Source organism: Dromiciops gliroides, chromosome 2, assembly GCF_019393635.1.
Source record: "Dromiciops gliroides isolate mDroGli1 chromosome 2, mDroGli1.pri, whole genome shotgun sequence".
Lineage (NCBI taxonomy): Eukaryota > Metazoa > Chordata > Mammalia > Microbiotheria > Microbiotheriidae > Dromiciops > Dromiciops gliroides.
This window is the reverse complement of record NC_057862.1, coordinates 522,881,908-523,026,086: the sequence shown is the minus strand read 5'-3', so window position 1 is coordinate 523,026,086 and position 144,179 is coordinate 522,881,908. Positions and strand designations below refer to the sequence as shown.

General features: G+C 38.6%; 1 protein-coding gene across 4 annotated transcripts; it reads left to right on the top strand.

Moving 5' to 3' along the window:
• The first annotated feature begins 74,475 nt into the window (after positions 1-74,475).
• Positions 74,476-140,970, top strand: FIGLA (folliculogenesis specific bHLH transcription factor). Of its 4 annotated transcripts, none has more exons than XM_043981660.1 (7): positions 77,421-77,538; positions 79,339-79,515; positions 117,325-117,430; positions 117,525-119,023; positions 123,566-123,718; positions 140,292-140,354; positions 140,799-140,970. In XM_043981660.1, the coding sequence occupies exons 4-6, from the start codon at positions 118,799-118,801 to the stop codon at positions 140,310-140,312; spliced, it is 399 nt and encodes a 132-aa protein (XP_043837595.1). In that variant the 5' UTR covers positions 77,421-77,538; positions 79,339-79,515; positions 117,325-117,430; positions 117,525-118,798; the 3' UTR covers positions 140,313-140,354; positions 140,799-140,970. The 4 variants fall into 4 exon arrangements, with proteins under 4 accessions (XP_043837594.1, XP_043837595.1, XP_043837593.1 ...); XM_043981658.1 differs by having other exon boundaries at positions 123,566-123,724; XM_043981659.1 differs by lacking the exons at positions 77,421-77,538; positions 79,339-79,515 and adding an exon at positions 74,476-74,586 and having other exon boundaries at positions 123,566-123,724.
• The last annotated feature ends 3,209 nt before the right edge of the window (positions 140,971-144,179 follow it).

The following is a 144,179-nucleotide window of genomic DNA, read 5'->3' as shown; positions in this document are numbered from 1 at the left end:
GTATCTGAGGCCAGATTTGAATTCAAGAAGATGAGTCTTCTTGACCCTAAGACTGAAGGCTGAACTCTATCCACTGCACAACCTAGCTGCCCTGCTAGCCCATAAACTTGAGGGCAGGACTGTTGTCTTGTATACCCACCACCTGGCATTTAGTAAAAGTGGATCAAATGAATTCTTTCTCTTTCCTAATTGCCAAATCACTCCTCGTCTGTATAGTAGATTAAAGCATATTATCATGTTTAGTTTAGCACCTTATCACATTTTATCATGCATTGTCTTTCTCATTGTTTCATGTCTATCAGGTTCCCCAACCAGACAAGATATTTTTTAAGGTCAGAGAGTACTTCTTTTTTCTTTCTAAAATTTGCCAAAGTACCTAGACAGGACTAGGTAATATAGTAGATAATTAATTCCGTGATAAGTTTTATTCACTGTTCGATCACTTCTGGCAATTTTTAAAATGGTGCTGGCCAGAAGTGGAAAAAGCAAGGTTTAAGATCATCAGCTTCAGTTTGGGGTTGTTTTTGTTTCTGTTTTTTTGTTTTGTTTTTTGGGGTTTTTTTTTAGCAGCTTAAATGTGCATAGTGAAAAGAGTCTTGGACTTTTTATCTTAACACTATCACTTGTGGTATGCCCCCTTCTTTCTGCTCATACAGTCATCACCTTAGGTCAGTCCTCATCATCTCTCACCTACACTACCCTACATCAAGCCTCTCCTCACCTTAATCTACCCTCCACACAACTTCCAAAGTGATTTTCTTAAATGGAGAGTCTGACCATGTCAGACCCCTACTCAACAGATTCGAGTAGCTCCCTGTCACTGATAGGATCAAACATAAACTCTTGTTTGGCATTTAAAGCTTTTTTTAATTACTTGTCCCCTTCCTATCTTTCTAGCCTTCAATATTATATCCCATCATATTCAGTGGTTCAGCCCTACTGGCCTACTTGCCGTTCCTTACCCAGGATACTCGATCTCCTATCTTCGTGCATTTGCACAGATTTTTCCCAATATCTGGAATGTTCTCCCTCCTTGCCTCCAAATCATGCAATCCCTGGGTTTCTTCAAGACTCAGTTCAGGTGCCATCTTCTGCAGAAGGCCTTTCCTGGTTCTCTCAGCTGCTAATTAATGCTTTCCCCACTAAAGTTATCTTGTATCTACTCTGTATGTTACACACTTTTCCTTTCCCTGTTAAAATGCAAACTCCTTGAGGGTAGGGACTGTTTTGTCTGTTTTTGTATCCCCAGCACTTAGCACAATACCTAGAACATAGTAAAGCATTTAATAAATCCATAAATGCTCATTCACTCAATCTATCTACGTACCCATCTCTCTTTAACATCTGTACCTAATACTTCTGTACCTCATATATGGATTGTAAAGAAAGGTCTTAAGATGGGATCTGTTACATGAATATGAGCTATTAGTATTACTGTTGCTCTTTTTCTTATGGCAGGGAAGAAGCTTTTCAGGCATTTAAGGAGGGAATAAAGATGGCAGACACAACCTCAGTGAAGATGGGCTGAACTCATGGAACCCTAGACACTTAAAGCTAGAAGAGACTCCAGAGTTCAGCCAGCCCAACTCTCCCTCATTTCATGAATGGTGGTGGTGGTGATCATGATGACATTTCCCCACTAAAATCCTATTCTGATAATGCATCACGGCATGGAGGTCACCTCGAGTTCTTATAGTCCAGACCTCTGGAAGGTCCTGGGCAACCCTAAAAAATTTTAGGTCTAGAGGACCAGCCTGGCTAAGTTCAGTGACATTCTTCTCTGGCCTGGCTGTGGGGTGATGAATATTTCTTGCCACAGCAAGTCTCTAAGACCATCTACTAGGGTGGGGGAAGGGGCTCACCAACAAAACCTCAGATCCTTGATGTAAAGAAATAATAGTAACACCACATTTTATAGTAATACCACATTTTAGATCTTCCCAGGCATGGTCTTCACAACAACCCTTTGAGGTAGGTGATACAAGCATTGCTATTCTGATTTTATGGATGACAGGATCTCAAGCCCAGGCAGGCTAAGTGAATGGCCAGGGGTTGCACAGCTGAGACTGAAAATGCAGAATTCTTTTCACTGAGACAGTTGAAACAACCCATCAACAAATATTTCTGGGCACACTCCTCCAAACTGACATTTACTATAGCCCTTTAAGGTTTGGAAAAAGATTTACATTCATTATCTCATTTTAAGTCTCATAACTCTGTGGGGAAGGAAATGGAGGTCCTGAGAGAATGTGACTTAAGCAGTAGAATCCAAGGGACCCAAGTAGAACTCAGGACTCTGAATCCAAGTCCCCACAGTTCATTTACTCTCTCTCCCTAGGAGGTATTCGTGAATCCGAATGTCTCTGAGGGTGACTCTTTGGAATGAGTTTAGGAGGGGGTGGACTGAAACGGAGTGACGGTTTTCTCCCCAGGAATGAAATCTGAGGAGGATAAAATCTGGCTGGCTGAGCATTATCTACAAGTTGGGGATTGTAAAGAGAGAGCTTGGTCCTCAGGGAGGATCTTCTATTCTGAGATCAGTCGATCATTCAATATGAATGGGGGGAAGGGCAAGGGAAGTGGGGCATCCCCGCTCCGTTTCTTTTTACTTACTCCTTCCTTCCCCAAACTATGGAGAAAGGGTCCTGATGAGGGGGAGGGGAGAATGAGGGAAGCGCGGGCACGGCGCGTTTCCTAGCTCAGTCACCCGGACCTACTAGCGGAGGGCGAGAGGAGCAGGAATAATTGGCAGTGGTGGCCCTCCAAGAAGACTCAGCTCTCAGGCATTCTTTTAGAAAGAGTCACAGGACGGGTGTTTATATTACACTTCCAACATTTAGAGGCTTTGTGATCTGGATCAAATCACTAAAGCTCTCTAGCCTCTAGCCTCCTCAGTTAGAAAACGAGGAAGCTGGACCAGGCTCATAGATCCAGGGAGCTAATGAATCTCTAAAATCCTTACTGGTTCTTTTTATTGTCCAAATCCTAGCTTCTCTCAAAAGGGCTGGGCCCTCCTTTATCAATCGATTATCTACATTTCCAATACTGTCACTTCCATCACAGAAATCTACGTCAGTCAAGAAAATCCTTTTTTTTTTTTTTAAAGGAAGAAGAAGAAGGGGGAAAAAAGCCAAAGAATCCCAAAGCAGAGTCAGCGGACCGTCAGTAATGCTGCTCTCCCTCCCTCTGAGGCAGTGACTCAAGCAGCAGCCGGCGAGGCTGGGCTGGAGATGGGATTAAACCCTTTTCAACCTAGCAGCCTGGGGCTGAGGCTGGGGCTTCAGTTTAACCCTTCACTGTCTGGCAACAGTTGTCGACCGAAGGGTATGGAGGGAATGGTATCACAGGGTCCACCTTGGGGATAAAAGGGAGTAAGCTACTCTGTGTGGTTTGAGGAAATGAGATAACATATGTACACCGTATCTTCTGTCTTTCTCCCTCTCCCTTCCCCCTCCCCTTCTTTCTCCTCTCTCCCTCCTTTTTCTCCTCCTTTTTCTCCCTTTCTTCTCCCTCTCTTCTCCCTCTCCCTCTCCTCTCCTATTCTCTCCCCTCCCCCCTCCTCTCCTCTCCTGCCCTCCCTATTCCCCTCCCTCTCCTTTACTCTTCCTCTCTCCCTTTTGCAATCAAGAGTTCAACTTGCTCAGTCAAGAATCGTGGGGGTAAAGTCTCAGCTCCCACATTTATTAGCTCTGTAACCCTGGGCAAATTGCTTCACTCCTCCAAACTGTTTTCCTCAAGTATAAAATGGGTATGGGTATAATAATACCTCAGGAAGTTGTTTGTAAAGCTTAAAGCATCTTGGAAAGGTGAGTTATTGTAATACAGAATCATAGAATGTCAAAGCTGGGAGGAACCACTTAGTCCAAACCCTTCATCTGACAGGTGACAAAATTGAGGTCAGGGGAAGGGAAGTGACCAAGGTCACACAAGCTAAGTATCAGAAGAGGCAGAATTAAAGCCTGGGTCTTCTGATTCAATTCAATTATGTTGTGTATGTAATGTTCCATTTATATAACAGGCCCCTTAGTGCCAAAGGGAATATGGTTTGATGCTCTACATGTGCCCACCTGCACAGGAAATGAATTGCCCCTATAATTAAAGATCCCGGTAAGACTTTCTACTATAGGGGGAAATATTCTCTATCAAGGAAAGTCTGATTCTATGCTTCATTAAAATTCTGGTTACTATAATTTGTTTGTGTTTTTTTTTAAATTGTAAAACATTACCATATTTGTCATTTTGTACAAGAAAATTTGATTAAAAGAAAAAATGAAAGAAAGTAAAAAATAGCATGCTTCAGTCTGTTCAATCAATATCAATTCTTTCTTTGGAGGTGGAGAGTATGTTTCATCAATAGTCCTTTGGGATGGTCTTGGATCATTGTATTGTTGAGAATAGTCCAGTCATTCACAGTTCTTCATCTAACAACATTGCTGTGTCTGTGCACAATGTTCTCTTGGTTCTGCTCACTTTACTATAGATAAGTTCATACATGTCTTTCCAGGCCTTTCTGAAGTCATCCTGCTTGTCATTTCTTATAGTACAATAATATTCCATTACCATTATATACCACAGCTTGATTAGCCATTCCCCAATTGATGGACATTCCTTTGATTTCCAATTCTTAGCCCCAACAAAAAGAGCTGCTTTAAATATTTTTGTACAAATAGGTCTTTTTCTCTTTTGGAGGATGGCTAGAATTCCTTAAGAAATTTGTCTATATTTACCTTCTTAGCACTGTAGGATTTAAACTGGAAGAGACCTTAGAGACCAACCTTCAAAAATTTACAGATGAGGAAACTGAGGCTGCGAGAGTTTAAGTGATTTGTTCAAGGTTACACATGTAATGAACATCAATCAATTAACAAGCATTTATCAAGCCTTTAATTGCCAGGTATTCTGGTAAGCACTGAGGATAAAAAAAAAAAAAGGCAAAACATTGACCCTGTCTTCAAGGAACTAAGGTTCTGCTGGAGGAAATAATATGTAATGATAGATATACAAGATATCTACAGAGTAAATGGACAGTAGGATTTAAACCCTGTTTCTCTGACTTCAGAGTCATTGGTTGTACATGCTGAAACTTTTGGCCAATTCATTTTGCAGATCAGGAAGTTGAGGCCCAGAGAGGGGAAAGGGGCCTGAATGAGGTTACAGAAGCAAGTAACAACTGAGAGTAGAGCTCAGATTACCTGGTCCTAGGGATTTTTTCTTCTTCAGATTCATGTCATATCTCTGAATTGATGGTTGGCAGAAGTTCAGCTGTTGCCCTTAAAAAATAATAAAATCTAAATCCAGATGGAGTTGACTGTAGGAAATGCCCTTGGAAAATTATGTTTCAGTCTTCCTTTGGAAGTATTTCATGGGGGCAGCTAGGTGGCACAGTGGATAGAGCACCGGCCCTGAATTCGGGAGGACCTGAGTTCAAATCCAGATTCAGACACTTAACATTTACTAGCTGTGTGACTCTGGGCAAGTCACTTAACCCTCATTGCCTTGCCAAAAAAAAAAAAAAGAAGAAGAAAGAAAGAAAGAAAAGAAAAGAAAAGGAAGTATTTCACAACTGTAGTTGCGGTTGTATAAAATTGTATAGAAATATTCAAGTAGAAAGAGGTCTCAGAAGTCATCTAGTCAAACCTCCCCTTTTCAGGAGTCTTTTTTTTTTTCAGATGTCTTTTACAATATCCTTTATAGTTGGTCATCTAGACTCTTCTCAACACATCTGATGGGGACCTCACTACCTCACAAGCTAGCTTATTTCATTATCGGATAGATGTATTTTTTTTTAGAAAGTTTTTTTTTTAAGAACCAAAATCCATCCCCTTATAAATTCTACCCATTATTCTTCTTTCTGCCCCGTGGAGCCAGAGAATAAATCTAATCCCTCTCCTATAATATAGCCCTTCAGAGAATTAAAAATAGATAATTTTCTCCACCAAACTCTTTTTTCTGATTCTTTTAATCATTTCTCTCATATGATATGATATCTAGACAATTCACCACCTTGGTCATTCTTGGCCATGCTACCATTTCTCAATATCTCTCTCTTTTTAAAATTTCATTTTATTTTTATTCTGTACTTAGCAAACATCAAATAAAACAAGCATTTCTATTTGCATTGTAGAATAGAGGATAGGATTGTACATGAAACTGTGACTATCCATTATGTAGAGCTTGCTTTTCTTTCTTTTTTTTTCTTTTTGCAGGGCAATGAGGGTTAAGTGACTTGTCCAGGGTCACACAGCTAGTAAGTGTCAAGTGTCTGAGGCTGGACCGGAACTCATGTACTCCTGAATCCAGGGCTGGTGCTTTATTCACTGCGCCACCTAGCTGCCCCCTTGCTTTTCTTTTAAAGTATAGAATTAGAAATAATCATAAATCCTATTGGCTACAATACAACCACTGTACAAAACTGTAATGCTCAAAATGTAACTTTCAAAATTGTCCTGCTCATTTGTTATTTGTTTTTTCTGGCTTTTCTTCTGTTGTCTTCTCTTTTGGGAGGAGAGGGTAGTTGGAGGGAGGCCTAACCTTTGGTCCCCTATTGTTTCATTAATGGGATGCTTATATAATACTTTTCATAATAAATCCTTATTAACATGATTATAATTGCCAAACAGGTATCAGTAGGTCAATAAACATTTATTAAGCACTGACTATGTGCTAAGTACTCTGCTAAGCATTGAGGATACAAAAAAAAAGGCAAGGGCCTTGAAGGACACAATCTGATGATTTTATATATGTATATATATATATATATATATATATACACATATACATATACACACATACATACACACATATAGCATATACATTGTATTGAGAAGAGTTGTGAACCTAGAATTTTGGAATTCCAATTAAATTTTTTTTTTTTTTTTGCAGGGCAATTGGGGTTAAGTGCCTAGCTGCCCCTCCGGTTAATTTTTTTTTTTTTGGCAGGGCAATGGGGGTTAAGTGACTTGCCCAAGGTCACACAGCTAGTAAGTGTCAAGTGTCTGAGGCCGGATTTGAACTCAGGAACTCCTGAATCCAGGACCGGTGCTTTATCCACTGCACCACCTAGCCGCCCCCTCCAATTAATTTTTAATGTAAAAAGTACTTTTTGGAGATTAACTTTGAGAAACCGATTTTGGGGGGAGTGCCAGTTTTGCAGATTTGTTTTTAGAGGGAGTAAGAAAACGTGATTGCTTTTTTTCTTTTGATTGCTACAATGTGAATTCTTCATGTTTGACCTGAAATAGCAGATTTTTTGCATGCTTTGGCCATTGTGAGCTTTCTTTATGTCTATCCTTGGATAATCAAGAGAATTTCTAAGATAATGGCAACTTTGAAATGGTAGAAAAAGCAGCTTTGATTCCTTTTAAGTAGAAAGAACTCGTAGACCTGGGTTTTGTTGTAATGTTTGTTCAGCATAATTGAAATAGAGACTCGGAAAGAGGAGTTTATAGATTTGATCTTTATGCTATGGCTAGTTGGGCTAAGCTCCAACTTCTGGTTTCCTCCTCCCCCAATATTTTCTGGATAACAGCATAATAAGGCATCCCAAAAGTCTAAGTGCAGTTTTAAGCTATTAAAACTTATTTTGGGGCAGCTAGGTGGCACAGTGGGTAAAGCACCGGTCCTGGATTCAGAAGGACCTGAGTTCAAATCCAGCCTCAGACACTTGACACTTACTAGCTGTGTGACCCTGGGCAAGTCACTTAACCCCCATTGCCCTGCAAAAAACCCCCCAGAAACAAAAACAACTTGTTTTTTATACATAAAGAAGGAGGGGAAGGTCTGAAGATGAGAATCAAAATCAATATCCATCTTATGTTATCCATCTATTACTTTTTTCTTTCAATACATTATTGACTTACTTCCTTTACCTCCTTTACCAGTCATGCATGTCCATGATGACACAAAGTCTAATCCTTTGTTTACATGACAGCCCTTCAAAGATTTGAAGAAAGATAATTCATTTCCACCTGAATCTTCATTTCTTAGTTCCTTCAACCACTTCTCATGTGATCTCTATCAACTCAGAAATTTATACTTCCTCAGTGCCCCTTACCCCTGGCCCCTCCCTCTGATTGGAGATAGTGGAGAGAGAACATCAGGTAGATCCTCCCAGATCCTCAATTTAAGGAGTCCTAGTGTGGCCATTGTATCATTTCCTACCGGGACAGGCCTTCATCATGTTCCCCTCAAGCAGGGTACCATTCCTCTTGCTCCTCTTCCTTTTGTGTGTTGACTCCCCCATTAGATTGTGAATTCCTTGAAGGTAGGGATTGCATTTTGCCCTTCTTTGTATTCTTAGCATAGTGTCTGGCACATAGTAGGTGCTTAGATGTTTACTGACTGACGATTTTGCCACCCTGCTCACCCTTTTCTGAAGTTCTCTAGTTGCTCTCTCTCTCTCTCTCTCTCTCTCTCTCTCTCTCTCTCTGTGCGGGGCAATAAGGGTTAAGTGACTTGCCCAGGGTCACACAGCTAGTTAAGTGTCAAATGTCTGAGGCCAGATTTGAACCCAGGTCCTCTTAAATCTAGGGCTGGTGTTTTATCCACTGCACCAACTAGCTGCCCTCAATATCTGTTAAAGTATAAGCCCTAGAGTTGAATAGATGTTATTTGACTAGAATAGACTACAGCATAACTAGTAACCATAACACTTATATTTGATTATACTTTAGATTACATAATGCTATGCAAAATGTATTCTCACATGTAGGTCATCATTGGTAACATGCTGCAGCCTGCTTATACTCACCATTGGTCTTTCCATTGTTTCTATTGCTTTTTGAGTCATCTCTAATTGTGGTTCTTCTGAAAGCATGAGATTTGTGATTAATAGACCTATCATTTCATTGGGAGAACATTGCTATTGTTTGTTTTAGGCAGGGAAGATCTCATGGCCACTGAAAATGCTATATAATTTCCCAAATGTCATCCAGTCCAATTTTCTCTTCTTATTTCTTCCTGGGCCCAGTTGACTATGCATTTGCAGTGCTTATCCAATATAAATGTACTGAGAGATTACTTCAAAGGGCTGCCCATCTATCTTCTTTATCATATCATAGATAATATGCTTTTTTCTTTCTTCCTTTTTGATGACTAGACCGATCCATTCTGTTTGACCATAAACCTCCAGAGGAGGCCCTATGTGGTCAAGGGATCACTGAAATCAACACAGTGGTTCGTGAAAACAGATTCACCTGTAGTACCTCTCCATCAATTTATTTATTTATTTATTGCCCCCATTTATCTATTTATTTATTTATTCACGCATTTATCCATCCATTCATTCATTTATCCATTTGTTTATTTTTATATTTATTTATTATCATAAAAGCATTTTATTATTTCCAATTACATATAAAGATAGTTTTCAACATTTGTTTTCATAAGATTTTTTTTTTAAGTGAGGCAATTGGGGTTAAGTGACTTGCCCAGGGTCACACAGCTCATAAGTGTTAAGTGTCTGAGGTCGGATTTGAACTCAGGTCCTCCTGAATCCAGGGCCGGTGCTCTATCCACTGCACCACCTAGCTGCCCCATTTTCATAAGATTTTGAGTTCCAAATTTTCTCCCTCCCTTCCTTCCCCCCCCTCCCCATGACAGAAAGCAATCTGATTGTTATAGGTTACATATGTACAATCACATTAAACATATTTCTGGATTAGTCATATTGTGAAAGAAGAATCAGAACACAAGGGGAAAACCTCAAAACAGAAAAAAAAGTTAAAAAGTAGAAACAGTATGGTTCAATCTGCATTGAGAATCCACAGTTCTTTTTTCTGGATGTGGAGAAAATTTTCTATCATGAGTTCTTTGGAATTGTCTTGGATCATTACACTGCTGAGAAGAGCCAAGTCTATCACAGTTGATCATCACACAATGTTGCTGTTACCTTCTCCATCAATTTAATACTACTCTTCTACTGGGACTTTGCACAGGACATCTTTGTTGAGAATATCTCCATATTTGAGGCCTTGTTTGATCTTGATACAAAGTCATCTCTGTGGTTACATCTGTCATGTAAATTTATATGATCTACAATATGGGGGGCGGGGTGAAGAAGGAAAAACTACCTTTAAAAAATTCACCTTTCTCTTAGACTTAAATTATACTGGAATCAGTTTTTATGGGATCGAACATGTTTGTTAATCTGCTATACTTTAGCTACCTTCTTGCCATGCTTTCTGCCTTCTACAGGATTCACTAGCTCTTTCCCTGAGGCTGATTGGTTCTCTGTAACTAGCCCACCCTTACCCACACATTGCTATTCTATAGCCATCTTCATACCATGCTAAGCCCTCTGAACACTTTCTACTTGGCCCTTCCTGAACCCCTTTTCACATCTAGCTTTGGGAACAGTAATCAATTCAACATTATCACTCTTGGAAAGGTCATGTCAATCAATTTTCCTATGGCTCCACTCTCTACCCCAAGACTTTCCAATCTAAAACACCAAAAAAGAATAGAATACATTATATATAGTAAAAACAAATTGGCTCAGGTAAATAATCTATCTATGAAAATGTTTCACCCCCCCTCCCCATTAGAATGTTGGGAGCTATCTCCCTTTCATATCCATGCCCCTAGTACTTAATCCATTAGTCCTCAATGAACTACAAAAAATTTCACTCAGGAAATTCAGCCTTATAGACTCTCCTCAACTGAAGTATCTCCCATAAGATGAATGAATGAATAAATGAATGCATGAAAGAAAAATCACTTATTGGTCTACCTCCTTCACCAGTCATATGTGTCTTCTATGACACAGAAGTCTAATCCCTTGTCAACATGACAGCCCTTCAAAGATTTGAACAAAGGTATCACATTTCTACCTACATCTATTTATATATGTATATACGTACATACACACATATGAACACACATGTATGGCTGGCAAAATCAAAAAAGGCATCTTGAAGGGGGTGGCCCTTGAGCTAAACCTTGAAAGGAGGCAGAAGTGAGGATAGACAGCATTCTATGTATAGGGTATAGTTTGTGGAAAGGCAGAGGGAAGGGAGATGTAATATTATATAAGAGGAACAATAAGTCAATCAGTTTGTTTAGAGAATAGACCATCTGTGTAAACTCTCTGATAAGATAGGCTGGATCCACATTGGGAAAGGTTTTTTGTTTGTGGGTTTTTGTTTTGTTTTGGTTTTTTTTTCGAGGCAATGAGGGTTAAGTGACTTGCCCAGGGTCATACAGCTAGTAAGTATCAAGTGTCTGAGGCCAGATTTGAACTTGGGTCCTCCTGAATCCAGGACCAGTGCTTTATCCACTGTGCCCCCTAGCTGCACACCGGAAAGGTTTTAAATCCCAAATGTAAGAGTTCAATACTGGAAGTAATGGGGCTTCTTCAGGAGAGCAGTATTATATGATCAAAATATGTGCTTTAAGGATATCCATTGGGAAGATAGGTGGAGGATAGTGGGTTTTGGTTTTTTGAGGGAAGAGACTGGAGGCATAGAAATCTGTTATGTGGTTGTTCTAATAATCCAAAGGAGCCCAGATGAGGGTAGTTGTGATGTGGGTAGAGAGAAGAAGACAGATCTGACAGATGTGGAGAAGGTGAAATCACCAAGGTTTGGCAACTGATCATTAAATGGCAGTTGGATATGAGTAAAGAGTCAAGGATCACTCCTAAGTTGTAAACTTGGGTAATGGAAGAATGGCGGTGCCCTTGAAAGAAACAGGGACATCAGGAGGACAGGTAGGTTGAGGAAGGAAGTTCCAGTTTCAATAAATAATAACATCTCCACATGGCTAACACCCTGACCCAAGTGTTTTCCTGGAAACATCAAAATTTGTCTGGCTTCCATATAGTATTCTAGTCAGTTCATCTGTTCACAATAAAGGAAACCAGTAAAAAGTTTGAATAGAAATGTTTATTACCTAAAACGACTAAGAACTACAATCGTTCTCAGACATAAAACAAACAGCTCCAATAGGGGAGTTCCAGCAACTTGAGTGTACTCTAATCACTGCTTTCACAGAGTCACCACTGGCAGGCCACTCCACTTGTTCACTACTATCTCTCCTTCCACAGTTGCCACCCATCATGCCTTGCTGCTGCTATGCATTGCCATTGCTACAGCTGCCTTCCATCTGCTGCTATAGCTCAATAGCCATTTCCTAGCAAGGCCTCTTTGATATTATGCTGTCAGCATGATGCAGAGGCACTTATCTTTCTCCCTTCTTGGTTCTTCTATTCACTTCTTTTTTCCTTTCAGCACTGTCTTTCCTTTCCCAAATACTCTACTTGGTGCTTTCTGCCATGCCATCTTTGGCATTCTAGGAAAAGTTTTCACAACTGTGCCTTCTTCCACCTCTCAAAGGTATAAGCTGAGGACAAGCAAAAAGGCAGTATAGTTCTCATGCCTGTTTGTGACATTTTTTTTTTTTAGTGAGGCAATTGGGGTTAAGTGACTTGCCCAGGGTCACACAGCTAGTAAGTGTTAAGTATCTGAGGTTGGATTTGAACTCAGGTACTCCTGACTCCAGGGCCAGTGCTCTATCCACTGCGTCACCTAGCTGCCCCAACATTTTAAAATAATCAATAAGGAATAGACACAACTATACCTCTTAGTCAATTGCATAACCATAAGGATATCTGCTCTAGTTCATTATATATCTTAGATATCAGACTTTTACCAAAGGTATTTGAGACAAAGATTTTTCCCTATTTGATAGGATCCCATCATATCTTAGTTGCATAAATTTTCATTGTGCAAAAGCTATTCAATTTTATGTAATGGAAATAACTTATTTTTTCTTTTATGATTGCTTTTCTCCCTTGTCTACTAGCCATAGCTATGAAACATATCTGATCTGATTCTCCTTTAATTTTTTATTCTGTGACTTTTAAAAAGCTATTATTGTTTTTCCTTTAATAAATTTATTGTTTGTTTATTTTCAACATCAAAAGTTTTGAGTTCTGAATTCTCTTCCTTCCAAGCCACACCCAATGAGAAGGTAGGCAATATGATATCAATTATACATATGAAAGGCAAGAATAATAAAGTTAAAAAATCATACTTCAATTTACTTCTCTCTCTGAAGGTAGATAGTATTTTTCATCATGAGTTCTTTAGAATTGTCTTAGATCATTGTATTGATCCGAGTATCCAAGTCTTTCAGTTTTATCTTTACAATATTTCTGTCACCATGTAAAGTGTTCTGCTGGTTCTACTCTACTTTACTCTGAGTCGGTCCATACAAGTCTTCTCAGGTTTTTCTGAAACTATCCTGCTCATCATTTCTTATAGCACAATATAATCCCATCTGGTGTGACTTTAACAGTATTCTTGCTGTATAGATGACTATTCTTAAAAAAAAAAAAAACAACAACTTTTATTGACACTTTTTGTTGTTTTATAACACTGTCACTTCCCAATTTGGGCCCATCAATGACCCCCTACTTTGTTTCCAGTGTTTTACTACTACAAAGACTGCTGATATAAATATTACAGGATATGGAACCTGTGTGCCAATATCCTCCTTAAGCATATGCCCAGTAGGGGATTCACATTTATGGAGGTGTCAACACATATAGACTAGATTTTATATAAATAAGAAAGTAGTCATGTGCCTATTATTATTAAGTAATCATTATTATTATGTAATGTTTTCTTGGTTATCTTTTTTTTGATAACCTTTTTTCCTAGTTTTTTTAAATCTTTCCCTCTGAGGATTCTTAAAAATCTATCCCTTACTACATGTACAAAAATATTTATAGCTGCTCTTTTTGTGGTGGCAAGGAATTGGAAACTGAGGGGCTGCCCATCATTTGGGGAATGGCTGAACAAGTTGTGGTATATGAATGTAATGGAATTCTATTGTGCTGTGAGAAATGATGAGCAGGAGGAGTTCAGAGAAACCTGGAAGGACTTGCATGAATTGATGATGAGTGAGATGAGCAGAACCAGGAGCACATTGTACACATTATCATCATTATGTGTTGATCAACTGTGATAAACTAGATTCTTCTCACCAATACAATGGTACAAGAAAGTTCCAAAGGACTCATGATGGAAAAGGCTCTCCAAATTCAGAAAAAAAAAAAAAAGAAAAAATAACTGTGGAATATGGATGCTGATTGAACCGTAGTATTTCTTTTGTTTTTGGTGCTGTCGTTTTTCTTTTTTGAGGTTTTTCCTTTTTGCTCTGATTCTTCTCTTATAACATGACTAATGTAAAAAATCTATCACTTAATGTCTTGAAAATTATGTTATTTCTAGGATGGATATCTTGTATACATAAATATACAGACACACACACACACACACACACACACACACACACACACACACACGGTTAGGTCCAGTATCTCTACCTAATTTCTACTACCAATACCCCTATTTTATGGTTGCAGGAACTAAGGTTCAGATTGGTGCAGTGACTTGGCTATCTATGACTATTCAACTAGTAGGTGTCAGAAGTAGGATTTTAGTCCAGGTTTCTCTTGCCTCCAAGTCTAGCATTCTCGTTATCATACCAGGCTGCTCTTCAATACCCTTCCTTTCTCCCATTTCTTGTTTTGTTTTGTTTTTGTTGTTGTTGTTGTTATTGTTGTTTTGGGTTGTTTGTTGTTGGTTTTTTTGCTTTTGGTTTTTTTTTTTTTGGTTTGTTTGGTTTTTGTTTTTGCTGGGCACTGGGGGTTAAGTGACTTGCCCAGGGTCACACAGCTAGTACGTGACAAGTGTCTGAGGCCGGATTTGAACTCAGGTACTCCTGAATCCAGGGCCCATGCTTTATCCACTGCGACACCTAGGTGGCACCTTTTGTTTTTGTTTTAAAAGCTTTATAGCTGGGGAAGCTAGGTGGTGCAGTGGATAAAGCATGGGCCCTGGATTCAGGAGTACCTGAGTTCAAATCCAGCCTCAGATACTTAACACTTACTAGCTGTGTGACCCTGGGCAAGTCACTTAACCCCAATTGCCTCACCAAAAAAAAAAAAAAAAAGCTTTATAGCCTACATAGATCAGGTTGGTTCAGTTCAAGCTGCTATAATTATAAGCATCATTGTTTCATCTCTATCCTTTCTTCCAATTTGGTATTGATTTTGACATGTGCTCCAACCAGTCAATGATACCGATTTTGAAATATCTTCCACACCCTAACCAGCTGTTTCCTGTCTATTACATCTCTTAACGAAGGCTAAAATCTCATCCACTTCTTTAGCAGTTGTCACATTGTTGACTCATATTGAGCTTGTAGTCCAATAAAGCCCCTGAGTCTTATTCACCTGAATTGCTGTCTAGCCATGTCTTACCCTACCTACTGCATTCCTACAGTTGGTTTTTTAACCTAAGTGCAAGCATTTATACTTATCCCTATTAAATTCTTTAAAAGTACACCTTGGATGACTTCATCCAAGTAACCACTAATAATACTTAACAGGACAGAGGATTTCAAGCAGATACTTCTCTTTTGCTGTCAAATGATTAATCAACAATAATCCTATGGTCATTCAATTAGTGATAATCCACCAAACTGGAGAATCATCAAGCCCATAATTTTCATTCTTGTTCCCAGGGATATCAGGGTGACTTTGTCAAATGCCTTACAGAAATCCAGATGTCTTCATCATTTTCCAAATCTACAAGCCTAGTGACATAAAATTGATGATTGACAAGAAAACAGAATTATTTTCCTATGGAGACAAATGAAAAGCCTGAGAGACAGTTTCTGAGTAATTAGTAATCAAAGTATTAACTATGCTAACAAATAATCAATAAATTGATGGTCAGTGGTTTCTTTCAGAAACCAAAGACAAAAGACCATGGAGCTCATCAAATGTTTAAGTACCTTTGGAATAGTGGTTGCCCTGGACAGGTAGAGGTCAACTCTGATTGGTGAACAATCGGGAGGGAGCAGATGAGGAGGTGGGCTGAAAGCCTTCAGCTCCTCCTGCTTGATAAGATTCAGCCTAGCTTTAGGGCAGGAATTCACCTAGATTAGATCTTATTTACACTTTAAATCAGAAGTAGATTAGTTGTGTGACCCTGGGCAAGTCACTTAACCCCAATTGCCTTAAACATCCAGGGCTGTCTCCAGGAGTCCTGATAATATATCTTGTCACCCGATCCAGATGGCTCTGGAGGAGGGAGTGAGGTTGGTGACCTTGCATAGAGCCCTCCCTCACTTGAATCCAGTTCAGTGCAAGTCATGGTTCTCCTTAAGAATGGGAAAAGTAACAACATTTGTATCCCACTATTCTTAGCAAAGACACTTAGTATAGTGTCAGGCACATAATTGATGGTTTGTTGTTGTTGTTGTTCAGTCATTTTTAGTTGTGTCTGACTCTCCATGGCCCCATTTGGGGTTTTCGTGGTAAAGATACTGGAGTGTTTTGCCATTTCCTTCTCCAGCTCATTTTATAGATGAAGAAACTGAGGCAAACAGAGTTAAGTGACTTGTCCAAGGTCACACAGATAGTAAGTGTCTGAGGCCAGATTAGAACTCAGGAAAAGGAGTCTTCCTGATTACAAGACCAGTGCTCTATCCACTTCACCACCTATGTGCTCTAGCAGGAACTGTAGCAGTCAAGTAATACAATCCATATGGGAGAAAGAATCCCCACTATGACATATTCAAGAAGTGTTCACCTATCCTCTGCTTAAAGACCTCTAGTGAGGGGAAACACAATATTTCCCAAGTTAGTCCACTTCAGCTATAAGAATTATAATAATTGTGAGAAAAAGGGTAGTTGACTCCTCTCAATGAAGATATAACAGTCAATCACACTCCTACTGACCTGTTTTTAGGACAAAGGTCTCAGATCCCCTCCTCAAAATCACATGGTTCAAGGAGCCCTGGTCTCAATAAGGTCGGTTCCAGAGTTATGTCCGTATAAGGAAGAATAAGATCCACTCCTGAGTTATGCCCGTTTAAGGAAGAACTGATTAGGGATGGGAGTACTGTGTTCCAATTAGCTAGTTTTTGTGCGTAGATTGTAACCCTTGAGTAATCAGACCAATGATGAAAAAGGGAGGTTCCATTCGAGTTAGGGACTAGGGTTTAAAACAGGGCCTGCAAGCCCCCTTTCTTTGCATCCACTAGCTGCACACTAGGGTGCCTCCTTCTCAGGAGAAGGAAATAAACAAGGCTTGTTTATAAATAAGCATTGATTATCTTATTTGATCCTCACAACAGTCCCATGAGGCAGGTAGAGATGAGGATTTCCACTTTGAGATGAAGAAATTGAGGCTCAGACAAGTAGAATGACTTGTCCAAGGTAACATAGGAACTTGAGAAACAAAGTTAAAACTAGAAGACAGCAGCAGCCCTGACTCCCAAGTGGGGCTCATTCCACTGTTCTAAATTCAGTCACAAAGTCTATGAGGCAATGCCATCATCTTTGAGCAGGAGCAGAGTTCCCTTGTAGACCTCCGACCTCTCTATTAATCACTGTCCACCTAGGACTACCCATATGTGTATGTGTGTGTGTGTGTGTGTATACACACACATACATACATATACATATATGTGTGTATGTATATATGTATATGTGTGTGCGTGTATGTGTACATGGATATTCATGTGTTTGTGTATGGGGCAAATAGGTGGCACAGTGGATAGAATGCTAGGCATAGAGTCAGGAAGATTCATCTTCCTGAGGTCAAATCTAGCCTTAGACACTTACTAGCTATATGACCCTAGGCAAGTTCTTTACCTTGTTTGCCTCAGTTTCCTCATGTGTAAAATGAGCTACAGAAGGAAATGACAAACCACTCCAGTATCTCTGCCAAGTAAATCCCAAATGGGGTAACAAAGAGTGAGACAAAACCAAAAAATAACTAAGCAACATATGGCTAAAAGTTTCATCAGGTGAATGGGTAAACTGTGATGAAGTGAATACCCCCATCAAAAAGACTGTGGATCCATATAAAGAAAAAAATGCTTCAAGTACTTCTTTAGAAGGATTTGAAATCAATACTGGAGAAAATATTCTCTCCATCTTGACTCTCCCCTATAAATGTAATTCTTTTTCATTAAATTATATGGGTACTCCCAGGGAATCATTTTTTAAAAGTTAGTCAACTTGTTTTTATAGAGCATCTACTATATGCCAAGCACCGTGCTAAAGAAAGGAAAAAATATTCAGCCATCTTGTCCAAATCCAAATGGCAATATTATATCTTAAAACACTCTATACAATATAAATATCATGCACACACACACACACACATACATACATTTCCTTACAGATTGAAAGGCACTATGCCCAGAATTGACCACACAAAGACAAAAATAAAATAGTCCCTTCCTTCAAGGAACTTACATTTTATTAGAGAAAACAACATGTATACACATATAATAATATGCTATATATGTATGTATGTAGGTAAATAGGTAGGCAGGTAGGTATGTAAATATATATATATAAATATGTATATAAATCACAAGATAATTTTGAAGAGGAAGACAATAGTAACTGGAAGGCTACAGAAAGTTTTTGAGTAAGAGGTAATTTCTGAGATAAACTTAGAAGAATTCTAAGATATATAGGTGAGGAGAAAATGCATTCCAAGTTTGAGGAATAGTGTGCAAAAGCACATAGATGGGAGATAAAGTATCATGTCAGTTCAAATCAGTGAACATTGACTATATGCTAGATACTGTGCTAAGCTCTGTGAATATAAGTACAGGCAAAAGGAAAGAGCTTCTTCCTTCAAAGAGTTTACTTTCTTTTTTTGGGGGGGGGGCGGGGCTGGGCATTTGGGGTTAAGTGACTTGCCCAGGGTCACACAACTAGTAAGTGTTAAGTGTCTGAGGCCGGATTTGAACTCAGGTACTCCTGAATCCAGGGCTGGTGCTTTATCCACTGTGCCATCTAGCTGCCCCCCAACAGTAAGTTCCTTTTGCCAACTTTTTTGTTAGCCCTCTGCCCATGTCACCTTGAAGCATTAAGTTTTTAATGCCTTTGTGTTTACACTTTTCAAATATTGATAAGTGGTTATGGAATCTCATAATAAGTCATATATATCTAACTTATTTAATCTCACCCTCTCTTCCATTTAAGTCATACTCCTAAGTCTCATTATGGTATAGAGGACATCCTGACCTCTTGGAGGCTATACTAATGAAGTATGAATTCTGGCAGACTGAATATGGGCCCATGCATGGAATGTTTGTTTTTTGTGGACCTAGTTAGCAAAGAGAAGTGTGGTTCTTCACCAGGTCAACCACTAGGTGATAAATTGTTTTAGTCAAAGCAATTCAAGAAGATTGTGAACTAAAGGTATGAAGGAACTGTAACCTACATCAGTGGAAGGAGCCCTACCTCCAATGATGAATAAGTGAAGTAATCTCATCCTCTAGTTCTTTGTCACCCTCATTAGGATATGAGCTATTTGAGGGCAAAAGGTTTGTTTGTTTGTTTGTTTTTCCTTTCTTGTATCTCAGCCCCACTTAGCACAGTGCTGGCCACATAAGAAACTCTTAATTGATGCTTATTGGCTAGCTGACTCTAGCTCTATATTTTAGTCACTGCTTTTTTTTAATTTTAGGAATCCCTCTCTACTCAACTCCTCTGATATAGAAGCAACCAAAGTACACTTTGCGAATATAAACCTCAATTGGCAAGCCTCTAGTTATGTGGTTGTCAAATGTAATAAACTTTGAAATGGAACAAGATGATAGGTGTAGTACAGACTATAAATGGGGGATTTGATTTCATTCAATGATCAAATCAAGAAACATTTTTAGGTGCCTACTCTATGCCTGGCACTGTGCTAGGCACTGGTAAAAAGTCCCTGATATCAAAGAGCTCAGTCTAATGGGGGAAACGACATGCACACAACCATGTTCAAACAAGATATAGACACACATGTATAAATATATATAATATATACTATGCACTTCTAACATAGCAGATTAGGTGTTTTTTTAAAGACGATAGATAGATTTGAAAGTAGTATTTGAACTCTCATTTGTTTTTTTTTGTTTTCTTAAGTTATTTTTAATAAAGTATTTTATTTTTTTCCTGTTACATGTAAAGATAGTTCTCAACTTTTGTTTATACAAGCTTTCCAATTTCAGATTTTTTTCTCCCTCCCTCCCCCCCCCTCCCCTAGACAGCAGGTAATCTGATATATATATATATATATATATATATATATATATATATATACATATATATATATATATATATATACACACACACACATACATACACATACATAATAACATTAAACATATTTCTGCATTAGTCATGTTATAAGAGAAAAATCAGAGCAATGACGAAAAACCTCAAAATAGAAAAACAATAGAAAAAAAAACAAAAGAAATAGTATGTTTCAATCAGCATCTATACTCCACAGTTCTTTTTTTTCCCCTGGATTTGGAGATCCTCTTCCATCATGAGTCCCCTGGAACTCTTCTGTACCATTGCATTGGTGAGAAGAATCTAGTCCATCACAATAGATCAACACATAATGTTGATGATACTGTGTACAATGTTCTTCTGGTTCTGCTCATCTCACTCATCATCATCCCATGCAAGACCCTTCAGGTTTCTCTGAACTCCTCCTGCTCATCGTTTCTTACAGCACAATAGTATTCCATTACACTCATATACCACAACTTGTCCAGCCATTCCCCAGTTGATGTACATCCCCTCAACTTCCAATTCCTTGCCACCATGTAAAGAGCAGCAATAAATTGTTTTCTTAAGTTTTAAGTTCCAAATTCTATTCCTCCTTCCTCTCCCCCCCAAGCAATCCAATGTAGGTTATACATGTGTGAATGAGTCATTTGATTTCTGTCTGCCTCAGTTTCTTCATGTATAAAATGATAATAATAATAGTACCATCCATTTCCCAGAGTTATTGTCATGTAAGATGAGATATTTTTAAGGTGCTTTGCAAACCTCAAAACGCTATATATATAACTTTTGTTGTTGTTGTTGTTGTTGATTTGCATCAACAAATTGAGAGGCAGAAGGTACCTTTAAAGGCATTTAGTCTGACCTTCTCATTTCACAGATGAGAAAACCGAAGGCTGAAGAGTTGATGCCCTCTGCCTAAGGTCACACTGCTAGTTAGTGGCATCATAGGGATTTGGACCCAGATCCCTCACTTGAAATCCATTGCTCTTTGCACTGCCCTCTCTCTTCTGTCACAATTGTCAATCCTTGCTGCCCACACTATACCTTTTTTTTTGGCAAGGCAATTGGGGTTGAGTGACTTGCCCAGGGTCACATAGCAAGTAAGTGTCAAGTGTCTGAAGTTGGATTTGAGCTCAGGTACTCCTGAATCCAGGGCCAATGCTCTATCCACTGACCACCTAGCTGCCCCCACACTATACCTTTTGAACTTGACCTTTGGCCTTATTGACATATAGTACTTGTCAATCCCCTTTTCTATAGCCAAACTCCCAGGGCTAAGCTGTTCTGGTCAATCTCCTCCCTACTTCTATCCTGCACTGACAAAACTATTGCCACACACACACACACACACACACACACACACACACACACACACACACACACACATATAAAGCAATAATAAATGACAACCTTTACTGTTATTATTTGCTATAATTAGACCAATCACCACTTTACTGTCCCCTGTGAGAATCAGAGCGCCACCACCCTGCTGAGAAAGACATTGTGAGAACCAGGGCAGCTCCGCTCTGAGGAGAAAGCATGAGATGACCTTTCTGAGATTTTAAAGGTCAGATTGGCATCCGGAAATTATGTCTACCGCCTGTAAGTCATGTCAATCAATGGACCAGCCAATTAGCTTGGAGCTGTGTGTGTGGACTGCCTTCTTCCGGTTTGACAGGGGGTTTCCGGTGGAACTGAGGAATTTGACTCTTGGATAGCTAGGTGAAGGCGGCTTTTCCTCTCTCTCTTTACTAACCCCTAACATACTTTAATAAATGTTTAATGCCCAAAGACTGGTGCTAAAGCTTCTAATTTAAGGTGATCACACATTAGATTTTTAGACATCACAATTAGATTTTTTAAACATCACACCCAGAGACTCCCCATATTCATTCCCACTTTCGTGCCTTTGCTTGTGCAAAAATGTCTCATTACTAAAAAGTTCTGACTGTTCTTTCCAGTTAAACCTTCTAATTCTTATAAGGTCCAATGTAAGGGAAACTATTTTCACTAAGGCATTTCTGACTGTTCTGGTCTGATTTTTCCGACTTCCTTTGGACTTATATGCATATTTTAGCACTTGGCATATACTACCTTAAACTATCATCTAATTGTTTAAGGTAAATCTTATTTTCTCAGAGTCTTTACTAGGAGTTTTTGTACCTAGGGCAAGGGGAAGGAAAGGGAGTCAAAGATCTCAGGGCATTGTTTTGGATAATCTGGTGGCTTATAAATAGTTTTTTTTCCAGTCATGTCTAACTCTACTTGACTCCATTTGGGGTTTTCTTGGCAAAGATACTGCAGAGGTTTGCCATTTCCTTCTTCAGCTCATTTTACAGATGAGGAAATTGAAGCAAACAGGGTTAAGTGACCTGCTCAGAGTCACATAGCTAATGAGTGTCTGAGGCTAGATTTGGACTCAGAAGAGAAGTCTACTTGACTCTAGGCTTGTTGCTCTATCCACTGAGTCACCTAGCTTTCCTAGTTTATAAATATAATCCCATCCAATTCAATCCAAGTAGGTATCAAGCACTGTGCTAGGCACTAGAGACACAAAGACAAAACTGAAAATTAGACCCGGATGTCAGGGAGTGTGATGGAATGGGGGGTTGCAAAGATACAATGAGTACACAGATAACCTAAATTCAAGATAATTTGAGGAGGGACAGAGACCTCTAATAGCACAGTGCCTGGCACTCAGTAAGTGTTTAATGAATGCTTTAGTTCTCAGCTATCACATTCTGGAAAGGCAGCATTGGAGACACAAAGACCTGAGTTCAAATTCCACCCCTGACACTTCCTGGCTGTATGACTATGGACAAATCACTTACCCTGTTTGACCCTAGGTTTGCTCATCTGTAGAATACATAGATAGATATACTTCCCTTTCAGGATTATTTACCAGGTTCAAATGAAATTATGTAGAATTCTATGCTAACGCTGCATAAAGTGCTATATAGATAGCAATGATTAAATACCTGCTGAGTCTTGTCTTTCTTCATGCTAAGCATTCGCAGTTTTTAAAATGGATCCTTCTGTGGCAGGTTCCCAATTCCCTCATCATCATATTCCCCTTCTTCTGGACACAATGTAACATGTCACTGCCCTTCCTAAAATGTGGCACCCATAATTGAATATAATACTCCAGTAGTGGTCTGATGGGGTGTCTGACCAAGACTTCACTAACTCTTATTTTTGCTTCTAATTTGAAAGTAATGGGCAGACTCACTTGCAAATCTCCAAGGCATTTATTAGTGACAAAAATATAAACAAACAAATATGCGTAGACACCTACAGCTACAGCTACATCCCCAGGCTTATAATAAAACACACAGTGCTCTCTTGCTATCTTATGCCAGGCTCCCTTCCATCTGGCAGGCCACCTCTCTCCCTGGGGCCCTAGGCTTCTGATTGGCAAGATTTCACCATATCTCATCAAGATCCAGACCCAGCATTCTGCTTTCTAGCCATCTTCAAATGAAATCCACATTCCATTCCTGGCAAGGATATCTCAAGCAATTGTTCAATCATTCTAATGCCAATCTCCCTGACTTCCTTGTCAAAAACACTTCTTCCTGGCCACCAGTCTCCTATATATGTGGTGTCGTTCAGTTGTGTCCAACGCTTCATGACCCCATTGGCGGTTTTCTTGGCAAAGATACTAGAGTGGTTTGCCATTTCCTTCTCCAGCTATGTTGTCTTCTTTATTAGAATATATGGTCCTTCAGGACAGGGTCTCTCTTGCTTGCCTGTATTTTAATCCCTAGTACTTGGTACTTGGCACAAAGAAAATACCTAATAAATACTTTTTATTTAATTAATTTGCCCATTTATTTAGTGCTGAAATGCTTGGGTTTTTTGTTTAGTAAAACAAGTATATAACATTTAAATAATTGAGAAGTTATTGCTCTATAGAGGCTATAGGAAAACAAAGATACATTCCTGAGATATTGAGGAACTCTTTATACAAAGAGGGATACAATAAAACAAATGTGCAGTTTTAGTGATATTGAAAGGCTACAGTTCATAGTGTAAAGTAGGAGCTCTTGCCACTGGGCTAATGGTCTTTTTCTCTCATAAAGTTCTTAGAAGAAGAGCAGAAGAAAAATTCCTTGGTCTCGGTCCACAAATCTCTGGAGGTTCAGTTAGCATGGGATTGGCAGGTTTTTAAGGCTAGATATTATGGAGGTCAGGAATAGCTTCGTGAATGGTTATCTCATTACTCTACAGAACTCAGTTTTGTAGTTTCCTTAGAGCCAAGGCAATAACAGATTGGTCCTTTGTCTATTTGTTGATATAGTTCAGCCGTTCCTTGTCAATCAAGTGACTGAATTCTCACTTATAGGTGTTGGGCAATTAATTTGGAACAAATCCTTACATCAAATTTTCCTGCTAGGTCAAAATCAATTTTATAAGCATTATAGCAATAGAATATGTGTGGTAAGTGATAAGACTATTATAGTTTCTATTCATTTACCTACCTAATACATCTGGACAAAATAGAATAGGATAATTATTTCCCTTATTTGGGTACTATATTTCTATTATTTCAGGCCAATATCATACTAATTATTTTGGCTGCCACATCATATTTTCATCGACTTATACTGAACTTGTAGTTAATTATCCTTGACTTTGCTGTGTCTTTTCATTTTAATTTTTTCATTACCTTTCCTATTTTGTACTTGTACAGTTGATTTTTTAACCCAATTGCAAGACTTTACAGCTATCTTTATTAAATATAATCTGATTTGATATATTATATTATTTTATTTTTTATATATAATTTAATTTTTTCCAACTACATGTTGGATAGTTTTCAACATTCATTTTTTACAAGATTTTGAGTTCCAAATTTTTCTCCTTCCCTCCCTCCCTTCCTTCTTCCCCAAGACTATAAGCAATCTGACATAGATTATAAATATGCAATCATATTAAACATATTTTCATATTAATTATGTTGTGAAAGAAAAAACAGAGCAAAAGGAAAACAAAAAACAAACAAAAATAGCGTGCTTCAATCTGCATTCAGACTCCATAGTTTTTTTTTTCTCTAGATGGGGATAGCATTTTATTTCATAAGTCTTTTAGAACTGTCTTGGATCATTGTTGTATTGAAAAGAGCTAAGTTCATCATAGTTGATCGTCTCACAATGTTGCTGTTACTGTGTACAGTGTTCTCCTGGTTCTGCTCACTTCACTCAGTATCAGTTCATGTAAGTCTTTCCAGGTTTTTCTGAAATCTGCCTATTCATCATTTCTTATAGCACAGTAGTATTCCATTACATTCACATACCACAACTTGTTCAGCCATTCCCCAGTTGTGAGCATCCCTTCAATTTACATTTCTTTGCTACCACAAAGTGAGCTGCTATAAATATTTTTGTACATGTGGGTCCTTTTCTATGATTTCTTTGGGATACAGACCTAGTAGTAGTATTGTTGGACCACAGAGCATGCACAGTTTGATTTTGATCCATTATTTTAGCTTCTCAAGATAATTTTTGGATGACAATTCTGTCATCAAACATGCTTAGTTCTGTTAAGGGCTAAAATTCTAGCTAAACTGTCTAAAATATCTAATGAGTGGTTGCCAACAAATTATAAGCTTTAGCAAGAGTTAGACTTTTAAGCATTTATTAAGGAGAATAAGAATTTTGGTAAAGAGAGAGAAAGGCCTAGATTCCTATCTATTAAAGGGAGAGCACATTTCTAGCTCTGCTCTCCACCAGAGTCCAAAGGAAAGACCCCAGACTGAGCGCCAGTCTCTTCCTTCCTCCTCCCACTAGCTGGCGTCACTTCCTGATGCCAAAGAAAAGACTCCTGGTCTTGCCCTCAAAGACCTTCACTTCATGGGCAGAACTCTTCTACAGTAAGTCTCCAGCAGGTGGCGTCATTCCAATCATTACAGTCCCCCCTGTTGTTCCTCAAGAAACAAAATGTTTCCTTGACGGAACAGTAAAAACAATATAATAACTATTGCTAACTAATAATATGTGAACAACAATATAGAAAAGGAAGAGAGGAAAGTTTTGTCCAGAGGGGCGATTTTTTTTTTGTCCTCATGAACCGACGCTTTGACATTAGTCTTGCAAAGGGAGGGCCTCTGCAGAGAATACATGTTACAGATTGTGTATATTATAACAGAAAGAGAAAAAAACAACAAAAACAACAAATCAAAACTGTTCATTTAAAGTCTCTGAAAGTCTTTTCTCAGATGTCCTCTAGGTGTAGTCATGGAATGGAAGTCTTTTCAGGGGTTGATGTGTGGATGCTGGTAATCAGCCAGGAAAATTTCCTACAAAATTGAGCTTAACACAACTTTAAAATAGCTTTGTCAATAATCAAATCAAACAATGAAAGTTCTCAAAAACATGTCTAAGGGAATTCAGAATCCTAGTTGTTACACATGAAACATATAATAAAACAAAAATTGAAACATTCTTTAAAATTATAATATTACTATAGTCCCCCCTTATGGAGGGTAATTGAGAAGACAATTGCTGCAATATTAATTTTTTTTTTTAAAGGAGGTGGAGATTTTCATCTCACTTCTTTATTTTTTGTGTGTGTGGGGCAATGGGGTTAAGTGACTTGCCCAGGGTCACACAGCTAGTAAGTGTCAAGTGTCTGAGGCCGGATTTGAACTCAGGTACTGCCGAATCCAGGGCCGGTGCTCCATCCATTGTGCCACCCAGCTGCCCCTGCAATATTAATTAATAAAAATAATTTTTATCTTTGTTTTATCACTTTTTGCATCATCTGCCTAATTATCCTCATGCCATTATGAGAAATTAAAGAATCTAATATAATTGGTAACAGGTGTCAAGGCCAAATTCAACACTGTATTTATCATGACACCTGAGATAATTATGGGGGTTACCATAAAAGAACAGAGAAATGATGGGATATGAGCATTCCCACACTTGAGCAATATATACTGCCCATGCAGTATGCCAGGTTTAAAATAGGTGGATGGAATATATGTCCATGCCACCGAACATATTGGAGGAAACTGAGTCAGACTTAATCAGATGCATGGGATTGAGATGTCCATGGCATCAGGCATATAGGAGGGAGCATAGAAGCCAGGTGTAGAAGTGAGATGGGTGGGATGAATACTTCCAGCCATCTGTACAATATTGTGGGGAAAAATAAAATAAAATATTAAACCAAGAGAATCCAACCTCAACATTAGTCAAAAGCCGTTCCCTCGGCCATACCTTGACTTCATGCATGTCTCCCCTCATGTGACAGTTCAGTGTCTGCTCTTGCATGTATTCCTCTTGTGATTGGATGGCATCTTGGCCAACTGGCATCTGATAACTCAGAATAAAGGCAATTAATGTCTTAAATGATAAGTTCCCATAATCCAAGTCTCATATGGATTTAAAAATTGAGGATAATAAATGATTGCAAAAAATGTGAATACATCTTGACTCAGAACACAATATATAATTATGCAACAATTTCAAATAATACCCCTTTTTTTAACTTAGTATACAATTACTTTTTTGAAAAATCTGAACATATTTAAATACAAGTTAAAGCACAACACAATCTCAAAGACAACTTTTACAAATGTTCCCCTCTCTTTTTTTTGAATATGCTTATCAAAAATAATACTTCTAGAATAAATTTACACTTGCCATGGCAACCAATTTGCCAGGGAAATGCTTTAAAGAGTTTGATCAAATAATCAGTTAAAAAAAAAATAACAAAAACAAACAACTCAGACTATGGGAGCACAATACTCCTAGAATTAATATTGTATAATAAAAACAAAACCATCTTGCAATGTTTCAAAATTAGATAGACAAATGAATAGAAGAAAATACACATGGAACAAAAAAAGACAATGAAATTAAAACTAAGGAAATATAAATGAATATGAACTTAATAAGAGTATTATAAAATATAAACTTGATCACATGACTATAAAAAACTTTTACAAATATTCTCCTTGTTTTAAAAACTAAGTATAAAACACAACCTCAAAAGCATGAAAATCTCTATGAAAATAAACCCATACCATTAATTTCAAAATGTAGATATGATAGCATAGAAATCCTATGTAACCTCTGAACTGATACTATTACTCTGAGTGAATTCAGAACACTTTTGATTCCGATATCTAAAATCCCCAATACTCATATCAATACCTGGCTGCTTACTTCTACATTTCTGTAAAATATATACCCTTCCATGGCAAAAGAAGCGGAGTCTTGAACTGTGTTGATGATTGTCATTCTTATTCGGCTTAAGTTTTTCTTCTTTAACCACTCTATATTGTCTGTCATTCTTTTCACCATACAAATGCTTTATAAGATTACTAATTAAAGACAAAAGCAGGTTAGCAAAATTATGAACAAATCGAGCATATCTGGAATTTAAAGGGTTTTCTAAGGTTGTCTCAGAAGCACAGCCAGGCTGGGGAAGGGCTGAGCCTGAAGCTGCAAATGCAGGTAGAGAAAATTGAGCATGAGCATTACATCTCTGGACTTCCAAGGCAGGGGAAGCAATGGGCTTGGCCATGGGAGGAGTAGAGGGTGGGGTCTGGAGAGGGGAGGGACCAGCACAATTTGAATCAGACTTGATTTTGAACTCAGGCCTGGATTCCTCTTCCCCCACTTGGCCTCCAGGCGCTAGGGGATTAAAAGCTTCTAGAGGGTGGGTCTTTGCCTCCAGGCATGCAAAATTAGAGCAACAATTAGTGTTAGAACTGGGAAAAGCTGCAGGAATCTCTACAGGTTTCTCTGAAAAAGCATGGTTGAGAGAGGGGGAGATATTTCCTTGTGTGAGTAAGTTGCTGGCTCTTCTAACAAAAATAAAAAGAAAAATAGAAAATCCACAAAAACAAAGCATTAACATGACCTTATCTCCCATTCGTCTGGTTAAACAGACTAAAATAAAAAATAGGGTAATTAGGGAGTTTAAAAGGTCCATTTGAAAAAATTTAAAGGGAAAACACAGCCAGTATGCCAGTACTTAGCAGTTAAAGGGAGAGGGGAAATTTCTTACCCAACCAGAAGATCAGAAGAAGACTGAGGTTTAGCTTTCCTCTTCGTGGTCAGCCATCTGTTAAGGGCTAAAATTCTAGCTAAACTGTCTAAAATATCTAATGAGTGGTTGCCAATAAATTATAAGCTTTAGCAAGAGTTAGACTTTTAAGCATTTATTAAGGAGAATAAGAATTTTGGTAAAGAGAGAGAAAGGCCTAGATTCCTATCTATTAAAGGGAGAGCACATTTCTAGCTCCGCTCTCCACCAGAGTCCAAAGGAAAGACCCCAGACTGAGCGCCAGTCTCTTCCTTCCTCCTCCCACTAGCTGGCGTCACTTCCTGATGCCAAAGAAAAGACTCCTGGTCTTGCCCTCAAAGACCTTCACTTCATGGGCAGAACTCTTCTACAGTAAGTCTCCAGCAGGTGGCGTCATTCCAATCATTACAGTTCCCAGCTTTATGTTTCCAACAAACTTGATGAACACACCATCTATCCTTCCATGCAAGTGAAAGAATGTTCAACAAAACAGGGCAAAGGATAGATCCCTGGGGCATTCCATTAGAGACTGGTTGAAATTGATTTATTAGTCACTTATTCTTTGGGTCTAATCTTTCAGTTAGAACTGAATCCACTTAAAAGTAATATTATTGGGGGCAGATAGGTGGCACAGTGGATAAAGCACCAGTGCTGGATTCAGCAGGACCTGAGTTCAAGTCCAGCCTCAGACACTTGATGCTTACTAGCTGTGTGACCCTGGGCAAGTCACTTAACCCTCATTGCCCCACAAAAAAACCCAAAACTCAAAAAAAACCCCAAAAAAACCCCACCACACACACACACACACACACACAAACCCAAAACAAAAGTACTATTATTTAACTCACATTTGACATTTTTAAAATGCCTCAATAAAATCCAGACAGACTGTGAGGATATATTTTCTAGTAACCATATCAAAAGAGAAAATGAAGTTCAGTATGACTTGTTCTTTTTTTTTTTTTGTGGGGCAATGGGGGTTAAGTGACTTGCCCAAGGGCACACAGCTAGTGAGTGCCAAGTGTCTAAGTCCGGATTTGAACTCAGGTCCTCCCGAATTCAGGGCCGGTGCTCTATCCACTGTGCCACCTAGCTGCCCCCATGACTTGTTCTTAATAAGCTCTTAGTGATTGCTAATTCCCTTCTACAGTATTCACAGATTACTCTATTGTATAATTTTTTTTTCAGGAATCATAGTGAAGCTCACTGGGCTATCATTTGAAAAACCTACCTTCTTTCCCCTTTGAAAACCAGGGCATTTGCCTATGTATATATACTGGGACTTTTCCTTCTCTCCTGTTCTCAAAATGACACTAAAGGAATAGGAAAATTCTCTCATTTGCATTTACCATATTATGTCAAGGTAGTAATTGCCAAGAATGATTTGAATATTCTTCCCTCCTTGGTTCAGACAGATTATTTGGAATTTAAGAGAGAGAGAGATTTAGGAAGAAACAGGGATTCTTTATAAGCTCCCAACTATGTAGGTAGTATCACTTCAGGTGGGGAGCTCCCTTCTCAGGCATCAGAAGAAGAAAAGACCTTGACCACCATAGCTCAACCTGGAGTTGTTGACCAGGACTCCTGAAAAAATGGGAACTAGCAGGGCCTTGCTCCCTTCCTTATGCAAACATTTATGATTCCAGAGTTCACCAAGGTTAGTGGAAAAAGGGAAATGGCATCAGATGGGAAAGTCCCTAGTTTGCCACTGCATCCCTCAAGCTATATACAAGGGAGAGCTATATCTCCTATGGGAGACTAAAAACTGGGAAATCCTCCCTTCTGGGTTGATAAAGACTGAATGATTTGAGTTATTTTTCCTTTTAGAGTCTTAAGACATAGGAGCCTACCTACTTTTTATTTGAACACTTTAGTATTTTTCCAAAGTCAAGGGCATGTATCAGATTATGCCTATTATTGTCATGTTGGATAGTTAAATCTAGGTATCATATGATTCATTGCTTCTTCTACCTTCTGAATAATGAAATTATTAGCAAGTTAAATCAATAATCATTCAGCTACTCTACTGTTAACAGAGTCCCCTAGCAGATAGCCTGCAGCAATTTGGTTTCTCATTATTTAAATAGAGTATACACATTCAATAAAATTCTTACAAATCATCTATTTCATTTTTTCTAGAAAGTCCATTTTAATGGAATAAACTTAGTCCTGTCCATCCCATAAACATGGGATTTTACTGAAGTGATTTCTGTAAATCACCGAAAGGTAAACTAGTCTTTCTACCTTTGAAGCCTCTTTTCTAGCAAGAGAAAATATGCAAATCTAATGAACCTTATTTTACCTTTTTCTGGGCTCTGTGCCCTGCATCTCCTTAACTTCATATTTAGGGCTAATGAAACTTGGTTAATAGGTTTGGCTCTGCTTCAGACTCTTAAGTCCATTCCTGGGAGGGGTGGAGGGAAGGATATGAATAGGGATGGATTACCCAATAGGCATATTAGACACAAGCCATAGGGTTCTTGCCATTAGCTGAAACAAAGCTTTTAATAAATGGGAATCCAGCTGAGTAATACAAGTTTCAGATATGCTTTACACTAACTACCCCTTTGCCATAGCCCTGTATACCTGGTGTCCAGGTCATGACCCAGCACAGAGTTCATAGTTGAAGGATATGTTTCAGGTTGGAAGCACTGTCATCAGTCCTGGATTCCTAGGCTCAGGCCCAGGAATGATAACAATCAGCACACAACAATGTGACATAGTTAAAAATGCACTGAATTTGGACTCAGAGAACCTGGGTTTAAACCGAGACTCTGCCGCTAACTCCCCATGTGACCTTGGACAAATCACTTCAGGTCCCTTGACTTCAGTTTTCTCATTTGTAAAGTAAGAGGACTGAAGTTTAGGACTTTCAAGGTTCAGTTCAACTTTAACATTTTATGTATTGTTCTAAATCTAAAGTCTCTTCCTCATAAAACCCTCTTACCTAATCTTCCAAGTTTCTAGACTTTGACATCATGGCCTTCATGGGTGCCAGCATTGTCTTCCCCAATAAAAATGTAAACTCCTTGAGGGCAGTGACACTATTTTCTTTTTGCTCGCATTTGTAATCCCAGCACTTAGCACAGTGCCTGGAACATAGTAAGAGCTAAATAAATGCTTGTTGTCTTGCTCTACCCTGCTTTTGAAGGGCTAAGGCTCTTTGTTTTACCATTCTGTGTTATAAGATCACCTCCATATCTCTTACCCAGATGCTGGCACCCATATTCCTGTACAGATCATACTAATAAGAAAGGGATATTTTTAAGGGATCCCCAAAGTTTTATAGTTCATGAAGGAAATCATTATTATTATTTTTTGTTCTGCCCTTGCCTATGTTATTTTATCTGTAAACCTATTGACTTATGAATTAAGAATTATACAGGATGAAGCAATGGTGAATGACTAATAAATCCCTCTTACATCAGGTATGGTCAGCAGAGCCACCTTTTGACTTTGGCTTTTTTGTTTCAAATAGTTTGAGGATCATGGGAAAACATTCACTTGTAAAAGATAATCACATTTTGTCATCTATCATTTAGTTGTTGGCCAGGATACAGCTTTCAAGACACAGAGCATATTATAGCAGGTCACTAATAAGCAGCCCCCTCTTATCATGTTATGTCATGTCACATACTAATAGGTTTTTTTTTAAAGGCACTGTAGAAATAATCCTTTCATTTGGCAGTATCAAACTCAGATAGAAACAGGGAACACTAAACTGTATGTAAGGATCCCAGCTAGATTCTTATTGACTTAGAAAACCACATATTAACATTATCTATGTTTTATTGCATTTTAATTAGTTTTATTCAATAGTTCTCAATTGTGGTTTAATCTGGTTCATAGCACTTGAGCTGTATGCAGCTGACAGGTTTGACAGCTCTGCTTGAATTCATATGGTACCTAGAGATAGCTGGGTGGTACAGTGGATAGAGCCTTGGACTTGAACTCAGGCAGACTTGAGTTCAAATATAGTCTCACATACTCATTAGCTATATGACCCTGGGCAAATCTTTTTTTTTCTTTTGGTTTATTTAGCATTTTATTTTTCCCCAATTACATGTAAAATAATTTTAACATCCATTAAAAAGACTTTGAGTTCCAAATTCTTTTCCTTTCTCCCTACTCACCCTTTCCCTATAAGAAGGCAAGCAATTCAATATAAGTTATACATGTGTAGTTGTGCAGAGCATTTCCATATTAGGTTGTGAAAGAAAACAGACAAAAAAAACCTTAAGAAAAATAAAGTTTAAAAAATGTATACAAAATTTAAAAAAATACATTGCCGAAAAAAAAAATGTGCTTCAGTCTGTATCCAGACACCATCAGTTCTTTCTCTGGGGATGGATAGCATTTTTTATCATAAGTCCTTTAGAGTTGTCTTGGATCATTGTGTTGTTGAGAATAGCTGATTCATTCACAGCTGATCATCTTACAATATTGCTATTACTTTGTACGTGGTACATTTTACTTTACATCAGCTTATGTAAGTCTTTCCAGGTTTTTCTGAGAGCATCCTGTTCATCATTTCTTATAGCATAATAGCATTACATCATAATAACATACCACAATTTATTCAGCCATTTCCCAATTGATTGGAATCCCCTCATTTTCAAATTTTTTGCCACCAGAAAAGAGCTGCTATAAATATTTTTTGTACATATAGGTCTTTTTCCTTTTTTTTTTTTTTGTCTCTTTTTGGATACAATCTAATAGTGGCATTGCTAGGTCAAAGAATATGCATGGTTTTTATAGACCTTTGGCCATAGTTTCAAATTGCTCTACAGAATGGTTGAATCAGTTTACAACTCAACCAACAGTGCATTAATGTCTCATTTCCCCCATATCCTCTATAATATTTGTCTTTTTCCTTTGCTGTCCTATTATCTGATCCAATAGGTATGAGTTTTTACACCAGAATTGATTTGACTTGCAACTTTTTAAACAATAGTGAGAGCATTTTTTCCATATGGCTATAGATATCTTTGATTATTTCATCTGAAAACTACATATATTTTCATCACTTATCAATTGGGGAATGGCTCTTATTTTAATAAATCTAACTCCTCTATAAGTTTGAGAAATGAGGCTTTTATCAGACAAATTGCTTCAAAAATTTTTCAGTTACTATTGCTGACTGTATTTCCCTCCATCCTATTCCCTCTCTATGCCATTTATTCTATTCTCTATCTCCTTTCATTCTGTCCCTCCTAAAAAGTGTTTTGCTTTTGACTGTCCCCTCCCCTAATCTGCCCTCCCTTCTATCATCCAAACTCATCCTTCCTCTCCTACTTTCCTGCAGGGTAAGATATATTACTATACCCAACTGAGTGTGTATGTTATTCTCTCTTTGAGCCAATTCTAAGGAGAGTAAGGTTCACTCATTCCTCTGCACCTCACCTATCTTCTCCATTGTATAAGCTTTTTCTTGTTTCTTTTATATGAGATAATTTGCCCCATTCCACCTTTCCCTTTCCTTTTCTCCCCATGCATTCCTCTCTCATACTTTCATTTTATTTTTTAAAGATATCATCCCTTCATATTCAACTCATACCTGTGCCCTCCATCCAACTGCCCTAATAATGAGAAAGTTCTTATGAGTTACAAGGATCATCTTCCCATATAGGAATGTAAACAGTTTAATTTTTTAATACCCCTTATGATTTCTTTTTCTTGTTTACCTCTTTATGTTTATCTTGAGTCTTGTATTTGAGAGTCAAATTTTCTGTTCAGCTCAGGTCTTTTCATCAAGAATGTCTGAAAGTGCTCTCTTTCTTCGAATGCCCATTTCCCCCCCTGAAGGATTATACTCAGTTTTAATGGATAGGTGATTCTCAGTTATAATATCAGTTCCTTTGCCCTCTGGAATATCATATTCCAAGCCCTCCAATCCTTTAGTGTAGAAAGCTGCTAAATCTTGTGTTATCCTGACTGTGGCTCTCTAAGATTTGAATTGTTTCTTTCTGGCTGCTTGCAATATTTTCTCCTTGATCTTGAGCTCTGGGAATTGGCTATAATAATCTTGGAAGCTTTTATTTTGATGTCTTTCAGGAGGATTCTTTCAATTTCTATTTTACCCTCTAGTTCTAGAATATCAGGTCAATTTTCCTTGACAATTTCTCAAAAGATGATGTCTAGGCTCTTTTTTTGATCCTGGCTTTCAGGTAATCAAATAATCTTCAAATTATCTCTCCTGGATCTGTTTTCCAGGTCACTTGTTTTTTTCAATGCGATATTTCACATTGCCTTGTAATATGTTGTATATATCAAGTTCAAATATGAGTTATATTTTGAAGAACTCTCACTGTTTAATTTGATCATTGACAATGCTATACTAGGGATTAGTGAAAATCCAGCAATTCAACAGCTAAAGAAGTAAAAGAGTCCAGAGACAACCAGAGTCCAGACCAGAGTCCAATTTCCCTGATGAGATCTCAAAACTCAAAGAAGACAAAATTTCAAAGACCAATATTACAGCGAGCCACCCAATTAACTCTCCCCATATTAAATTTGGCTCTACAGCCTTCTATTTTTTCATTCTTTTGGTTTTGTTTTATTGTTTCTTAACTTCTCATAAAAAAATTAGCTTCCTTTTGCTCAATCCTAATTTTTTAGGAGTTATTTTCTTCAGTGAGGTTTTGTATCTCCTTTTCCATTTGGCCAAATTGGCTTTTCAAGGCATCCATTTCTTCATTGCCATGTGAGATCAGCAGGAAGCAGCTGAGGCCAGCAGAGACTACACATCCATGTGCTTCATCTGAGATCAGTGGGAACCAGGCCCAATGGGAGCAGCAAAACAACAGACTCAGAAAGAAGCAGCTGTGAAAGGAAGGAGGCATGAGTTGCCCCCTCCATACATGTATTCTGATGACATGTGTTCCCTCCATGTATCTACTCTTCCCACTGAAAGTATATATATTTGTGGAAAAGTTTACCCCAGTTTTATTTTTTATTATTATTATTTTTTTTAGTGAGGCAATTGGGGTTAAGTGACTTGCCCAGGGTCACACAGCTAGTAAGTGTTAAGTGTCTGAGGCCAGATTTGAACTCAGGTACTCCTGACTCCAGGGCCAGTGCTCTATCCACTGCACCACCTAGCCGCCCCAACCCCAGTTTTATTGGAGAAAGTGTTTGCTGTGCTTCTTAGTAAGTTACTTAATTAAATGCTTGTTATTTGAACTAGTTGTATTCCCAGAGGGCAAAATCATTATCTAGTTCTTTCCTATATATCACAAATAAAATTCTGCAAAAAGAGATAGTAAAAAAAAAACTTATTTAAAATAACTCTAGACAGTATAAAATACCTGGGAGTATGCCTGCTAAAACAAACCCAGGAATTATATAAACAAAATTATATTTAAAAACCTTTTAATACAAATAAAGTCAGATTTAAATAATTGGAGAAATGTTACTTGTTCATGGGTAGGTAGGGCCGATATATTAAAAAATGACAATTTTATCCAAACTAATTTGAATAATATATATTTAACACCATCCCAATTAAATTACTGAAAATTATTTTACTGAATTAGAAAAAAATGATAAAATCTATTTGAAAAAACAATAAATCAAAAATATCAAAGGAAATGATGGGGAAAAAGTGTTAAGGAAGGATGTTTAGCAACATCAGATCTTGAACTGTATTATAAGGCAGTAATTATAAAAAATATCTGGTACTAGCTAAGAAATAGAAAGGTAGATCGATGGAAAAGAGTAGACACAATTTATAGCTTCAAGCAAACTTGATGATCTTTCCTAACTGCATTCCTGATCTTATACATTTATGTAGCAAAGGTTCTGATCTCAGTATCCCAAAAGAGAGGTCCTCAGAGAACAAGTGCCATTCCTCCTTTCAGGATTCTAAGAAATCCTGAGGGGCTAGGGATAGGGGGTAGGGGAGCAGTAGCTTTCTAATGTTATTGATTGTGAGCTTGCACTGGTGTTTCCCTCTATTGATTATTGATTATTGATTTTTTCAGTCATGTCTGACTCTTGGTGATGCCACTTGAGGTTTTCTTGGCAAAGATACTGAAGTGGTTTGCCTTTTCCTTATGAATCATTTCCATTGATTATTATTATTTGATACAATTAGCCAGCCAGACTTAATTAGCATTTATAAATGGGTATTTACTAAGGTGGTATAATAAGAATAGCTGGTACAAGCATCCTTACAAACTAGGGACACACTCTGCCTTAAGTATATACAGAGTCCAGGGGAAAGTAGGGTCAGGCTTAGAGAGCACATATGACAAAGGGGCTAACTCACAGGACCTAGAAGTCTTTTTGCTGGAATTTTCAAAGTGTTCCCCAATTTTTTTCTCCATCCCTCTCTTCCTCCTCCCCCAAGACAGCAACCAATATGATATAGGTTATACATGTACAATCGTGTTAAACATACTTCCATATTTGTCATGTTACAAAAGAAGAATAAGAACAAAAGGGAAAAACATCAAGGAAGAAAAAAACAAACAAAAAACAACAACAATTAAGTAGAAATAGTATGCGTTGATCTGCATTCAAACTCCATAGTTCTTTTTCTGGTTGTGGAGGGCATTTTCCATGAGTCTTTTGGAATTGTCTTGGATCTTTGTATTGCTGTTACTGTGTATAATGTTCTCCTGGTTCTGCTCAGTATCAGTCTACTTAAGTCTTTCCAGGTTTTTCTGAAATCTGCCTGCTCATCATTTCTTATAGCACAATAGTATTCCATTACATTCATATACCACAGCTTGTTTAGCCATTCTCCAATTGAGGGGCATCCCCTCAATTTCCAATTCATTGCTACCACAAAAAGAACTGCTATAAATATCCTTGCATATGTGGGTCTTTTCCTCTTTTTTTATGATCTCTTTGGGATACAGACCTAGTAATGGTATTGCTTGGTCAAAGGGTATGCAGAGCCCCATAGCCCTTTGGACATAATTCCAAATTGCTCTCCAAAATGGTTGGATGAGTTCACAACTCCACCAACAATTCATTAGTGTTCCAGTTTTTCCACATCTTCTCCAACAGTTATTGTTTTCCTTTTTGTCATATTAGGCAACCTGATAGGTGTAAGGCGATACCTCAGAGTTGTTTTAATTTGCAATTCTCTCATCAATAGTAAGAACAGTTTTTCATATAACTATAGATAGCTTTGATTTTTTTCATCTGAAAGCTGCCTGTTCATATCCTTTGACCATTTCTCAATTGGGGAACCCAGCTGCTAATTAATGCCTTCCCTTTGTAGATTAAATTTTTCCTTCCTCTCTTCCTTCCTTCCTTTTTCCTTCTTTCTTTCTTTCTCTCTCTGTGCATATATACATATATATATATATATGTATATATATATATATATACACACAAATACATATGTGCATATCTTAATGGGAGAGACAATATGTAAATAGCAAGATACACAGAAGTTTTATATATGTATGTTTAAATGCAGAAGTTATATGTATTATATAACACACACACACATATATATAAACTTCTGTGCATCTAGTTATTTACATATTGTCTCTTCCATTAAAATGCGTGCTCTTTGAGGGCAATGGATGTTTTCTTTTTCTTTCTTTTTTTTGCCTTTCTTTATGTCTTAAAAATGTCTTTTGACTGACTGCCCGACTAGTCAGATGTCTATAATTAAACATGGCAAAGTACTGTATTGCAGGCAGACATCCTCATGTGGTAACACTGGCTAATGGAAAATATAAGCATCCTTGCAAATCTTGGGCTACTGGGAAATCTAGGACCAGTAGCCATTTACAGGTGATGCTGAGGAAGGTTGTGTTTATTTTTCCACAGGTAAAAGTCAAATATGCTGAGTTACTATTGTTTAGCTGGTAAAACATGGGATAACTACAGGTATTTATAAAAAATAGGTAACTATTTCATAATAGGAATATTATGAAAGAATTTTTATTTGCAAAATGATTTTCTCATGAGTTTCCTTTAATGGCCATCTCCCCTAGTATCTTCTAATATTTGCTGCCTTAGATTTAGCCTGGTATAGGGGCAAGAGCACCAGACCTGGCCTTGAACCTTGGCTTTGATACTGAATCTCAGGGCAAATCACTTCACTTTAGCTATCTCAGCTATGAAAGGGACAATAATGATATTTGCATTTCCTCCTTCATAGATTTGTTCTAGAGAAAATGCTGTATAAATCTTAAAATTCTATAGACATGTGAGCTATTATTATTGAGAAGCAGGAAGACAAAGGGTTACAAAAAGCTATCAGTTGAAGGTTATTTCTAAAGATGTGGTTTTAAATGCATCTCTTAAATGATAATGAAGTCAGTTGGGAGAGAATAATATCCATTTGTACAAGGCTTTTAACCTTTCAAAGTAATTTTACATACATTATCTCATTCTATCTTTGTAGAATCCCTCTGAGATATGGGAATACCATTATTCCTATTTAACACATAAGGGAAACTGAGGCCTTGAGCAATAAGATGACTTGTATGCATTGAAAGGGAGCCTAGCGGTAGGAGCCAAAAGCTTTCGAAAACCCAAGCTTCTGAGCTGAATTCTCTTGCGAAGTGACTGTTTAAACTTTACAGCTCACTGAATTCAAAAATCAAACAGGATGTGAAGGGTGGCTTTTGGCATTTTTAGTGCCTTGCCTTCTTGAAAGGCTGGGGGGAATGCAAATTCATGGCTCCTCATCCTTAATGCTTCTGGCCTACATTGGTTGCTATGTTTCGCCCTCTGGATGTCACCCAAAACAGACCCACATGTCACTTGCTAAACAGCTGCTTTGGGGACGTCTCTGCCGTGGATGTCCCTCTGGGCTGTTTTCCTTTTCGTGTCTGCTACATCCCTGAGCCTAAATGATAACCTCCTACATGGTACGTGACCAACTGCATGCACCCAATAGATGGCACCCAACAGGAGACAGCCCCAGTGAAACCATGAGCATAGAATCACAGCGTTTCTAACCTTGAGGGGACCTCAGAAGTCATCCTGTCCAGCCCATACCTGAACACAGTCATCCTCTCTGTAACATCCTGGACAAGTGGTCGTTTAGCTTTTACTTGGAGACCTCCAGTAATGAGGAGTTCACTATGTTTCAGGGTAACCCATTCTACTTTTGGAGAATTCTAATTGTAAAAGGTTTTTCTTCACATAAAGCTTAAATCTACTTCTCCGTAACTTTCATCCACTGTCCTTTGTTCTACCCCCTGGGAGCAAGCAAAACTAATCTAATCCCTCTTCTATCAGAGTCCCATTAATCCTGGATGACAACTATAATGGCACTTCTCATCTTTTTTTTTTTTTACCTCCCCTCCCCCTCCCTCCCTCCAAAAGGGAAATTATCAGTGTAATGAGTGGCATCTGTCCAGATCACCTCAATGGGAGATGCTGGACAGAAAGACTGGTGCAAGGATGGACATTGTTGGCTATCATGTGGTTGGACTACCACATAAGTTCCTGGTATGTGGTATTTAATAAGTGCTTGTTCAATGAATGAATGAATGAAAGGAAAGGAAAAAAGAATCCATCAGATTCTCTGCTTTTAGTAGAGAGTACTCCAATGAGTCTGAATGGGAGCTGCTTTCCATCATAGTGATATCCTGTCTCTGTGCCAGCCTTGTAATTTGTGTCATGAACTTAATACTATATTTCTTTTATTTAGCATGGCAGTCTGGAGTATATTCCCTAAATATATGCCTTCTTTTTCCTTCCTTTGAATCTTACCCAATGTGCTTTACCATGATTTTCCCTCAGTTTCATTATTTCCAAGGTTTGCTTATTTTCATGAATTACAGTTCTAATCTGTTGTCTTGCTCTTTTAAAGATCTGCTCCTTTTGAATGAGTTATACTTCCTGTCTTACAAAAGCTTAATGATACCTTTGAAGTATTAAAGTTAAATTAATCATTAAGTTAAACCTAAATTTAATTTTATTACCCATCCTTTGTACATAGACACCTGATTTTCATAACCATCGCTTCTTCCAAATTTATCTTTAATCTTGACCTTTCTTTGACATGTCATACTAGTATTTCCAACTACCAAGGATATGAGCTCCTTGAGGGCAGGGTTTATATAATTTTTTTTTTTTTTGGTGAGGCATTTGGGGTTAAGTGACTTGCCCAGTGTCATACAGCTAGTAAGCATCGAGCATCTGAGGCCAGATTTGAACTAAGGTACTCCTGAATCCAGGGCCAGTACTTTATCCACTGCGCCACCTAGCTGCCCCCCAGTTTATATTATTTTATCATCATATCTCCAGCTTCTATCAAAGTTCCTTGCTCAACTATCAAAGAATATTCATGAAAGAAATCTCAGAAGCCATCCAATCCATTCTACAATGTGGCCAACAAGTGGTTAGTAAGTCTTTGCTTGAAGATCTCATAAAACTGAGCTCACTACTACCTGAAACATCTAATTGTTAGGAAATTGGAGACATCTAATTGTCATTAAAATTTCCTCTCACATAAAGAGGAAATTTGCCTGTTCACAATCTTTACCTATTGCTCTTATTTCCCCAAACAGAACCTCCTTGAAGGGGTAGGTTGGGACAATTTCATATCTTTTCTTTCAATGTCCTTATAATTTTGCACTATTCACTTTTGATTTTTTTGTTGTGATTGTTTTTCCATTTACTTTGTTGTAGTTATTATGTATGTTGTTTCCTCAGCTCTGCCAACTTTGCTCTGAATCAGTTCATGCAGAGTTTTCCATGCATCTCTGTAGTCATCATATTCATCATTTCTTACAGCAAAGTAATATTCTCTTACATTCGTGTACCACAATTTGTATAACCATTCTCCAATTGATGGTCATCTACTTTATTTCCAATGCCTTGCTATCACAAAAAGTGCTGCCCTGAATATTTTGGTGTTTATGGGGACTTTCTTCTTATTAATGTCTTCCTTGGGGTATAAGTCCAGCAATGGAATCCCAGAATCAAAGGGAATGGGTATTTTAGTCACTTTATTTGCGTAATTCCAAATTGCTTTTTTAAAATGGTTGTATCAATTCATAGTTTCACCAACAATGCATCAGTGGGTCTATCATCTCACAATCTCTCCAACACTGATTATTACCATTTTTTGTCATCTTTGCCAATTTTCAGGATATGAAGTGAAATCTCGGGGTTTTTTTGATTTCCATTTCTCTTATTATTAGTGATTTGGAGCATTATTTTATGTAGTTGTGATTACTTTGCAATTCTTCTTTTGAATACTATTTATATCCTTTGACCATTTATCTTTTGGGGAATGGCTATTAGTTTTATATATTTGTTAATTGCTTCTGTATTGATACTAAACTGTTCTCAGAGAAATTTGATAGGAAGATTTCTTCCTATTTGACCACTATCCTTCTTATTCTAGGTATATTAATTTTGTCTTTATAGAAGCTTTTCAGTTTCATGTAATCAAAGTTATTCAACTTATCTTTTGTAATTACCTCTATCTCTTGTTTGATTGGGAATACATCTCCTGCAAATAGCTGTGAGAAGTATGTGGTCTATTTCTCTTCTTCTTCTTCTTTTTTTTTTTAATAATAAGATCTTTAAGATTAAGGTCTCATATACACTTAAAATGTATTGTGGAATGTGATGTAAGGTGTTGGTCTAAGCCTAATTTCTGTTAGACTACTTTTCTATGCATTAGGATTTTTTGGCTGCCTTGTGAAACCATTTACATATATTTAACTTATAATTTTTCAAAACTTTTTTTTTTTTTTAGTGAGGCAATTGGGGTTAAGTGACTTGCCCAGGGTCACACAGCTAGTAAGTGTTAAGTGTCTGAGGCCGGATTTGAACTCAGGTCCTCCTGACTCCAGGGCTGGTGCTCTATCCACTGCGCCACCTAGCTGTCCCTAATTTTCAAAACTTTTGTTAGCCAGTCTAGTCATGCCTCCCTAATTGTGCTTAATGAATGTTGGTTGAACTGAATTAACAGCAAGATGTAACCTTCTAGACATCCAAATGGCTCCTCCAAACTCAGTATGACCAAAACCATGTTTATTACCAGTCCCTCCAAATACAGTTTTCCTTGTGACATATTTCTGGAATTTTAGAAAACACTTCTTTGGCTATTAAAAGGGAAACAAAAAAATCTTTGCTTCTTCCCTCTTCCTTATTTCTAGTAGCTCATCAGTTGCTATGATATTGAATCCACTTCTGAGATATCTCCCTTAATGCACCATTTCTCTGTATTCCACAATCACCCTCCTAGCTAGTCTTACCATCTGCCTAGTCTCTTGCAATAACCTCTTTATGTGTTTTCCTACCTTCATGTTCTCCCATTTCCAAATAACTTTTCATCCATGGGTCCTTTTTTGATTACTGAATAAAGTTCTAATTCCTTTGTCTACCACTCAATGTCCTTCACTACCCTGGTGCTACCCTAATTGTTTAACCTTTTCTTGTACCTCCTTGAACTCTATATTCCTGCCATGCTGTCCTACTCAACATTCCCAGAATATGTCTTTCATTCTCCTAAACTCCTGACTTTACTCAGACACAGTGTGGAATAGAATACAGAGTGCTGAACTTAGAGTTGGAAAAGCTTAGTTTCAGATCCCACTTCTGACACTTAATAGTTGTAGAATGCCATTCCTTTTATCTCTGTGGATCCACAGCCATCTCCCTAAGAGCTATCTTCTGAGTTATAGGGAACTGACAAAAGTAACAGAACCTTTAGACACTTCTGTGACTTTCCCTATACCTAGAAAACTCTCTATCCCTAAAAGGTGTCAAGAAGCTAGAGAGGGCTTAATAGTCTTCTTTACCATTTAGTATAGCAGCAAATATTCTCAGAATGGGTGATTTAGTAACAACCCAGCAGCCATATCAGAAAAATGAAAACCCATGTGTAAAATGTATGTATCTAAAACTAAATTTATTGGTATGAAATTTTGTGTTGTAGTCAGCAGGCTCTTGGTCTCATATTCACATGGTACAAGAGTGTGGTTACTGGAAAACAGGCCCTTGAGACATTTCCAATTTGGGGTGTGCTCTGCAAAAGTCTCTGGCTTTGCCCAGAAAGTTACCAAACTGTGCATAGCTTTTGACTCAGTTATACTCAGCTGGACTTTTACTCCAAAGAAATCAAAGAAAGGACCTAATTGCACAAAAATATTTATATCAACTATTTTCATGGTAGCCAAAAATTAGAATCTAAGGGGGTGTCTTCCTTTTGGGGAATGGCTAAACAAATTGTGGAATATGAATATAAAGGAAGGTTACTGTTTCATAAGCACTTGGGAAACTCTTTCAGAGAATAATGGGAAGGCCTCTGTGAATTGATGCAAGGCAAAATGAGCAGAACTAGGAGAACAATTCATGTAATGATATTATACAGAAAAACAACCATGAAAGACTCCAGGGACTCATCAATGAAATGAGAAACTATGAGTCCAAAAAAAAAAAAAATGAAGATGAAACATGCTACTTGCCTCTTGACAGAGATGCAGAAAGAGACTTACATGACTAATGTAAGAATTTGTTTTGCCAAATTATGCAGCTATGTATTGAAAGCTTTCTTTTTCTTTTGTTCTTTTCTTTTTTTCAAATTTGCTCAATGGTTGAGGGGGTGGGAGATAATGGAAGAGACAGCTTAATTTTTTTTTTTTTGTGGGGCAGTGAGGGGTAAGTAACTTGCCCAGGGTCACATAGCTAGTAAATGTCAAGTGTCTAAGGCTGGATTTGAACTCAGGTCCTCCTGAATCCAGGGCTGGTGCTTTATCTACTGTGCCACCTAGCTGCCCCCAAGACAGCTTAATTTTTAAAGTGCTTGTTATTGAAAAAAATAAAATAAACTTTTTTCACTTTTATTTTTTTCATAAAAGTATTTTATTTTCCACTTACATGTATAGATAGTTTTCAACATTTGTTTTTATAAGATTTCTAGTTTCAAATTTTTCTCCCTCCCTCCTCCATCCCCAAGACAGCAAACAATCTGATATAGGTTATATATGTACAATTACATTAAACATATTTCTGCATTAGTCATGCTGTGAAAGACGAATCAGAGCAAAAAGGAAAAACCTCAAAAAAAGAAAAAAAAATAGAAATAGTATGATTCAATCTGCATCTAGATTCCATAGTTCTTTTTTCTGGATTTGGAGAGCATTTTCCATTATGAGTCATTTGGAACTATCTTAGACCATTGTATTGCTGAGAAGAGTCAAGTCTATCACAGTTGAACAATACACAATGTTGTTGATACTGTGTACAATGTTTCCCTGGTTCTGCTCATCTGACAGCATCAGTTCATGCAAGTCCTTCCAGGTTTCTCTGAAATCCACCCGCTCATCTTTTCTGATTATGAGATATTTTATTTTTTCCGTTACATGTAAAGATAGTTCTCAACTTTTGTTTATACATGCTTTACAATTTCAGATTTTTCTCCCTCCCTCCCCTCCCTCCCCCCCTCCCCTAGACAGCAGGTAATCTGATATAGGTTATATCTATATATCTCTATACATATACATATATATATATATACACATAATAACATTAATCCTATTTCTGCATTAATCCTGTTACAAGAGAAAGAATCAGAGCAGTGATGCAAAACCTCAAAATAGAAAAAAAAAACAACAGCACCCAAAACAGAAGAAATAATATGGTTCAATCAGCATCTATACTCCACAGTTCTTTCTTTCTTTTTTTTCTTGGATTTGGAGATCCTCTTCTATCATGAGTTCCCTGGAACTCTTCTGTACCATTGCATTGGTGAGAAGAATATAGTCCATCACAGTAGGTCAACACTCAATGTTGATGATACTGTGTACAGTGTTCTTCTGGTTCTGCTCATCTCACTCATCATCAGCTCACGTAAGACCCTCCAGGTTTCTCTGAACTCTTCCTGCTCATCATTTCTTACAGCACAATAGTATTCCATTGTATTCATATACCACAACTTGTCCAGCCATTCCCCAATTGATGGGCACCCCCTCAACTTCCAATTCCTTGCTACCACGTATAGAGCAGCTATAAATATTTTTGTACATGTGGGTCCCTTTCCCCCCTCCATGATTTCTTTGGGCAAAAGACCTAAAAGTGGGATCGCTGGGTCAAAGGGTATGCACAGCTTTATTGCCCTTTGGGCATAATTCCAAATTGCTCTCCAGAATGGTTGGATCAGCTCACCCGCTCATCTTTTCTTACAGCCATTCCCCAATTGATGGGCATCCCCTCAACTTCCAATTCCTTGCCACCACAAAAAGAGCAGCTATAAATATTTTTGTACATGTAGGTCCTTTTCTCTTTTTTATGATCCTTTTGGGAAAAAGACCTAAGAGTGGTATTGCTGCGTCAAAGGGTATGCACAGCTTTATAGCCCTTTGGGCATAATTCCATATTGCTTTCCAGAATGGTTGGATCAGTTCATAGTTCCACCAACAATGTATTAGTGTTCCAATTTTTTCACAGCTTCTCCAACATTTATTATTTTCCTTTTTTGCCATATTAGCCAATCTGATAGGTGTCAGGTGATACCTCAGAGATGTTTTAATTTGCATTTCTCTAATCAATAGTAATTGAGAGAATTTTTTCATATGGCAATAGATATCTAAATAATAAACTTTTTAAAAGAAATTAATACAATACAAAACAAAAGATACCAATAAAAATAAGAAAATTGTTTTTTAAAAGAAAGGAAAAAATATTAAGCTAAAAAATGTTTATAACAAGATCCAACTGATTTCCCTTTTCTAAGTGTCACAATCTAGGACAGAAGTCCATGAAGCAGTAGTCTAAAAGGGTCAAGACTTCTGGCCCTTTATGTATTGGAGAAACAGTTTTTTAAAAAATTCAATTCAATTCAATTAGCTTTATTTTCACGTCTTGAATTACATCTACTATTTTAATTCACTATCCATATATATATATATATATATATATATGTATGTATGTATGTATGTATATATAGCAATAGTTGCTCTAGGAATATTTCTTGCTTCTTGTCCCAGACACTGAAATGATTAGTTTAATTCTAGTCAGCAGTTCTCTGATATCTCTTTTTTTAAAAATGTTTTAAAATATATTTTAATTTATTTCACTAAATATTTTCCAATTACATGTAAAAAATTTCAAACATTCATTTAAAAAAATTTTGAGTTCCAAATCTCTTCCCTCCTCATCTCTCCCTTTCCTGAGAAGCCAAGCAGTTTGCTATTGATTATACATGTGAAATTATACAAAACATATTTCCATATTATTCATGTTGAAGAAGAAAACCCAGATCAAAATTTAAAAAAAGAAAGTTTAAAAAAAGGCATGCTTCAGTCTACACTTAGAGTTCATTAGTACTCTCTCTGGAGGTAGACAGCATTTTTTATCCTGGGTCTTTTGGAATTGCTTTGGATAATGTCTTGATCAGAATAACCAAGTCTTTCATAGTTGATCATCTTCACTATACTGTTGTTACTGGGTTTTGTTGCTAGAATATAGAAATGCTGATGATTTATGTGTGTTTATTTTATACCCTGCAATTTTGCTAAAGTTGTTAATTATTTCAACAATTTTTAGTTGATTCTCTAGGATTCTCTAATTGTACTATAATATCATCTGCAAAGAGAAATAGTATTTTTATTGCTTCACTTTCTTCTTCTTGTCTTATTACTATAGCTAGTATTTCCAGTACAATATTGAATAATAATAGTGATAATAGATATCCTTGTTTCACCCCTCATCTAACTGGGAAGGCTTCAAATCTTCTCCATTACAGATAATGCTTCTTCTTGATTTTAGACAGATACTACTTATAGTTATAAGAAAAACTCTATTTATTCCTATGCTTTTTAGTGTTTTTAACAGGAATGGGTGTTGTAGTTTGTCAAAGAGCCTTTTCTACATCTGTTTATATAATCATATGATTTTTCTTTTTTTGGTTTAGTTATTGATGTGGTCAGTTATGTTGATAGTTTTCCTAATATTGAATCAGTCCTACATTCCGGGTATAAATAGTATTCCCTACCTCTTGATCTAGTTTTGAACTTCCTAACATTTTAACCAGTAAGGAGACTAGGTACTATTGACCCCATTCCAAAATCTGTACTTTGCGATCTTTATGAATTAAAATTGATTGAGAGTGAAAATAATGGAAAAATAAAATGAATGGTGGTGGTGGCGACAGTAGCCGTGGTTTGCTTCCTCCTATGGCCTTGGAATAGAGTTACTCCTATCTTCTTATTAGCATAGGGCAGTAGATGATTACATAGGTCTCCCCCAAATCTGGGATATGAAAGAAGGTGAGTAATTATGGAGAAAGTAGAAGGATTCATAGCTTGTAGCTGGAAGAAAACAGATTAGCTGGGATGAGTAGAGGGTGAACTATATTCAATTTATTCCACCTATAGAGTAGGGTCATAGACCAGAAAAATAAGCCCTGGTCTCCAAGTGTATCTTTTTAAGTAGCTGATCGTTTCTAACATTGTTTTTTCTCTTTTTTTTAAAAAAATGTTTATACCTTCAGTCATCAACAATGATGGCATCTGTGCCCTGAAGTCCTTTAATTTCCTGTTCATGACTTCTTAATCCTGAGAGGATTTTCTCAGGTTTCACCTGCATTTCACTGTCCCTGTCATAACCCTTGAGGAATGAGTGGTTTAGGTCTCAAAGCACACAGAGGAGGATCCATGATCTTTTCCAATTTGTAGATGACTTGTATGAAGTGTTGTCTATTTGATAAATAAAATATAAAATTGTAAAGGGAAAACTGGATTCACAACTCAGTGGTGGTTTGTTTTTGGTTTTGTTTTTGGGTTTTTTGCAGGGTTTTTTGGTGAGGCAATTGGGGTTAAGTGACTTGCCCAGGGTCACACAGCTAGCAATTGTTAAGTGTCTGAGGCCGGATTTGAACTCGGGTCCTCCTGAATGCAGGGCCAGTGCTCTATCCACTGCGCCACCTAGCTGCCCCTCAGTGGTGGTTTTAAGGTCATTGAAAGGGAGGCACTAAGTAGAGCTGGATGTGTCAGGATCAATCACCAGAAGAATTTACACTGTGGGCTTGGTTGCTTACTAAGCCAGTAGGGGGCACCACCATGCACATAGCACTGGGCCTGGAGTCAGGAAGACCCTGAGTTCAAATTTGACCTCAGACACTCACTAGCTGTGTGACCCTGGAAAAGTCAATTTAATCTCTTTCAGCCTCAATTTCCTCATCTATAAAATGAGGATAATACCTTGCAGGGTTTTTATGTGCATCAAAAGAGATAACATGTAAAGCACTTTGCAAACCATAAAGCACTGTATAAATGCTAGCTATTATTGTTGTTGTTGTTATTATTATTGCCATAGTTATTATTACTAGAGACACGGGGTCTATGTCAGCCTTTATCTGTGTTTGCCCAGGTAATCCATGGAAGAACTTCCGTGTCTGTTAGGCTAGTAGCCAGAGTCGCTACACGAATCAGCTATGTCAATTCAATTTCATTCAAACAAAAGTGAATTAAGTGCCTGATATCTGCCTCAGTATACTATGAGGATTATAAAACAATAATAAGACAGAATCCCTGCACTCAAGTTAGGAACTAGTAATTAAGGCTATCCCAAAATGGAATGGAGCTCTCTAAACAAATGACTGGTTACTTGTAAGTTATTATGAAAAAAGATCCTTTGTCAGGAATGGTTTGGTCTAGGTGGCCACTTGAAGTCCCTTTTAAATCTAGATTTCTGTGATTCTGTAAAGTTCGTTCCTACTTCCTTAGGAAGATAAGATATATACAACTGAAATGAAGGGAGAATAAAATAAGATGGTATACAATGAATGTTAAATTGAATCTAGCCAAGTATCATAAATGGGATGGATATTGTGAAGAAAGAGATCTATGTTGTAGGGAGACATTTGTAGGTTTTACATAGGGATGGAATTTCAGGTGGCTTGAGGATGATAATGTGATAATGATGATAATAATAACAACTCATATTTCTATTGTGTTTGGGTCAAGAATTGATCAGGAAAAGAGCAGGCTGGATGGCCTTTGGGAACCTGAAGTTGTTTTAATGACTTCCAAACTTCTTGAAATTTCATTTTTTTAATTCCAATATTCTTCTTCTGGCATTATTGTATAGATGCAAATGATAGAATACTACAGTCTCTGAAGACCTGAAATGGACAATCACCCAAAGGAAGATGGAAAAGTACATGGTGGGTTTGAACAAATAGAAATACAAGGAATTACAAAGGAAAAACAGAGTAAAACATCTCATCAAAGAAACGAAATGGGAAAAAAAATTAGCTAGTCACAGGTTAAGGTTGAAGAACAACTAATGCATAGCCCTTAAGCTCCACTGGTATCCTCACAATGTCTAAAAAAAAAAAAAAAAAAAGCAAGGAAGATCTTCTCAGCAACTTGGGTTGACTGTTTATGATGAATTCATAGGAGATCATGGATAGGAATAACAAAGGGGTTGCAATCTATGTTGTTGGTGGGAAAAGTCACATCAGTGAGATTAGAAATGTGTTTAAATTGGAGTATCTAAGGTTTGTAAAAGTGCTTTCCTCACAACAACCTTGTGAAGTAGGTAGTACAAGTATTCTTTCCATTTTACAAATTAGGAGAAATGAGGCTTTTAAAGAGGGGAAATGTTTAGCCCACGGTCTTATACCTAATAAGTATTGGAGCTGGGATTTTGTCTAGGTAGATAATGGGGGAGATCATTGCCTCCATACCACTTAATCCTAGGTTCCCTTGTAAGGCAACTGCACTCTTGGACTAGGGCTCAAGCTGCTAAAAGAGTGCCCAATCTCAAAAGGAATTCATCCTTTTGTAGTATAGTTATTTCTGAACCTAGGGTTACATAGACTAGAGTTCCCTTTTCACCTTGATATTTTGGTAGAGCCATGATTTCCTTGTTGATTTCCTTTCCTATTCTCTCCATAGACCCAGGTCATCACGCCTCCATGCCTTCCCAACCTGTGTGATTCTTAGCTATGCTTTCCCACAAATCTTCCATACAGGATTTACCTAGTATCCTAGAGACTTTCCTCTGGGTTTTCTAATATCTCAAGAATATTAATATAGCAATTGGGTTGTTCATCTATTGTCTTTTATTATTGGTATGTGATCAGCAATGGTGTTTTTTTCCTCTTCAACTGTTAATTTGTATGTAACTGATGACAAGCTGCGTTGGTCTGTTTATGCCCACTTTGCATTTTTTCCATGGTGTTATTTTAATTTTTATGAGATCATGGAGTTCCATGATTCATAGGTGATTTTTTCCATTGCAATGACGATAGAGCTTCGTTGCATTGTGCCTTGTGATAATTACAATAATTATAAATAGTAGGATTTAAGTATTATTATTATTACTATTAATATTTATATATCAAAAAAGACTGAGTAGTCAGTGCCTGCAATACTATATTTAAATAAAAGCAACCACTGAAACCCTCTTGGAAATTTAAACTAGCCCTGCACCTTGAATTAAAGAAAGGCAGAAATTCTAAGGTTTACCTTTTTTTGAGTCCACAGGTTTGCATTTGGGTTAGTAAGATCCAGGGTACAATGTGTTATTACTTATTTAGTAATAAGTGGAGTAAGCTATTGCCTATGTGATATAATTTGAAGGTTTCTAGGAAGGCCCTTTACCCCACAAATCTCTCCTATCAAGTGTCTCATGCCTTATATTTTACCATTAGATATTTATTCCTTTGTGTTTACCATTGCTCTCTCCAGGCTTATTTTTAAGTTAAACAAACACTATTAAGTGCCTACTTTTCCCATAGAACATAGGACTGAGAGAAAGAAAGGGTCTTAGAGATGATCTAGTCCAACACCCTTATTTAACAGATGAGACAAGGTCACAAAGAGTGGAATGAGCAGAGCCAGAAATTTCAGCCAGATCCTCCACTTTAAAAAGCTGTGGTTTTTTTCACTACATCAAAATACCTCTAAGGTAAGACATGGTCCCTTCTCTTAAGGACCTTCCAATCTAGTTGGGCAATAAGATGCAAAGGTAGATGGCTGTGAGAAAAGGGGTAGTTGTCTCCTCTCAATGTGGATATAACAGTCAATCATACTCCTCCTGACCGGTTTGTAGGACAAAGGTCTCAGATCCCTTCTTCCCCCTCAGGCTAACAAAATCACATGTTTCAAGGAGCCCTGATCTCAATAAGGTCGGCTCCAGAGTTGTGTTCATATAAGGAAGTATAAGGTCCACTCCTGAGTTATGCCCATACAAGGAAGAAGGGTGGGAATACTGCATTTCGATTAGCTAGTTTTTGTGTGTAGCTTGTAACCCTTGAGTAATCGGACCAATGATGAAAAAGGGGAGGGTCCATTTGCATTAGGGACTAGGATATAAAACAGGGCCTGTGCACCCCCTTTCTTTGCACCCACTAGCTGCACACTAGGGTGCCTGCTTCTCATGAGAAGGAAATAAAGAGCCTTTGACACATTACTGCTGAGTTCCTGAGAATTATTGAGAAGAGGATTGATTTTCCCTCACAATAACTATGCTATACAACATTACATGATCAGTCTTTTAGAAAGTTGCAAAAAACAATGCTATAGGAAGGAAGATTACTTGGAGGGGTGGTGCTAGAATTGCTCTTTAAAAGATGGACAGGCATTCAGCTGGCAAAAGCGGAAGGAAAGCATTATAACCATAGGGAAAATATGATTAAAGATGCATGGGTTTTAAAATATAAGTGGTCCCAGAGGTGTGTGTGTGTGAACATTCTACTTCAAAAGGGATTAGTAATGGCAGCCATCTCCAGTTTTTCTGGATATAAATGTTTATTTTTGTCTCTTGATCTGACCTCAGAAACTTAATAGCTATATGACCTTGGGCAACCTCTCTGTTTGCCTCAGTTTCTTCATCTGCAAAATGAGGATAATAATAACACCTACCTCTCAGAGTTGCTGTGGGGATCAAATGAGAAAATGTTTGTAAAGTTCTTAGCACCATGCCTAGTACATAGTAGGTGCTATATAAATACTAGTTATTTTTTTTTTTTAGTGAAGCAATTGGGGTTAAGTGACTTGTCCAGGGTCACATAGCTAGTAAGTGTTAAGTGTCTGAGACTGGATTTGAACTCAGGTACTCCTGACTCCAGGGCCAGTGCTCTATCCACTGCGCCACCTAGCTGCCCCTATTTTTTTTTATTCTGAATAGGATTTTATTTTCCAAAATATATGTAAAAACAAAATTTTAACATCAATTTTTTAAAAACTTTGTGTTCCAACTTCTCTTTCCCCCTCCATTCCCACCCCCCACCCACAAGAACTCAATCAATTCAAAATAAGTTATGCATGAGTAACGATGGAAAAATTCCCATATTAGCTAGTTGTAAGAGAAAACAGTCAAAAAACCCCAAACTTCAGATTAAGGGATTGTCAAAGAGGAAATAAAAAAAATTTTTTTAATGTGTTTCCATCTGTTTTCAGATACTATCAGTTCTTTCTCTGCAGATAGGCTGCAATTTTCATAAGTCCCTCAGGGTTACATTGGATCATTGTTTGCTGAAAACAACCACATGCTTCCCAGCAGATCATTCCCCACTATTGCTGTTATTTTGTATACAGTACATTTCACTCTGCTTCAGTTCATGTAGGTCTCTCCAGGTTTTCCCAATAGCATTCTATTCATCACAACCTCTATATAGTACCTTAAGCTTGACAGAGAGTCTTCTTCACAAAAGCCCAGCAAAGTAGGTACCATACATTTTGCCATTATAATCAAACATTATAACTATTTCCCTCCATCCCACTCCCTTCCCATGACATTTACTCTATCTTCTTTTGACCTATTCCTCCTCAGAGATGCCTTACTTCTGACTATCCTCTCCCTCGCTCTGCACTCCCTTTTTTCACCCTTCCTTCCTTGTCCTCTTCCCCTCCTATTTTCCTGCAGGGTTAAATAGATTGCTCCTCCCAATTGGGTATGAAAGCTATTCCCTCCATGAGCCCACTCCAATGAGATCAGGGTCCCTGAGCTAATTCTGTGTTCTAAATTTTTCTTCCTCCCTCCTCAACCCTCCCTATGAGATCAAGCAATTCAATATGTCATACTGGTGCAGTAATGCAAAACATCTTCATCTTCCTTGAAAGTCTTTTGTTTTTTACTGCTCTTTCCCCCAGTCTGCCCTTTCCTCCTTCCCTTCTCCCCCCTCTCCCTTTTCTCCTTTTTCCCCGCCCCCGCCAGGGCAAAAGTATATTACTATACCTACTTGAGTATGTATGTTAGTCCTTCTTTGAGCCAATTATGATGATATTAAGGTTCCATTCACTCCCCAACTCCTTCCCCCTCTTCTACTCTCCTCCATTAAGCTTTCTTCTTGTTTCCTTCATATGAAATACCTCTCCCCAGACCATCTCTCCACTTCTCCTGCTACCAGTTTATTCCTCCTACACCTCAACCCTATTTTAATGATGTCATCATGGATTAGCTAGGTGGCACAGTGGACAAAGCACCAGCCCTGGACCCAGGAGGCCCCCGAAGCTCAAATCCAGCCCCAGACATAAGACACCCCTCCACGTCTGCCCTACAAAGAACAAAACATAAATGCTTTACAGATATCATCCCTTCATATTCAGTTCAGCCCTGTCTTCTGTGAATTTCTTGTGAAGAATTTTTATTTTGTTTTGTTTTTTGGTGAGACAACCAGGGCCAAGCGACTTGCCCAGGGTCACACAGCTATTAATTGTCAAGTGTCTGTGGTCACACTTGAACTCAGGTTCTCCTGAGTCCAGGGCCGGCGCTTCATCCACTGCACCACCCAGCTGCCCCTGAATTTCTTACTGAGATAGTTCTTATGATTTCAAAGTATTATCTTCCCATGTAGGAATGTAAACAGTTTGATCTTTTAATATCCCTCATGAAGTCTTTTTCCTGTTTACCTTTTTATGCTTCTCCAGGATCTTGTATTTGAAAGTCAAATTTTCTATTCAGTTCAGGTCTTTTTATCACAAATGCTTGAAAGACCTCTTTCTCATTGAAATCCCATTTTTGCCTCTGAAAAATTATACTCAGTTTTTCTAGGTATATCATTTTTGGCTGAAGTCCCAGTTCCTTTGCCCTCTGGAATATCATATTCCATGCCCTTCAGTCCTTTAATGTAGAAGCTGCTAGATCTTGCTTTATCCTTATTAGAGCTCCACAGTATTTGAATTCCTTTTTTCTAGCTGCTTGCAGTATTTTCTCCTTGATCTGGGAGCTCTGGAACTTGACTATAATATTCCTGGAGGTTTTCCTTTTGGGATCTCTTTCAAGAGGTGATCAGTGGATTCTTTCAATTTCTATTTTAGCTTCTGCTTCTAGAATATCAGGGCAATTTTCCTTCACAATCTCTTGGAGGATGGTGTCTAAGCTTTTGTTTTGGTCATGGTTTTCAGGTAGTCCAATGATTTTCAAATTATCTCTCCTAGATTTATTTTCTAGGTCAGCTGTTTTTCCAAGAAGATATTTCACACTTCTCTCTATTTTTTCATTCAATTGGATTTGCTTTACTGTGTCTTGGTTTCTCATAAAGTCACTAGCTTCCATTTGTTCAATCCCAATTCTTAGGCAGTTATTTTCATCAGACAGTTTTTTAATCTCCTTTTCCATTTGGCTTTTCAAACTGTTGACTTTTTTCTCATGACTCTCCTGCATCGCTCTCATTTCCCTTTCCATTCTTTCCTCCTTTTCCCTACATCTTCATTCTATCTCTCCTACTTTCTCTTCCAAGTCCCTTTTGAGAGCTTCCATGGCCTGAGACCAGTTCATATTTTTCTTGGAAGCTTTAGATGTTGGAGCTTTGACCCTGTTATTATCTTCTTCTTCTGAGGTTGTATTGTGGTCTACCTTACCCCCAAAGAAGTTTTTAATGGTCTTCTGCTTTCTCTGTCTGCTCATCCTGGCTTACTATTTCTTGGCTTTTAACTCCTTCTTTAAGTGTGGTGCTGCTCCTAGGACACACTGTTCAAGCTACAATGTGGCCTGGGGGATGATTGGGCTTCTTCTTAGCCTGCCTAGCCTCCCTTTCATTTGATTTTAAACTCTCCACTGGGAGGTGGGTGGGGGTGGGGCTGGGGCTGCCTCTTGGCTCCACTCCTGTTCTCAGCTTCAGAAGGTCCCAGGTGTTTTGGGTTGGTGGTGGTGGTGGGGCAGGCTTTAATCTCACCTGGCCTGTTCTCAGGTCTGGAGATGACCTCAGGCCTATTTACTAAGAAACCAACCAGCAAAGCTTTATGTGGTATGGTTCTCAGCTTCTGATGAGACTGCTCCCCTGCTCCCCTGCTCCCCTTCCCCACCTGGGTCTCCCACTGCTCAGGATTTCTTCCTGGTTGCCCGCTGGGGTGGAACAGTTGAATCCTTCCCCCCAATCCACTGGTACCCCTGCACTTACCTCCCCCCCCCCCAGGCCAGCTGTTCAGTCCAACCGCAAGCTCAGTTCCAGAAGACACTGGTGCTGTAGCCGATTCAGAGGCAGTGGGACAAATTCCTCTGGTGGGTGTCTGGTGTGTCGGCCCAATTGTGGGGTTAGGCTTTATTTGTGGCCCAGCACGGCCTTCCAAAAATCTATCTATAGCTGGAGAAAACTCTCAGCCTGTATTTTTGTGTGTTTTTCTGCCCCAAGGGTTCTTTTATTGCTGTTTTAGGGGTTATTGTATCAGGAGCCCTGTGAGCTTAATGTCTTTCCTCCACCATCTTGGCTCTGCCCCCTATTATCATTATTTTAAAAAATTATTCCTAATATCTGATATTGCTTTCCTGGCTATGTCCAGGGAAATAAGAAAGTTGCTAATCATGGCTTCTAGGGGTGTTCTGACCACCTAACTATTTTGGCCTCAATTTAGACAAGTCCCTGGTTCCTTTAGTTCATGAAAGACAAAGTTGGTTTTTCCACTTCAAGGAATAGTCAAGTTAGGCCAGCATGCTTTTGTTATGCACTTACTACATTCTAGGTACTGTGGTAAACATTGAAAACACAAATCTGTCCCTGCCTTCAAGGAGATTACATTCTAACAGGGAGATAACATGCTCACCTATGTATATATATATAAAACATACAAAGCAGATACATGGTAGCCATTGTTGGGGAGAGGTCATTAGCAGTTCCGGCTTCAAGCAAAAGACAGCACATTCGCACAGTCTTGCAGAGATTACAAGAGGTGAGGAGGGAGAGCATTGCAGGCATGTGGGACAGCCAAAGGCATTGTCACCTGTGAGGAACGGCAAGAAATCCAATTGGGCATTGCTACAAATTATGTAGTGGGAGACCAACAAGAAGACTGTTTCAACAACCCAAGTGTGAGATGATGAAGGCATAAAAAAGAGAGGCGGTTGTGTGAGGGGAAATAGTGGGATGCATCCAGCATATGTTGTAAGGTGTTAATGACAAAACCTAACATATTGGGTATGTGAGGTGAGAGCAACAGAGGAATTAGAGATGACACCAAGGTTTCAAGTGTGGGTAACTATAAGGATGATGGTACCCCCGACAGAAATAGAGAAGCTTGGAGGAAAAATGGGTTTCAGGGGAAATAGAAAGGCTTCACTTTTGGATACGATGAGTTTGAGAGGTCTACAGAACATCCAGTTGGAGATGCCCTCAAGGTAGTTGGTGGGGCAAGACTGGTGTATAAAAGAGTTTAGGACTGGACATAGAGATCTGGAAAGCACCCACAGAGATGACTGAACCCAGCATGGTGACACAATCAGGTCTGAGCTTAGGATAATCACTTTGGCAGCAAAGTGGAGGGTGGATTAAATCTGCGTTGGTGGGGGCAATTTCCACAATAGACATCCCCCAGCCAAAGAAATTGCTGGTCTAGCCAAAAAAAAAAATTATAGTAGAAAAACAATTTGTACACACAGTAATGATAGATGATAATTCCCACAAATGGTAAGAGAACCTATCTTACCTTCAAGGAATAACACATTAAGTTGTGAGTGCTTCAGTGTGAATAAGTTTATCAGTCCTTTTCTTTCTGGTGTTTCAGGATTGGCAGGAGTACACTGGACATCTACAGGGATGTACACAGAGAAAGAAAGGCCCTAAAGTGGGATGAAAGGGGAGGCCATGAACAAAAGAGGTGGGAGCATACAAAACAATAATTTTCCTACTTTATAGTAAAAGTAGTCTCTGCATTCCACCACCTGAAAGGCAGTCTGATAGCCTGAGCCCCCATGCTTTGGTTAGTTAAGTTGAACTCTAAAGGAAAGATCTTCCCATCCCAAGAATGCCAAGCCCAGAAATATGATTCCTACAGCATGGAGAACAGGCAGCAGAAGGAAAATGAGCTTTGGTAAAACCAACTGTTTCAGCCCCCTGCTTCCACAACCCCCCTCTCTGGAAGCCTGGAATAGTATATTCCAGAGGACATGCACAGCTGCACGTTTCAGCAGTCTAACAAATTGAGGGCATTAAGGAGACTGATCTGACCCTATTTTGGAACCTTAATGCCAGTGTACCCAAAGCCATTTACGTAAGATATTATGAAACTTCAGAGATGCTTCTTAGAGCTGAAACAACCCATATAGCATGACCTGGCAAAAAGGCCATACAAAGTGCTGGATGCAATGCCAGTTTGATCAGTAAGAAGGTTGTTTCTGGGAAAACATGTTCAGACACCACTCAGCAGGAGGTTGTGGATGCAGCCCCAGATGGGTCAGAGGAAAATTTCAGTGCTGCGTGTACCAGGGGTTTTCAAAGTGTGTTCCACTGAACCTTTCTTAGGATTTGGGGACATTATTTCACAATTAGAGGAGGTTTTCCTAAAATTAGAAATTCTTCCTCCATCTCCATGTTTATCTGAAAATAGAATTTCTAAGTCTAATTCCCTTGCCTTTTCCAAATGACACTCTCATTCTTGCTCTGTAGTGATGCATTTGTTCAGTCAAAAATCTTCCATAAAGCAAACAGTGCAAGTGTACCACCTAATAGACAGAAAAGAGAAATTCAGAGAACTTTAAAGTTGCTTTGTAACTGAAACTATATCTGTCTTACCTGCATATATAGGTATATATGTGAATTAAGTTTATCACTTGATCAATGGTCCATTAATTTATATATCATATATATGTTATATAATATGTCTACACTAAAAAGCAACATGACATAGAGAGAAGGCCCTGGGTTTAGAAGTTCTAATTCTGCCTCTGATAATTACTAACTGTGTATCTTTGGGAAAGTCCTTATTACCTTTATGTGTCTGAGATAACTCTCTAGAGCTTCTCTACTAAATCAAAGATCTATGTTGGTGGAAGGAATTTCTGTCCCAGACATCTACAGGTGACAGAATTACAGGCATTTTCCATAATTTTGTCCCTGTCCCCTCCCTGCCCCCCCCATCTTTTTCTCTGTCTCTGACATTTTGTCTGTTCTTTCTATTACACAAAAAAAAAAAAGTTGTTGGAGAAGTAATGATTTGAGGAACCAGTCTATCTATCTATCTGATAGATATCAATCCGTATTTATATATAATACATGTGCACGCGTATATAGTAATTTGTATTCACTGCTTCCACTTTGTTGTTGTTGTCCAGTCAAGTCCAACTCTTTGTGACCCCATTTGGGGGTTTCTGGGGCAAAGATACACTGGAATGGTTTGCCATTTCCTTCTCCAGCTCATTTTACAGATGAAGAAACTGAGGCAAACAGGGTTAAATTGACTTGCCCGGGATCACACAGCTAGTAAGTGTCTGAGGCCAGATTTGAACTCAGGAAGATGAGTCTTCTGGATTCCTGGCCCAGGACTCCATCCACTGTGTCACCTTGGTGCCTCTACTTACTATTGACCTATTCCTCAAACTTACAGTTTGGTTATGTACTCCACCACTTGATCAAAACTGTTCTCTGAAAAGTTCCAGTGACCTCTTCATTGCTAGATCTGATAGACTATTTTATTATTCTATATCTTCAGACTTTTCTGAAACTTTCAGCACTGCTTATCAACATCTCTTCCTGGATACTTTCTCCTTCCTTGGCAGGAGAGAGACTTCCTTGAAGCTTCTCCCTCCCAGTTCCCTTACCTGTTTGACTGCTCCTTCCAAGTCTCCTTTGTTAGTTCATCATTCATTTCCTGCCCCTTAAGCAAGGGTGTCACCTTGGGCTGCCTAGGCTGCCTTCTTTTTTCTCTGTAGCTACCTCCTTTGGTGATCTCATCTGCTACCCTGGGTTAAATTACCTCCTCAACACAGGTGACTCACAAATCTCAATCTCTGCCCTAATCTTTTTTTTTTTCCCCTTAATTCATGTTCTATGGATCTATTTGCTTGTTCATTATCTCACACCAGGATGTCAAGACAGCACCTCAAACACAGCATGTGCCAAAGGGAATTAATTCTCTTTTCCCGTAAACCTGCCCTTTCTTTTAATTTTTCTATTTCCATTAAAGGTACTACCATCCTCCCAGTTATCACGGTTCATTAACTCAGATTCATCCTTCACTCTTCCTTTTTCCTCCTTTCAGCCCTCCCCCATAGCCTATCATTCACCAAATCCAAAAGATTCTCCCTCCATCATACCTGTTAATCCATTTCATTCTTTCCATTCACATGGTCACCACCTGCATTTAGACCTTTACCAGGACTCACCTAAAAAGCTCTTTAGTTAATTTCCTTGCCTCCAGTTTCTCTCCTCTCCACTGCATCCTTCACAGAGATGGAAAAACAAATCTGCTTAAAAGTCTAACCATCACTCCCCTACTCAGAAACCTTCAGAGGTTCCCTATAGCCCCTAGGATAAAAATGCAAACTCCCTAGTTTAGCATTAAAGACCCTTCAAGGTCTAGTCCAAATCTCCCTTTCCAGCCATGTTTCGCATTACTCTCTTCATGTATTGTACATTCTTTTTTGGCGGGGGGGGGGGGGGGAGCAATGAGGGTTAAGTGACTTGCCCAGGGTCACACAGCTAGTAAGTGTCAAGTGTCTGAGGCTGGATTTGAACTCAGGTCTTCCTGAATCCAGGGCCGGTGCTTTATCCACTGAACCACTTAGCTGCCCCATGTACTGTACATTCTTTTTTTTTTTTTTTTTGCGGGGCAATGGGGGTTAAGTGACTTGCCCAGGGTCACACAGCTAGTAAGTGTTAAGTGTCTGAGGCTGGATTTGAACTCAGGTACTCCTGAATCCAGGGCCAGCGCTTTAACCACTGCGCCATCTAGCTGCCCCCTGTACTGTACATTCTAACCAAAATGGACTATTAGCTATTACCCACACTTGGTGTGCTAAATCTCACCTCCATAAGTTTGTACAGCCCATGTCTGCATGTATTCCTTCATCATCTCTAACCTTCAGAATCCTTATTATCTTTTGATCCTTTCACAAGCAGGGTAGCTTAGTTGAAAAGAGTGATAAACTGGAAGTCATAAAAGCTTGGGTCAGAGACCTACCTCAACCCTCACTAGCTCTGTGAACTTGGGCAAGTCATTTAACCTCCACGAGCTTCAGTTTCCCCATCTGTCAAATAGGTATAAGACGACTCTCCACCTGCCAGGGTTGTGAAGATCAAATGGCTATGGTATCTTGCTGCAACGCTACTCACCCAGTAGCAATCACCACACCCAGAAGGGAAGGGGCCCAGAATTATTTGAGGGAGGCCACAGCTCTAAGGAGTATGACCTCTGGCAGCCATGAGAGCCAACCCGGACCATTGTAAGGTGAGCTTTGGAGAGGAAGAGGCCCAGAGCCAGCTAAGTGACCTGAACAAGACAGAGAATGTGTCCAGAAAAAGGACACTGAGGCCTTGAAGTGATGAAGGAATGTTTGGTCTTGGCTGACCATGTTCTTTCTATAAGTGTAAGCCCTCCACTAGTTTACCCTGAGGTAGAACATTTGCTACCACAAGCATACAACTATGCTTTGTGTGGTTGTGGGAGACTATTATACCAGATTTATAGGAGATAATGTTTTATTTCCATTGTTCTTATGCAACCACCCTTTAATTTAATTCTATCCTTTGGCTGACTTCTTAAAGGTAAACATGCCAGGGGGACTTGTGAACTATAGTTTTAGAAGGGCAGAGCCCTAGAAAACTACGAACCCAACATAACTACCCTCCAGGGGACCTAGGCTGTAAGTATGAGTTGTAGAGTAGCTCAAAGGAGCATTACTTACATATCTGTATGGGCTGTGGATATATGACTTCATAAGTGTAGAATCATAGGATCACAGATTTAGAGATGGAAAGAACCTCAGAGGTTGTCTAGGTCAACCCCTTCATTTTACCAGAAAGGAAGGAAGGAAGGAAGGAAGGAAGGAAGGAAGGAAGGAAGGAAGGAAGGAAGGAAGGAAGAAAAGAAATCAAGGCACATAGAGGTTAAGTGACTTGACCATGCAGTTTACTGCCTCCACTTGTGGTAAAAAAATATGAAAGTTCTTTACAGTCGGTTAGGATAACTGAAAGATGCCAGTTTTTCTTTAAGGACCACCCTTTCAGGGAGGAGACCAATGGCATGAGCTACGCACGCCAGTGCGCCTGCTGCGCATGTCAGACTGCCTGCTATGCACTCGACTTCCGGGGTGCGAGCTGAAAAGGCAAGGAGAGAACGGAAGTGGAGCTTTTTTCTGCTCCGCTGGTCTCCTGGCTGCGCTGCACAGACAGACGCGGACTGGAGTTTGACTTGGCCTGGCTCTCGGTTAACAGCACGCGCTTGACTCGGTCTCTCTCCCCAAAAGTGGCCCTCGGTTTTGGTGAGTTTTATACAGAATATAGACTAACCCTAGACTTAAGACGATTTGTATTGTATTTCTACTTTCCTATCCTTCTAATCAACATCACCTTGTGACTACCATACAATAAAAGTTCTATCTAGAAAACCAGAAGCTTCTTCCATTTACTAGTCTGGGAGATAAATTAAGGGAAAGGTTAAGTAGGGGAGATTTATGATCTAATATCCAATTTTAATCTCACACACTGAAAGTGATCAGACCCTCCTTATGATTTCTCAACCTCTGTGATTTTTGCCCAGGTTTTCTCATAAATTTTCCATTCTTCCTTTGCTCATCACACGTATGAGATTCTTTGATCTTAAATCATCCATACTATCTTATATAATGCTTCTTCTATATAAGATATAGTTAATAACATGTAATAACAATAATAACAATAACTAGCATTTCTATAGCACTTTAAGATTTGCAAAAAGCTTTACAAATATATCCTTTTATCCTCATAACAACTCTGGGAGACAGGTGCTATTCTTATCCCCATTTTACAGATGATGAAACTGAGGAAGACTGAGGTTAAGTGACTTGCCCAGGGTCACAGAGTAGGTGCCTAAGTTTGAATTTGAATTCAGGCCTTCCTGATTCCAGGTCCAGTGTTCCAGGTCCAACTGTGCCATCCAGCTGCTGCAATCTGTTTATACCCATCATGCATCTTTATATTGCTCTTTTGGTTATTTTTCATTCTAATTCTTCTGAGATCATGGTAGTTCATGATTTGCAGTCACGTAGCATCACCAGGATATTGGTGTTAAAGAGATAGGCTTCTACTGCAGTGAGATTCTTGGTAACTTTTTTTATTTTTATTTTTAGTGAGGCAATTGGGGTTAAGTGACTTGCCCAGGGTCACACAGCTAGTAAGTGTTAAGTGTCTGAGGCCGGATTTGAACTCAGGTACTCCTGACTCCAGGGCCGGTGCTCTATCCACTGCGCCATCTAGCTGCCCCTCTTGGTAACTTTTAAAAGCACTGTGCAATGTCCAAAATGTGACTTGATCTGATTTTCTAGGCAATTCTATACCCAGTTTATTATTCATAAAGCAACATCTGTCCAAAATATGCATATTGATGGATTATTTCAGTGGATTCCCAGTTTCATGAGAGAAGGTCATAAATGCATGTTTTTAAACCACTTTTGTTTCCCAGGGTGGATAACTAGACCAGTTTCCTTCACATTGCTAATGAAGAGATTCCTGGGGCTTTATTAAGTCATAATGGCCAAGAGATTAAATTGACTGGAAGGCTGGTGTGAGCAAGGAAGGGTTTGGGCAATAACAAGGAGTCTTAGGTCCAAAGATATAAAGTCTCATAACATACCTAATGGCTTAAGGTAAAATATTATAACTGTTCTGTAATCTCCTCCACTCTTGCTTGGAAAGGCATATAGCATATAGAAGGGCATATCTGGGATGAAGCCAGTTTCACCTAGTGAAAAGATGCCTGCAAAGAAAGCGGTTGAGGGGAAAGGAGTCTTTCATAAGAATTATACCCAGGGGGCAGCTAGGTGGCACAGTGGATAGAGCACTGGCCCTGGAGTCAGAAGGACCTGAGTTCAAATCTGGCCTCAGACACTTAACACTTACTAGCTGTGTGACCCTGGGCAAATCACTTAACCCCATTTGCCTCACCAAAAAAAAAAAAAAAAAAAGAATTATACCCCAAAGAGGATGATCGCTACTGCTAAGAGATATAGGAAATACATAGATAAAGATATAGGGAAGCTGGGTTCCAAAGGAAGATTGGGAAGGGGGAATAAAGTATATTCCTACTTGGCATATAGTTTGTAGTGATAGTTCTGGAGACACATTCAAGGGCCAGCATAAGATGCAGTAGGAAATTATATCAGAGTTGCTATAGTTGCAGAAACCAAGGAGAGAACAACAAGGGGGTTGAAGCAAGGAGGAAGAATAGCAGGATCTGGGTGTAGTTCCAAGGAGAGTCATTGGTATCAGTAAGGAGAGAAATAGTGGGATAATGCTCTGGTGTGTCATGGAAAGCTTTGGCCAAAGGAGGATCTTGCCCATGAGGAAAGCCCCACGTGAAAAAACAACTTTTAGAACTACAGTATGGCTAGTTTAGTTACTTGTAAGGAGGTCTAAAATTGTGACAGTGCTGATGGTGATAAAAGATTATATGTAGAAAGTTCCAAGTTGATCAATTTGAAAATGCTCGTTAGGTTGAATCAAGTCGTCAAGTCCCAGTGTTTCCTCAAACCTCATCTCACCATGGGGGAACCTCAAAAACCACCTAGTCCAGGGTCCCTCAACACCATCTCTGACAACTGACCACTCAGTTGTTATCTGAGGACCACCTGCAGCATCACATCACATTCCACTTTAGTACTGCTGATTGTTAGGGAGTTTTCCCTCATACAAAGCTTCAGTCTCTTTCTCTGCAACATCTACCTATTTCTTCTTCTGCCTTATAGGACAGTCCTTCTACATGCACAGTGTTTAGCATACAGTAAGTGCTTAATAAATGCTTTAACATTTTTTTCTAGGTCATTCATTCATTCATTGACCACCCTTCAAATACTTGAAGAAAGTGAGCATATCTCACCTTCTCTTCTTCAGTCATTCTGAGTTCCTTCAGTTGATTCTTTATGGCATAAATGTTTTCTACTAAACTCTTATGCCTAGAGGATAAGCCTCATATAGTTCTTTCCTATAGATCTGAATTTAGCAATATTAGAACCACTGATCTAGGGTCCCTTCATTGGAAAGTTTCATACTTGCCTTCATATTGTAGACTTCCTTGGGTTCTCGGTTAGAAGATGATTTCAGCACATTCTTCTGTGGGTTTTGCTGCTCCAGGCATTGTCCTGTGGCATTATTTGAATGTTTTTTGGAGTGATCGTGTCGTGAGTTGGAGAGCTCACTGCCTTTCCTCTGCCATCTTGGCTCCGCCCCCTTAATTTATATTTTCCAATTACAATTTTTGGGTGGGGCAGTGAGGGTTAAGTGACTTGCCCAGGGTCACACAGCTAGTAAGTGTCAAGTGCCTGAGACCAGATTTGAACTCAGGTCCTCCTGACTCCAGGGCCAGTGCTTTATCCACTGCACCACCTAGCTGCTCCTTGGGTTCTCAAAGTAAAAGAATGGAGGAGGGTAATATGAGAGATTATCAAGTGCTTAGAGATTTTCTCAATCTTTCCCCTCATCCCCTCCTTACAATGGAGAGATAATTTAGGACCTTGGATCCTTCTCCTTGTCCTCATCTTATGGTATAGCCTCAACAGACCAAGAAGAAGAGTATGATTAATGTGATTTGCCAAAGTTATACCAGTAAATGGTGTTAGAGCAAGGAATAAAACCCTGTTCTCTTAATATTTAGTCTAGGGATCTAGTTAGTTTTACCAAGAAATTTACTTTACTTTTGAGAGATCCTGTTTGAAGACCATGGTGATGTTCACAACTGGACACCAAAAGGACAGAAAGGCATATACTTTGGCATATGGAAGATGCACAAATAAAAAGAGACATGGTAGTGATGGGAAATACGCTGATGCAGTCCCAAGCCTTGATGTTGCTAGGATCACAGTGTGATTCTCATCCTGGTGATGTCAGGGTGATGTGGAAGTAAAAGGAACCCTTGGAAGAGAGTGATCATGCTAAATGGGAGTTTGTGGTAGACATTGTGGGGGTGGGGTGCCCAATATTAATCTTGGACTTTGGAAGAGTGGAATTCAAAATATTAAGGTTAATTCTGATACTATGGATTTGGCTCAAATGAAACTAAGTTCCTAGGCTCGATTTACTTTTTTAAATCATAAAAGTATTTTTTTTTTTAGTGAGGCAATTGGGGTTAAGTGACTTGCCCAGGGTCACACAGCCAGTAAGTGTCAAGTGTCTGAGGCCAGACTTGAACTCAGGTCCTCCTGACTCCAGGGCCGGTACTCTATCCACTGCGCCACCTAGCTGCCCCTGTAAAAGTATTTTATTATTTCCAGTTACATGTAAAGATAGTTTTCAATATTTGTTTTCACAAGATTTTTAGTTCCAAATTTTCCTCCCTTCCTCCCTCCCCTCCTCCCTCCCCAAGACAGAAAGCAATCCAGTATAGACTAAATATGTACAAACATATTAAACATATTTCTGCATTAGTCATGTTGTGAAAGAAGAATCAGAACAAAAGGGAAAAACCTCAAAAAACAAAAAACAAAAACAAAAGTAGAAACCTCATGGTTCAATCTGCATTCAGAATCTACAGTTTAGTCTAATTTACTTTTTTTTTTCCAGGACAATGAGGGTTAAGTGACTTGCCCAGGGTCACACAGCTAGTAAGTGTCCTCCTGAATCCAGGGCCGGTGCTTTATCCACTTCACCATCTAGCTGACCCCCCAACCCCATTTACTTTTTTTTTAAATCTTTTTTTGGCAGGGCAGTTGGGGTTAAGTGACTTGCCCAGGGTCACACAGCTAGTAAGTGATAAGTGTCTGAGGTCAGATTTGAATTCAGGTCTTCCTGAATCCAGGGCCAGTGCTCTATCCATTGTGCCACCTAGCTGCCCCCCAATTTACTTTTAAACCACCTTTTTGTACAATCAGTTTTTTAATCTATATAAAATCACCAATCCTATTGTTTCATCGATAATGAAGGTCATCACCTTTCCTGCAGCTTATCGACTTAGAGGGTAAATAACCTACCCAGAGTTATACAGCCAGTATGTGTCAGAGAAAGAATTAGAATCTAAGTCTTGCTGACTCCAAGGCCACTTGTGCATCCATTATATTCCTGTACATAGTGCCTTTTGTATAACATAACACATATTATTCACATCTTGGGAATAGTAGCTCTGAACAAAAGTTCCCCTCCAGTGCCTTATTTTGGGATAAAGGGATGCTAGAAACTGTGCCAGAAACCCTGGCAATTTGTACCAAGCTGGTCAGACTTGGATTACAAACTGTGTCTGCTGCCAGGACCAGTTCAGCCAAGCACAAAGAGACTCTCCCCCAGGAGGTTGGCCACCAAGTTGTTAATTATTTTGGCCCTGGGTGGCCATCGAAGCAGATAAAAATACAAAAAGATTTATCATCCATTGCCACTCCTTTCCCTGGAAAGGGAGTCTAGGAATCATACAGCTATTCAACTGTTTATATTCATTTAACCATTGCTACTTTTAAGATCTTTGTCCAAAGATAAGCAAGTTGATATACCACTGAAGGGAAACATCTGTAACTGATACTCCCAGTACTCATGAAACCAGATGACATAAAGAAGTCACAGATGAATTAAAAGATGGTCCATAAACTCTCAGCAAGGCAAATATGACAGCTGATAGAGTTGATCTTATCGCATCCTCCAAGGCAATCAGAAGCATCCTTTCATGGGACAATTTGTTATCTCTTTGTAGTAATAACTATGGATATGAGCAAACATACTATCGTGAAGACAATTGTAGCAGATGTTCCAAAATCTGTTGCCAAGAAAAAAGACAAATTTATGAATTTTTAACAAGATCTTTCAGTTGAAGTCAACAAATACCTGGATTCTAGGTGATTTCAGGGCAAAACTAGATATGATATGTGGGGAAGGAGCATTGGATTGGTCATTAGAGGATTTGGCTTGAATACTGGCTCTGAATTTACCACCTCCATGACACTTCTGCCCTCTGAGCCTCAGTCTTCTTGACTGTATAATGAGTGAGTTAGATGAGATGATCTCTGAGGTCCCTTTCAGCTCCAAGTCTAAGATTCTGTGAGTCTATTAATGATTCCATGACTTAGGACTCTAAAAAGGAAGACAACTCTGAAAAGAAAAGGTGGATCCCCCAAATAAAATTCTAACAAAACAGTCACAAATAATCGCTCTTCCTGAGGGGTTATAGAGTAAGTAGATGCACATATATTCCCTGCTTGTTTTCAATCCAACAAGTGGAACTTTGGGAAATAAGTTTCCAATCACGCCTAACTTGAGGGGTTGGTATTATGTTGTGATAGGACCACTATCCACCAAGGTTCCCTTTCTGCCTCCAACATGAGGTTAGGCTATTCTTTCTCTGAAAGGCCACAAGTCTCTGGACTTGACTGGCCCAGAGGGATAAGGCTCAAGTTTCCTTTGACCCAGTTTCCCAGTCATCTTCTGTTCAACTAAGAGCATAAAAAAGCTCACCCAACTAAAGTCAGTGTCTTTCAGACTTGGTGTAGTTTATCATAACTGACTTTGCTGACTAAACAAATTTTCATATGGAGGCACGTGGGGCAGGAGTGGCAAGGGTCTGCCACTGAAACTAAGTGCTGCCACATCCTTTTTGAATGTCTTGCTAAGCAAACCTCTTTTTCTTTTTTTTTTAATGCCAACATCAAACTTAAAACAACAGGTTATGGGCTTATCAAGCCCACCCACCAGATATATGATGACCAAAAAAAACAAAACAAAACAAAACAAAACCACCCACCTTCTAATTGACTGGAGAAGTGAAAAGATTTATGACTTGAGAGGTTCTGAGCCAGAACTGAATTCACATACAAAAGGCATGATAGGCTGATCTCATTCTTTTTCTACTTGGCTCTGAACAATTTTGAACTGCCAAGTGAGAGAAAGGAAGCTTGTCCTGACTCCCACCCAGCCTTCATGTGTCCTTGGGAAGATAGAAAGACAAAAACAAAACAAAAAAAACCAAACATGGTTCCTTTCCTCATGAAATTTATAATTTAGTAGGGGGTGGTGGTAATATACTTGCACAAATACTTATGATACAAAATAGAATATAGGTATAAACAAAGGGCCGTGTGGCAACTAAGGCAAGAGAACAGTTTCCTACTGAAGGTGCCACAAAGAAGGTGGCATTTAACTGGATCTTAAAGAATAGGCAAGATTTCAACTGGTCTGGAATAAAACCGACCTCTGCCACATACACATGCTTATACATACAATGTGACATTGGGCCAGTAAATTAGCCTCTCTGGGCTTCAGTTTCCATATCTGTAAAATGACAGGGTTGGTCAGGAGAACATTGTACACAGTATCAACAACATTGTATGATGATCAACTGTGATAGACTTAACTCTTCTCAGCAATACAATGGTCCAAGATAATTCCAAAGGACTCATGATGGAAAATGCCCTCCACATTCAGAAAAAAGAACTGTGGAATCTAGTTGCAGATTGAACCATACTGTTTCTACTTTTTGGTTGTTTTTCTTTTTTCTTTTTTGAGGTTTTTCCCTTGTGTTCTGATTCTTCTTTCACAACATGACTAATGCATAAATATGTTTAATGTGATTGTACATATATAACCTATATCAGATTGCTTGCTGTCTTGGGGAGGGGGGAGGGAAGGGAAGGAGGGGAAAAATTTGGAACTAAAAATCTTATAAAAACAAATGTTGAAAACTATCTTAACATGTAACTGGAAAATAATAAAATACTTTTATGATAAAAAAAAAATAAGGAGGTTGGAATAGGCAACCTGTGAGTTCCCTTCTGGCATTATAGCTATGATGTTCTATTCTTCTAGAACAGATAGGAATTGGAAAATTCCTAAGTGTAGGAAACTGAACAAAAGCCCAGAGGTGGAAAATGATTTTTAAAAGGATTTGGAGGGGGCAGCTAGATGGCGCAATGGATAAAGCATGCACCCTGGATTCAGGAGGACCTGAGTTCAAATCTGGCCTCAGACACTTGACACTTACTAGCTATGTGACCCTGGGCAAGTCACTTAACCTTCACTGACCCGCCCCCCCCCCAAAAAAAAAGGATTTGGAAATGGCAGGTGGTCCAATTGTCCTGAAACAGAGAATATCTGGATAGGTCTATTATGAGAGAAGGCTGAAAACTTAATAGCAGATTTTGAAAGGCACAGTTTTCTGTCTTCTAGCCTAGATTGTATCTCACTAAACAAAGAAAGTGTAGGTGTGATTGCAAAACCACTGTACACATGGTTTCGGAAATCCTACACAGGTGTCAGAAGACCAAAGACAGGCAAATGCCCCCAATTTTTTATTAGGAGGAATGGATGCATTTCAGATCTTTGACCAAATTCTAAAACAGATTGTTAAATGTGTGGTTTGTGAGCTTCTTAAAGTGGAAGGAATGATCACTGAAAAAAACAGATGCATTTACCACCAACAAAATCTTAGCATTTTAGCCCCAACCCCTCTTTCAAACATCTTCTACCACTGTGGTCAGTGAAGAATAGCAGGAGTCATGAATGTGGAAAGGGCCCACGATTGATGACTTTCTCTACCTTACAAAACCCAATGAAAATCAAGAGCAGGTAAGGCCTTGTACTGTTCGTATCGAGTCACTTACCTTCACTCATCCCATGCAAGCTACAACTGAGCAAGGATGGTGAGCTCCTTAATAGGAACACCAGGAAGACCATTAGACAGAACCAGGCTCCTTTCCGGTAGTCTCCCCCATCACCGGCTCACAAGGATCAGTGAGGCTTCCTCATAACGTGTCAATTTGGGGCTGAGCCTCTAGACCAGGGTCTCATCTTAATGTTTCCTAAAACAGCAGGATCCCTAAAGGCAGCGGGATAGAACTGTGAAGTTGTTCTCAGCATCAGATTTGGGGGCAGCGTGTCACTCTTTAGAGTAGGCTGGTTTGGTCCTTGTCTTCAGGGGCAGCCCTGAGGTACCCTGTATCTCAGACACTCCTTTAGGTATATCACCCAGGGGGAACCCCCCCAACACACACACACACACACATATTCACACAACTAAGTACTCTCACAACTACTCCTCTACAAGAATCTTTTGTTCACTTTCATCTGATCTAATCAGAGTTTCTCAAAATTGGTTATTCATATATTCACTTTTTGCCTTGGATCATGCCATTCCTTCTGTCTGAAGTGACCTGATCCCTTTCTTTACTTACATGAATCTTTTCTTAAAATAACAAACATTTTTATTTATAGTTTTGAGTTCCAAATTTTATCCCTCCTTCCCTCCCTCCTCTCCTCCTTCTCTGAGGCAGTAGACGATAAGATATGGGTTATACATGTACAATTATGTAAAACATTACCGTATTAGTACATGAATCTTTTTGAGTCTCATTTTAAAAATCTACATTTTCCTTTTTCCTTCTCTGAACACCTACAAGCCCATCTTTATCACAGATTTGGCACATGTGGTAAAGGGCCTTGTGTTGTTATCCATCTTTTTACATGTACATTGTCATCTCTGCTAGATTGTATACTCCTGGAAAGCAGATTCTGTCTGATACTTTCGTGTATTCTCTATAAGCACCCAAGTACAATGCCTTGCATGTAGGAAGCATTCCATCAGTGTCTGTGGACTGACTTGATTGGGAAGCAGTGTGCTGTATGTAGTAGAGAAATGTATTGGATGTGGGGTAAGAGGACCTGAATCCTGTGGGAATTTCGGCAAGTTGCTTGGGCCTCTTGGACCTCAGTTTTCCCTTCTGTAACATGAGAATGTTGGGTTGCTAAGATCCTTTTCAATGTTAAATCTGTGATCCTTGACTTGTAATTTTCCCTCCCCTTTGTCTCAGTTTAGGTAGAGTAATATTGTATCTTATATTGCCACTAACTTGCTTTGTAACCTTAGGCATTTGCCTTCCTTCCTTCTCTTCTTTTTAACTTTTTACCAAGAAAAAATGTGAAGAATGAATAGTGAAAAGGACCTTCAGCTCTTTCAAAGAGAAATATGAAAAAAATATGAAATTTCCTCCTATTTTTAGACAACTCTAGCAACAGGATTGGTCCTATGTATGTGGTGTGATTAGTGAAGTCCAAAAAAGGACACTGTTTGGACTTGCTGACCGTTAAAGCAGGGGTTTTTAATTTGAAATCTATGACCTTGTTTTGTAAATATTTTGATGACTGTATTTCAATATGATTAGTTTCCTTTATAGTCTCCTGCATTTTATTTTATGCATTTAAAATAATTATTCTGAGAAGGGGTTCATAGACTTCACTAGGTTGGCAAAGGTATAATGCCTCAGAACATTTTTTCTCTTTCCTCTAGCAATACTAGTGGCTCAAGGTTGGCTCCAGTCAGAGGAACTGAATCAGCTAATTTGGTGGGAAGGTAAACAGGATAATTCATTTTTTCTGACTTCAGCTAATTCTTCTAGCCTGATGTTTTCATTATAGCTAACTTCTTCAGTTGTGCATGACATTAAAAAGAGACAACTGGATGCCAGGGTACAAATCTTCCTCCATCACTAGCCTCATGATGCCAGGTGTCAGCCAGGAAGAGGTGAACATATCTAATATCAGAGATCAGCAAAGCCCTCCGAGTGATGGTGCCCTGGGCAGATGTCACCCTCCTTCAAGGGAAGTATATTCACCTCTCCTATGACAAGCTTTTCTAAGAAACAGCCAGCCAACTGAGGACCTTATTCCCTCCCTCAGTAGCCCATATATGACCAGGTCATGATGTGATCAGTCATTGCCCACATGCTTCTTCTTGAGTCTAGGCAGCCAAATGTTTTGGGACAGTTTATAGAGTGCTGAAATCATTCCAGAAGTGTCACTGAATCTCCATTTGTCCCTGTCTATCACATGTTCCAAAGCCAAAGTGAGTTTTATGACTAACAACTAACAGAAGAGTCAGTTTGGTACAGAGATTTAGTTACAAGTCACCAGTCCCACTTGCTGCAATAATAATTTCCAGGCAGTTTCCAACTTAAAAATTCACTGTGTTCCAAAAGTGTATAAGTAGATCTATCATTTGAACTCAGAATACATTTTCATATATACATGTATACACATACACACATACACACACACACACATATATGAAGAATCCTAGATTTAGACCCATGTGACTTTGAAAGTAATTTAATCTAATTCTCTCATTTTATAATTAAGAAAACAATGGAATAGATAGTAGTTAGCTAGCCCACAACAAAAGGCTATTTAAACTACATGATGTTGCTGATGTGAGTTCTGGTTACTGGGAACAGGGGGTCAAGTAGAGCAGAAGAGAAGAAGAAAAATTTCCTTTCCCATTCCTGGGTATGGGGTAGACCCTGGGCAGAAATTCGAGATAGTCAAAGTTTTCTTTGTTATCTTCCAACCTTCCTTTTTGCAACTTTTCCCTGTACTCCCAGTTTAAGATCTTTTATCCAGTCCTGCCCTACATAATCTTAAAGTATGCCAAACTCCAGAATTATCCACCCCAACTAAACCAAACTCCCACTTCCTTGGTGTTTAGATCAGATAAATATAAGGAGCAAAATAACCATGAATTAATTCATACTAAAGTCTGAATCACTTTCAGAGATATTTGCATTTAAAAAAAATAAACTTGTTTAATCCCAAATGGGTGGACCTGAAAGCTCTGTAACCAACTGAAATGAACCAAATCCAGAATGTGGTGGGAAATGGTATTTTTTGTTGGAAGTGGCCATCCCATAGTACCCATTTGCCCTTCATCTTTAGCCCCCTTGGGTTGTTTTGCCCTAGTAAAACATAAGCTCCTTTTTTGTTTGTTTTTTGTTTCCTGAGGGCCTGGCATACAATGGTTGCTGAATAAATGTTTATTGATTAGTTGATTGAGGAGATTCTTATCCAGGAAGGAATGGGGGACTCTGAGAACCATTTGAGCTCTTAATCTATAATCCTGCGATTGGCTCTGGCTTTTCATAGCTCTTTCCTGACCCCACTTTTGAATTCACAGATTCTCTAACAGTCCAAATTTTTTTTTGGAATGACTCCCATGGAAGAGGCACTCAGTGTCCAGCACACATATATTATGTTTGTATGTTACGTAATAGAGAGACAAGACAGCCAGCAGGCCAGAATTGGCAGCAGCTATTTGTATACATGTCTCTGCTATGAGGCCAGAATTATGAATCCTCCATTATTCCTGGGCTTGGGATATTGCTATCATGCATCCTATGGGCCAAAGCTCTAGGTACCCTCTGTTTCGTTTTTGCTGTTGTTGTTGTTGTTGTTGTTGTTGTTGTTGTTGTTGTTGTTGTTGTTGTTGTTGGTTGGGGTTTTTGTTGTTGTTGTTGTTTTTTTAATGAGAAGGTCCCTGTCTGCTTGGATTAATGGGAAGTCTAGCATGAATGTGTAGGAGTGAGGCAATGAGGCTAATCAAAAGGAAATTAAGAGGATACAAGTCAATTGGCAAACACAGCAATGGAAAGCAATGAGGCAAATGCTGCCTGCCCCAGAAAGTCAATGAGGTGCAAAATGCTCCCTGAACTTCCCAGCTACATGTACCTCCATGCTATCTACCCTCTCCAACCCTCTGCCGCAGAACTATGTTTCTTATTCTTTCTGTGTGACCTGGAACAGTTCATTTAAGCTCTCTGGGCTCCAGTTTTTTCCTCTGTAAAAGAAAGTTTAACTGATTTTTTTTTTAAGTTTAGCTGATTTCTAAGGCCTCTTACATATATATATATATATATATATCATTAAAATTAAGATACACAAATGAAATCTAAAAAGAAGTCACATAATCTCTGCGCCTCTGTTTCCTTATCTTTAAAATGAGGATAGTATTCTACCTAATTTCACAAGAATGTTTTGAAGAAAGCTCTTGATAAAAAGTGAATTAGCATAATTTGGTTTTTTTGGTGAGGCAATTGGGGTTAAGTGACCTGCCCAGGGTCACACAGCTAGTAAGTGTGTGTTAAGTGTCTGAGGCTGGATTTGAACTTAGGTCCTCCTGAATCCAGGGCCTATGCTCTGTCCACTGTGCCACCTAGCTGCCCCAATCAGCATAATTCTTTCATTTATGTATCTTAATTTTACTATTATATTTTAGGGGACTATGATATGATTTCAAGGGATATATGATCAAGCTTTTGGAGGGTGAGAAAGTAAGTCAATATTCCTCTTCCACTTCCCCCTTAGTTAGCCTCCATCTATTTTTCACTCATTAGCCCAACATTTAATCTCCTCATTCTTCTCCTTCCCCACTTCTGTGTAAATTCCCAACCTGCCTCTTCTCAGGCATTGGCCCCTCAAGACAGTTATAACCTGATCTCATGGGGGCCTGAATCAGCAGCTCTGCAGGTACCCTCTGGAAGGCAGGCTATGTATATTGATGAGTAAGAGTCTCATCTTCCTTCTACCCCTCACCCCTTTTTCATTTTGAGAGGGACAGAATGAGTCACCCAGATAAGCAGGCATGGATGGCTTCCATTGTGCATCACAGATCTCATTACATTAGCTATTCCTATAAACTTGCTTTACTTTCAAACTTTCCAATTTCTGTTGAGAGGACCATCATCATTGAAGTTACTCTGGTTTATAACCTCGATTTCATTCTTGACTCCTCACCTTCATTAACCTCACATATTCATGCTGTTACTAAATCTAGTTGTTTCTCCCTCCAGAACATGTCTCAGATCCATCCCATTCTTTCCACTCACTTAGCTACTATCCTAATTCAGACCCTCATCACCTCTCACCTGAACAATTGTAATGGCCTCCTAAATGGTTTATCTTTTTTTAAAATCAAAAGTATTTTATTATTTTCCAGTTACATGTAGAGATAGTTTTCTTTTTTTGTTGTTTTGTTTTTTTGTTTTGTTTTGTTTTGTTTGTTTTGTTTTGTTTGCAGGGCAATTGGGGTTAAGTGACTTGCCCAGGGTCACACAGCTAGTAGGGGTTAAGTGACTTGCCCAGGGTCACACAGCTAGTAAGGGTTAAATGTCTGAGGCCGGATTTGAACTCAGGTACTCCTGACTCCAGGGCCGGTGCTCTATCCACTGTGCCATCTAGCTGCCCCCGTAGAGATAGTTTTCAACATTTGTTTTGATAAGATTTCTAGTTTCAAAATTTTTCCCCTCCCCTCCTCCCCAAGACAGCAAGTAATCTGATATAGGTTATATATGTACAATAACATTAAACATATTTCTGCATTAGTCATGTTATGAGAGGAATCAGAGCAAAAAGGAAAAACCTCAAAAAAAGAAAAACAACAGCACCAAAACCAAAAGAAATAGTATGGTTAAATCTGCATCCATACTCCACAGTTCTTTTTTTTCCCCTGGATTTGGAGAGCCTTTTCCATCATGAGTCCTTTGGAACTATCTTGTATTGCTGAGAAGAATCAAATCTATTACAGTTGATCAACATATAATGTTGATGATACTTTGTACAATGTTCTCCTGGTTCTGCTCATCTCACCCATCATCAGTTCATGCTAGTCTTTCCAGGTTTCTCTGAAATCCACCTTTCTCATCATTTCTTACAGCACAATAGAATTCCATTACATTCATCTACCACAACTTGTTTAGCCATTCCCCAATTGATGGGCAGCCCCTCACTTTCCAATTCCTTGCCACCACAAAAAGAGCAACTATAAATATTTTTGTACATGTGGGTCCTTTTCCATTGTTTCTCTATCTTAAATCTCTTCCCACTCTAATTCCTCCTCCATGGGATTTCCAGGACTGACCATGTTACCTCTCCTACTCAAAAAACTCTAGTACCTCCCTATTGATTTTCTTTTGCAGGGCAATGAGGGTTAAATGACTTGCCCAGGGTCACACAGCTAGTAAGTGTCAAGTGTCTGAGGCTGGATTTGAACTCAGGTTCTCCTGAATCCAGGGCTGGTGCTTTATCCTTTATCCCCTATTGATTTTAAGATAAAATATAAACTCCTCCAGTTAGCATTTAAAGCCTTTTCCAATCTGGCCCAGCTGCTAAGCTCGGCCTCTCCACTGCTGCTAATGCCAGCTGTTCTTCTGCTAGCCTGAAGCACTTGGCTGCCAGGGTAGTTGCTTTATTATTTCAGAAAGGGCAGAACCCCTTAGCCTGGGACCTACAGAAGCTTCTCCAGTTTGAACTCTTTGACTGGACTCGGAGAAGTTTTTACCTCCAAGGCAGCAGGTGACAGGACAGAGAGGTAGAACTTTCTTTCTTTCTTTCTTTCTTTCTTTCTTTCTTTCTTTCTTTCTTTCTTTCTTTCTTTCTTTCTTTCTTTCTTTCTTTCTTTCTTTCTTTCTTTCTTTCTTTTTTTTTTTTGCAGAGCAATGAGGGTTAAGTGACTTGCCCAGGGTCACACAGCTAGTAAGTGTCAAGTGTCTGAGGCTGGATTTGATCTCAGGTCTTCCTGAATCCAGGGTCATTACTTTATCCACTGTGCCATCTAGCTGCCCCCTAAAACCTTTCTTATACCAGACTCTGAGGTTAGATTGTTTCCTGATTCCTCAATGAAAGATCTCACTGTGGATCAGGGGTTTAACCTTTTTTGTGGACTCCTTTGGCCAGCTGGTGAAGTCTACCTCTTTTCACAATGTTTTAAAATGCATAAAATAAAATGCGTAGGATTACAAAGGGAATCAATTATATTAAAATGAAGTCATATATGTGTGTATTATATGTACATATATAATATACACATATATAGATATATATTCACACATACATATTCCCAGGCTAAGATCCTCTACTCTAGTTTATGCTAATTGACCGATTTCTTTTTACTAAATCCTCAACTCTGAAAGCTAAGCCATAGCCAGGCAATGTACATTTGTCTACAATCACAAAAGTTCTGGGTTTCCCCAGTTATTAAATCCAAAGTTTTCCTGTTGGTCAGGAAAAGCACTTGGGAAACAAGGTACTGAGGTACTTAGCCCTGGGTTCATGTGTTGTCTTTGGGGACTGGTTTCTTAGTGTTTCTTCACATGCAAGTTATGTTTGTCTTTGTCTTTGCTCCTTTTAATCAGTAAAACTGCCCAATTCTGAAAAGAGCACTTCAATACATGACCATCCATTAAAAAGAGAACTATGTTATTGTTTTTTTTAAAAGATAGTTATACTGAAATTTTTTTTTTACTGAGTTGAATTTAGAAAGAATTCAGTTTTGTTATTTTGCTTGTCATCTGCATTTTATATGGTAAGTATCTATACAAAGAAATATGATTCTTGCTGAAAAACTGTTATGTCCACTGACAGTTATGACTTATTTTTTGACTATTATGTTGTATATCTTACAATTAAGAAGTATCTTTAAAAAAAGAAATTCAGCTGCTTGGCTACCTACATTGATCAAATTAACTAAATTAGTAATTACTAACAACTGTTATTTATAGAACCACCCTATCTTCTAGGATATTTAAAAATAATAATAAATAAATTCAATTACATTCCTCTTATGCTATTATGAATGATAATTTTAGTAAGAATAGGATTTTGTACTATTGATAAACAATATTTTGAAATATTATTTATTTCTTCTTTTTTTGGCTTTGAATAGAATTTTATTTTCCAAAATACACATAAAAACAAATTTTAACACCAATTTTTAAAAACTTTGTATTCCAACTTCTCTTCCCTTCATTCCCACCCCCACCCACAAGAAATCAAGCAATTCAAAATAAGTTATACATGAGTAGTCATGGAAAAATTCCCATATTAGCTAGTTGTGAGAGAAAATAGTAAAAAAAACCCCAAAATTTCAGATTAAGGAATTGTCAAAGAGGAAAAAAAATTTCTTCTTTATAATATTATTTTTATTTCTATTTTCTGCACATTTAATAATGTATACAACAGTACAGTAGTATATGTATGTAATTCATAAATAAATAATAAATATACATATGTAACATATAAAATAAACATATATGCATATACCCACATATATAAATAAGTAACAAATATACAAAAACCCTAAGATATTGACGACTGGTCTAATCACTTCTAGGCATACAGAGAGAAATGGAGGCAGTGTCAGATTTTATATTCTTGGGCTTAAAGGTCACTGCAGATGGCGATCATAATCTTGGACGCTTGCTTCTTGGAGAGAAAACTATGGCACATTTGAACAGAATACAAAAAAGCAGATAGAGTACCTTGCTGACAAAGGCCCATACAGTCAAAGGTATGGTTTTTCCAGTAGCAATGTATAGCTATGAGAGTTACAAAATCGACATTTTCAAATTGTGCTGCTAAAAAAGATTTATATGAGTCCCTTGGCCAGCAAGGAGATCAAATCCATCAAGAAATTAATTCAGGCTGTTCACTGAAGGGTCAAATACTGAAGCTGAAGCTTAAACCCTTTGGCCCCCTAATGAGAAGACAGGAAAGACCCTGACGTTGGAAAAGATTGAAAGCAAAAGGAAAAGGGTATGGCAGATGATGAGGTGGATAGAGAGTGTTATGGAAGCCATGAACATGAGCTTGGACAGACTTTGGGAAATCATAGAGGATAGAGGGTCTTGGTGTGCTATGGTTCATGAGGTCACAAAGAGTCACACGTGACTGGACAACAACAACAACATACATATACATTGGGAGTACATGCTCAGAACTTTTTCAGTCATGGACAGAGAATAAGAAGCATTTGAGTCTGCATCCTGGATCTTAGTCCTAGGATTTAGAGTTTGGAGGAATCTTATAGATTACCTGGCCCTGGCCCTTGTTCTTACAGAAAAGGAAACTGAAGACTAGAAGGAAAATGACTTGCCTGATGTCACACAGAGAGCATCTGAACCAGTATTTAAACCCTGATCTTCTGATTCCCAACACAGAACTCTTTCTATTGGGCTACTTACTAGCTGTGTGACCTTGAACAAATCACTTGACCTTTCTGAGCCCTAGAGTGCCCTTTTATTAATAAAAATAATAGTGATTGTACTACCTATTTCACAGCTTTAAAAAAAATCAAATGAGTTATATGTGAAAGTTCTTTATAATGATAAATTATAACATGAATAAATCTCAGTTTTAATAGTATAGATCAATAGAGGAATTTATGTGTCCTCTCAACTCTGGAACTATATTTACACTATAGCAGTAGAGGCCATGGTGACCTAGATCTAGCTGTGTAGATAGCTATGAAGAGCAGACAGATAGAGGGGACTTAGGGATTATGGGGGAAAAGGTCAGTGTTGGAAAAGCAGTGACAAGTTCTGGAATAGACAAGAATTGTGGTATGGAGCCAAAGCTCTTCTCCTATTGGTAGTGGTAATTGTTGTTTATTGATTATTTTATTTGTCTTTCTTTCTTTTCTTTCTTTATTTTATTTTTTTGGCGAGGCAATTGGGGTTAAGTGACTTGCCTAGGGTCACACAGCTAGTAAGTGTCAAGTGTCTGAGGCCAGATTTGAACTCAGGTCCTTCCGAATCCAGGGCCAGTGCTTTATCCACTGCACCACCTAGCTGCCCCTGAAACAAGCATTTTTAAAGTGCTTACTATATACCACTAATTTAAAGTTCACAACCACCCTTGAAGCAGGTGCTGTTATTATCCCCATTTTCCAAAATTGAGGCAGAAAGAGGTCAAGTGACTTACCCAGGATCACATAGCTAAAATATGTCTGAGGTCAGTCCAAAGCTCTATTCTTCTAAATGCAAAGCCTAACAGAGTACAGCCATTATCCAGGAAGGTGAAGGAAGTTAATATAAGGTCAGTGCTGGTCAAGCTAATCTAAGGAGGGCTGGAAACCAAGAGGAAGAAGCTTTGGAGACTACATAAGGTAGACTCTTTCTTGTCCTGGCATCCTTGGGATAAGATAGGCTTTCAAAATTCTCCAAAACCATTGAAACCTTCCAGGAGGTTAAGGGCTGTGATTTGTTTTCAGAATAGTCTGAAGTCGATGGGAACAATATTTGATAAGGCTTTCGTTCTGCAAATCAGGAATTCTATACCTAGAGATAAAATTAGAGACTAGGTCCTAGAAGAACTCTGAAGCCAAGCAGCCTTTGAATTCAAATCTGAATCTTCCTCCATCTGGGAGCTTAGTGGTTAATTCAAATAGCATTGAATCTGGCTTCTTCGAAAAAAGAAAGGGGGTAAGATAAGGGAAAGAGGGGAAGGTGGGCCTACAAGAGATAGGCCTGTTTCTCCCTATGCTATCATGGGAGATATAAACCTTAAAGTGCTATATATGAGTTTTTAAAGTTAACTTTTAACTGACTTTGTAACTTTACCTTTTTCTATTACATTAACTTTCATATATCTCCCCGGAGGGGTTAGCAGTGAAAATCCTTATAAAACCTAAAGAGTAGTGGCAATGAATGACCAATGGTGGAGGGAGACAAGTCAAACCCTGGTCCTTACTGGTCATTCATTCATTTACAATAGTTTCTTAGCTCTACTTTGTGCAATGCATTGTTGTTTTCCTTCATTCTCCAAGAAGACCATGACATCAGAAGGTAATGTCATGACTTGTATTGGATTTAAGTGAGGGAGGGCTGTGCAAGGTCACCAACCCCACTCTCTCCTCCAGAGCCATTTGGGTCCAGTGGCAAGATATATATCAGGATGTCTGGAGATGACTCCAGATGTTTAAGGCAATTGGGGTTAAGTGACTTGCCCAGGGTCACACAGCTAGTAAGTGTTTTAGGTGAGATTTGAACTCAGGTCCTCCCAACTTTAGGGCCAGTACTCTAGCTACTGTACCACCTAGCTGCCCCACAATGCATTGTACTAGGCACTGGAAGCCCAAAGCTAAGACACAGATTTTTTTAAGTTACATATTGAATTTATTATATTTTAAAAGAAACCAATCAACATATAAACACTATTAGTTTAATGCACAACCTTTTTTCTATACATAAATGCTCATTCTATTTGATGTTTAAGTTCAGAATAAAATAAGACACTAAGAAAAAAAATAAATCAAATGCCAAAGGGGCTCCTGAAGAAAAATAATAACTAAAACCAGTGAACACTAAACTTTGAGTCAAGGATGGGAATATCTCTCCAACAGCAGCTCAGAAAGAATTTGATTGTCAATCTTTATTCCATTTTCCCATTTCAAGACCAAGTCCCCAACTCCTAGTGGAATTATTCAGTCCAAGAGTGTGCTGGAACCAGCTCTAACCATCTTGTGAGAGCCCATCGCTTTTACTGCTCTATAAACACTACTTGAGCTCATCAGGACTGCAGTGGAAGGTCAGAGAATGAAGTCATCACCAGACTTGGAGGGGCCTCGTTATTTTAGGCAAATCAAAACAACAACAATAACTGGTATTTATATAGCACTTTAAGGTTTGGAAATTGTTTTCAAACATTATCTGTTTGAGCTTTACAATATCCCTGACAGTATCTTTATGCTCTTCCCCTTTGATAAAAACTTGCTTTCATATCCTTCATTCACACTGAGGTCTAAATAACTAATGATAGCCCAGGATGTGATGTATTTGCTTTTTAACAAAGGGTGATTAATACATGCTTATGGAATGAATGAATCACTCATAAGGATAAAGCTATTTCAGGCATCCATCAGTGAATAGAAAAGACTTTTTTTCTTTTCCTTTTTTCTTTTTCTTTATTTTTTTTGTATAGTGCCTTTTTGGTTCTAAAATAATATGTTTAATAGGCACTGAACCTATCTATTATTTTTAGTTTTCATGTTAGACAATGGACTAAAGTGACTGAAAATGGTCTCCTAGTTGGAATGGATTTTATTTTCTCACTGAGTCCCTAATCCCTAGGCCCCACTAGAAACTCAATTTATGATCTTCTAGCAAATTATTTTTCCTTGGTGACAACTGCGAAATTAGATAAGGCTCGAAATGCTCATAATTGATTAGCTATATCCACTGGGCACAAGGTTCAATTTCAGAGATTATGACCTATTTTATATCAAGGTGATGAAACTATCATTCATTAAACAATTTGGAACTATACTAAAAAAAAGTCATTGAGATTGACATACCCTTTGTATTATTACCAGTGATATCACTGTACAGTGATAGGTCAAGGAGGCCTAACACAGAGGTACTTCCTCCAAGGATACAAACATATATATGATTTTCTTTTAGCAGTACTCTTTGTACTAGCAGAGAACTAGAAAGAATTTGAGGGCATGGATTGTGGTATAGCTGAACACACTGTGACATAAAACTTTAATAGGAACAACAACAAAAACCAGAGACCAAAGTAGCCTTTGAATATAAAAAACCAAAAAGTACATATGACACCATTAGGAATGGGAGGGCCTTGTGATAAGCTGGTCCAACCCTCTCATTTTATAGATGATGAGACTGAGGCCAAAGAGGTCAATCCTGGGCAATCATAGAACCTCTTGGGCAGCCGGAGAATAGGAATTATGTTTCTCATTCTAAAAATGGCTCAGGAGTCCTGGTGAACTTTTGGAGACATAAAGAATAGCTTTGTATATAGGGGTCTTTTTTGTCTCCGTCATTTACACTAGAGAGAAGTTTGGAATAATTCTTGTTCTGGGCTTCTGGCCTTTTGAGGATTACAGGATTCCCAGGGCATGAAGGCCCATTTTGAATTACTTTCAGGGCAAAACTCTGCTTCAGTTTCACGCCTATCTCTTTATTCAAAGCTTATCCTTGGAACAAAAACTGTTTTGTCCTCTCAGGACATTTCATTTTGGCCTTGTTGATGATCCCAGAGAAGGAACATTGGGAGGATTACAAGTTCATGTTACAGTACCTCTTAATCACAGTCCCTTCCTGGAAGCCCTGAGATTAATGTTTCATCTAGGGACTCTGTGAAATGCTTTACAATTTGTGCTGTTGGAGGGTCAAGGTAGTGGGGGAGGAGGAGCGGGGGGACAGAGATGGAGAAGGATGTTGTCAACATTATCCAGCTTCTCGGTCCCCAGTGATCTCTCCCTCCTCTGAATTCCTACAGCTCTGTTCTTAATCATTCATTTGACACTTCCCATAATACCATCCAGAATTGTTACTTAACTGGTTCACATATTATTTCTTGTCTTAACTTTCTAAAAGGCATATACCGTGTTCCTAACATGGTACAATATAGTTCTCAATTTAAAAAAATTCTTGGTAAGTGAATTCACTCATGATGATCTAGATATCTTTAAGATCTATAACAACAATAACTTACATTCATATTTTGCTTTAAGATTTATAAAGTATTTTATGTATGCTAACTCATCCTCACAACAAACCTTAGGGGTCAGGTGCTATTATTAATCTACATTTGACAGATGAGGAAACTGGCACAGAGAATTTGTGACTTTCCCAGGGTCACACAGCTAGTAAGTGTCTGTGGAAGGATTTGAATTCAGGTTTTTCGGATTCCAAGTCCTACATTCTATCCACTATAGGATATTAATATTTGGGAGAAGTGGGAAAAAAAATCTACCTCCTTTCCCTCCCCCACCCTATCTTAATCCCAGGTTATAGGATCACAGAATTTAGAGGGACCATAGAACACCATAGAGCATTCGCTACTCCCCTCCCCGCCCCCCCCCCCCCCCCCCCCCCCCACCTCCAGTCAACCTGAATTCAAGAGGAAACAGCTAATACAGCAAAATTGAGATCTTTAATCAGGGCAAATGAGTTGCAGCCTCAGGTCCACAGAGCAAGTACTGGGGTACCCAAGGATGGGGCTGGGAACAGGATTTATATGGGGTACTAAAGCAGAGGGAATGACTAGGCTGCAGGTGGGAGGAGTTGGGGGCATCTCATAAGGTAAGTTGTTTTGCATAGCAAAGTCCTTAGAGAAAGCTTGGGAGTCTCTGGAGCAGAGAGTTTGGGACATTTACAAAGTTAGTCGGAGGCTGGGAGGGATAATGTCTGGTCAGGATTCAATCCTGGTTCTTTAAGTCCACTCTCCTGTCCACTCTACCAAGGATTACACTCTCCTTTTTAACTTTCCATAGGAAATTTGTGCTTCCAAATAAAATCAACTTTTACTTTTGTTTCTATATGTCGATGAAGTGTAAAGCCCCTACTTTACACTGGGGTATTTCCAAAGAGCTGGCTTCATCCTCATAGATGCACCTCTGCTAAGGATCTTCCCCATCTCAGCAGACCATTTCAAGATGTAAAGGAAGAGCATAATAGATCCCTATCCCATCATCTCCTCCCCATCTTGAGCTTCCAGAAGACCAAGTTGTAAAGCACCAGGGTCAAATCTTCTTTCATGTAAGCAGTCACTTTGGTGAGTGAACTTTAGTCTATCAATGGGGAGAGACTTGAGATAGAGAGACTAATTGGTGAGGAGGCTCTTACAATAGTCTGGACAAAAGGTGATGAAGGCCTGAACTTAGATATATGGAGAAATGAGTAGGAAGCGAGAGAGGCTGTGGAGGTAGAAAGTGTTAAGATTTGGCAACTAATTGGATATGCAGGGTGATGTGATTAAGACATCGCTGGTAACTCTGAAGAGTAATTTCAGGTGAGTGATGGGGTCAGAAGCCACAATGAAAAGGGTTGAGGAGTTAGGAGGGGGAAGAACATGATGAATACATAGCTTTTTCTGTGGGTTTTTTTTTTCTGAGGAAGGAAAGAGAGATGTGGGATGATAATCTGAGGGTATTTGGTAGGGTCTAATGAAGGTGGGGTTTTTTGTTTTTGTTTTTTAAGTATGGTGGATACTTGGGCATGTTTGTTTGGGGTTTTTGTTTGTTTTTTTCAGTGAGGCAATTGGGGTTAAGTGACTCGCCTAGGGTCACACAGCTAGTAAGTGTTAAGTGTCTGAGGCTGAATTTGAACTCAGGACCTCCTGATTCTAGGGCTGGTGCTCTATCTACTTCGCCATCTAGCTGCCCCACTTGGGCATGTTTGAAGACTGTAGAATCAGTGGAGAGGTTGAAGTTAACAGAGAATGGACTGCAATCTACTACAGCAGAGCTATCAAACACACTGCTGGAGGGCAGGGCAGCAAAGAGGTATGGCCTGAATCAGATTAAAATATAATTGGGATACATTTGACAAAATAAATAAAAATACAATAAACAAGGTTTTCAAAGTCAGCATGTGGCCTGTAGGAATCCTTATGTAGGGTGTAGTGGCCTCAGTTTCTATTTGAGTTTGATACCACAGGAGGAGGTGGGATCAAGCTCACTTGTAAACGGGTTGGCCTTGGCAAGAAGGGCCATCTCAATGTCAGAGACTGGGAGAAAGGAGAATTGGAGAGGATGACAAGGGGTTTTGAGATGAAGAGAAGGGGAGAAGAGTTGTTGTTGTTGTTGTTGTTGTTGTTGTTTGTCCTTCATTCTCCAAGAGGACTGTGACAGATGTCATGACTTGAATTTAAGTGAGGCAGGGCTGTGCAAGGTCACCAACTCATTCTCTCCTCCAGAGCCATCTGGGTCCAGTGGCAAGATATAGATCAGCACAACTGGAGATGGCCCTGGATATTTTTAAGTTAATTGGGGTTGAGTGACTTGTCCAGGGTCACACAGTTAATAATTGTCTAAGGTGAGATTTGAGCTCAAGTCCTCCTGACTCCAGGGCCAGTGCTTTATCCATTTCACCACGCAGCTGCCCTGGGAGAAGAATGAGCTCATATGAAAGGGCCTCAATTTTCTTATAGTTTAGGGAGATTGTAGTGGGGAGAGTAGGTGTGGGAGATTTAAGAAGAGAACATTGAGAAAAGCTTTTATGTGGAGTGAGATAGGGAATCAATAAAGAATAAAAAAGATGGTCCTGTTGCAAGGAAGGTCATGTTGAAATTAGATAAGATGAATTTATATTGTACCCAGTCATCACAGTTTTGATTCTTTATCCAGCTCTGTTTAGCCAGCACATGAGGAGGAGTAGGATGGTAGAAATAATCCAAGGCCAAGGGTTGACAAGGAATGAGTGGTTGGAGGGGGGACCAGGGACCTGGGAGTAGAGGATAAGGTAGAGTTGAATTGGCTAACTATAAGGTCAAGATTGGAGAAGCAGAGAAGTGGAGTAAGAGCAGGAACAATAGCCTGAGAAAGTACTGGGGAGTAAAGGGATTAGAGATCTCATTGAGAATGAAGAACCCCTTTAAGAGTGGTAAAGCATAGGGAGAGATGGAATGATAGGAACTTATGGTCAGATGGAAATAGATGCAATTCCTGGGTTTTGATGTACAAAGAAACTAATAGTAGCACCAGGTGGTGGCTTTTTTATGATGATGGGATCCAATACTAACAAAGGCAAGTCACTTAAGTTCCATGTCTCTGTTTCTTAATCTGTAAAATGAAGATGATAATACCCATGTGAGAAGATAATTATTAATAATAGGTTTCTTGGGGGCCCCAGAGATCAATTTCTTAGTGCTTTCTTCCCCCCTCACCCCCCTCCAGAAAGTTCAGTTCTCCTTAATCTTTGACAAACTCAAGGGAACAAAAGAAATGGAGACAGACTCTTGGGTCTAGCTCAAAGAAGGACTGATGGGATCAAACCACAACTAGATAATAGACTTTGCCTTAAGCAGCTTGAGTGAGGGTCTTTTGCATTCTTTTCCCTGATGTCATCAGTAGAGTTCATTTTAATTTAGACCACCTTCAAATCATATCAACCAATGGAATTGAATGATGCTAACCAATTAACTTTGATCAATGTATAATGACCTGCCTCTATCAAAACAGGATAAAAACCCTGGGAAGAGGCCAGGAACTTTCTTGGCTCTTGGCTTTCTCTTTGAGGACAATGTAGGTCTCACGGGGTTTCGGAGCTCTCTTAGGTCTGCTTGAAACCATGTGCTGTTTCTCTGGGAGATAGTATGGGGCTTTTGGGGCTTTTCTCCTGCTTGTGCTAACTGGCATGCTGAGACTCTCTCCCTGCTTTCTCTGCCACATGGCCTGAGACCATGAGAAGTTAGGGAGACATGTGGTCAATCTTTTACTGGTATATTAAATTAATTATTAATTAATTAAAATATGCTTACCCAAAGCTGATAGCACTAGTAATTATTTTTAACAACACACCTATAATGCACTGTCATAGAGACAGCATGGCAAAGTGAATCAAAACCTATTCCAGAAGCCAGGAAGATCCGGGTTCAAATTCTGTATCTGACACATAACTGGCTGTGACCCTGGGCAAGTCACTTAACTCTTAGTGCTCTAGGGCCTAGTTTCTTGAACTGTGGGTCCCATAACTGAATGTGGAGGTCATGAAAAATTTGGCAACAGTAAAAGGTTATGTATAGTTATTTTATATACCTATATATCCAGGGTCACATAAAAACTTCATGGGCGAAGAGGGGTCACAGGTGAAAAAAGTTTAAGCTCTGTTCTAGGGACTTCCCTAAAATGTTACCAACTTGCATTGGTGGAAGGAGTTTCCTCATCCAGGAATTCTCTATACCAATGAAACAATGGGTCTAATACCTATCCTATTTCACCCTCACAGGGTTGTTGTGAGAAAATGTAGGTGACATGTTTTGTAAATGCTATAGAATACCACTGTATTATAAATATCAGCTGTTATTATTAGCCACTAGACTGGTCTTTGGACAACAGAAGCCTGGTCTGTCACTAGGCCTAACCTAAATTAAATTTAGTAAATATTTAGTACCTACCACATGTAAGGCATTGTGGGAAGTGTTGAGGGATACAGAAATAGAGATGACATAGAACCTCTTCTTTAATAGTGGCCAGGGTGGAGAAGACATGTACACAAATAAACATGATGTGAGGTGTGTGATAATTGCAAAGGGGAGATGCAGAAAAACTTATTAGAAGTTGAAGGAAGGCTTTATTACTTTCAATTGAGGGAAGGAAAAAGGGAACAGGTAAGACTTTTTAGAGTAAGTAACATCTAACTTGGACCTCAAAGGAAGTGAGGGGCTCCAACAGACAAAGACTGGAGTAGGAAATCCATTACTGGGGAATAACATAAGGAATGGAGGGAGGGAGGGAGGGAGAGAGAGAGAGAGAGAGAAAACGAAAACAAGAGTGAAAGAGAGCAAGCATAGGACACATGAGAAAGTGTGAAAAGCACTGGATTTGGAGCCAGGATACCCAAATTTTAATCTTGACTATGATGTTTATTAGGGGCATGACCTTTAGCAAATCTCTTAAACTTTCTGAACATCAATTTCTTCAGCTGTAAAATGTTCTAAATTCTCTGAGAATTGGGGATGGAGAATAGTTCAATTTTTATGCCACAGAGTGTTTATTTAAGTGAGTAGTACAAGGTAAACCAGGAATGTAGGATGAAATCAAATTATAGTGGGCCTTAATTGCCAGGATCAAAAGTTTACATGCTATTCAGTAAGCATTGGAAGATTACTTCTTGTTATTGTTGGTTTTCCTTTGTCCTCCAAGAGAACTAATGATATCACAAGGGTGATGTCTTGACTTTCATGTGAATTGGATTTGAGTGAGGCAGAGCTGGGCAAAGTCATCCTTCTCACTCTCTCCTCCAGAATCATCAGAGTTCAGTGGAAGAAGTTAAAATGACTGGTGATGGCCCAGGATGCAGTGGGTAACCTTGGCCTTTCTAAATTAAGGTCTTTCCCAGGTGTCAGTTTGTCTCAGGAAGTGCCCATTCAATGATTAAGAGCTGGGTAAGAGTTGAGACAAAAGATGACCCAATGTATCATCATAAAACTATCAACCCGGGAGGGGATGACTCTTAGAGTTTCTGGACAGAGCAGGAAAAATTGCTATTTATACTCATTCTAAGCCATTAAATCCTAAACAATGAGACACTAAGGCTTAGGTTAGGGGCTATTATCGGCCATTCAAAGAGAGCCAGAGATGTTTGAGTTTAAAGGTGTAATCAAGTAGCTCCATTTTGAACACAATGGACTTTTTGAAAGCCTGTTTTTTCAGAGCTATATTTCAAGAAATCATAAATGAAAACTGTGCAGGACAAAAAGTAAATTGTCCCAGTTTTTTGAAAAAGAAAAAAATGAATACATAAATATAAAAAATATTTAAAATCTAGGCCCCTAACTCCCTAAACATCTTACAAAATATTAGAAACCAAAAATCATATTCTTCTGGTTAGAACACCTACATGTAAGAAGGAGAACCACATTTGGAGAGAAAAGATAAAGATTTAAGGAGGAGGGGGCAGCTAGGTGGCGCAGTGGATAAAGCACCGGCCCTGGAGTCAGGAGTACCTGAGTTCAAATCCGGCCTCAGACACTTACTAGCTGTGTGACCCTGGGCAAGTCACTTAACCCCAATTGCCTCACAAAAAAAAAAAAAGATTTAAGGAGGAGGAGGAGGGGCCATGCCAAAACATTACACAATACCATGCAAATATGCCTATATTGTGCCAATATCAAGCCAATGTCACACAAACATCATGCAAACATCAGGGCAATATCTCACCAAGGTCATACCAAAAACATCATGCCAGTGTTGTGTCAATGTAACTTTAATATCACTCAAACACCACACTAATGCCATGCTGATGTGGGATGGAATTAATTGATCGGATTGATCATGAGTCATCCCAAAAGAATTACAAGACTCAGTGACTCAGTTTCCTAAGTTTTATTGCAATACTGTGAGTGACCACAGGGAGGGCACCATGGAGGTGTCTCTTAAATAAATATAGTATGGATAAATTGATTATCAGTCTCATTATAATAATCTCCTCCTTAGGGAGGTACAGGGGAGGGTTTACCCTAATTTGGAGTTCCTGGGGGCTTAAACCAACCCCCGAGATGGGTACCTTTTTCCGTGGAGGTGTGTTTTTGGGGGTTTACATGTCATAATGTGAATCTGGGGAAAAATTTGGCCTTTTCTGCACGTCACCTTTTCATTCCCATGCCTTGTTTCAAAATATTTTCATTTATCAGTTAGAATTTCTATGCCCTGTCTGTGTATCATTGTTAGAGTTAAGGTCTCTATGACCTGCCTCTTTATGTTCTTCTTATGAGTGCTGATTAATGTGGGTAAGGAGAACCTAGGCCCTGACATATTAATGAAGGTCCAAGTCTTTTAGTTATCCATTAATCCCTTTTGGGACCTGGGGTCTGTATCCCTCTTAGAGCTCAGATCTAAATTAGAGCTTGGGTCTTAGGTTTTTCTATTAACCCTTTCTTTGCCTCCTACATCAATGCCAATATCATAACAATTTTTTTGTAAACAGAAGAGAATAAGTTATTAAGATTATAAAGACAGGAAGGGGTGAGGTTATAAAGGGCTTTAAAAGTCAAATAGTGGATTTTCTATTTGATTCTAGAGGTAACAGAATCAAGGGAGTTTATTTGAATATAGGGATTGACATATTTAGACCTGCTTTTTAGGAATACCAATCAGAGAGCTGAATTGAGGAAAGATTAAAGTGGGGAGAGGCTTGAGGCAGGAAGAAAACCCAACAGGTTGTAAATGAGGAATGAGGTGAGAGTCTTCACCAGGTTGGTGACAGTGTGAAAGGAGAGAAGGGAGAATATACTTGAGATGTTATAAAGGCAAAATGAATAGAAATTGGTAACAAATTCTATTATGTGGTGTGAGAGAGAGGGAGGAGTCAAGGATGATGACACATTTGGGAACCTGGATGACTGGGAAGATGGTGATACCCTTGATAGTAATAGGGAAGTTTGGTAGAGAACAGGGTTTGAGAGGAATGACAATAAGTTCAGTTATGGACACATTGATGTTTGAGATGTCTGCAAAACATCCAGGGCAAGATGTCTGACAGATAGTTAGACATGCAGGACTGGAGGTTAGGAGAGGTCAGGGCTGGACAGTTAGATCTGAGAGTCATCTGCATAGAGAGACCATATGAAACCATGGAAATTGAGAAGATCACCAAGTGATTTCCTTCATCCCCAGAGTCAGAAGAAGGACCTCGACAGAGCTTTGGGAGACGTCTGTGGTTAGGAGGCACGACATAGATGAAGCTCCAACAAAGGAAATAGAAAGAAAGGAGCATTCAGACAGGTGGGGGAAGCAATAGAGAAGAGAGTTTCAAGGAGAAGAGGGTGACAGTGGCAAAGGCAACAGAGAGATGAAGGACTTAGAACTGGGTATTGGATTTGCTGCTTACTAGCTAAGTAATTTTAGATTAGTCATTTAATTTATCTGGACTCCACATTCTATGACTCTATGGATAGAATAGAGGTTGTACTGGGGCAACTAGGTGTGTTAATGGATAAAGTATTGTGCCTGAAGTCAGGAAGACCTGAGTTTATATCCAGCATTAGATACTTACTAGCTGTGTGACCCCAATAAGACACTTAACCTCTGCCTGCCTCAGTTTCCTCATTTGTGAAATGAGAATAATAATAGCACTTACCTCTTAGGGTTGTTGTAAAGATCAACAAGATAATAATTGTAAAGCATTTAGGACATCGTAAGTGCTATATAAATGTTAGCTATTATTATTATTACTGATGCTTGCCTACATTGACTATTCTATAAGACAGGATTGCTTGCATTTTTTATCTTATTAGTTTATTTTGCATAATTAAAATTACATGACTTTTCCAGGTCAATTCTTGAACTTGGCTTAATTTTGAATAAATAAGCAGCCCTTCTTCCAGATATCATTTTTTAAAAAAATTTAGACTATGTATCTGTAGTTACATAATTTGGCCACAAGAAGGTGCTCATGTAGGCAAAACAGAATTTAGTTTTCGAAGCTGCTTTTTAAAATTTTTGGCAACGGGAAGAGGGGAGGGAAAAGAATTGAGGATTTGGGAAAGTAGGAAGGTAAAAGTAGAAACCGATCAATGAACAGATTAAGACTGGGAGAAATGAAAGACAGGCACATCTCTACCTAACACCAATTGGTTTGCAAAAATGAGTTCAAGTTAAACAAGATGTGGTAGGGGAGGCAGGCAATTCATGTTATAGAAACATAGATTTAGAGCTCCTTAGATGTCATATAGTCCAGCCATCTAATTTTAAAGATCTTCCTTATGTTCAAATAACATGTAGTGCTCTTTCAGTCAGCTACTAAGGAAAAAATTCATAATAAATGAGCTGGTTGCAGAATGACTTTGTAAAACAAGTTGATTATTGTGTATAAATGATATTGTTGAGAAACGAAGTTAAGTAAGGGTAATTGTATGCTGGAGAAGCAATGTAGTATAGTGAAAAGAACCTTGAATTTGGAGTAAAGGGGTACAGATTTAAATCCATTTGCCACTGAATTAATAAAATCATAATCATATTTTGTAACTAAAATGAACCTTAGAAATCATCCTATTCTGCCCCTTCCTTTTACAGAAGAACCTAAAACCCCAAATTAGCATGAGTAATAAAAGGCAGAGAGGCAGGATTTGAACCTAGGTCTCATGATTCCAAATGACAAGAGGTTAAAAGTGAGAAGGGCAGCTGGGTGATGCAGTGGATAGAATGCTGGGCTTGGAGTAAGAAAAACCTGAGTTCAAATCCAGTCTCACTTATTAGCTGTGTGACCCTGGGCAAGTCATTTAACCCTGTTTGCCTCATCTGTCAAATGAGCTGGAGAAAGAAATAGCAAACCACTCCAGTATCTTTGCCAAGAAACCCCAAATGGGGTCACCAAGAGTCAGATACAACTGAAACAAATGAACAACAAAAAAGAAGAACTTCCTATAGTTAGTTCTCAGGCACTGAAGAAATGCTTTATTTTTTGTTTAAAGATAGATTTTTTTTATTGGGGATAGCTAGGTGGTACAGTGGATAAAACACCAGCCCTGGATTCAAAAGGACCTGAGTTCAAATCTGCCCTCAGACACTTGACACTTACTAGCTGTGTGACCTTTACCCCTCATTTACCCCTCACTGCCCAGCAAAAAGAAAGAAAGGAAGGAAGGAAGAATTTATTCAGCTCACTAAATTTATTCTCTATTCCAAAAGGGAAATAGGTTTGCTACTGTCTTGATTGTGACACACTTGGGTAATCCAACCCGAAGAAACTGGAATGTAGAATCTCTGGGTCTTAAATTCAAAATCCTCACTCCTCAGGAAGAATCCAGGACATCAAGTAGAATTTCTTATGAGTTCTTCAAAGGTGCATTTACTTGATAAAGACTTGTGTAAATATCCACTATGCCCATCCCCCTCCCTTTCAAAGGTCTTTGTATGATTTTACACTTTTTTTTGCAATTATGTAAAAATTTCCATATTAGTCACTTTATAAAAAACTCAAATAAAAGGGGAAAAAGAGAAAGAAATAGCATGTTTCAGTCTGTATTCAATCACTATCAGTTTTCTCTGGAGGCAGATAGTATACTTTATCATTAGTCCTTTGGGATTGTCTTGGATCAGTAAACAATATTACTGTTACTGTGAACAGCATTCTCCTGGTTCAGTTCACTTCACTGTGCATCAGTTCGTGTAAGTCTTTCCAGATTTGTCTAAAATCATCCTGCTTGTCATTTCTTATACCACAATAATATTCCATTATAATCATATACCACAACTTGTTTAGCCATTCCTCAATTTATGGGCATCCCTTTGATTTCCAATTCTTAGCCACCACAAAAAGAGCTGCTACAAAAATATTTTTGTGCAAATAGGCCCTTTTCCCTTTTTTTTGATGTCTTTAAGATATAGATCTAGCAGTGGTATTGTTGAATCAAAGGGTATGCACAGTTTTATAGCCCTTTGGGCATAGTTCCAAATTGTTCTCCATAATGGTTGGATCAATTTACAACTCCACCAATAGTGCATTAGTGTCCCAATTTTCCCCTATCCTCTCCAACATCCAGCATTTTCCTTTTTTTGTCATATTAGCCAATCTGAGAGGTGTGAGGTGGTACATCAGAGTTGTTTTAATCTGCATGTCTCTGATTAATAGTGGTTTAAAACATTTTTATATGAATATAGCCTTGATTTCTATCTGAAAATTGCTTGTTCAAATCTGAAATGACTTGTATTTTTATAAATTTTATTCCATTTTCTATATATTTGAGAAACAAAGCCTTTAACAGAGATACTTGTGAAAAATTTACCCCAGTTTTATGCTTTCCTTATAATTTTGGTTGCATTGGTTTTATTTTGTGCAAAAGTTTTTAATTTTATATAATCAAAATTATACATCTTATATTTTCTACTGATTTCCTCTATCTTCTTTGTTCCTAAATTAATCCCTTATCCATAAACCTGACTGATAAACTATTTTATGTTCTCTTAATTTGATTATGATATCAGCCTTTATGTATAAATCATGTACTCATTTTGACCTTATCTTGGTATATGGTATGAGATGTTGGTCTATACCTAGTTTTTTCCATACTCTTTTCCAGTTTTCCCAGGAGTTTTTTTGTCAAATAATGAGTTTTTATTCCAAAAGCTCAGATCTTTGGGTTTATCATAGGCTAAAGTATTATGGTCATTTACTATAATATAATTTGTGCCTAATCTATTCCATTGATATACTACTCTATTTCTTAGCCAGTACCAGATTGTTTTGATAACAAAAAGTTTGAGTTCTGATATGACTAGCCTACCTTCTTTTGCATTTTTTAATTGATTCCCTTGGTATCTTTGACCTTTTGTAATTCCGGATGAATTTTGTTATTTTTTCTAACTCGATAAAATAATTTTTTGATAATTTAATCAATATAGCACTGAATAAATAGTTTAAATTGTTAAATTGTCATTTTTATCATATTAACTTGGACTACCCATGAGAAATTAATTTCCAATTGTTTAGATTGGGCTTTGTCTGAAAAGTATTTTATAATTGTGTTCATATAGTTCCTGGGTTTGTCTTGGCAGGTAGACTCCCAAGTATTTTATATCATCTACAGTTATTTTCAATGAAATTTCTCTTCCTATCTCTTGTTGCTGGACTTTGTTGGTAATAAATAGAAATTCTAATGATTTATGTGGCTTTATTTTATATCCTGCAACTTTGCTATAGTTGTTAATAATTTCAAATAGTTTTTAGGATTTACTCAGTATACCATCAAATCATCTGCAAAGAGTGATAGTTTTGTTTCCTCATTGCCTATTCTAAATCTTCTAATTTCTTTTTCTTCTCTTATTGCTATAGCTAACATTTCTAGTACAATGTTAAATAATAGAGGTGATGATGGGCATCCTTCCTTCACCCCTAATTGTGTTGGGAAGGATTCTACATTCATTACAGATAATGCTTGCTGATGGTTTTACATAAACATTATTTATCATTTTAAGGTAAACTCAATTTATTCCTATGCTCTATGCTGTTTTTATTAGGAATGGGTGCTGTATTTTGCCAAAGGCTTTTTTCTGCATCTATTGAAATAATCATGTGATTTCTGTTGGTTTTGTTATTGATATGGTCAATTATGCTGATAGTTTTCCTACTATTGAACCAGCCCTGCATTCCTGATATAAATCCCACGTGGTCATGGTGTATGATCCTGTGATATATTGCTGTAATCTCTTTGCCAGTATTTTATTTAAAATTTTTGCATCAATATTCATTAGGGAAATTGGTGATTTTACTCCTTTAATATCCTGAGTCACAACTCAGGGGATAGCAGTATTTTAGTCTCAGGCCTGCCACTAACTTGGAATAGTCTGGCCTTGTCAAATCAGTTAACCTATCTGGGTCCTAGTTTCTTCATTTACAAAACAGAGATATTAATAACTGCCCTACATGTTTCATGGGGTTATTTTGATGATAAAATTTTTAGGATAAAATTTCCAGCTAGCACATGGCTTCCTGCACATGCTGTGAGGCCACTATTTAGAAGTCAAATCTAATGGCAAACACTAACATTGATTTAATCTATCATCCCTACTGTTGTATTCCTAATGTATCAGTTCCTGACACCAGAGCAAGATTCCCATGTTGCCAAAGAGACATTATCTATGCCAGAACTAAGTATCAAATATGCTGTCAATGGGGACGTTCATACCTTCTGTGGCGAGATTATTCTCCATACCAGGAAAAATGCCAGGTTCCACCTTGCTCCTACTCTTTCCACCAGAGTTTACTAACCTGGGGTATGCCTTCATTGGACTATGTTCTGATAAACATTAAACAACTTTATAATACTAAAAACTATTATGTCCCAAATAAAGTATTTTAATGAAAAATTACTTTAATATGTGCATATGTATGGCAAATACTTTGAATTACCTTTTTCTTAATATTGAATAGAAGGAATGGGGAAGATTTGCTGACAGCCTATAAATATGAAGACACAAAGAAATTCTGGGAACCCCTTTACTATATAGATAATAAAGGTGAAAGCACTTTGAAAAAAAAAACAGAACAAGTACTACAAGATGCAAGCTACAATAATAAAGATAATTTCAAAAGATTTGTAATTTCTTTAATGGGAGTGCTCTTAACATTGTTGTAACCAGTCTTACCTTGCAATAGTACCTTTAATGGTATAGTGATGTTGGTTTAATTGATCATTTATGACATTGTTTTCATGAGACTAACCTTATACTTATAACTTATACTTATACATTTACATAGGTTTGTAAATTTTAACATAGGTTTTAAAGTGATTTCCTTAGCAAAATCTTAGAGAGTTTCACAAAGTGCTGCAGCTAAAATAACCCAACCCCAAAACAAAAGAAGTCACCTTGTGGCTATCCCTTTGGAGATAAGGCTCCTCTTTACTTCAATAGGCCGGTCCTTGGACAGAGGGCACCAATTCCATCAGCAGGGTCCTACTTGAAGCTTCACAAGCCAAAGAATTGGCTAATATTTGTGAACAGTTGGAATAGCCTTTGAGATAGCAGAATAATTTTCATGCCATGTTGAGATGAGGCATCATAACACTACTTTAATGAAGAATTATTATTAATAATAAAACACTGAAGTGGCATTATTATGTTTTTTTCTTTCTCTAGGTGGGAGAGGATTTGGTGATTTTGAGCAGATTCTAAGAATACTTAATGAGTAGAGGGAGACAATTCATATGTTCAGCTTCCTAATCTCATGGTGTCCCATGATTTGTGCTTTCATCCGTTCCCTATATAAGAGAATACTGAGATCATTGTAGATGAGAAATTCCTTTCACGTGAACAAAATTATCATGTAAAATTTTTTTCTCTACCCTCCCCGCCACGGCTACCATTAGACACAAATAGGTATATGTATGTAAAATTATTCTATACATACTTATTTTTATCAGTCCTTTCTCTGGATGTAGATAGTGCCTTTCTTCATATTTCCTTTATAGTTAATTTCAGTATTTTTAATGGTCAAAATAAATTATTCAAAATCTCATATATAATATAATATAAACATATAATTCTTAAAGCTAAAAGGGACAATTTTATAGATGAAAAAATGTTTCCTCAGGAGGTTAAGTAACTTGTCAAAGTTTACACAACTAGTTAGTGACAGAGTTAGGCTAGGACTAAGGTTTCTTGACTCCCAAACTAGTCCTATTTCTTCTATACTATTAAGTACCTGTCTGGTAATCAGAAATTCATGGCTACATAGAATCCACTCTAGGAAAAGGGCAAAAGTAGCCAAGGAGTTGCCAGATAGTGATGATTTTTGATTATCTTATTTTTATTTGTGTATATATTATGTCCTTTATGTATCTTCTATGGTAAATATTTAAACTGAAGCTGTCTTTTTCTTCTTACCCAGCATATTTCAACAGTACCTCCTTCTACTGACAGCTGGTATTTGGTCAGGGAAAGAAAAGTAGTTTATCACAGGATCACAAAATCTTGGAGAGACCCTAGAGCTCAACTCCTCAACCCTTAGCTGCATGGGAAGCTCCTCTATGAAATCCCCAAGTAGTTATCTAGTCTCCCATTAAAGCCCTTCCAATAATGGAATAATGTCCAGTGAAAAATACTCAACCACTGGACATTCTAATAATGGTGAAGTTATTCCTCAAATGGAGCCCAAATCAATATCTTTCTAACTTCCATCCACTATTCCTAGTTTGCTTGCTAGGGTCAAAGCAGAACATATCTAATCTCTCTTCTACTTAATAAACATTTTGTTGAATTGAATTGAATTCTATATGAGAGACCTTCAAATGTTAGAAGATATGTTATCATCCCCCAATCACCCTGCACCTTTCCTTCAGGTTAAACTCCCCTAGTCCCTCTGCCCAATCTTTCTATGACACAATCTTTGGGATTCTGATATTTCCGATTGCCCTTCTCTGGATATGTGCCAGTTTGCCAATAGCATGTTCCTTATAATTCCACACAAGCTTCTTTTAATATGATATAGTTATAATAGAAACATTTCAAAGCCAAAGATCATGGCAGTGGTTGTATATCCGAAAGAGACCCGCCTTCTTGTCCCAGATCTGCAATTAACTAACTGAATTACATTCAGCAAGTCATTTAACCTTTCTAGTCCTCAATAAAATGACTAGGTTGGATGAGATGACCTTTAAGACTCCTCTAAGCATTGAAAGTTCATGAGCAAGAAATGATTTTTGGATTACATTATCTGAGCTACTACTTCCTTCCATTTGTATGGATAATTGAGAGTTTACTATAATTGCATAATGTCAGTCTCCAAGGAGATCATACTTGGTTAATCCATATTTGGCTAATCAACACCATCAAATACCTATTAGTGTCCATGGATATATAGTGCTTTCTAGATCCTATACAAAGACTATTTTTTTAAAAAGACTATAATTGGTAGCTCATTAAAAAGTTAAATACAACCAACAATCTATTTCTTATCCAATTGCTCTTAATTGCCAAAGTCTATTTTGACTTCTTCATTCATTTGACATTATAGAATATTCACATTTTTATCATATCATCCTAACAAAGGACAAATTCCTCAGAGGAGCAGAATGTTGATTATTTTCATTTTACAGAGAGGGCAAGATGTGGAAAGGACTAGGGGAGAACTGGGAAGGGGCAAAATGTTTCAGGCTGATAAGATGTGGATACTTATTTGCAAAGCTAACAATTTATTATCTATCTTTTTTTCTGGTATACAAAGCCAAGTTGCTACGTGGGGGGGTGTGTGGTCGTGGGGGATGTGGGTCTGTGGGGGTGTGTGTTCAGGGTAGAAAGCTGTCAATTCTTCGTATTCTCATAACAACTAGCACAGTGACAAGCATGCAGGGGGTGATCAGTAAATGCATTTAGATTTGAGTTGAATTTGTAGTCCACAGATTTGGGGATCATGACCACAAGTCTGTTCAGTGCTGTTCTTAAAGCAGGGTGATAGCCTGGGATAGGACCATGTGCTATGTAACTATAAATGGGAAGTCTTCCCACTATACTCAGCCTTGCTCAGCACTTTGTTAGGAAAACAGTACATTTCTTTGGAATTTTTAAGTTTAGAAAGCACTTTACTTACCACTATTACAAAAAAAGGTAGTGCAAATGTTATGATTATCATTTTACAAATAAGGAGGCTGAAGTTAATAGAGTAATTTACCCAAAACATGGCACATGGTTTAGGGTTGGGATTCAAACCAAGATCTTTCCTAACTCCACATCCAGCACCCTTTCCACTTTATCATGTTCTTCCTCAAAAAGGTGGTACATTGGCTTCTTACACAGACTCACAGAATATCAAAAGATTGAAAGAATTTAGCCATCTACTTCAATCCATATCTGATAAAGAATCCTTTTTACAGTATTGCCATCTGCTGGTCATTCAGGCTCCACTAGGAAAATTTCTTTGGGAACCAGATGGAAGAGGAACCCCCAATTTCCTGAAGTAGTCACTTTTACTCTTGACAACTCTAACTATTTGCAAGTTTTACCTTATAATTTTGGGCAGCTAGGTGGCACCGTGGATAGAGTGCTGTGCCTGGAGTCAGGAAGACCTGAGTTCAAATCTGACATCATCTGTCAAATGAGCTGGAGAAGGAAATGGCAAACCGCTCCAGTATCTTTGCCAAGAAAACTCTAAATGGGGTGATGATGAGTCAGACAGGACTAAAAAATGACTGAACAACTTTGCCTTATATTAAGCCTAAATCTCCTTCCAATACCCACCACTGCTCCTAGTTCTTCTAGGGTCAAGAATCTAATCTCTTTTCCACATGACATTCCTTCAAACACTTGAAAATAATTGTCACATCTCTCAAGTCTTTTCTCCAGGTTAAACATTCTTGTATTGCAGGATCTCTAGGTCCCTTTCCAGAGTGGCCAACCTCTTTAAAACAACTTGTAAACATCCTTCTTAAAATGTGGTACCCAGGGGCAGCTAGGTGGCACAGTGGATAAAGCACCAGCCCTGGAGTCAGGAGGACCTGAGTTCAAATCCAACCTCAGACACTTAACACTTACTAGCTGTGTGACTCTGGGGAAGTCAACAGCAATTGCCTCAAAAAAACCCAAAACAAAACAAAAATAAATAAATAAAAATAATCCCCTTAATATTAAAAAAAATGTGTTACCCAGAACTAAACACAATGCTCCAGATGGGGCCAGATTAGGGCAAAGGACAATAGGATTACCAGCTTCCTTGTTCTCAACCTTATGCATCTATTAATGTAGCCTAGGAAAGCATTTTAGCTCCTGTACTCACCACTCTACTGAAATCATTTTCCCCAAGGAAAAAATTCAGTGGCTTTTTCTTACTCCTCATCCTCCTTTATGTTTCCAAAGAATTACTTTGGACCATTCTCTATTAATGGATCCTCTCTCTTCCTTTGACTTTCATGAACTTATCTCCTGGTTTGCTTCTTACCTGCCTAACTATTCCATTTTGATTTCCAAAGATTCATCAATCTATATCTACTCTTTAAGTGAGGTATCACTCTGGATTCACAGAATCAGAAAACTTGAGAGTTGGAAGAGACCTGAGCAGTCCTCTAGTGAAACCCATATACAGAAAGAATCCCTGCTATAACATATCCAACCAATAATTGTTCAGCTGCTCCTCAAAGACCTCCCAGGACTGGGAACCCTTTATCTTTCAAGGCAGTCCATTCCAATGTTGGAGAGCTCTTAATTGTTAGGAAGTTTTTTTACTGACATTTGCCTCAATGCAACTTCCACTCATTGCTCCTGTTTCATACCTCAAGAGCTTGGCTAAAATTTAGATAAATTTTATCTAGACCACTCTCCTCATTTAACAGCTTACTAATTCTGTCAAAAAATGAATTTAAGTTAGTCTGGCATGACCTCTTCTTTTTTTTTTAATCTTAAAAGCATTTTTTCCATTTGCATGAAAAGAAAGTTTTCAACATTTGTTTTTATAAGATTTTGAGTTCCAAATTTTTCTCCCTCTCTCTACAAGATAGCAACCATTCTGATATAGATTATACATGTACTATCATGTTAAACATATTTCCACATATATCATGTTGTGAAAGAAGAATCAGAACAAAAGGGAAAAACCTCAAGAAAGAAAGAAAAACAAAAAAAGGTGAAAATACTATGTATTCTGCATTCAGTCTGCATTCAGATGCCACAGTTCTTTTCCTTTCTTTTCTTTTCCTTTCCTTTCCTTTCCTTTCCTTTCCTTTCCTTTCCTTTCCTTTCCTTTCCTTTCCTTTCCTTTCCTTTCCTTTCCTTTCCTTTCCTTTCCTTTCCTTTCCTTTCCTTTCCTTTCCTTTCCTTTCCTTTCCTTTCCTTTCCTTTCCTTTCTTTTCCTTTTCCTTTCCTTTCCTTTCCTTTCCTTTCCTTTCCTTTCCTTTCCTTTCCTTTCCTTTCCTTTCCTTTCCTTTCCTTTCCTTTCCTTTCCTTTCCTTTCCTTTCCTTTCCTTTCCTTTCCTTTCCTTTCCTTTCCTTTCCTTTCCTTTCCTTTCCTTTCCTTTCCTTTCCTTTCTTTTCTTTTCTTTTCTTTTCTTTTCTTTTCTTTTCTTTTGCTGGGCAATGAGGGTTAAGTGACTTGCCCAGGGTCACACAGCTGGTGTCAAGTGTTTGAGGTCGAATTTGAACTCAGGTCCTCCTGAATCCAGGGCCGGTGCTTTATCCACTGCACCACCTAGCTGCCCCCCACAGTTCTTTTTTCTGGATGTGGAGAGCATCTTTCATCATGAATCCTTTGGAATTGTCTTGGATCATTGCATTGTTGAGAAGAGACAACTCTATCACAGCTAATCATTGCATAATGTTGCTGTTACTGTGTACAATGTTCTCCTGGTTCTGCTCAGTTCATTCAGCATCAATCCACTGAAGTCTTTCCAGGTTTTTCTGAAATCTGCTTGCTCATTATTCCTTATAGCACAATAGTATTGCATTACATTCATTTACCACAACTTGTTCAGCCATTCCCCAATTGATGGGCATCCCCTCAATTTACAATTCTTTGCCACCACAAAAAGAGCTGCTATAAATATTTTTGTACATGTGGGTGCTTTCCCCTTTTTATGACCTCTTTGGAATACAAACCTAGTAGTGGTATTGCTGGGTCAAAGAGTATGGCATAACCTATTCTTGATGAAGCTATTCTGGCTCTTTGTAATCACTGCTTTCCTTTCTAGATGTTTGCCAGCCATTTCTTTAAGGATGTGTTCCAGAATTTCCCAGGAATTGTTTAGTAACTCTGGGACCATGGTTTCAAATTGCTTTCCAGACTAACTACAGCAATTCTGCACCAACAATGAATTAATGAGGAGCAGCTAGGTGGCACAGTGGATAGAGCACCAGCCCTGGAGTCAGGAGTACCTGAGTTCAATTCTGGCCTCAGACACTTAACACTTACTAGTTGTGTGATCCTGGGCAAGTCACTTAACCCCAATTTCCTCACCAAAAAAACCAAAACAAACCAAAACAAAAAAACAATGAATTAATGTACCTGTTTTCCAATAGTTCCTTCAATATTTGTCCTTTCCCTTTTTGTCAACTTTGCCAATTGAATGTGTAAAAGGAAAAACCTCCCTGCCTTGGATTTCTTCCCTTGATAACCGCCTGTTCATATCTTCTGACCATTTATTAAATCTGGAATGACTTTTATTCTTATGAATCAGAATCAGATCCTTATATATCTTGGAAATGAGACCTTTATTAGAAAACTGTAGAGATCCCTCCTCCCACACCCAAACACACAGAGTTAGCAGTGGTTTCCCTTCTAATCCTAGTTAGCATTTATGTGGTGTTTTAAAGTTTGAAAAGTGCTTTGAATATGTTGATTCTCACAACAACCCTGTGAGGTAGATACTATCATTATCCCCATATTACAGAAGGAGAAACTGAGGCTAGGAGAGGTTAACTAACTTGCCCATGGTGACAGAGCTTGTAAATATTAGAGGCAGGATTTGAACTCTGAGCTTTCTACCTCTAAGTCTAGCATTCTTTCTACTGTACAACCTACCTACCTACTTCTTAGCTTCACTATTCAAAAACTTTTACAAATTGTCTTTTTATCTTCTGTGATCCTCTCTAGTCCTTTTTGGTCATAAATTCTTCCCCTGTCCATAGATGTAAAAGGTAATCATATTTTCTCCTTCCATTGTAAGTTAGAGCAGCTAGGTGGTGCAGTGGATAGAGCACTGGCTCTGGAGTCAAGAGGGCCTGAGTTGAAATCTCACCTCAGATACTTACTAGCTATATGACCCTGGACAAGTCACTTAACCCCATTGCCTTAAATATCCAGGGCCGTCTTCAGTCATGCTGATATATATCTCCAGATGGCTCTAGAGGAGAGAGTGAGGTTGGTGACCTTACACAGCCCTCCCTCACTTAAATCCAATTCAGTGCAAGTCATGACATCACCTTCTGATGTCATGGTCCTCTTGGAGAATGAAGGAAAACAACAATGCATTGCACAAAGTAGAGCTAAAAACTGTTGTAAAAGAATGAATGAATGACTAGTAAGGGGCAGGGTTTGACCAGTCTCCCTCCACTATTGGTCATTCATTGCCACTACCCTTTTTTGATCCCTTTTCCCCCCTCCTGCTTGGTTCTCTCCTGCAGAAAAGGATGCAGGTTTCTAACACTCCCCTGCCCTAATATGTCTGAAATAAGAAAACACACACACACACACACACACACCAACAACAACAACAATGTTGCAAGTTTCTTATTTCATGCCTATTGACTCTAAAGAAAGCCAGTCTCAGTGTGGAGAAGAATGAGCTTGGGGCTAAATCCTTAGTTGACCCTGGCACCTAGAGATATTCGACTTCCTCTTTTGAAGCTTCTAAAGCCTTTGAATGATTGGCTGATTTACCAGAGGCCTTAGAGAGACTCAGTAGAACTGAGAATTCTTGCTAGATTAAAAAAATTTTTGAAGTATTTTAATATCTCATCTACTTGGATTTCCATTATGGTGCAATCTCATCTATTTGGAACATAAACAAGAATGAGTAAATAAACTTAAAAGAGACTCAGGGTCTTTCACAACTTGCATGCTTGATAAATACTTTTGGAATCACATGTTTAAAATTCACACATTAAAAAAAAATTCATACATTAAAGTTACTTTATTCATGAGTCTCTTGGGCTACTCTTAAGAACCTGCTTACTCTCACTTTATATACCATTCTAATAAATGTGTTTATCTTGTGTCTGAAGTCCAGCAGAATAGAAGCCAAAATTAGAAACAGAAGAAAAGCAAGCACAATGACAATGAAATGCTGATAACAACAAACATTTGTTAAGAATCTACTGTAGGAAGAGAGAAATGGTTATTAATAACTAACGATTTGGGGAGATTTAGAGTTCCCCTTTTCTCTATCCTCATTTCAAGTCTTCTGAAAGTTGAACTAACCTTCTCCTCTATCTGACCCCAATCCAACCTTACAAGAACTCTCTAGTCCAGGGCTTCTTAAAATTCTCCCCTTTGTGACCCCTTTTTGCCTGAGAAATTTTTACCCAACCCTGGATATATAGGTATATAAAATAGGTATACATAACCTTTTACTGTTGCCAAATTTTTCTTGACCCCCACATTCATTTACATGACCCCATATGGGATCATGATCCACAGTTTAAGAAATTTTGTTCTAGTCTAAGGTGAATTCCATTCAAACTTGAGTGGAGACAGACTCTTGTCTAAATTGCCCAAGGTTGAGAGTGATCTAGGTATAGAGACAGGCTCTCTGACCCAAGGGTGACATGATGTCACTCTCAGCCCCTCACTGGATTAAACCCACTTCTCTTTGTAAAGTATACCTCTCATTAACTGTTAGCCAATCAAAGTTGATTGCCACCCTGGGGAACACCTCCTCTTTGAAGGGCATGAATACTGTGAGCCCACTGCCTTGAGGGCCTTCCATCTGTCCAATCCACACGTTTTTTGTTTGATTTTGGTGGGGCAATGGGGGTTAAGTGACTTGCCTAGGGTCACACAGCTAGTAAGTGTCAAGTGTCTAAAGTCAGATTTGAACTCAGGTCCTCCTGAATCCAGGGCCAGTACTTTATCCACTGTGCCACCTAGCTGCCCCGAGGGCCTTCCATCTAAGAGAGAGACAGCCCAGAAATTCTGTCTCTTGCACCTTTTAAATTACTACAAGAGCATTATGCTATTTCTGGAGAGAGATACAAAGTTCAGATAAGGCACAGACTCTACTATCAAGGACTTTATAATTATTTCAATACACATAGGTAAGATACACAATAATAATTACACGAGAAGTACCATGTGAGTACTGGAAAGTCAAATTATTATTGTTTTGGGAGTTGGGGATCAGAGAAAGTATCATGGACAGGGTGCCGTTTGACTTGCTCTATAAAGGCTGGATAGGTATTCCACAAGGAAAGATGGATCACGAAAGCATTTTACGTTTCAAAAACAGCTTGAGCAGGAGTACAGAGGTATAGGAGCTTATAGTGTATTCAAAGAACAAAAGCTTCTCCAGTTTGGTAGGAATGCAGAGTGCATGAAGTTGGAACATAATATAAAACTGGAAATGGAGGTTGGTATCAGCTAATAGAAAGCCTTGAATGCCTTGTCTTTGATAGGAAATAATTAGTCACAGTATTTTTGAATTGTAGAATGATATGACCATTTCTATGTAGAAGAAATATTATTTTGGTACTTTAGGATCTAAAACAGGAAGAAAATAGAAAAACTATAAAAAAAGCAGACAAAAGGGGGGGGAGGGGGGGCAGGCATCTAGATAGTGCAGTGGATAAAGCACCAGCCTTGGATTCAGGAGTACCTGAGTTCAAATCTGGCCTTAGATGCTTGACACTTACTAGCTGTGTTACCCCAGGCAAGTCACTTAATCCTCATTGCCCAGCAAAAAACCAAACCAAACCAAAACAAAACCAAAACAATCAAACAAACAAACCAAAGAAAACACAGGGAATAAAAAAGCACTGTGGTCTGGGACCAGTTAGTGCAGGATACCTAACAAGTAAATACCTAACACACCTCAGTAGGCTTTAAGAGTGTCTAATTCTCTGATAACACTGGAAAATAACTGATGGTCATTATGATGATCCTGAGTCATCAAGAAAATATGCTCTGTGTATTCTGGTTATGAAGTCAAGGGGCTGTGTAATATGTTTAAATATTTACTTTTGAAATTATTACTTCAATCCTTCAATATTTCTCTTTGCCTTCCATGTATGCACTTCCCTCATTTGTTTCATGCTTTGACTCTAGACATTCATTACATTTAGAAGTTTCCTTTTAAATGTAATTAAATTTACATTTTTCTTCCAACAAGTCACATTCCATCTCTTCTACTAAATCATTCCATATGAAGTAGAACAAATCAATCAGCAAACATTTGTTAAGAACCTAATTGGAATACCTTCAGCTAGCTGAAAACCTTGGGTATTCAGAATGTCTCATTCACCCAATTCTTCACTACAATATTGGGAGCCCATTGCTTAGAAATTATCTCAGTGTTAGAGTATTGATTATTGTGTATAATTGTATGTAAGGTTCAACAATACAAATTGTTTTCACCATAATTTTATTTTGTGGATGTATAGTAGTAGTAATAATAATTATAATAATAGCTAGCATTTATATAGAGGGCAGCTAAGTGATGCAGTGAATAGAGCATCAGGCCTGGGGTCAGGAATATCTGTGTGACCCTCTGCCAGTCACTTAACCCCTCTTTGCCTTAGTTCTTCCTCTGTAAAATGGGGATATACTGGAGAGGGAAATGGCAAACCACTCCGGTATCTTTGCCAAGAAAACCAGAATGGACAAATAACTAAATAACTAAACAACAAAAATATAGAGGTTTAAGTTTTCCAGTGCACTGTGACACATTATCTTCCTTGATCTCATAATTTGTACATCTTTTTAGTTCTCGGGGAGTAGCTCTAGCGGAAAGATATTGTTGGCTCTCTGGACAGATTGTTAGCCTCAGAGATCTGTGTTCAGAAAAATCTAAGGACTTGGAGCTGGAAAGGATTTTCAAGGTCATCTAACTCATCCCTTTCATTTCACTAAAAAGAAAACTGTGCTATTAATTATATAGCATGTGATAAATTACTTTAACTGCCTGCATTAAGCTCAGTTTTTCTCATCTATGACAGAATGGTTCTAAAGATCAAATAATAGAACAGGTCAGATAATATTTGGAGTAAGGCAACCAGGATGGTGAGAAGAGCATACGTTTTGAAGACTGCTTAAAGACACTGGGAATATTCTACCAGGAAAGAATAAGACATAGGAGGAACATGATGGATCTCTTCTAGTTTCAGAAATTAAAATAATAATGATGATGATAATTTAGAAAATGACACCAATAATACTAATAAATAGCACCTACCATGTACCAGGCAAGATGCCAAGCATTTTACAAATATTCTCTTATTTGATCCTCACAACAACCCTGGGAGGTAGGTGCTTTTATTATCCTCCCTGCTTTCCAGATAAAGAAAATGAGGCAGACATAGAGTTCATTGATTTGTTCAGAGTCACACAGCTAGGAAGTGTCTGGGACTGGACTTGAACTCAGGTCTTCCTGAATCCAGGCCCAACACTCTTTCCACTGCGCCCCTTAAAAAAATAATTTGATTTGCTCTGCTTGACCTTGGAAGGAAGAACTAGGAAAAAGTATTGGAAATTAAAGAGAGGTAGTACTTAGGCTCAAAATAGGGAAAAGCTTCCTAACAATTAGAGGTGTCCAAAACCGAATGGTTTGTTGTCATTTGCTTGTTTCAGTCCTGTCTGATTCTTGATGACCCCATTTGGGGGTTTTCTTGGCAAAGATACTGGAGTTGGTTTGTCATTTTTTTTTCCAGCCCATTTTATAAATGAGGAAACTGAAGTAAACAGGGTGAAGTGACTTGCTCAGGGTCACATATCTAGTAAGTGTCTGAAGCCAGATTTGAATTTAGTAAGATGATTCTTCCTGATTCCAGGCCTGGTTAGAACTTAACTAAGTCAGAAGTCGGCTGGGGAGGGCTGGGGGGGTGGGGGGCAGGGCTGAGAATTCAGGCAATGTCTATGTATGTTAGGGGAAGGAAAAGGGGGGGAAATATATCCTAAGTCATCAATTTTACCTTCTCCTAAATTTATGGCCAGAAAACTTGCATCTGAAATAGCAACAGTGCTTATTTTTAAAGGGGAATGTCGCCACCTACAGTAAACATTGCATTACTGCAGCCAGAAGAAATCAGGCCTGGATTTAAACTTCTGGATTACAGAGGGCTTTAGTCAAGCAAAAGACCCTGTGAACCACCTGCTTTCTTTGCCACTATAACCCCCTTTCCAATCTTTAAACATAAAGACACACATACACACAGAAGAAACTAAATTTTATTGATTTGAGTGCTTGGGACAGTTAGATATAGGGGGATTTCACCTGCCAGTGAGGGAAACTGAACCCCATAGCTAGTGTTTCCACATTGAGGGACTTCGCTCCTTCAGGTTACTTATGACATTGCTCTTTCAATCATTGGAGAACTTAGCAAATTAAATAAGAGGGAGATTTATGGTAGTTAAAAGAATGTTGTATAATTGGGTGGGCTCTTTCCTACCACTTTTTTGGTTATATTGTGAAGTGTTCATTTTGCACTTCATTCCAACTTCTTTCCAATATAGATTTAATGCTATGCTTCTTTAAAAAAAACCCGACATGGTTATTAAATGACCTGCATTTTGGACCAGGCTAAACACTATCTAGGGGACCCAAAGGCAATGCCAGTCTCTAATGTAGTTGGAATCAAGTCAGGTCAACAAGCATTTGCTTAGTGCTGCAGATACAAAGAAAGGCAAAAATATTCTCTGTTCCCAAGGAGCTTACTTTTTCTAATGAGACAGACGCTATGTAAATAATTTTGTGCATACAAGATATATTACGGGGCAAATTGGAGGGTGGGACAACTAGGTAGCAATGTTGATAGAGTGCCAGGCCTGGAGTCAGGAAGACTCATCTTCCTGAGTTCAGATCTGGTCTCAGACACAACCTAGTTGTGTGACCTTGGGCAAATCACTCAACCCTGTTTGCCTCAGTTTCCTCATCTGTAAAATGAGCTGAAGAAGGAAATAGCAAACCACTCCAGTATCTTTGTCAAGAAAACCCCAAGTGGGGTCATGAAGAGTCAGATATAACTGAACAAGAAGAAAACAACTGGAGGGTACTCTTAGAAGGAAAGCAGTTCATTGAAGGTGGCATTTTAGATGAGAGTTGAAGGAAGCTAGGAGGGGAATCTGGGAGGTGGGAAGAAGGAGGGGGAGTATTCCAGGGCTAGGGGACAGTCAGTGAATACAAATATTTCCCTAACACTTGTAGATAATCAAAAATGCCTATAAATAAGGGGGGAGGGGAACCAACATTTTACTTGACAACTACAAAAAGATTTTCAAATACCCATGAACTTAAATTCCATTCTGTTCTATTCCACAAACTTTTATAAGTACCTACTGGGGGAAAGGGGAGGAGAAGCACACAACTAGTAAATGTCTGATAACAGGATTTGAACCCAGATCTTTATGACTCCAAGGCCAGCACTTGATCCACTATGCCAAATTATCTCAGGAAGGAATCTCACAGGAGATCTTAATTCAGTCCATCTATGAGAAGGATGTGGTCACCCAGATTTCACTTGGAGACCTCCTGAGATCTGAGGAACTAACTACTTCTTGACGTGGTACAGTCTATTTTGGGGCATCTCTAAATATTAGGAAGATCTTTATAGAGTGGAAATCTGCCTCTGAAAAAACTTCCACCCAAAAGATATGCTGAAGATTGGTTCTATCTGGAAGAGAAGATTGTACTATCCAGGCAGGACTATAGAAATGTAGAGCAGGAAATATATATGTGTGTGTGTGTGTGTGTGTGTGTATTTCCTCTCTCTATATGTAGAGGAAATATATCTATATCTACATCTCTGCCTCTATGTATCTATGTATCTATCTATTTATCGAGGGGATGACTGGGGAAAATAAGGGCAGATCTGAGATAAAGCAGAAGGTTGCTGGCCTTTTTGACTTGGGGAATTTAACCCTGGTAGTAGGGGAGTAGAGGTGAGAAGGCCCTTGGATCTGCCTCTTTATGAGAGGTAGGGTGGCACAGTGGATAAAGAACTGGACTTAAATCTAAGAAGACCTGGGTTCAATTCCTGCTTCAAATACATACTGTATTAAAAGTCTGGGAAAGCCACTTGCTTTCTCTCTCAGTTCTCTAGTCATCTCTCTAAGATTTTAAGTTGCAGAGAAGGTACTGATCTTTTTTTTTTGCTTCTTCTTCTTTTTTTTTTTTTTGCAGGCAATGGGGGTTAAGTGACTTGCCCAGGGTCACACAGCTAGTGTCAAGTGTCTGAGGCCGAATTTGAACTCAGGTACTCCTGAATTCAGGGCCGGTGCTTTAACCACTGCGCCATCTAGCTGCCCCAGGTACCCATCTTCATTGGTAGAGGGAGTCTGTTCCTCTAGGGAGTTTTCGATACAAATGAAATCCACAGGTCCAGTCTCTATCCACTGAGTAATTGTATCAGTTAGGCAAAACCAGAATCTATAAAGATCATTCATTTACCTAACAATAAATATTTGTTCTGTTGTAAAATCTCTTTTACAATTTGTGGGAAAGGATTGCACAGTTATCCAACTTTTTTTCCTCCCTTTAGACTGTTCCCCTGTTAGAGTGATCTTCCTGCATGAGGAAGCCTATCATTTGTATAATGAAACTAGCCTGTAGTTGTGGTCTAATTGACCTAGGTCATAGCCAAGTTCCCTCCCATTTACAACGGGTAAAAAGAGAACAAAGGAATTTCTCCCCAGATATTTGCACACTACTAGAGATATACATTCAAATACCTTGGAATACTACTACAGAAAGCCACTTGAACTCACAAAACATGTGATGAAGGAAGAGGAACACAAGATGACTGAGAATATAGAAGCCAGTTCAAATCTTCAATTTCATGCCAGGCTATGATCTTTTGAAGTACATACTATCTATGTAATTTGTTCTGGGATTTCCCAAAACAATATGGTTTGTAGCCTCCAAAGATACACCCCCCAAAAGGTCATAGCTTGACCTTTGGCTTCATGACTTGGCCCCAAAGGGTAACCAATTGGAGAATGAGAAGATGTATTGCATTCCTCTCTTTCCCCTGGATATCCAATTCTAGAGTCCTTTCCCAACACAACCCCTCCACTCTAACTCCTATGACTATGGAATGCTCCTCGCCTCTCCTTTTCTGCTCTGGGCTTAGGTCTCTCCAGTTCAACACCAGCGTACCCACACCCTGCAACTGTGGCAGACACCTTGCAGTGGACTCTGTGCTCCCAGAATTGGCCTGCTGAACAAGATAATAATACCTTCCCCCTCCCCATTTTCTTTGTGGTGGGATAGAGCTGCACAGGATAACTATGGTTCGATGGCTCATAATTTACATCACAGAATCTCTTTATATTATCTTTCCCTCAAAATCATTCTACTTTTGTTTGCATCTATTTTTTTTTTTTTTTTGCGGGGCAATGGGGGTTAAGTGACTTGCCCAGGGTCACACAGCTAGTATGTGTCAAATGTCTGAGGCCGGATCTGAACTCAGGTACTCCTGAATCCAGGGCCGGTGCTTTATCCACCGCGCCACCTAGCTGCCCCTCATTCTACTTTTGAATGTCTTTATTATCAAGAGTGCAACCATCCTTTCAGTCACTGAGGTTCATAATCTTTCTATCATCCTCAAATCTTCTCTCTACCGCAACCCACATTTCCAATCAGCTGCCAAATCTTGTCATGTCCATCTCCTCAACATTTCTTTCATCCATTTCCTTCTTTCTACTCACAGAGCCATCACCCTCATTCAAGCTTATATCACTCCTTTTCTGAACTATTACAACAGCTTCTTAATTGATCTTTCTGATTGAAGTCTCTCCCCAACCCTCTCCATCCTCCACACAGTTCTGATTATGTTGCTCCCCTTCTCAATAAATTTTAGTGGCTCTCTGCTGACTCTTTGATCAAATATTACTTCATCTTTTTAATTTTCATTTTTGATTAGTTTTATAAAGTAGATGATTATTACCTGTGTATATGTATGTATATATTTATAAACACATTAGGGTATAAGTAAAAAAAAATTACTGATGGATGGGGTGATCAAAAATGTTTGGACACCACTGATCCAGAAGATCACAGGCATCAATGAAACCTTGACATTATCATTAAACATAATTTTTAATCACTTCCCAGTTTATAATTGAAGGCCACTAACCCTGCACTGCAAGCTTGTATTTCCCTCAGGTTTGCATACTCACTTTCTTCATTGATTGCTCCTTATACTAATATGAGGGTATGGCTATCCCTGTCTCCAAGGAACTCTGTTTGCTCAAGCCATGTCGGAATGGGCAGCATTTGTTCAATACAAAAGGGTCATTTCTTTCCACATATCTGATATTATTATAGTCACATATTATTAAAGTCTACCTTCTCTTACATCTTTGAAAGGTTCTTTAAAATAGCTTTGAAAAGTTAGGTTCTAAAGATGGCAGCTAGGTGGCGCAGTGAATAGAGTGTTGGGCTTAGAATCAGGAAAATTCATTTTCTTTTTGTAACGTTTTCACTTAATAGCATTTTATTTTTTCACAATTACATGTAAGGATAGTTTTGAACATTCATTTTAGAAAAATTTTGAGTTCTAAACTTTTCTCCCTCTCTTCTGTTCCCCCCCACACAAGAAGAAAGCAATCTCATATAGGTTATACGTATACAATCATGTTAAACATATTTCTACATTAGTCATGTTGCGAAAGAAGAATAAGAACACAAGGGGAAAACCATGAGAAAGAAAAAAGAAAAAGCAAACAAAAAAGTGAAAATAGTTTGCCTCAATCTGATTCAGACTCCACTGTTCTTTCTCTGGATATGGAGAACATTTTCCATCATGAGTCTTTTGGAATTATCTTAGTTCATTATATTGCTGAGATGAGCTAAGTCTATCACAGTTGATCATCACACAATGTTGCTGTTACTGTGTATAGTATTTTCCTGGTTCTTCTCAGTATCAGTACATGTAAGTCTTTCCAGGTTTTTCTGAAATCTGCCTGGTCATCATTTTTTATAGCACAATAGTATTCCATTACATTCATATACCACAACTTGTTCAGACATTCCCCAATTGATGGGCATCCCCTCATTTTCCAATCCTTTGCCAACACAAAAAGAGATGCTATAAATATCTTTGTACATGTGGGTCCTTTTCCCTTTTTTATGACCTCTTTGGGATACAGACCTAGTAGTGGATTGCTGGGTCAAAGGTTATACACAGTTTTATAGTCCCTTGGGCATAGTTCCACATTGCTCTTCAGAATGGTTGGATCAGTTCACAACTCCAGCAAACATGCATTAGTGTTCCAATTTTCCCACATCTTCTACAACACTTAATCATTTTCCTTTTCTGTCATATTAGCTAATCTCATAGGAGTGAGGTAGTAACTCAGAGTTGTTTTAATTTGCATTTCTGTAATCAAAAGTGATTTAGAACATTTTTTCATATGACTACATGACTTTAATTTCTTCATCTGAAAACTGCCTGTTCATATCCAATTTATCAATTGGAGAATGACTTGTATTCTGATAATCTTGACTCAATTCTCTATATATTTGAGAAATGAAGCCTTTATCAGAAACACTGGCTATAAAAATTGCTTCTTAGCTTTCTTCTTTCCTTCTAATCTTGGTTGTGTTGGTTTTGTTTCTGCAAAATCTTAATTTAACGTAACCAAAATTTTGAATTTCATAATATTCTCTATTTCTTGTTTGGTCATAAATTATTCCCTTCTTCATAGATCTGACAGGTAAACTATTCTTTCCTCTCCTAATTTACCTATGGTATCACCCTTTATGTCAAAATCATGTACCCATTTTGACCTTATTTTGGAATATGAGGAAAATTCATTTTCATGAGTTCAAATTTGACCTCAGACACTTACTATTGCCTCAGTTCCTTATCTGTAAAAGGAAATGGCAAACCACTCCAGGATCTTTGCCAAGAAAACCCCAAATGGGAAGTGTCAGACATGACTGAAACAAACAACAAAAGATAACATATCATAAAAAAGGCATCTCTCTTCTCAGATTTTTTCACTTTTTTGCGGGGGCGGGGGGCAGGCAATGAGGATTAAGTGACTTGCCCAGGGTCACATAGCTAGTAAGTGTCAAGTGTCTGAGGCTGGATTTGAACTCAGGTCCTCCTGAATCCAGGGCCAGTACTTTATCTACAGTACCACCTAGCTGCCCCTCTTCTCAGAATTTCTAATTAAATTTCTGATAGTAGTTTGTTTCTCCTAAAAGAATGAAGCAAAATTTAATATTTCAGGTGGAGGAAGGAAGGAATCTTTCTCCAAATAGTTAATTACAGTTGATTAATGTTATAAGCTATATAATTTCAGGCTATAAAATGTTTCTGAAAATAATCTCTCAGTGACCATGCAAGTTTCTGTTGTGATATTCTAAAAATAAAGTTGTCAATTGTCCCAGTTCCATGTTTCTTTTACATTTACTAGATGTCTTGTGTATTTTAAAGTCCACTTTCAAAGAAAGAATAAGCTAATAAGGTAAATTTAATAGAAAATTAATTACTTTTCAAAAATTGAGAACATGGCCTCCAGGCCTCTTACCATGCTGGTAACCCTTTCTTTTGGTGTGCTCTAGCTTCTCAATGTCCCTCATAAAATATGAAGCTTTGAATACAATACTCTACATATCATCTGACCAAGATGGTTTCTAGTGGGTCTGTCACCATTCTTATTCTGGACACTATGCAATACTTTTTTTTTGGCAGGGCAATGAGGGTTAAGTGACTTGCCCAGGGTTACACAGCTAGTAAGTGTCAAGTGTCTGAGGCCAGATTTTATTAACTTTTTTGGCCGTCATGCCACCCTGTTGACTAATATGGGCTTGCAATTCTCTGATAACTCAGATCTTTTTCATGTAAGCTGCTCTGATTCTATTTCCTTCTATTTGTATCTTTTATTGTCTATGCTTTCTTGTTAGTCTTTCCTTTCCTCCTTTCTCTCTTTCTTGCAAAGTTTCTTTGTATTTAAGTCATCTAGCCTACATCTCTTTTTTCCTCTCCTCTCCCCACTTGCATCCTTTCAACTTAACTGCACACACTGTAAAAATGCATGTTATTTGGTAAGCACCTACTATGTGCCTGACCCTAGCAAATAGCTTCCTCAAGAAGCTTATGTTCTAATAGGGAAAACAAACATATACATGTATAAGTTTATACAAAATAAATAAATGTAGATAAAAGGTCATTTTTGGAGGGGAGGTAATAAGAATAATAATGGCTAGTAATTATATAGAATTTTAAGGTTTGCAAAGCACTTTACAAATATTTATCTCCTTTTAATTTCACAATACCGTGGAAGGTAGATGTTATTATTATCCCCATTTTACAGATAAGGAAACTGAGGTAGACAGTGGTTAAGTGTGTTAGCAGTTGGGTAAATAAGGAAAAGTTTCACATTGAAGATAGTATTTGAGTTGAGACATGAAGGAAACTAGGAATTCCAAAAGATTAGAATGAAGAAGTTTATTCTTTTGATGTACTTATTAGTTAATGTTATACTGCTTGTTATAAACATTTAAAAGATTCATCTGCATATTTATATTTTGCCTACAAGCACCCCACATCTGAAATCAAAGTTGCTTTTTCTTTGGCATATTAGATTGTTCTCTCTTCTCTTGTGGGAAAAGGGGCCCTACATCCTTTTTCTTTCTTTTTTTAATTTTATTTTTATTTGTGGTATATAATTATATTTTATACATATCAAACATAAATATAATATATACATACACAAATATGACATATATAATGTAAATTTTCTATTCTTAATTTTTATTTATTTTCATTCTGAAGAGAAAGAGAGTGAGAGAGAATTTTCGATACACATCAGAACCCCCAAACAATGTTTTCTGGAGTTTTTTCCTAATGAAGAGTCTCCATTTCATACTACAAGATTCAGGTAAAAAAAAATTCTATGTTACTTTGAAAACAGCTGTGCTTGTTTGTGCTTCCTTCTGAACTACCTTCATTTCTCTTCTGTATATTGTTTTTAGAGTACAACATTGTCTACAAAGACCAGAAAACCACATTGAAGAGCTTTGCCATTCTTTTGTATCTAAATGAAGCAGCTATAAATTCACATTTGGGAATCATTCATAGACTTAGGCATAGGACTTAGAGCTAGAAGAGGCATTAAAGATCACCTATAAATCATCTAATTTTATGGATGAAGAAACAGAGGTCCACAGAGAAGAAGAAAATTTCCCAGGGTCAGCTGGGTAGTAAGTAGCAAACCTGGAATTCAAAGCGGATCATCTCACTGAAAATTCAGCTTCCTTTCTACTACTGTTAGGTTACTAGGTCTCCAAAAATGGGTGATTTCTTCCATCCTTCCAGAACATGGGACTCCTTACTCTCTTTCATCGTAGGCTCATTCATTCATTCATTCATTCATTCATTCATTCATTCATTCATTCATTCATCCATCCATCCCTAATTGAACGCCTGTTTGGGTGCTTTTAGAAATATACAAAATTCAGGAGATCATACAGGTAGCAAGTAAACAGAAACATGATTTAAACTCAGTTCTTCTAGACTCCCAAGGCAGCATTCTTTCCAATTCACTAAACTGCCTCTATGACGTACTGTACTGGTAAGATAAAAAGTATATATTGCAATACTTGGTATGGGAGAAAGTTGACTGGATTTGGAGTCAAGGATCTTCAGATTCAAGCTGTACATTTTGCATGTGGTGCCACAGACCTGGGTTTGAATTCAGCTTTTTTACCTTTGTGACATCGGAGCAAGCAACTTTCATCTCTCTGTGCCTCCGTTTGCCGATCAGCAAAGTGAAGGGCCTATAGGGAGATCCCTTCGTACTAAACCTGGAAAAAAAATGCAATTGTATCTACCCTTGGCTTTAGCCCTCACTTATGCTCCTGCCCCCCTCTAGGGGTGTGCAGATAGGTCACCAGCTGTGACTGATCTATACAACCTCTAAGGGTCTTGAAGGTGGTCGGGCTTTTCTGCTGGGCTCCTTTCAGTTTCTTCTGCGATCCAAGAACCAGGGCACCTCGAACTTCTCCCCACTTCATTCTTCCTGCTCCCCAGGGAGGCTGGGGTGGGGGGTTGAGGAGGAGGGGGCGTAAGCAACTCTTCCCCCCCCCCCCCACTGCACTGAGGCATCCCTCGTGCTGCTGCCCAGGTGAGCACACACGTGCCCGCCCGAGCCCACTCAGGTGAGGACATTCAGCTCTCTCCCCCACTCCGGGTCAAATGCGCGTGGAGCAGGCAGGGCGGGGGCCAGGACCCTCAGTCTGTCTGGACCATGGACGGGCACCTGCAGCTCTCGCCGCCTAGCCCTTTACCTTTTCAGTCCACTCCCCGGGCCGAGGTGCTGGAGGAAGTGCTGAGGGAGCAGTTTGGGTCGCGGCCCCAGTTAGCAGCCATCAGCAGGATGAAGAGGCAGCCGTCGGGCGCCTACACCTCCACGGAGGACCTGAAGGAGGTGCTGGAGAGGCGGCAGGTGGCCAACGCCAAGGAACGGGAGCGGGTGAGGGCTCTCCCGCAGGGCACTACGAGTCACCTCCTCCTCGGCCCCTCCCCCGCCACCTCCTTGTCCCCCAAGAATCAAATGGTCAATGTCTTACTTCCTTTGGCCTCCCTCCCCACCTCTATACCTTACGGTGTTGTGAGGTGAAGGTCTCAATGAGTGAAGGAAATAGAAAGGGGGCTGGCTTCCTGGTGCCACCTCCCCCTTCCACTTTAATTTTAGGTGGTTTAGAAGGTACAGAGCAGCCTTAAAACTAAACTTCTCATTTCAATGACCAGGCACGAGTCTCAGATACCTCCGACTGAGGGACACTGGCCCACCTTGCCTCCCGAAGTCCTCGATTTTTGTTTGGAATCCCTTCGGATGCTCCCACGTAGCTAGTTGTCCCGCGAGTCTGGGACAGCTCACTCCGGGAATCAGAAAGGCCTCAGAAGTAGCCCCCAAAGACTTGACTAATCGATAGCCCCTTATCTCACTACCCACCACTGGCATCCCCAATAGTGAAGAACCACCATTACCATTGCTGGAGTATTTTGTTAGCTGGTTTAGGAAGAGTGGGAGGGAGAAGGGGGTGGGTGTGCCAAGGCTTCCCAGAATTTCCTTGGAAAAATAGTTTACTGCGTGGGCTTTTTTTTTTTTAAAGAGTTTCTCAGCCCACAGAGATTTTCACTTAATGCTCACTCTGATTATGAAGCTGCTAGTGTTCTGATAGCCTACCACTGGGTGTGCTTCTGTCATAACTCCCTTTTCCTCTCTAACTCACCCCCACAGCAAACACTGAATGAGATTGAATAAAGTGGACTATTATATTTCCTTTTATGGAAACAACAAGTAATCCTATGGCATCAATATAGCTCCCTACCAAATCTAATTGAGGCAAATGCGAATGGTCATTTTCTTAACCAAGTTATTTCTTTAACCTGCCTAGGGTACCTGGTTTGTAAACAAGGACTCCCTAAGTTAGGCTTGGGATACAGCGTTATCCCAAGGTAGAAATCCTTGGGGAACTAGCATGCTCTGATAGTCATGCTCAATCACTTAGAAATTTTATTTCCTACGCCTGGGGCCACATTGTTTTCCTGTATCTGTTTGAACAGCCAATCTGGAACTGGTCATATTAACTTTCAAACAGCACTTACAGATAAGTTATCTGGGTTAGACATTAAAAGCTATGTCACCTTGGGTGGCCTCTGCTACAAATGGGTTTGACACCCAGATGCTTGCTCAATCTGCTTCTCCTATTTTTTTTTTCTTAAACAATCATTTTCACTAGTACCTAGAGAAGTTCCATCCCATGTTGGAAAGCAGAAAGAGTCGGGTCAGAGGAAGAAGACCAAAAAGGGATAACCTTGTTTGGGGATAGGCCCACTAAGGAGAGCACAATAATTACTGAAAATAGCTAAATATTTATTAAGTGCCTACTATGTACCAGGTATTGTGCTAAGCAAAGAAACAAAAGATAGTACTTGTCTTCAGGGAGTTTACACACATCTCTGAAGCAATCACTGAAAAGAAATAAACTAGATTTTGGCATCTTAGGACTGCTGTAGTTTTATTAGTATGGATAACTCCAAGTGTGGAAGTTCCTTTTTTTTTTTTAAGGCAGTAAACAGTTTAACTTTATTAAATCCCTTATTAGTCTTTCATGTTTACTTTCATTATGTTTCTCCTTCTAACCAAAGCATATGGGAAACTACTCTGTAACATATAGTTGCCTATGGTGTTTGTAGGTTCTGTAACTTGCCTTTAGTGAAACAGAGGGAGGACTTAAACCCAGATTTTCCTGACTTTAAGACTAACCACCCTCCCCCACCCCAATCTGTGCCAAGTACCCACTCTAAACTAGAACTTAATAGTTATAAATGTTTTTAGGGAGATTTTTTTTTTTTAAAGAAGGACTTAAGGGGCAGTTAGGTGGCACAGTGGATAGAGCACCGGCCCCTGGAGTCAGGAATACCTGAGTTCAAATCTGACCTCAGACACTTAATACTTACTAGCTGTGAGCCTGGGCAAGTCACTTAACCCCAATTGCCTCACTAAAAAAAAAAAAAAAAAAAAGGACTTAAGAAGAAGTTGACTTGGAATATTGGGAAAGGTGATTTTTTTAAAAAAATATTTTTAAAGTTTTGAGTTCCAAATGCTCTCTCCTTCCCTCCCTTCCTCAGGTGGTAAGCGATCACATACAGGTTTTACATGTGCAATTATGTAAACCATTACCAGATTAGTCATTTTTTATAAGAAGACTTGAATAAAAGAAAAAATGAAAGAAAGTGGGGAAAAATAGCATGCTTCAGTCTGTGTTCAGTCAATATCAGTTCTTTCTTTGGAGGTGGATAGTATGCTTCATCATTAGTCCTTTGGGATTGTCTTGGATCATTGTTTTGCTGAGAATAGTTAGGAAAGATGAATTTTTTTTTTAAATTTTAAGTGAGGCAATTGGGGTTAAGTGACTTGCCCAGGGTCACACAGCTAGTAAGTGTTAAGTGTCTGAGACCAGATTGGAACTCAGGTCCTCCTGACTCCAGGGCTGGTGCTCTATCCACTGTGCCATCTAGCTGCCCCAAGGAAAGATGAATTTTAAAAAGATGAATCTATGGATTTTCCAGTGTCTGAATCAGGATTCGGATTCAGAATATGGGTCCCTGCTTTTAGACAGGAAGATCCTTGTGGTCTGAAATAGATGTTTTACTACAGTATCATGGCTTACTTAAGAAAACCTTTAAAATATCTCCTATCTTCTGACTTGGTATTCACCAAGCACACCTGTGGTCTATAATTTGATATCCTGAGTGTATCTACTGACCAAGAGTTGCTATAAATACTCTCTAAGTACCTTTCAACTTTTGGTTCCAATTCCAAACTGTAATTTCCCCCCAAAGTATGTAGTTTATTGGAGGCCTATATCTTTGTGCTTCTAATCAGGATTAACTATTAAATGAGCTGCTAATACTTGTTTTAGATGTTTTATTCTGATTTATTTACTATTTCAATAGGCTCTGAAGGTAAAATACTAAAAATACTCCATCTCTAAAGTGTCCCCCTTCCATTCTCTCACTCTGCAGACTTCACAATGCTTTATTTTTGTACCTCTCTCAAATTCTAAAAGGCCAGCTGCCAATCCCAAAAGTTTTTTTTTTTTTTTTTGGTCACATATGCATGTGTAAGGCAGGAACATGGCTAGGCTAGTAAGAGAAATAGTGACCTTACATCCCAATCCTCCACCCACATCCTTGGGTTTAGCTTTATCTCTGTGCTTACTGATCCAAATGAAAGAGTAAATGGAAAGGGTTTTGGAATTGAGAAAATTCAAGCCTCTGAACCTTCGATCCTATGGCAATTAATTGTTTAACAAACAGCCCTTTCATGCACTGATTTCATGGACTTTAGCCTTCAGATAGTAAAAATGAGGTGGAAATATGGAAGCTTTGCCTTAAGTTAGAATGATGCTGCCCTCTTCGAAGTTCGATTTAAAAGAGAAACATGAGGCTGTGGGCAGTGGATATTTAGCTAGAATTGTATCTGCCATTTCTTCTAAAGAGGTTAAAATCTCCTGCTAGAGATGAAAGGCTGCCTAGTCAAGATTACAAAATAAGTAAGACCAGGCATTCCACAAAGGAAAAAGTCAGGAAGTTGTCTTCCCTCCATCCCTAAAGGATGGACTGGATCATGGTTGAGTGAAGGACTACTGATTTTTTTAATATAGATACTTATATATAATATAATTATATATATACTGATTTTCTCATATATGTATATATCTTTGTATGTGTGTATAGATGTGTGTGTGTGTGTGTGTGTGTGTGTGTGTGTGTGTATGAGAAGCCTCAGGCCTTTAACCTAAAAGAGCATAACAGAGTTCATTCTTTTCTTGAAGAAATTATTAGCCAAAGACTTCAAGCTGAACAAAGAAGCTCAGAGAAGAGAAACTCTATGACCACATACCCAGGAGGGCCATGCCTTATAGTTTCTGGCAGACATGAAGTGACAAATGGAGATTATATGCCAAGAGGGGCACCTGCTAATGTGGGCTATATTCCTGGTGGGAACAGGGTGATAATATCATTAGAAAGCATCAGTGGCTTTGCCTGATACAAGATATGAATTGTCCTTCCATACACGTATTTCAGACATATTCCTACATGAATGCCAATGAAAACGTGGTTTTTTTCATGTGTCCATTCTTCCCACTGTTGGGTATTTGCAACCCACGGCTATGGGAGAGATGTTTTATTATTATGACTTTTATTTCTATACTATTTCATTAAATGTTAACCAAATGTCTTAGGTTAATCATGTGTCCTCGTTGATTCTTAAAAGTAAACACATCAGTGAGGAATATCTTGAGCCATGAGTAGCCTTGTCTGAGGGACCTACTATTCAAGTTAAGGGGTGCCCGTAGGTATTACATATAGTATTGTTAGCTGTTTGTGTTTTATACTCCCTTTTAGTCTGTAAGCTCCATGAGTTCAGGAATCTTGTCTTTTCTCAGCTTTGTGCGTCAGCCAGAAGACTGTACATAAATGTCTGAATTTTGTTTTTTAGATAAAAAATCTAAATCGTGGATTTTCCAAATTAAAGGCCATTGTGCCACTCCTTCCCAAAGACAGGAAGCCCAACAAAGTTGACATTCTTAAAACTGCAACTGAATATATTCGCCTTCTCCGTGAGATTTTAGAAGATACCAAAGACTTTGAGGTAAAGGTATGACAATCCCAAAATAACAAAGACTTCATTGTCATTTTTGCCGTCGAATTCATTTCCAAACCATATTCCTTTTAAAAATTTATTTGATATGATCTATTTGTGGATCACCTCCTTTCATCTCCTGCTTACCTTCCTGTTGCTCTCTCCACACCCAGGGATCGATGGGAGTATGGGTTCATACCAGGATAAAGATAAGCACGATTTATGATGGGTAGAATTTTAGGGAAATAGGAAATCTTTTGAATCTCTTAATTTTCCAGGAGAAGAAACAGACCCAGCAATAGTAAGTGATTTTTGCCTGAGGCTATGGAGCTACTTAATGGCAGAGATAGGACCAGAAGGGAAGCTAGCTAGATGGTGCAGTGAATAGAGTGCTAGGTTTGGATTCCAAAAGACTCATCTTCCTGAGTTCAAATCAGACCTCAGACTTATCAGTTGTGTGACCCTGAGAAAGTCACTTAACCATTTTCCTCCGTTTCCTTATATGTAAAATGAGCCAGAGAAGCAAATGGCAAATCATTCCAGTATCTTTGTCAAGAAAACCCCAAAATGGGGTCACAAAGAGTTGGACATGACTGAACAATTTTGTCTACATATTTGGTACCTTCCATAAATCAGGTTTGAATACCCGAAACTTTTTCTTTAAGCAAGTGGTAAAATATGCAAAGTTTATCTTTAAGGTTTTCTTCCCAAATTGGCCTCTGCCAGGAATGAATTACCTCTAGTTCCCCACCTAGCTCATTCATGGTACAGACTAGGAAGGAATACTGACTTTGGAGTCTAAGCCTGAATTTGCTTTTTTGTAATTTTTACTCATTGTTCCTGTTTCTGCCTTATGGGACCACACAGAAAAAATCTCAACCCTCTTCCATGCAGGAGCCCTTCACATAATTGAACACAGTTATCAGGTCCCACTCAAGCCTTCTCTCCTCCAGGCTTAACTTGTCTGCTTCTTTCAATCACTTCTTATATGCCACGAACACTGGTGCCTCCATCGCTCTGGTTACCCTCTTCTGAATGCTCATTAGTTTATTATTGTGCTGCTTAAACTAGGCTGCCCAGAACTGAAAACAATAATACAGATGTTTGAGTAAGGTAGAGCACAACGGGAATAATACCACTTTACTCTTGGAAACTATGGTACTCTTAATGCAGTCCAAGACTGAATTAGCTTTTATAGTTGCTATATCACATTGCTGATTCATAATGAGGTTCTAGTCCATTAAAACATCTAGTAGATTATTTTTTCCCTAGACAAACAGTAACTAACCATGCCTTTACCACCCTGTATTGTGAATCTATATAAGTAGAAGACTTTGCATTTTATTCTAAATGATTTTCATTTTATCAGATTCAGCCTTAAAATTATAGCCTATCCAGATCTTTCTGGATCTTGTTATCTAATGAATTAGCTTTCCTGCCAGGCATTGTCATCTGTAACTCTGAGAATGCTATCTATAGCTTTATCATAGAGGCAGTTAGGTAGAATGTTGGATCTCAAGAAGACCTGGGTTCAAATTCCACCTCAGACACTTAGCTGTGTGACCCTGGGCAAGTCACTTAATTTCTGCCTCAGTTTGCTCTTCTGTAAAGTGAGGATAAAATGAGATAATATTTGTAAAATGCTTTGTAATACACACAGGGGCAGCTAGGTGGCACAGTGGATAGAGCACCAACCCTGGAGTCAGGAATACCTGAGTTCAAATCTGGCCTCAGACACTTAACACTTACTAGCTGTGTGACCCTGGGCAAGTCACTTAACCCCAATTGCCTCACTAAAAAAAAAAAATTGCTTTGTAAACCTTAAGATACTACATAAATGCTAGTTGTTGTTGTTATTAGTCATTAATTTAACATGAGAAAGTGTTGCTAGCCCTACTCTTGAACTGGTGAAAATTCAGAATTGAGGAAGAACTACTAGCAGGCTCCAGATCTGGGCCCCACTAGTGCCATACAATTAACAATTTAGTGAGGCCTTCCTCAGCCTGTGGCACAGTCTAAAACGGTCTTTTTCTAATCCCAAATTCACAGCAGTAAACAAACCAAAGAGACTAGGTAACTGACCAGTCCTAGGGACAGTTCTCTTGGATCTTTCATACCCAAAGGACCCAAATCACTGTATCACTAAACCAGCCAGCACTCAGATGCCTTTTAAAAAATAATTCTTCATTATTTCCACACTAGCATATAAACTTACTGGTTAGCATGTTGTCATGGTTGTTGGGCCAAGTAAGATTGAAAGAGCAGTTTTTCCTGTCCCCTTCCTCTTCACTCACCTCCACACATTGGTGCTAGACAGGTTCCACAGTCTTCCTTGTTTGTTTTTGTTTGTTTTTGTTTTTCCTGCTTACTGTCAAGGACCAAATCCTTTCCTCTGAGAAAAGCCTAGTTAGGAGGTTGTTAAAGTAGTGCACTTGTTGAATGATAAGGGCCTGAAATAACTTGGTGGCAGAGAAAAGCGGTGAGGGGGCTTAAAAAAGTGTCCTATATTTGGAATTAAAGGACATGGGTTCTATCCTTGCCTGACAAAGTTTGTTATTTTCTTTCTTTAATATCTAGAGCCTATGAAATATTCCACAGGAGATTCTGGCAGGATTTTTACTTTCTATCATCTACATTTTTTCCTTTGTACTACTATAACTAATGACTTCCACTCTCAAACAAGTTGGTCCTTTTAAAGTACATAGCAGATTTTGTTGTTGTGATGTTTTTCAGTCCTGTCTGACTTTTCGTGACACCATTTGGGTTTTGTTTTTTTTTTGACAAAAATATTGAAGGGATTTGCCCATTCCTTCTCCAGCTCATTTTACAGATGAGAAAGTGAGGCAAATAGAGTTAACTGACTTGCCCAGGGTCACAATCTAGTAAGTGTCTGAGGCCAGATTTGAACTCAGGGAAATGGAGTCTTCCTGATTTCAAGCCCAGTGCTTTATCCACTTCACCACCTAGCAGGCCACTTAGCAGAGATTATAGTGTCTATTTTAGGGTAGGTAGGAGAGAGACTTCTTTTTAAATAATCCACTTGGTATACTTTCATTGCTCTTTAGAGATGAACAGATCTAAACAGATTTCTTTGGTTGTTTCTGTAGTCAGTAAAGATGACCAAAAAGTGACCTGTAGTATATCGTTGCCTGATTCCTTAGGCAGCCATTTCTATGCAGACCCAATATTTCTTCTTATCCTGAATCATATTTGTTTTAGTGGATATTTATTGACCATTTACATTGTGTAAGTCCTTTTGCAAGGTGGTTGGGGTTTGAAAATGAATATATCTGGGGCAGCTAGGTGGTACAGTAGATAAAGCACCAGCCCTGAATTCAGGAGGACCTGAGTTCAAATCCAACCTCAAACACTTGACACTTACTAGTTGTGACCCTGAGCAAGTCACTTAACCCTCATTGACCTGCCAAAAAAAAAAAAAAAGGAAAAAAGAAAATTAATATAACTGCTCAGATGCTATATTGCCCCCAACAATGGAATATGAATTCCTTGAGGGAAGGGACTGGTTTTCATTGTCTATAACTTCAGGGCCTGCTCATAGTAAGTGATTAGATTGGAACAGGTTGTCCTTGCCCTAGGCACTTATAGTCTAGTAGTAGATTGTGTAGAGAAGTAGCAGATGATATAGTTGGATAAATTTCATGGAACTGTATTATGACAGGCCTTGAATGCCAGCTGTGGAAGGGTTAGCACCTGATGGTGGAGGAAATAGGGAAATACAGAAAGTTTCTTAAGGTCAGAAGCATTTCAATAAAGATAATTTGTGTTGCATTCTTTGAATTTGAACTGCACATTTCCATAGGGTTGGAATCAATTACCATATTTTATATAATTGTAACTTTAAATAATATGAATCCAGATAAATGAACATTTCAGAGGGTTCATGATTTGCACTAATTGGGACCTAGCTATGTGGCAGGTGAGATTAAAATAGATATGAAAATTATTTTAATATAGCATAAAAAGATTACAATAAAGTAAAATTTTATGGGAATTGAGCAGAGCAAGAAGGTTTTTTAATGTCTGTTAGGGAAAGCTTCACTGAAGAAGGAGCATTTGAGTTAGGTCTTGAAGGCTATTATTACTCTTTTTTTGTGGGGCAATGAGGGTTAAGTGACTTCCCCAAGGTCACATAGCTAGTGTCAAGTGTCTGAGGCTGGATTTGAACTCGGGTCCTTCTGAATCCAGGGCCAGTGCTTTATCTACTGTGCCACCTAGCTGTCCCTATTATTATTCTTAAACTGCCACTCTGATGGTACATTCTTTCCTGAAAACAAACAAAAAACCTCCAGTGATGCTTCATTGGCCACAAAATAAAGTCCAAACTCCTTGGCATCCAAGGCCAAGATTTTGATCCATGACCCCTATCTTTCCAATCTTACCTTTCATTACTTGCTTTTTGTGCATCTTATTGGGGGGGGGATAACCAGACCCATGATTTCATCAGCATGTGGAGCTCCTGACAAAAAGTTTCCTGTACTAATGCAGATCAGTTGATAAACATTTATTGAGCACCTACTATGTGGCAATCACTGTCCTAAGTGCTGAGGAAACAAATATGAAAAAAAGTCCCTGCCCTCAAGGATCTTACAATCAAATGGGGAAAGAACAAACAAAAGGAAGCTGAAAAGTGGGGTGGGGGTGGGAGTAGGCTTGGGAGCATGGTGGAAAAAGTCACAATTCCCAGAGTAGATCAGCACAGCCTGTGCTCTGTTTCGGGCCCCTTTCTCTTTTCATTCTGTATTATCTTACTTGGTCATAACATCAGCTCCCATGGGTTCAATTATCATCTCTATGAGGTGATTTCCCAATTTATACATCCAGCTCTGGCCTCTCTCCTGAGCTGTAGTGCCAGATTATTACCTGCCTTTTGAACATCTCAAACCAGATGTTCCAAAACTATCTTGAACTTAACATGTCCAAAATGACTCATTATATTTGCTTCTAAATCCTCCCCTCTCCCCAGTGTTCCTATTACTTTTCTGGGGGGGAGTTGGGGATGGGGCAATGAGGGTTAAGTGACTTCCTCAGGGTCACACAGCTACTAGGTGTCAAATGTCTGAGGCCGAATTTGATCTTGGGTCCTCCTGAATTTAGGGCTGGTGCTTTATCCACTGTGCCGCCTAGCTGCCCCGTTCCTATTACTTTTTTTTTAAAGTGAGGCAATTGGGCTTAAGTGACTTTCCCAGGGTCACACAGCCAGTAAGTGTTAAGTGTTTGAGACCAGATTTGAATTCAGGTACTCCTGACTCCAGGGTTGGTGCTCTATCCACTGTGCCACCTAGCTGTCCCCCTATTACCCTTAAGGGAAGCATCATCCCCTACCTCCTTGTCACTTTGGATCAAAATCTTGGTGTCATCCTTGACTCCCCTCATTCACTCCACATATCCATTCTATTGCCATATCTTTTCATTTGTATCTTCACAATGTCTCTTGTATGTGCCCCCTTCTCTCTACCTATACAACCACTATTTTAGTTCATGCCCTCATCACCTCTTGCTGGACTATTGGAATAGCTTCCTAACTAGTCCTTCTGCCTCAAGGCTCTTCCTTACTCCGAGCTTTCATCTACTCAGTTGGATGCTTGTGATTGTTCTAAAGCATAAATCTGACCTTATCACCATTTCCCCTTTACTCCCAATAAGTTGTAGCATCTCCCTATTACTCTAGGATCAAATATAAACTCCTCTTTGGGTCATTTATTGTGCTTCATAATCTGGGTTCTCCCTGCCTTTCTTACATTTTATTCCCCATACTCCCTACAGTTTAGCTCTACTGGCCTTCTCTCTTTTCCTCAAACATGACACCTCATCTTCCATCTCTGTGCCTCTGCACTGGTTGTTCTTATACCTGGAATGTTTTGTGCTTTTATTGTCAGTTCTGGCCTCCTTAAAAACATGAGGCCTTTCCTGGTACCTCACCTCCACTACACCCCAATTCCCAGCTGCTAATGGCATTTCCTTTGGGATGACCTTCTATCCACTCTGGATATATCTTGCATGCACTAGTTATTTATATGTTGTCTCCCCCATTAGACAGTGAATGTCTTGAGGGAAGGAACTGTTCTTGCCCTTTCTTTGTATTCTTAGCACTCACCACAATGCCTGGCACAAAGTAAATTGATAATAAATGCTTGTTGACTAACTATACATCTTGTAGTACTAAAAAGCTGCCTGAGGTTAAGTGTCCTGTCTATGGTCACTGAGCCAGTAGACACGTCAGAAACAGGACTTGAAACCCAAGTCTTCATGAATCTCTAGATGACACTGTCCACTACATCATGCTGCTGTTTCTGAAACATTCATGCCTTATCTTGTTCCTTTTTCTAGAAATTCTTATTCATCTCTACCTGTTTAAACCTTAGACATCCTTTAGAGTCCAGCTCAAATGTTAAGCCTTTAATGAAATCTTCCCTTAGCTAAATCCTTTGAGCCTTCCCACATAGGAATAGCCCCTAATCCCTCATAATGGTTTGCATTCTATTTTACTTAATTTTTCTGTCTAGACAAACATTTATCAATGAGGTATTATGTTCAAGGGCAGCTAGGTGGCACATTGAATAGAGGACTGGTACTGGAGTCAGGAAGACCTGAGTTCATATCTGACCTCAGACACTAGGTGTGTGACCTTGGGCAAGTCACTTAACCCTGTTTGCCTCAGTTTCCTCATCTGTAAAATGGGCTGGAGAAGGAAATGGCAAACCACTCCAGTATCTCAGACAAGAAAATCCCAAATGGGGTCATGAAGAGTTGGACACAACTGAAATGACTAATCAACAATAAATTATATTCAAGGCATTGTGCTAGTAAAACAAACACAAAAACAACCCCTGACCTCAAGGAGCAGACATTCTTCTAAGGGGATATATTATACCACAGGGGGAGAATACTAGTAAGTGGAAGGATCACAGAAGGCATCATGGGGGACAGTTTGTGTGAGGGTTTGGGGAGAAGAGACAGGATGATGAACTCAAGGAATAACCTTAGGTCTAGTTTAACTGGAAATGTTTTTATCTAAGAAAAAACTCTCTTGTATTATCATGTTAATTTTTGTACCTATTGTCTCCCCTATCACACAGTAGTAGTTAGTCTAGTAGAGGTATGTAAGATGAACTGGAGAGGGAGAGAGAGTAAAGCAAGTAGTTATGAGGTTAATGCAGTAGTCTGGACAAGAGTTGAGGAACTGAGCTAGGATTTTTGCAGTAGGAAGGAGTAGAAAGGAAGGACAGGTGGAGGAATGATTACAAAAGTAGACTTGATAGAACTTGTAAATACATGTGGAAAGAGAAGAATAAAAAGACAACTGGGGGGCAGCTAGGTGGCACAGTGGATAAAGCACCAGCCCTGGATTCAGGAGGATCTGAGTTCAAATCTGGCCTCAGATACTTAACACTTACTAGCTGTGTGACCCTGGGCAAGTCACTTAGCCCCTATTGCCCCACAAAACCAAAACAAAAATAAAAACAAAAACAAAAACAACTGGCAGGTTGGTGACCTAAAAGGGACAGGAGGAAGAATACATATATAAAATGAGTTTGGTTCTGGACATGTTAATCATGAGATGCCACTGAACATTCTTCTGGAGGTGAGTGGTAGGAAGTGTGTCTGGAGCTTCTAAGAAAAAATAGAATGAGATTTTTAAATGCTATTATAGTCATTTCTTTGTGAGATGGCAAGTGCCTAGACAAGGATACATTTGGAACTGTAATAGGAGATATTTCAAAGAAAAAAGAAAATGACTTGATAATTTCTTGGATGGGGTAGGGGTAAGAAAGAAGGACAAAGAGAAGGACAAATAAAAGATAACTTTTCCAGAGTAGAAAAATGGCATCACAACTGACAAAAAGGGGATAACCAGTTTGGAAAGTGGGTGGTAGGCGATGGTTTTAAATTCAAACATGTTTAATTTGAAGTTACAGAAAATTATTCTAGAGGATACTTGGGGAATTCTGGAATTGTCTATATAAAGATAATAGCTGATGGCATAAGAATGGATCATCTCTCTGAAGGAGAGTCAATGAAAAACACAAGAGCAGAGGACAAAAGAATTGATCTTTGGGAATATCCTATGGGCAAGAAAATTCAATTCAATGCAACAAATATTTATACTAATTATATGCAATGTGCCATACAAAGACCCTTTCCCTCAAGCAGTTGGAAAAAGAGAGAAGTACATTGGGTTTGTAGTCAGAGAACCTGCATTCAAATACTGACTCAGCTTTCCATCTACATGATCTTGAATAAGTCATTTACCTCTTCTAGCCAGAGAATGGAGGATTTTCTAGGCAATGAAGTCCTGAAACCAAGCCCCTTCGCCAATATAAAAGGGGGAATTTCTTAAGATGCACCAACTCAGGGGGTTATTTGTTTTCCAAATGTAAGGGTTCAGGGATCCAGCCTTTGATCAAAACAAAAACTTCCTAGATTAAACACTTTTAGCTGAGAGAAAAGTATACATATGACTCCCAGACTAGAACAGCTTTGGTAAGGAACAGGTCATAATATAGAGGAACAATGAACTAGACTTTTCACTTCTATTATAGTGAATTATTTGGACAGCATGGGTCTGGTGGGAAGTGGGGCTGCCTATCTAGCAGCCCTAAGTGTGTGATCCTTTCAGGGGTGTTAAATCCCTCAGAGATAATCTGGCTGAAAGCAGAGCACACTGGAATGTCATCATATTGCCTGCCAGCCACGACAACTTGACCTTACTTCTGAGGGGAGTCTAAAACATGGGGCAGTGACATGAATTTGGAGGATTTTACAACCTATTAGTAAAATCACCTGAGTGAGAAGATTATATGGATTTTTTTTTACATGGACTATTATGTTTTTTTGTTTTTGTTTTTGTTTTTTTAGTGAGGCAATTGGGGTTAAGTGACTTGCCCAGAGTCACACAGCTAGTAAGTGTTGTGTCTGAGGCCAGATTTGAACTCGGGTACTCCAGACTCCAGGGCCAGTGCTCTATCCACTGTGCCACCAAGCTGCCCCGACTATTATGTTCTTTGCGTTTTCTGTGGGATGCGGAATAAAGGTTGTCCTATACCTAATGTGTGCTTTGGTAGACCATCTGCTTGTAAAAAATTCAAAGGACCCCTTTACACACATTTGAAAATACTTAGGTACACAGATCTATATTCTGAGATTTCCCAGAATTATCTAATGATGGGGAGAAGGGGAATAACAAGCCAAAAGGTTGTACATGAGATTGGATCCAGTCCATGTAAGTTTGGAGTTTCAGGCATGGACTACAAAGAGGGACACAAATGAAGAAATTCTAAGAGTTCAAAAAGGTAGAAGACATTATTTCTGCCCAAAGGGCTCATGGAATTGTTTATGGAAGAAATAGCTTTAAAGGATGAATAGGATTTGGTCAGGAGAAGCTAGAAACAAAAGCACTCAAGAAGATGGGGGAAATGATTTTGATAATGTGAATAAAGACATTTAAAAAAAGGAAAACTAAGTTGAGGGAATTCTGAGTAGTCCATTTTGGCTAAAACATGGAATATTTGATAGAGTAGTATGAGATATGAGGCTGGAAAGGTAGCTTGTGGCAAATTATGAAGGGGCTTGAATGCTAGTTTAAAGAGTTAGATAGGGGGCAGATAGGTGGCTCAGTAGATAGAGCACTGGCCCTGGAGTCAGGAGTACCTGAGTTCAAATCTGGCCTCAGACACTTAACACTTACTAGCTGTGTGAACCTGGGCAAGTCACTTGACCCCAATTGCCCCACAAAAAAAAGATAGCTTTTGTTAGGTATTAGGGACTTAATGGGAAGTTTTTGATAAGCAAAGGTGACCAAATGATCAGAATGCTATGCATCAGGAAGATTAAACCAGGACTGGTGAAGAAGATAAATTAGCTGGGCAGGAAAGACTGGAGAAAGGGAGACAGGCTGATGTTGCAATAGCACAGATTAAAGGTAATGAGAAATTGAATTAGGAGGGTGGCAGCCGGACCAGAAAAGAAGGCACGAATTAGAAAACTGCAAAGTCAATAGACTTGATGCATTCCTATATTTCAGGAGTAATAAATTGAAAATGATCATGCTATTTAAAAATATGGATGGTGAGATAATGGAAAGGTTTAGGTAGAAAAAGTGCTGAAGAAATTGATTTGGGACATGTGGACATGTCTCAGAGCTTGAGGTATCAGAGGGACATGCAAGTAAAGATGTCTAGTAAGCAAAAGGAAAAGCTGGTCTGTAAGTTGAAAGAACATTGGGGGATAGTGATACAGACTTGTGAGTCATCTTCACATGGGTAATAGTGTAAGGTATTGGAATGGATCAGATCACCAAGAGCTTAGAGGATAGATGAAGATGAGAATGCAGTCAAGGACTGGGCTTGGGGGAATGCATATATTTAGGGAGTGGGAGGAAGAAAAGCAGAACAAGGAGATGGAACACCATCCAAGAGATGTTGTATTAACAGAAGCTAAGTGGGAAAAAAAAATCTCAAGGAGAGGGTGTAGCCAGTGGTGTCAAATGTTAGAAAGATAACGGAGGATTACAACTAAGACAATTGGGTTTCACAACAAGGTGATAATTAGTGACTCCAGAAAGGTTTCTATAGAATTGGAACAGAAGCCAGACTAGGCTGTACCTATAAACTATTTTTTTTTCTACAAGTTTGATAGTGAAAGTGTAGGTTGGTGGGTGTGGAGAGGGTGGTTATCTAATGGAAAGGGGGGCTTTTTTTTTGGATGAGGGAGCCAATGGAGAAGAGGTTAAAATTCTAGGAGAAAATGTGAGTGATTGCTGAGCAAGTTTCCAAAGGAACTAAGAGTGGGTATAGTCAAGGGTACAGGTACCTTGATAGAGAGGAAGGCTATTTCTTTTGCCTCCTCTCTACTCCTTAAAGTTAAAGGAATATGTAGGTTTTAAGCTGTACTGAGAGATAAGACAAGTCACATTAGATGGCCTTTATCATCCTGAAAAAGTCAAGGATATCTGATGAGTGAGGGGGGGAAAGAAGTAGGGTTGATTTGAACTGAATATTTGCATATAAGTGTGTATAGAGGCGGGGTAAGATAGGGAGATTGTGATGGGAAGTTGAAAAGAATAATCATTTTCCTTGCCCTTATATAGGCTCAGAATGAATATATAGCAAACCTAATCAACAGTTTTAAAAGTTTTTCCAAAAGCTAGAATTGGCATTCCCTTGGGTAAGAGTACAATTGACAGAAGATGAAAGGGAATGAAGTGTTCTAGGATATGTGTGAGTACATAGATGTCACTAAGGTGGCAACAAAGGAATTCCCCCAAAGTGTTGAAATTTAGAGGGCACTAATAGCACTTGCTGAAGTTAGCACCTCACAACAACAAAATCAGTTAAAATGGGAAACTTCCAGCTAGTGGTTTCTTCTTATCACTCATCCCTGACAGTAACCTCCTTAATGGGGGGTTTCACAGTCTCTGGGGATTTCCCCCTATCCTAAAAGCCAAGATGCTACAGGCACCAAAATTGGTGGTTTAACTTTGGATTCTTAGGAAAGTACAAAGGCTGACCATGTTATTCAGGATTGGTTGGGGAGACAAGTGAAGCCAGAACAGGTTAATAGACTGAGAAAATAAGATGGAGAGTGATGGACCACTGTTCATAATAAAAATGAAAAATAGGTTGATAGGATTATGAGATTTAGAGCTAGAAGAGTCTCTGATATTTTGAGTAAAGGAAGTCAGTTTTCTTTGACTCTTCTTTCTCCCTCATCCCTCCACCCAATTGGTTGCCAAATTGTGTTATTCTACCTCAACAACATCTTTTCTCTGATTTCCATTCATATGGCTATCATCATGATCAATATCTTCATCATATTTTACTTGGGCTATTGAAATATTCTACCAGGTGGCCTCCTTGCCTCCAGCTTCTCACCTTTCAAATCTTTTCCTATAATTGAAAAAATGATGCTTCTAGCTTACAAAACTGACCATGTCATTTCCCTGATCAGCCCCTCACTCTTGCTTCTCAGATGAAATAACTCCTTAGTCTGTCATTTAAGAACTTCTCCTGTCCAGCTCCAATTTACCTTTTATATCTTTATTTCCTGTTAATCACTTTGAGGCTTACTAAGCTGCACATGAATGGACCACTAGTTGTTCCCTAGTCACAATATTCAATCTCTTGACTACATAACCTTATACAAGCTATTTCCTCCATGCCTAGAATGGACTCCTCTTTCAACTCTTCTTTCGAGGCTTAGCTCATTTGCCACCTCTTCTATGAAGCCTTCCTAAACCCTTATTGTTATTAGTTCCTTCTCTCCCCACCTCCTTCTCTGCCTTTAGCTTTTATTTTTTTTAACTTCTCTGGTTACATGTATTATCCTCCCAACAGAATATAAATTCCAGAAAGGCAGAGACTATTTTGTCTTTGCATCCTCAGTACCTTATACATAGTAGGCCTTTAATGAATATTTATTGACTTGAGTTATTTCAGATGACCTCTGAGATCCTTTGAGAATATGAAACTTCAAGATCAGTCTGCCTTTTTGCTTCCATATTTCAAGAACTGAGAAATAGGATGATAGCAGGAAGTGTAGTTATATCAATTAGAATTTTTTTTGAAAGGGATTGCGGATGAGAGTATATTTGAAGGCAAAAAGGAAGAGCCAGTAAAGAGGGGAGAATTTGGGGCTGCTGGAAAAGGAGACAAGTCAAGTCTGAACTTAACTGGAGACTTTATGATTAAAAATACTTAGATGAGGGCAGCTAGTTGGTGCAATGGATAAAGCATCAGCCCTGGATTCAGGAGGACCTGAATTCAAATCTGTCCTCAGACACTTGACACTTACCAGTTGTGTGACCCTGGGCAAGTCATTTAACCCTCATTGCCTGGCAACGGGGGAAAGAAAAAGAAAAATATTCAGACCATATCATATCAGAACCCTTGAATTTAGCTTTCTGCTACTTATCTTCTCTAACCAGAATCATAGTAACATTCATTCTACAGCAAAGTCAGATGGATCATTATACTGACTAAACAGTCTGGCTTTGAAATGGTGTAACTGGCTGCATGTGGGTAGGCAACTATATTCTAATTTTCTTTGATTCAGGCTAAATCTTTTCAACATTTGTTTTTATAAGATTTCTAGTTCCAAAATTTTCTCCCTCCTTCCCTTCCTTCTCCCCTCCCCAAGACAGCAAGCAATCTCATATAGGTTTCTTATTCATTCATTTAGTTAGTTATCCATTGATTAATTCATTTATTTATTTACTCAGCTATTCATTCATTTTTTTGTTCATTTATTTTTGATTCAGGCTAAATCTTAATTGGAGAAGTGCTCTCATAGTCTGTGGCAGACCTTTAAAAATAATGTTATCTGTTCCACATGGTGTTGAACTTAATGCAATAGCAGATGTCTAGAAAAAATGTTAGTAGTTTGCAGAGCTTGCAGTGTAAATGCCCATACACTTTTGTTTCCTTCCCTAGCATCACCAAACCTTCAAATATCCTACTTAAAATTTTTTTATCTAAAAGCAATGTAATGATACCCATCATTTAAAACTCAACCAAACAAAAAGTGTTTAAGTGCTTATTGTTTGACACTATAGCTACACAGCAAAAGCAAAAAAAGTAAAAAGTCTGCATTTGAGGAGCTTATTATACTCTTAAAAGCAGAGACAACTTATATACCTAAATAGGTATATATAAAATGTAGCCTGAGAAAATGAAGATATTTATCAGTGTGAATGTGTGTATATATGTTGCAATGTTTATATGTATACATGCGTGTGTGCACACACACATGTATTATTCACACATATGTAATGCTGCCCCTTTCAAATGAGAACCATTTCCTGAAAAGGACAATTTCCTTGTGGAATGAAATCTCTCAATGTTTAGGCGAAACATAGACTGTTCAGAGGACTAGTTAGAGAACTGTCCCTCAGATGAATGTACTGAAAGGCCCTATGTGAAGGTAAAGCAACGAGCCAGGTAATGACAGCTTCAGGATATTGTTGTCCATTAGCTCATTTGCACATGATCATTTTTAGAGTTTTAAAGGTTCATGCCTGATAAAATTATAGCTCAAATAACTGTTTGGGGACTTGGGGGACTGTTGGGTTCATGCTTGACAGGTAGATTTTTTTTTTAAAATCACCTCATAAGATAGCCATTGTCTAAAAGAAGTTGCTAATTTTGAGGTATAGGAACATCTAAGAGCCCAAGGAGGAGCTATAAGAAGAGAGAGAAGCTGTAGGAGCATAAGCCAAGCCCTGGAGGAATCACAAGAAACCAAGGCCAGGAGACAGATGGCTTTCAGCTGAGCTCTCTGATTCTTCAGGTGCTTTGCTGGGAACATGCTGATTGGAAGAAAAGTATTGCTTTGTTGACTGGTTGGAGAAAGGTTGAAAGATGCCCATAGCAAGTAGGAATCGAGTTGAGACCTCTTGCTCTCTGAAGAACTTTGGGGGCTTATTGCTCTCTAGTGTCATCTACAGCATGAGAGAGAGAGGGTGCCTGTGTTCTCTACCTTGCTCTATGTTTTTGAGAGGGGGAAAAATAGACTCGGTGTCTGTTTTGCTCATCTTGCAGCTTATTGGGTGAATATATGCTGACACTTGAAAACCTGAGGAGCCTGGCTGTTCTTTGACTTAAGGCTCTCTAACTTGTAACTGAAAAAGTATGAATGTCCTAGTAAGGGGGTCCAGAGATGAAAAACCCTTGTCATTGCTTTGTTTGCTCAAAAACTGGAGAGAATTGGCTTTAGCAGTAGAGTGGTGAGGAACCAAAGAGTACCAGCTAGCAGAGAAGTAGCTTCATGAGGGTACAGATTATTCCTGGGGTAATGGGTATAAGATCTCCCATCCAGAGTTATGAGTTGCCTCAGGGTGATGGGTTTTCATCACTTTTGTGACTCCCTGCTGGGCTTTTATATGTAGGTGCTCACTCTTTCATGGACCGTGTGCATTGATGGGACAATGTGACCCAGGTTTATGAGTAGATAGCATTTCGATCTTGCTTTTGCCTTTTAAAAAAATAAATGTTACCCCCCCCCAATAAATGTTATGGGAGGGCAGCTATATGGCACAGTGGATAAAGCACCGGCCCTGGATTCAGGAGGACCTGAGTTGAAATCCAGCCTCAGACACTTGACACTAGCTGTGTGGCCTTGGGCAAGTCACTTAATCCTCATTGTCCCAGCCCCCCCCCCCCCAATGTTATGATTTTCTCTCGTCATTTAGTAAATAAATGTTTTCTATTTGAGTTACAGGTCTCAGGGTAACTGATTTCATGTAAGTGGGAAGTACACCAATGGAGGCTCAGGAGCTACAATGACAACTAGTAGGACTGTATTCTCTACTCTTTTCACCTCCACCCCCACCCCATACATACACATGTCAAGGTTACCCCTAGGTAGGACTCTGAGAGGGACTTGCAAGTTGTATCAGTATGGTGTACCTCTTCCCATTCTTTCCTTCCCCCATAACTCCAGACATGGTTATTATAAGAGTAAACTGGATGAACAAACCATATTAGAGAATAAAAAAGGAGGGGTCCATTTTATGCACACAAAACCATACATGCACATATGTATATTATACACTTTTCATGTCCATAAACATACATGAAAATATTAGTGTATTTATATCTTTGTATAACTGTATATGTGTTTCTTCAAATAGGTTTTCTATTTCTTGAGGGCAGAGGTTGTGTCTTCCCCACTCCTCACCCCCCCCCCCCAGTGCTCACTATACACAAAAGAAATACTCAAAATATGCCCAGTTAAGAAAATAAACACATTACTTAGCCATTAGGTTTAATTCTATGGTGATCAGAATATAATCTAAGGAATGAAGTGTTTTTTTCCTAGATATTATTCCAGCCTATGCCAGTAGTCTCTTTCATTAGAAAGAGAACATTGCAATCACTCCAGGTGGGTGTCAGTTTTCACATCTTTAAAAGGAGGATGCTTGCCATTCATAAGTCTATACGACAGCCTTTCAGGTGGTGGTTTTTGTTTGTTTAAAACACATGCAACCCACCTCCCTCCCCCATGTTTTGGATTTCATGAAATATGGTGTTCTCTAAGTAACAATACTGGCTTTTATGACTATTCCTGCAGATAAGGCAGCAGGAAGTAACAAGGTAGCCAGTCTTTCTTTAAAAGGCCGACTTACGCCCTTGCCATCTGGTACAGTTTCAGACAAATGGGATATATTCTACCCTTCCAAATCCCCTGGAACAAGATTGGTTATTATGTGCTGGTGGCCAGTCTGCCTAACCACAACAAAAAAGAAAACTGGCTCTTTTGCCAATAGCTCCCTGACCTTGGACGGGCCCCTAAACTGTTCTGGGTCTGTCTTCCCTCATGGATGAAAGGATCTCTAAGATACCATCTAGCTCTAACATTCTAAGTCTCAATGTTCAGGAGATCCATGGCATTAATTAATAATTAGAAACCATGTCTCTCTTGACTCTAAATCTAGCACTCTCCCATGACACCCTAACCCACAAAGGGCAAAATGGGGGGCACCACAAAGAAACTATCTCCTTCACAATTTTTCTGTATTTTTTCCTCCTTCAAATTATATACTGTGCCTCAACTCTTTCTTTCCTAGGGCCTTCAGGCAGATTGCTAACTGTTGCTGTAGTCTAAAGACATCTCTGTGCTGATGAAACAAGTAAGTGACCAATTAACACCAGAAGGTTTGCAGCTGATTTCTAAGTAGCCAGCACTGTGTAGTTGCCGAATGTAAATCTCATCCTTCTATTCCTTAGTATCTTCAGCATTTATGTTAACTTGTGAAGTATTAGAGTGTAGAATCAATAGTATGGGAGTCAGTCTTCATGAAGGGAAGTTTAGTGCTGGCTGATTGATTGACTTCACTGTTTCCTTGTCCCAATATTGATTTTAGAATACTTGGGCTATGGACCTCAGTTTTCTTATCTTCAAAATGGTAGAATTGAATTAGATGAGCTCTAAGCTTCTGCAGTTCTATCTTTCACATAATTTTTGTTTCTAACATTTCAATATCCTAAGTTGGGCACATTAGTGAATAGTTGTATAACATTGCTAACAAGCCTGGCCAAAACTTATCATTGATTTTTCTCACTCTCTCTTCCAGACTGCTCAGAACTTGAAAACACACAGTACTATCTTCAGCTAAGAGATCAATGAAATCTTTTTGTTTATTTTGATGCTCTGATCTATCATGTATCATATCAGTATTGGGGATTGCAAAATATAACCCTTTGACACTTTCCCAGCTTCTGAGACTCTTGTCATTTATGAGTTTCCATGAGTTTTCTTTTTTTAATATAAGTATTTTATTATTTTCCAGTTACATGTAGAGATAGTTTTCAACATTTGTTTTTATAAGATTTCCAATTTCCAATTTTTCTCCCTCCCCCCTCCCCTAGACAACAGGTAATCTGATATGGGTTTTATATATATATATATATATAATAACATTAAACATATTTCTGCATTAGTCATGTTATAAGAGAAGAATCAGAGTAAAACCTCAAAAAAGAAAAACAACAGCACCAAAAACAAAAGAAATAGTATGGTTCAATCAGCATCCATATTCCACAGTTCTTTTTTTTTTCTTCTGGATTTGGAGAGCCTTTTTCATTATGAGTCCTTTGAAACTTTCTTGTACCGTTGTATTGGTGAGAAGAATCTAGTCTATCACAATTGATCAACACATATCCATGAGTTTTCAATAAAGATATATCCAAATATATGGGAAGTCTTCCTTTCAACATGGTGAGGGTTCTACTGTAGCACTTGGGCTGTTGATCTATTGTCCCTTATTCTTGCTACCCTCTGGCTGTCTTTCTACCATGACTTTTTATCTCCAACTGGGTTTTTCAGCTCTCATCCCTTTGCTCCTGATCGGTGAGAATTCAATTTATTGTTCTTTGGCTGCACTCACCATCCCTGCAATATCCAAGGCAAAAATAGGCTTCCCTGGCTACCACTGTTATCTTCCTCTATTAAACTGTAAACTGAACAAAGGCAGAGATTATATTAGTCTTTGCATTTTTATACCTAGTGTTTTGCTTAAACAACTTTTCATTCATACATGAAGGATTCATTTCCTTTTCCAGTCATATACGCCCTTACCTGAGGTCTTTTGTGTAACTTCTTATAGCAAAGTCATCATGTGTAATATGCGGCAGCTTTTGGATGATTTATAACTTTGTCTTCTGATGCCATATGACTGTGAATCATAGTATCTCAAGATTCACAGCCATATGGTATCACAACACTTTATGGAAAATATAATGTTGACTTTTGTCCAGTATAAAAATGGGTAGGGGGAGGAAGGAGCAAAGGTAAGTAAGGGAAGGACCACTCCTTAAGTTTAGTGGAGTGATGATAGATGATGAAGGAAAGGTAGGACTGTTCAACTCTACATTTTGTTTTCTGTGTCAAAGAGAATTGTTTTACTTTGGGGACTGTAAAGAACAAAACAAAGATGATTAATAGGTACTTGAAACCCAAGGTAAATCACACTATAAGGCCTAGATAACCTATGTCAGTTCAAATGTCTAAGCCCAGATATATTCTGTCCTAGGGTACTGAAAGAAGCAGAGTGGCAGCCCTCACTATTGGCTTTCACCTCTATGGTGAACCCATCTCTTATTCTCTTCAACCCTCTAAAGTTCCACAGAGGAAATCTTTTTGCAACTTGGAGTTATGGTGATCACCTACACAATTCTTCCTTAAAGAAGATGCAGGCAGTTGGCTAAATTACTAATACTGGTAGTGTTAAAGTGGCAGGAATAAATGAGCAAGATGCTTTCTCCTTACTAAAAAAAAAAAAAAACTACATAGACTGTGGTAAAAACTGAAATTTAAAAGGTAACTCAGCAGGAGACAGTTTCAAACCCCAGACCTGAAGAGGAGAAAAACATAAAAAGTTGGTTAATAGGTTGAAGTCACAGATGTTCTGTGAAACTAGAAATGAACAACTTAAACACAGAAACAATGATACCTTATAGAAGAGAGGGAGGGGGAGAGGTCTATCCATGCATTGACACCCCTCTCTCCACATGTCTTTACAATGTTTATGGCTGAGAAGGTCTTACTTATTAAGGAAATTCTGTTTGGACTATACCTCCTAGAAGTTTTTGAGTGAGTTCCTTACCATGGGGACATCATATAACATAGACTTTAATCATGTAGATTTGATTTTTTTTTTGGCATGTACCATTTAAAAATGGCTGGTGAGTAAGGGTACAGAGGGGGTAGAAATAATTCGTGAGAAGACAAGGTATTGGGGTAGCTAGGTGGCACAGCGGATAGAGCACCAGCCCTGGAGTTAGGTGGACCTGAGTTTGAATCCAGCCTCAGATACTTGACAACTTACTAGTTAATGTGACCCTGGACAAGTCACTTAACCCCAATTGCCTCACACAAAAAAAGAAGACGAGGTATCAATAAAATAAAATAAATTGATGGTGTGATTGCTTAGCATTGGTGGTAGTGATCTTTGAGAAAAGATACTTTGAAAGAAAGTGGGGGGTTGGAAGGTGGTGGGGGAAGGAGAGGTGCTCCAGGATTAGAGAAGGGCAAATCATGTCCTGAATCTTTAAAAAAAAAAGTGACTAGAAGTGAATAATGCTGTCTGAAAACAATGTTTCAAGTGATTTTTTGTTCCTAGCAAAATTCTAAAATATATCATTAAAGGGAAGATTTTTCATTAAGGGAACATCTAAAAAAGGAAATAGTGATCAAAAGGAGTCAATATAATCTTCATCAAGAATAGGTTCTATTGGGGCAGCTAGGTGGCACAGTGGATTGAGCACCGGCCCTGGAGTCAGGAGTACCTGAGTTCAAATCCGACCTCAGACACTTAACACTTATTAGCTGGGTGACCCTGGGCAAGTCACTTAACCCCAATTGCCTCACCAAAAAAAAAAAAAAAAAAAAAAGAATAGGTTCTATTGTAGGCTAAGCCAATATAATAAAAATGACAATCCTACCTAAGTTAATTTGTTTAGTGCTATACCAATCAAACTATCAAAAATATTTTATAGATTTAGAAAAAATAAAATTAATCTGGAAAAACAAAAACTCAAGGATATCAAGGGAATCAATGAGAAAAAATAGGAAAGAAGGTGGTCTAGTAATACCAGATCTCAAACTGTATTATAAAGCAGTAATTATCAAAACAATCTGTTACTGGCTAAGAAATAGGTAGATCAGTGGAATAGAACAAGTAGAAATTACACTATAGTAAATGACTATAGTAAACTAGTATACAATAAACCCAAAGATCCAAGTTTTTGGAACAAAAACTCATTATTTGACAAAAACTGCTGGGAAAACTGGAAAACAGTATGGCAGAAACTAGGTATAGACCAACATCTCACATCTTATACTAAAATAAGGTCAAAATGGGTATATAATTTACACATAAAGAATGATACCATAAGCAAATTGAGAGAGCATACAATTGCTTATCTGTCAGATTTATGGGCAGAGGAAGAATTTA

Coding starts and splice junctions, on each gene's coding strand:
- FIGLA (XM_043981659.1), top strand. CDS start 118,799: ATGGACGGGCACCTGCAGCTCTCGCCGCCTAGCCCTTTACCTTTTCAG. Junction 119,024..123,565: donor ACGCCAAGGAACGGGAGCGG/GTGAGGGCTCTC, acceptor TTTGTTTTTTAG/ATAAAAAATCTAAATCGTGG. Junction 123,725..140,291: donor CCAAAGACTTTGAGGTAAAG/GTATGACAATCC, acceptor TTTCTTTCCTAG/GGCCTTCAGGCAGATTGCTA.